Raw genomic sequence first — 144,179 nt, forward strand, 5'->3', positions numbered from 1 at the left:
GGTCTGGCAGTGGGCCTTCAGGTCCCGGGCTACCAAAGGCCAGAAGAAGGGGGCCAGCACCCAGGCTAGGGTGTTGCTTGGGCCCTGATGCCCGGCCCAGCTGTGGTCATGAGCATAGGCAAGGACCGTCGCTCTGTACTCCTGGGGAACCACGAGCTGGTGGACCTCTTTACCCCTTTCTGTCATGACGCGGTACCAAACACCCCCTTCCTGGATCACCTGGGGAAACCTCCCAGCCCTCCTCTCGTCCCTCACGATCCCTTCACTCACCATCACTATGTCCTGGAGGCTTGCGAGGGTTGGATCGGGTGTCTGTCAGGCTGTGAAGTCTGGATCCAAGGGCAGGTCCGGGTCCGTGGCACGGGCTGACGCAGGACCAGCGTCCTGGACATCCATGGGTAGGGACTCAGCCGGGGCCGGGGCCGCCTGCAGATGGCGGTGGAAGCAAGGCACATCCCGCCCCAAGAGGATAGGGTAGGAGAGGACCGTGACCCTGGCTAGCTCCACCTCCCAGGTCTGTCCTCGGCACTTCAGGGGGACCTTGACTATGGGGTAGGTCTCAGAGTGCCCGTGGAAGCAGGCCACCATCACGGTGCCGACGACGGGCAGGCCCAGCGGCAACAGCCAGGTGCATATTATGGATACTGAACTACCACTGTCCAGGAGGGCCAACAGGCATCGCCCTGCCACCTCGACTAGCACTAACAGCGGCGGGGGCCATGGGGGTCGAGCCGTCACGGGAAGCGCCTCTTTCCAGCCGGTGTCGCACTCCATCAGGGGGCAGTCACGGATGAAGTGGCCTCACTGACCACACTTGAAGCAGGGGCCCCAATCTTCAGCCTCGTGGCTGGTCTTTGGGGCGATGTCCTGGTTGGGCTGCCCCGGCAGGGGCCTGCCCCATGTCCCCTCACGGGCCGGTGTGGGTGTTGGGCCTTGGGGTGGTCCGGGGTGCAGGCCTGGGGCATCCCTGGCTCCCTGCCAGGCCTGTCCCAGCCAGGGGGCTTCGGCTGGCTGTGGGGGCTGCCCCCGGGCCAGGTTCCCTGGCTGGGTTCCCGTCTGTGGCCGCGGTGAAGTTTTCCAGAAGGGCCGTGGACTCCTTCAGGCCTGTGTGCCTGCTGCAGGCTACCCACTGTTGGGCCTTCAGGAGGAGGATGTTGAGCAACTGTTCCAGGACCACCTGGTCGATGATCTTCTTTTCCCCCTCCATCGTGGGCAGCAGCCAGCAGTAGGCAGCATTCTGCAGGGCGTTAACTAGGGTCCTCTTCTGCCTGTAGGAGTCGGGGGTCACTTCATAACGGTTGAGGATGGCTGCCTTCAGGAGCTGGTAGTTCACCCTCTCCTCCTTGGGCAGGGCCTTCAGCGCAGCCTGGGCTTCCCCAGTCAGGTAAGGCCCTAGGATGAAGGCCCACTGGCCCTGAGGCCACCAGGCAGCCTCCGCCGTCCGCTCGAAGGTCTCGGGGTAGGCATCTATCTCGTGGCTCTCCCACAGTTTCGTCAGCTGGTAGAGGGCCCCTCGGAGGGAGCTGGGGTTGGGCCCTGCCGGGCCACCCCCCAAGACCTGGGCCAACCCCCAGAGAAGCATTGTCTGTGTCTCTTGCTGCTGTGCCATCAGCTCCTGGAGGAGGTGCACCTGCTGCTCGATCATCCATTGGCCCAGCTGGCTCAGATCCACTGGGGGTGTGGAGGGGGCCTGGGCGGCAGCCCTGGCCACCACAGCAGCAACCTGGTCCATCGGATCGGGGTGCAGGGTCTGGAGAGCTGGACCTGGGGAGTTGGGTCTGAAGGTGGCCGGACGCAGGTAGGCGCAGGTCCTGGTCCAGCCAGGCAGTGTCGGCAGACGAGACAGGGGCCATCTCACAGCGGGTTCACTGCCCGCATTCTCCACCACTTTGTCATGCTCACGGGCACCCCCTAGCAGCAAGGGTGGAGATGGGTCTGAAGGCAGCATCCACAGGGGGTCCATCCTGGGTAGGCCGCCAGGTCGGCCTGGGCTGGGCAGTGGTCCTGGGCCGGTGAGGGCTCCTCCTTTTAGTACTCAGAATGGGTGGGCCCGTGGCTGAGTTGTTTTGGCTCCTCTGCACTGGGCTCCTCCTGGCCAGCTGCACCTTCAAGCTCAGGGGCAGGCCAACCATTCTCCTCCCTGGCCTGGGTTTGGAGCCCTCCTTAAGTACTCCCTCCCCTTAGGGCCAGCTCCACCCCATCTCCCACATCCCCACCCCCAAAGCTACTCCCACCACCTGGGCCAAGCGTGGCCACACCTGTTGGCTCCATTTGCCCCCACGCGGTTGGCTACTCCACCTGGGTTCCCTCCCTTTCCTCTCACTGCCACCCTCCCCCCGCCTGACAGCCAGGGGAGCCTGCCTCTCCCCAGTGAGGCTGGGCGGGGTGGCTGCTGGCCGAGGGGAGGGCCGGGCTGCCCCACCCCTGCCTCCCCAGCAGGCCCTCTGGTGGGCGCCGCCCCTCCTGCATTGGGCTGCCTGCACCAGCATCCCGTCATGGCCGAGCATTCCTGGTGGCTCCTTCTGGGCCCTCCCATGGCTCTTGTCCTCCGCTGTGGTGCAGCCCCACCACCAGAGTCGAGACCCGGGCCGCTGGTGCGGCCACCACTCCACCACACTGCCACTAGTGGTAACCTCCTGCCACCTTGGCAAGCCCACAACCAGGCTGTGGGGCATGGAGGCGGTGTCCCCACTCCCTCTGCCAGCCCGCCGCTGGGTAGGGTAAGTGGCAGCGGGCTGGGGTTCTGGGCTGGGGGGGGCCTGGCCAGTCCAAGGGCCACGGAGGCGGCCCCTCAGACACTACTGTTCTTCCCCATTATACAAGCAGTTCACCTCTGGCTTGGGTCCCTCACCAACTTTTCAGTGCACATTTGTTGTGACAACAGAGCTGCTGTCCATGTCATTAACACTCTTATAAATCTGTGATGGTCATGGCTCCTGTTATGACCTTCCTGACACAATTATTCAGGTTTAACATCCTCTTCACAGCATTGCATTTTATTGGGTATTGCTGATGCAGCGTCCCATTCACTGATGGACCACTTCCGGCTTATAGCCCCTCTGGTGCAGGAATCACAGTACAAGATGTCTGTGGTTCTCTGGAGCCTTTTAGGCTTGGTGAGCCATTGAAAACCCCTTGGCTTTTACAACCAGGCATAGCTACACTGATGCCTATAGGGTCTTCAAGGAATTTACGGCTAAAAAGCAGTGGTGGCAGTTTCATACAACACTGCATCCAGCTGCATGCATTGGGATGTTCAGTCATCAATATAGCCAGCTGCCTACAGCCAGAGAGGGAGGATGTGGTAGCCTGTAAGCTAACCAGGAGAAACAGTCTCTCAAAGAAGATCTGTTCATGGTCTTGGCATTGGCAATAATACTTCCAGGGATAAAAGAATTGGTCATGAAACAGTATGTGCATTTGATGACATTTTATTGATGCATAAGCTTAACAAGACTTTCTTCCCATCAGTCACATTGAAAAGCTTCCTCCAGTTTCCCCATCCCCAAAAGAAATTTCAAGAATACATTTTAACTTGTCCTAGTCCTATGCAATACATGTAGCTATAATCCTATGCACTACACAATTATAATGTTTCATCTGAACTAGCACTCTTTCCCCAAGAAGGGCCCAGCATGGCAGTTTTTGTTCAAATACATGACTGACCGTCACTTGGACACTGGGGTACACTGCATGTCTTTCTCTGTGTATGTTATGTTCCTGATCAGAAAAATATCTCTCTTTACCTAAGGTGGGAATGCCTCCTGATTCTTCCATATTTCCTGTCTCCACTGAGAAAGATTCTCCCTCTTGCTTTGTGGTCTCTGAAGGGAAAGGTTGCATTGGCATCTCTCTCCCTTCCAATGGGGAATTTCCTTCTTACACCCAAGTAGTCAAAATGCTGAACTAGTCAGCCACAGTACAGGAAAAGTAGTGCTTTAGACAATGATTCTTTCTTTCTTCTGCAAGAAAATGCTGTGAATGAAATCTACCACAAGAAACTGTAAGGTCTATCTTTTCTACAGTTCAATTGCCTGAAGATTAATAACTGCATATTAGAACCAGAGGAGTTAGCCATGTTAGTCTGTAGTAGCAAAATCAAAAAGAGTCCAGTAGCACCTTTAAGACTAACCAATTTTATTGTAGCATAAGCTTTCAAGAATCAAGTTCTCTTCATCAGATGCCTGATCAAAACTGGTCTTGTTTTGATCAGGCATCTGATGAAGAGAACTTGATTCTCGAAAGCTTATGCTACAATAAAATTGGTTAGTCTTAAAGGTGCTACTGGACTCTTTTTGATTTTGCATATTAGAAGAAACTCTTCTGACTGGGTGACTCCGATAGCAAATATAAATAACTATTTCTAATAGTTTTCTTCTCTCCCTGTACTAACTCAGTGCCAAGCTACAAGTGATAAATGACACAGGTCGGACACTTGTCAGCTTCCCTCCAATTTTGATGGGAAATGTAGGCATCCTGGTCTTGCAGCTTGGCTCTTGACTGCTGTCCAATGGGCTTTTCAACTGTCACTTGTCCAACATTCCACCCAATTGTCTACATTTCCTACCAAAACTTGAGGGAAGCTGACAGGTGTTCAACTAGTGTCAGGCATCATTTGCAGTTTGGCCCTCAGAGTACTAGTCCAATTAGAGTCAAACTAGACAGTCTTTTTATGTGATAGGTGATGTGGAGAACTAATTGCCCACTGTGGTTCCACTCCTCTGATTTGGAGAGGAGCCACAGGGCAGGAGCAAGAGGAGAGGATTCAGCCTTTCCTGTGTAGTGTTTATCCAATCCCCAAAGGCCCCAGGGCCATAGTTTGCCTCATTGGAAGGCTTTACATGCACAATTCAGTACTTGCTTCCTTCTGTTCTGTCTCTTCTTCATCACTGTTATTGTCTTCTGAGTCACTCCTTATGTCTTTTTTCATCTGCAAGAGAATCAGATAACTCAGCATCAACCTTGATGGTCCTTCCTTCTCTTTTGTCCAGATAGATGTCCCCATGAAATTTTATTGTCTTCTACTCTTTATTCATCACCACGTACAGACAGAATCTCAGTCAATTGTGCCATGACTACTGTTTAGACTTTGAAATATGGAAAGAATTACACAAACCACTCTGCACAAGTCAGCGGTCCTGTTAAGCTTCTCTTCTCATGCTCAGAGGCTTCTGTCATGTGAAAGGGGAATCAGTCAACAACTCACCACATATCAGGCTTCTGGGAATGCAAGCGGGAGCCAAGACCAGGCTCAAGCACCAGATTTTATCTTACATGTAAAAAAGGCTTGCACGTATGAGGGAGGACCATAGTGGCTTAGGCTCTATTAAGAAGTGGCCTCAAATCTTACTGTTTAGGACCCAGTCTCTAGAAAGATTTGATGATGTTATTCTTGGCCCCAATGCTAGAGACATCTAGGCAAAGAGGGAGATCAGCTCATTTAGGGGTTAGAATACAGGGCTGCAGTGACCTGAGTTCAAATCCCCACCCTGCCAGGGAGCATGTGGTTGAACCTGCTTAACACTTTCTTTCAGCCTATGCTTCATCTCAAGGTTGCTGCGAGGATAAAATTCAGAAAACCAAGTATGCTGTTTTAGATCTCTGATAGACACATGAGTTTTGATGAGAAATGAATGTGAGAAATTACTGCAATTTCTACTCAGCTGTACCAGTTTAACTTCGACACTAGTCAGGACTGTAAGGAAAAATTAGAAAGAATTCTTTGAGTTTAGTGTAAATAAGGATCTTGATATGAGAAAGGTTTGGGATGCAAGTAAAGCCTTCATGAGCAGCTATTTAATGCAACACAATATTAAGGTGAAGAAGAAGAGACAAGAGAAAGCAGAGAAGATTATGAAGGAGATTAAAAGGAAAGAGGAAGAATTAAAAATCACTCCTAGTAATAATAAAATTACTCATAAAATAAGAATTTTACGATGGCAATTATCTATGTTACCAATAAGAGAAATGGAAATGAAATTGACATATATTAAACAGAGAAATTTTAAACTGGCAAATAAATATGGCAGATGTTTGGCCTATGAGTTAAGAAAAGAGAGAGAAAAGAAAATGCTATGGAAGATACAAGAAGTGGATAACTTATTATTGGACATTGAGGACATTCAAAAAGCTTTTTATAAATATTATTCAAATTTAGCCTATTCCATCAGTTAAAATAGAAGACTATCTAAAAAACAAAATTTACCTGTGATTTTTGAAGAACAAAGGCAATTTATGAATGGACCTATAACAATTAGGGAAGTATCTGAAGCTCTAAAAAAATTAAATTTGGCAAAATAAAAGACCACGAATCAAGCTGAAAGCATTACAAGATACAAAGGAAAAAGCAGGTTGTTCCTTACTGGATTGGTTGTTATACTATAAGGCCTGTGTGTTGACCTAGTTGAGAGAATGGATTACCTTGGAAAATGAAAGACTTTTAAACCTGGAAGGACATGATTTACTGATGGGCTGGCATGCATTTCTCTGGTATAAAAAATGGGAATACCATAAACACTTAAAAACCCTTGGATAAGGAAGGCATTAGTGACGGTCTGGGAAAGAATAAGATCCGCCTTCTACAAGAAAATCCCTTTGTGAGTCTCCCCAATTGAAGCATTTACACAACCTAACTTGAAAAAAGAGGGGAAAGCCCCTACTTACAAGGTACTGTTGAAACCAGGTGGTTTATTAAAAAAACTCAAAAGAAATGACAGATTCAGACATTGAGTTCGGATGGTGGGGCCAGGCACAACTAGAATCTAGATATAAAAAAGATAAGATAATGGGATTCTATGAAAAGGATGAGAATATTGATATGATAATGCGTGGTTCCAACATTAAAATTATAAAGAAAATATACAGTATGCTCCTAAATGTAAAACTACAGGGGGAAGAAGTTAAAGATACTATGATAAAATGGGCAGAGAATGTGGGACACACAATTGATCTAGAGCAATAGTCACAAATGTGGAAGGGCAATTTAAGGATGACAAAATCAGCTTCTTTGAAAGAAAATATTTACAAAATGTTTTATAGGTGACATTAAATTCCTATTAGGATAGCTAAAATGTCCTTAAATATGTCAAATAAATGTTGGAAATGTGAGAGTGCCCCCCGGTTTATATTACCATATGTGGTGGACATGTAAAAAAGCAGTAGAGTTCTAGAAGATGGTTCATAAAATGACTCAACAGATACTTAAGATTTCACTCCCTCTGAAACCAGAACTCTTTTTATTAAACCACATATTGGTTCCAGTTAATAAAAACAAAAACATCTTATGTTGAATATAATCACAACAGCCAGGATACTATACGTGAAACTTTGGAAAATGACAGCTATCCCAACGCAAGAAAACCTGGTCGAAAGAACCTGGTCGAAAGAACTCTCGAGACAGCTGAAAGGGATAAATTGTCGAGTTTATTGAAAGATGTGGACAATACAATACATAATGACATTTGGGACCCATTTTACAGCTGGATACAAAAGATGACTGAAGAAACCTAGCTATTAGTTAAGATGAAGACTTTTATGGATGTTATCTAAACTGAATGGAAAAATTTGTAAACAAATAGCTGATCTGCAGAACATATTGAGGTGACAAGAAATATATTCAATTGAAAGGTGCAATGTATTAGAGTGATATAATATGAACTTGTTTTCCCCACCCCTCTTTGTTCTGTATTCCTCTTTTCTTAGTAAAAAATTAAAAACTTATCATAAAAAAATTAAATTGGGTTATCGGGTCTGTATTATAAGTGTTTTGAAGATGAAATAATAATACATCTAAAAATACAATGAATTCTATTTTATAGGGGGTAAGATGCCTGAATCTTAGAAAGAGGCTTTTATAACTAATACAGAAAGATGGACAAGATTTGACTTCTATAAAAATTATAGGCCAATTTCACTTTTGTATAATAATAATAAGATTTTTACCACAATTTTAGCAGAAAGACTTAAAACGTGGGGCTTTTTTTTACCAAAGAGGCAGTTGAAAGACAAAGTTAGAATTATACTTAATATTTTGGAATATTTTGAAAAATATAATGAAAAACAATTTGAACTGGGCCTTTATGCTAAAAGTGTTAGAGAATATGAATTTCAGAGAGAATTTTATAAATTGCATAAAATTGATTTATACCTTGCAATCAGCAAAAATAATTGTAAATGATGATTCAACAAAACTATGTAAAAATCAAAAAGAAACAAAACAGGCATGCACTTTGTCTCCCCTTCTATTTATGTTGGTTCTTGAAGTTTTGAATAGAGATATAAGACAAGAAGAAACAAATTGGGGAGTAAGCTTTAAGAATAAAAATTATAAATTGAGAGCATTTATTGAAAATTTAATTTTAATTTTAGAAGACTCAGCAAAAAGAGTTGATATTCTGATGCATAAATTAAGAGGATTTGGGATTTTAGCAGGTTTGAAAATTAAACAGAAAACAAGATTTTAACAAATATATGACATTACAAAAACAAGTTTTCTTGATGGAAAAAACAGGCTTAAAGATAGAAAAGAAAGTAAAATATTTGAGTATTACATTGTCAAGTATGAACTGTGTGTTGTTTCATAATAATTATGATATGGAAAGAAATCAAAATTATCTGTCATGTCTGCATACCATTCATCCATGCCATTCATGTATTCTCTCTGATCACTGTATTGATATCCTGTATACCTGTGTGTTTTCATATAGTGTAACCATTATAATCATGCCAGCCTTGGGCTGCCTAAAAACGAAAGTATTAAGGCCGAGAGAAGTTAGTTCATTATCTCTAAAAGTATGCTTGACCTTGCAACTGTACTGTAACTTTTCACAGGAGACAGAGGGAATTTGGTTCCTTGTAATCTTCTGCCTTTCTTTTTCCAGACAAACCTATTGTGTTCTCATGAGACTTTGGGATTTTTGCACCTAGTTCCTAACTTCTCAAGGGGAGGGGGGAATCATGCTCCATATATCAAAGTGTCTATGCTTTTATCCTCATTCCTGCCAACTTACCCGTCTATGGATGTACTCATGAACTTACTGGATCTCTAAAATAAAACCTTTTCATCCAATGCAATGGAGTGCTTGCTGTAAGAGGTTTGGGGGATCTATCTGCCATGGACTGCCATCCCTAGAACTGACATCGTTGTTGGGAAGAATATTGGTAATTAAGATGAATGTCCTACCTAGAATGTTGTTTTTGTTCCAGACAATACCAATATTGACATTTGATACACCATTTAAACAATGGCATATTTCCAAATTTGTGAGGCAAGGGAAGAAAATATGTTAAATATAAAATATTGCAAGATGCAAAAGAAAGATGAGGTTTAGGTTTACCCAGTTTAAATATTTGATTTGGTGCTTTCTGTTTGGATTGGTTGAAAGAATGGTTAATGCTGAGAAATAAAAGGTTATTGGAATTGGAGGGCCATGACCTAAGTTTCAGATGGCATGCATATTTGTGGTATGATAAAGTTACCACTTAGGCGTCAAGTGAGTTTTCCTGTCATAGAAATGGGAGTCTCTATGCTATACTAGGATTAGGATTCTCTATTGGGCAACCAGTTCATGGGGGGTGGGGGAATTAACTAGTTCAGAAGCTAGCCAAGAAGTAGCCAGTTAGGCACTTATTATTTTATTATAAATGTAACCTTTTTATCCTTTATGTAATAAAGTATTTTTATAGAGGTAAACTCTGTGTGTGTTCTCATTATGTGCAATGCACAACTCTACCACTCTGCAACAAATTGACAATATCTCCACAAAGGTTATGGGCCCAGTAGTAAATTAATGACCACAACTCTTACGTTTTAGCTAAGAGAATAATCCAAACCCTTCCTTTTTTGGGCTAGTGAGCTCAGACGAATCTCCTCTCATTTTTTTTCATGCCAAGCTTATTATTGTGAAGTTGAGACAACATAAAGGCATTAACCTGTTTGCTCCAGCTAAAGAGAAGAGCTGCATTGGAATAGGCTCTTAAGCTGGCCATATCAAAGGAAAGATGAATGCCTATGATGCTGCTGCCGGAGCTCTGGATTTGTCCACAAGAACTTTGAGGTTAAAGCTATGTAGAGTGGATTACAGTAGTCTAGTCTCCATGGTCTAGTCTCATGGCATGATTCCATGTAGCCAGATCTATCTAGGCTCAATTGAATTGGGAGAAGGCCTTTTTTGCAGCTGCATTAAGAGGACAAACTTATTAAACTTAGAAAGATTTATTTTTGTTTTGTGAACTTGTCTATAAAGGTGTTGTGTGAGGGTCTAATCAGGCTTCCTGCTGTCCAGCAAAGTCCTTATATTGGGTGAGCATATCATGTGTCCTGGGGTTACTATTTTTTTATAACGTTCTGCCTATCATCTTAAAAACCAATTGCCTTAATCTTAGAGAACTGTTATGATGATGCATTTAGATGAGCTTGAGAAATAGTAGGAAATGTGATTTTTATTGCATACATTTTATCTGGTAGTTGTAGGATTGTTTTGTATATTTATCAGGTTCTTGTATATTAAATAATATTATGCTTTATTTCAGATGTTCTGTTTCTTCTGCTGGCAAAAGATCTGACATCTGACCAATAATATTTCCTTGTGCTACAAGAGAGAAATCTGTATTAAACAGCCACAGAGAAGATTTCCAGAGCTTTCTAGAAGGCTAGGAGCACCTCTCCCCGCTTTGCTGCTTTTCTGACAAAAACATCACATGACCAGGAGGTGGGGCATTATTTCCTCAGTTCTTTCCATGCCACCCCCAGAGACTCCCTCAGAAACAAAGCTTCCAGAGAATTCACAGTAGTGCAGGAGGGAGGAAAGTCTGCCTGCACAAAATAATAAAAACAACAGTCGATTTACATACTGACCTTCAGGACAATATAATGACCTCTCAGAGCAGTTTACAAAGTATGTTATTATTATCCCCACAATGATCACCCTGGGAAGTGGGTGGGGATGAGAGAGCTCTGGAAGAGCTGTGACTGACCCAAGGTCACCCAGCTGGCTTCAAGTGGAGGAGTGGAGAATCAAACGCAGTTCTCCAGATAACAGTCCTGCCGCTCTTAACCACTACAACAAACTGGCATAGAAGCCTAGAAGACTATACAATAAACAACAGTTACAGGTAATTGCAGCACTTTTCTTGTCTTCATGGCTGCTGCTGTCAGTAGAGGCCTTGACAGCAGCCAATTTAATGAAAGTTTGTGTGTCAAAGAATTCTTGCCCTGGGACACTCTTTCTGAGTAGAAATACAGGAATGATTCCTGAGACAGGATGAACACAATTGAAATAACAATTATCTCCCAGTAGTATCAGTTATATTAGTGTAGAGTCTGCTTCATATTTTAAGTTAGTCTCAGGATAGGTGTTGTCAGCACTCACCATTGCTGCCACTGGGCAGGGCATCAGCCGGGCCTGCCCTGATGTCAGAGGGGTTCCAGGGATGCCGCAGGACCCTGCTCTGTTGAAGGAGAGGCGGTATACCTCACCCAGACTCTCTCTCAATCCACTCACTGGCCTGCTCAACCTGGGCTGATCACCCTCTACAATCTCCACCATCCCTTCCTCCAAGAACTCTCCTCTATGCCTCTGCTCTCACACTGCTCTACTCCAACTCCCCACCATCGCTCCTCCTCAAACCCACAACCCCAGAGCTCTTCCCAGCCAACCTTTATAGGGCTTCCTTTCTCCACCCCGCCCTCCTTCCAGCCTGGTCCTGGGCTGCCCCAAGTAGTTGCAGCTAGGGTAGCTGATCTATCTCCATTGACCAGCACCAGCTGTGTCTTGTTGCCTGGCTGTCAAGCTTCCCTGACTCTGCTGATTGCCGAAGGCAGGCCCAGCTGTGGCCCCTTGGCTGGCTGCCCAGCTCCTCCCTCAGAATGCCTGTGGCAGCTCCACCTGGAGTTACTTGGCTCCTGGCACTCCCTGTGCCTGGCTATTGCCTTCTAGCTGCTGTATAGGCTGGGGCGTGGCTCTGAGCTGTTGGGGCTGCTTCTCTTCATCAGGTAAGGGCTCTGCTTGGGCAGCTGCTGGGTCCCTATTTCTCCTGCCCTTGCCCTCTCCCTTCGTGTTTTTTGGCCCCCACCCTCCCCTTGGAGGGTAGTACTGGTTGGTCCCTCCCTGCCCCTTCTAGCCCTCTGAGGCTTTGGACTTTTGTCCCTTTCTCCTGGCGTGGGCAGGTTCTGGCCCTGTCTGCCGACTGGTATGGCAGGGCAGCCACCTCCCGGCTGCCTCCCATTGCTTCCTCCTGGCAAGGCCGGGGGCTGTGTCTCAGACCCCGGACAGGTATATCTGGAGCAATTCTGGGCTTGGTTTTACTCAAATCTTTGTAAACTGGCTGAAGGGAAGGCCTGTGCTAGGACATGTTCTTTCCTTGGTTTCTGCTGAATAAAGGTACTCTGTGTTGACATGCCTAAATGAATGAGGGTTACACTTATCTGTAACTGTTGTTCATCAAGTGTTCGTCTGTGCAGGAACATGGGAACTGTGCATGCGCAGGCAAGCCATGGACATTCTAAAGTTCACTCACCCAGCCTTATTGTACGTTTTTCTCCCGGTGTGGCTATAAAAAGTGGGGTGATTGGGTCCCTCCTTCAGTAAGCTGCCAGTGCAGAAGGAAAAATAGCAACAACAACAATAATAAAGAGCAAACAGAGAAGGAGGGAGGAATGTGTGCCTGCACAGAATAACACTCAAAGAACAACAGTTACAGGTAAGGGCAATCTTGTTTTCATCGTTTTGTCTTCTCAGCAATCCCACATGGGAGATTAGCAAGCTAACTTAACTAAGAGGTGGGAGTAAAGCTCCCCTCTTAAGAGTGAGGGACTCTAATCTGGAGAACCGAGCTCGATTCCCCACACCTCCATTTGAAGCCAGCTGGGTGACCTTTCGCTAGTCACAGCTCTCTGGAGCTCTCTTAGGCAAACCCACCTCACAGGGTGTTTTGTTGTGAGGATAATAATAACATATTTTGTAAACTGCTCTGAGTGGGCATTAGGTTGTCCTGAAGGAAGCTATATAAATTGAATGTTGTTGTTGTTATTAATGGAAAAGACTCATTAGGACTGCTTTGCCAACAGCTGTGTCCCTTCTGGAGTCTGTCAATTGTATAATGTTTGATGAACATGGATGGTGTAGACCAGGTAGCCACCTTACACAGTTCCACTAAAGGGATGCCCGAGTTGAAGGCTGATGACATGGATTGTGCTCTTTATAGTACACTCTTACAAGCAGTGGACAACATAGTTTAGATTGTGTATAACAGTCTTTAATGAGCCAAACTATCAATTTGAAATGGTCTGTGCAGTGACCTTCAGACCTTTTCTGGGACCTTTAAAAAAAACAAAGCTATTAGGGTCCTTTCAGAAAGGAGCTGTCCTATCCAAGTAAAAGCCCAAAGCACGCTTAACATCGAGGGTGTGCAAAAACCTCTCTGTGTTAGTTGTAGGAGAAGGGAAAAATAAGACCGTTTCCTGGTTTAAATGAAAAGCAGAGACGACCTTCGGCAAAAAGAGAAGGCTTAGATGGATGATTTATCTGTGATGATTTTAATGAAAGGAGGGTCATGCCTCTGAGTTTTTGTTTATTCTGAGGTTGTGCCTGTTATGAAATAAAAAAAGGCTTTCACCAATCACTTTTTTCAGGTTCCTGGGTTAAAACTGCTACAACATAAGAAATTATGAATTTCCATACTGAGAGCCACAAACAATTCTTGTTTGGGCATTCAAGATCCCATAGGGTCTGATGGTCCCTTTACCCTCCCAGTGCACCCAGTAGGCATTTTCTCCTGTCTTTCCCTCCCATTGGACAGGGGGGCTGAGGGTGAGAACAGGGGATCAATCACCCCCACCGGGGGACCTGACAGCACTAAGGTCCCATGATCTCTTTTGCTGGATTTAAATAGATATCCCCTCCTCTGACTGTGCTCTGCCCCTACCGTGCCAAATTGAAGGAACTTGTACATCATCTTGAAGATGAGAAAGGCCCAGAAGATGCTGAGCAGTTGTAGGACCATCAGGTTGGCATTCATGAAGTAGTAGCCAAAGAAGGGTTTGATGAGCTCCGTGGTGTAATAATATGTGTTGTAGAGCACTCTGTGAGGGAAAGAAGGGAGAAAGCAGGAGAAGATGAAGTTCCTAACATCATAACTTTAGATCATTAGTAATTTGGGGGAAGGGATCTGCTAGTTTATGCTTTCTAACCTACTAGCATGACAAAGATGGTGGTGCACAATGTGGGAGAGATCCCTTTGAGGTCTTTCCCAGCCTTGTTCTCCTCACTTGAAATTCTCCCCCCTCCCCAGTTTTGGCTCTTCACATTATCTATTTTTGTTCCTGAAATGGAACCAATGCATTATGAACTTCTGTACTTCCATTTTTAAATTATGTATGTACAACTAAACAGGTGGGGTCAACACCATCACTAGACATGGACACGAGTGGGGGAAAAAACCTGAACAAGCTGTTCATTGTTCATTGCCATCCATGAACACCAAACAATGAACAGTAACAAACATGACCCTGTTCACAAACATGTTTGTTGTTTGTTGTTCATGGCCCTTTAAAGATCCCTTTAAACTATCAGCTGCCAGCTGATAGTTTAAAGGGCCCTTTCCTGCCATGTGTAAGGGGCAGGGCCCTTTAAACACACCACAAACTGACCTTCTCAATGTCCAATACCCACCAAATTTGCCGGGGACATAGTCCTCACTGTCCTCCAAAGAACCCCCAATTTTCAGAGAGATTGCACCCCGGGAAAGGCATGATCCATGCGTCCCCCCTCTTTGCTGTCATTTTCTTTTCACAGTGGCAAATATAGGACTGCCTGTTGGAAGGCAGCTGCTTTGAGGGGTTACAAACTGACCTTCCCAATGTCCAATACCCACTAAATTTTCAGGAGACATAGTCCTCACTGTCCTCCAAAGATGTCCCAAGTTTCAGAGAGATTGCACCCCAGGAAAGGCATGATGCATGGGTCTCCCCCTTTGTTGTCATTTTCTCTTCACAGCGGCCATTTCCACACATGTTGAATAATGCACTTTCAATGCACTTTAGCAATCCCTTGGAAGTGGATTTTTTGTTCCACACATGGAAAATCAGTTTCAAATGTTCACTAAAGAGTAGTGAAAGTGGATTCTCCAACGTATGTGAAAGCAGCCAGTGGCAAAAACGGGACTCTCTGCTGGAAGTACATTGAAGGGTTAAAGCCAGAAGGAAAGCCAGAAGGAGTTCAGACAGAGTTCAGTCCCTGCCGTTGCCAGGGGAATTGATTGAAAGGCCCTAGACTGACGAGGCTTGCAATGACCAATTGTTCGTTTAGAATGGAGCCTCATGGGCTTGTCCGCGAACAAATGAACGGGCTGTTCGTGGTTTTTTTTCCGTTCGGAATGCTGTTTGTGCCCTGTCTAGTCACCACTAAGTTCTGAAATGCTCCCTGTTTAGCAGATATGATGAGACAGACTGTAAAACTGTAGAGAGGCTCAAACATGTACCAGTACCAGAAGCCAAACTTACTTGTAGGGGAAAATTACAATGCGAACAGACAAGTACATGATGGCAAATAAGATAAAGGAAATTTCACTAGTCCGTTGCCATTTTACGTAGACGAAGACCTTCGTGAGCTGGAGAGGGAACACAAAAAGCACACAGATCAAAAGGACCCTAGCATGCAGTCATACAGGACACATCTAAACTGAAAACTATGGCCAGTTTTAAATTGCTGTCATCGCCCCCAACCAAAAGATGCTGGGAAGTGTAATTCTGGAGAATATATGTCATTGAAAAAAATGACTGTTATGGTGTCTGTCACTCAGTATTCTCTCTGTTGATCATCTTTTACTCTACTTTCGGTGCCATTCAAAAAAAATTTAATTAATTTAATTTAATTTAATTTATTATATTTATATTCCGCCCTCCCTGCTTTCGCAGGCTCAGGGCGGATAACAAATACAAACATGTTTAAAAACATTTAAAAACATTAAATAATACATTTAAAAAAATTTAAAAACATTAAATATAACAATTCATGCTGCCCAGTGGTTCATACATGCCTCTGTGTTTGCATAGGGGTGATGGTTTAACCCCCCCTTCATGGGGGGGGGGGCGGGCACTGCCCGGCGTTAGCCATATGCCTGGCGGAATAGCTCTGTCTTACAGGCCCGGCGAAATGCAAGCAAATCTTGCCGGGCCCTTGTCTCGCAAGACAGAGCACTCCACCAGGTCGGGGCCAGGACTGAAAAGGCCCTGGCCCTGGTCGACGCCAGGCGGGCCTCCCTAGGGCCAGGGACACTTAAAAGATGTTTTCCGCCAGAGCAGAGAGTCCTCCGGGGCTCATATGGTGAGAGACGGTCCCTCAGATACGTCGGTCCCAGTTTGTGGTGCTCTAGCCCCTGAGGTCTTACCCCCCCCATCATGTGTATACCACTGCCTAGAGGGCCCAGGTGGGCCTTCTAGTTGCCTCTGGGCCTTCTTTACATCATCCATAGGAAGTGTCCATCCATGGTCTGTTTCCACTCCATCATGAGGCCCCAGAGCCATGCAAGAGGGTAAGATAGGCCTCAGTTCCTCTTCTGTGATTTCCCTATCCCTTCTCAATTTCTTGATTGCTGCCTCAGTGGCACCCTCAGTCTCCTGATCTGAGCCCAAAGACAAAGAAGTGATGGGTCCAGCTCCTGCAACCCAACCTCAACTCCTTTGAGCATGTTCCCAGAACACTCTTAAGTGGTCCGGTCGTATCTGACCGCATCAAGTGAGACATATGGTCTCCTGGCTTCTAACTGAGAATACAATGCTGTTTCTGTGTCCTCTTAGTGGATGAGGGCAGCCTTCCACTTCCAGACAGGGTCATCTTTTAATAATACCAACTTTTTTGCCTGATAACATTTCTGAGACTCATTTTAAGTTGATCAGTGTTTTACAGTCTTGCCAGGTTTTTAATGGTAGGATTTTAATGGATAACTTTTACAGCGTTTTAAGTTTTTATTGTTTTATTTTGTAAGCTTCCTTGGTTATATTTAAATATTACCTTTCCTCTGAGGTTAGGGGATCATAATAGGCCTCCATTTTTTCTTCTTGTAACCATCCTGTGAGGTAGATTAAGCCAAGGGAGATTGGCCTAAGAGCTCCAGAAAAGCTTCATGGCAACGTAGGAGATTTGACCACTGGTGTGATTCCAACCCTCTAGCTTCCCTTCTAACAGTGGGTGGCAATCAGAGGCCTCTGGGAGTTTTACAGGCAAGGCACGATGGATGTAGCCTCCAACAGAAATCCTTAACCACCAGCATCCGGTACAGATAATTGATTTAAGTGATCCATGACTGGAATTTCTAAGATGCAATTAAGCCTTAAAACAGCTGTGAGGTTGGGGTGGGGGGAGATGACATGGATCTGCAACACTGAGAATTGGGGGGGGGGGTGAAGCTTTAGATAAGCAGACAGACAAGAACATCAGAAGTATCTTCCTCAACACAAAGATACAAAGGGAAAACTCCCAGGAACCCCTCAACTGTATACTATATATATCAAAATTTAATTACACTATCATGATCCAAATGCAAAGATATACACAATTTCATACAGTGTTACAATATTACAATAACTCATTCCATAAATACAGTCATATGTTATACATTTCCAAGGTGCTGTAATAAACAGGAGCCAATTCTGTTGCACAGTTAATTCCTTTCCTATGCCAATGGCTAGAAAGGAAACAAATCACTACTTGAGTCCAAAGAGGTATAAATTCCAGATAGCTGCAAATTTCATAGTAGAAAATCTAGATGGCAAATTCCAGAGTACACCATCCGGGTCCCTCCCCGGTTCTCCTGGTTGTTGGCAACGAGCCTGCCAGCTAAAACTGCTCGTTTCGGATTCCCTTCTTCTCAGCCTCCTTTATATACATAACATCCGAAGTCACACAGCAGGACCTGCTGTGTATTATCACTGATTGGAAGGAGAAAGCCTTGCTGTGAGCACATTAAGTTGGAGATTGTGACTTCGGATGTTATGTATATAAAGGAGGCTGAGAAGAAGGGAATCCGAAACGAGCAGTTTTAGCTGGCAGGCTCGTTGCCAACAACCAGGAGAACCGGGGAGGGACCCGGATGGTGTACTCTGGAATTTGCCATCTAGATTTTCTACTATGAAATTTGCAGCTATCTGGAATTTATACCTCTTTGGACTCAAGTAGTGATTTGTTTCCTTTCTAGCCATTGGCATAGGAAAGGAATTAACTGTGCAACAGAATTGGCTCCTGTTTATTACAGCACCTTGGAAATGTATAACATATGACTGTATTTATGGAATGAGTTATTGTAATATTGTAACACTGTATGAAATTGTGTATATCTTTGCATTTGGATCATGATAGTGTAATTAAATTTTGATATATATAGTATACAGTTGAGAGGTTCCTGGGAGTTTTCCCTTTGTATCTTGGTGTTTTGGAATCCATCCCATTTAGTATTGTAGTTCTTCCTCAACACAGACATGAACATCAGTGCTGTAGATTGGGGGGAGACAGGAACAAAGGGCTGTACATAGACTGTGCATGGATTTTGCATGCTCTGTGCAGTTTTGGGTACATAAACAAATGAAACAATGGGGCATTTCTATTTGCAAAAGGAAATATTCAATATATTCAATTCCCTCTTGGGAGAGAGGGACCCTGACTTCCATCAGTGTCTTTTCTTCTGCTCAGAGCTTTCAATGCCAGAAAGCCAGCCCAAAGCAGATTGCATCTGAAAAAAGCAGGAAGAGCCTTCCAACTTGTCTGGCTTGTTCTTGAAGACATTTCTAGTTAATCTAAATATCCAACAATTTCAGTTTCCACCTCTTTGGAAGGGTGTGTGTGTTTGTTATGTGCCATCAAGTCACCTCCGACCTGTGGTGACCCTATGAAAGAAAGATCTCCAAAACATCTTATCAATAATAGACTTGCTCAGATCTTGCAACCTGGAGGACGTGGCTTCTTTGATTGAGTCAAGCCATCTTGTTTGGGGTCTTCCTCTTTTCCTGCTGCCTTCCACTTTTGCTAGCATTATTGACTTTTCCAGAGACTCTTGTCTTGATGTGACCAAACAATAGCCTCAGTTTTGTCATTTTAGCTTCTAGGGAGAATTCAGGCTTGATTTGATCTAGTATCCACTTGTTTGTCTTTTCGGCCATCCATGATATCCACAAAACTCTCATTCAAAATATTTCAAATGAATCAATTTTCTTCCTGTCAGCTTTCTTCATTGTCCAACTTTCACATCCATACATAGTAACAGGGCCGGATCGAGGGGGGAAGGGCGGGAAGTCTGCCTCTGGCACTGTCAAAAAGGGGGCACCGGGTGCAGCTGCCAGCCGCCAGGAGCACACCGGCGGCAGCATGGATAGCTGAGCAGCCGCCCGCACCATTCACCTGCCCAGCAGGACAGTGAGTGTGTGGCAAGCTGGCGGCCCCCTCAGCCAGGCAGGTGAATGGCACAGAGAGCTGGGAGGCTACCCACGCCACTTGCCAGCCCTGCTGAGGGGGAGACTGGCTTGCCACGTGCTCCCTGTCCTGCGGGGCAGGCAAATGGCACGGGCAGCCTCCCAACCCTCCATATCATTTGCCTGCCCAGCTGAGGGGGCTGCCAGTTTGCTGCGTGCTCCCTGTCCTGCTGGGTAATCGAGTGGCACAGAGGGCAGGGAGGCTGCCCACACCATTCACCTGCCCTTCAAGACAGGGAGTGCGGGGCAAACCAGCCGCCCCCTCAGCGGGGCAGGTGAGTGGCACGGGCGGGCTCCCAGCCACTGGCGTTGCCACCGCTCTGCTAGCGGCATGCCTGCACTTCATGACGTCATCACACAGTGCCGGGAGCATGCACACACTGCATGCACGTGTGAGAGCAACCAGACTTGGGTTGTCCCGGGCACCAGGAACCCAAGATCCAGCCCTGCAACAATTTGTCCATTTCAGCCGTCTCAAGTATTTTTTCGACCAGGTTTTCTTGTGTTGGTATAGTTGTCATTTTCCAAAGTCTTGCATATACAATCCTAGCTGTTGTAATTATATTCAACATCAAATGCTTTTGCTCTTTATTAACAGGGACCGATATGTGGTTTAATTTAAAAAGTTCTGGTTTCAAAGGTAGTGGAGTCATGAGTATCTGTTGTAACATTGTATGTACCATCTTCCAGAGCTCCACTGCTTTTTTGCATGTCCACCACATATGGTAATAAGATCCCGGTATCTTCTCACACTTCGAGCAATTATTTGACATATTTAAGCAAGATTTAGCTAACCTTATTGGGGTTAGGTGCCACCTATAAAATATTTTTGATACATTTTCCTTCAATGTGGCTGATTTTTTCATCTTTAAATTACTTTTCCACATTTGTGACCATTTCTCTAAATCTATTGTATGTCCCACATTCTCAGCCCATTTTATCATAGTATCTTTGACCTCCCCCCCCCCTGTAATTTTGCCTCTATAAGTATAGCATATATTTTCTTTATCATTTTAACATTCGTACCACATAGTATCACATCAATATTTTCATCCTTTTCATAAAAACCCACTGTTTTGTCTTTTTTATATCTAGATTCCAGTTGTGCTTGGCCCCACCATCCCAGCTCAATGTCTAACTCTGCCATTTCTTTTGGATTTTTTAATAGCCCAGCTGGTTTCACTAAGATCTTATAGGTAGGAGTTTTTCCCTCTTTTTACAATGAAGGATGTGTAAAAGCTTCAATTGGGGAAACCCACAAAGGAATTTTCTCATAAAAAGTAGATCTTATTCTTTCCCAGACCAGTACTAGTGCTTTCCTTATCCAGTGATTTTTAAAATATTTATGATTTTCCCATTTTTTATACCAGAGAAATGTGTGCCAGCCCATGAATAGGTCATGTCCTTCCAAGTTCAAAAGTCTTCCATTTTCCAAAGTAATCCACTCTCTCAGCCAGGTCAGCACACAAGCCTTATAATATAAGAGCCAATCTGGTAGGGCAAAGCCTGCCTTTTCCATACTATCTTGTAGGGCTTTCAGCTTAATTCATGTTTTTTTGTTCTGCCAGATAAAAGATTGTACAGCCTGGTTAAGGTCTATAAAGAATACTTGAGGTATTCCTAACTGAATATTTTGAAATAGAAATAGAATAAGGTCTACAGGAAACCAACTCACATAGATCAGTACTTACACAAAAACTCCAATCACCACCCTCGGCAGAAAAGAGGCATAATAAAAACATTAGTAGTCTTTGCAAGACGGATATGTGAACCGCACTTTCTCAACAAGGAAACTAATCATCTAAACCATGCACTTCAAGCAAATGGCTACTCCAGAAATGAAATCAGAAGCGCAATTAAACCAAGGATAAATCAAACAACCCAGGAAAAACAGCCTCCCACAGGAAAAGTGTTTTTGCCATCTATCAAAGGAATCACTGATTAGATGGGAAAGCTTATGCAAAAGCACAACCTTCAAGCAGTATTCAGACCCACCAGAAAAATACAACAGATGATACAATCAGCAAAAGATAGTAGAGACCCCCTCAGCTCTGCAGGAGTATACTGCATACCCTGCAGCTGTGGACAAGTTTACATCGGGACCACACAGCATAGCATCCAGACAAGAATAAAAGAACATGAAAGACACTGCCGACTAGGCCATCCAGAAAAATCAGCAGTCGCTGAACATAGCCTAACTCAAACAGATCACAGTACCCTAGTCCAGGACACCAAAATACTAGACAATACTTCCAACTACTTCGTCAGATTGCGCAGGGAAGCCATTGAAATTCACAAGCATAAGCAAAACTTCAACAGGAAATAAGAGACTTTAAGAATGAACAGAGCATGGTTTCCAGTCCTGAAAAACACCAGGCTAACAAAATACTCTATACCCTACAATAGCCCTGCAGAGAAGATCAGCATATCAAGGACCAATCCATATGCAAAAGAACCTCCTCAGAATACAGTGAAGCCTCCCTCCATTAGCATTCCACACCCTGGGAAACTTACAGGATGACTCAGCCCAACCCCACCTTCCTGAGTAGATATAAATTACCTGCCAACATCTTTTCCACACTGTGACACTGAGAGATCTCTGTCTTTTGGTGCTACACCTCTGAAGATGCCAGTCACAGCTGCTGGCGAAACATCAGGAACTACAATGCCAAGACCATGGCTATACAGCCCAGAAAATCCACAACCATCAGAAATAGAACTCTTGGAAGAACTTTCATTTTTATCGCTGGTCATTACTTACTACACTTGTGCTTTAGGAATCAAGTTAATGTTGAACCTTTGTCCGTTGATGTTGAAAATGAGTCCCTCTGGTATCAACCATCTATATTGTATTCCATTTGTGTGTAGTAAATCCGTCAGAAATCCATATTCCCGTCACTTCATTCGCACCTCCCATGGAATATTGCGTAGGACTATCACTTCTTCATCTTGGCACTTCAAGGTGGTCTCTCATGTTGCTTTAAGAATATCATCTCTGATTCTGCATCTGATAAATCTTACATGGATTTCCTGTGGTTTTTTGTTCTTTTTTGCATAGGATGAACTGATTCTATAGGCTGTGTCTATCTCTGTTTCCATTTCTTCTGGTTGAATATTTAGCACTGCTGCCAATAGCCCTGATGCCACCTTTAAGGTATTTTCTCCTTCTTCCTCCTTCACATTCTGCAAATGCAGCATCAATACTGCTTTCTCCATCTGTATGGTTATCAGTTTAGTTTCCATCATCAACTGGCTTTTGGATACCTTCTCAATTTTACGTTCATTCTGTTGAGTCTTCTCCATTTTTTGCACCTTAGATGTTAGTACAGCTGCATCCTTCTTGGTTTCTCTCATCTCATTCTGGAACTCTTCAAACCTATCATTTATAGTTTTCATTTGGGCAAGTAACTGGGCCATGCTAGCCTGTATTGTCTGAATTGATGCCTGTGTGGATATAGATGTCTGTGCCATAGCTGATATAGATTTGAGGCTTCCAGGGGATTATTTTGGGCCTTTTTCTTTTTTTTACCTGGCAACATCTTTAAACAAATATCTCCACTCTATTATTTTTACTATCTATCCTCAGCTCAGTAACTTAAAGTAGTCAGGTCCCATTTACCCCACTCCTCCTTCTAGCATCTTAAGATAGAAAAAATGTTTTGTTTCATAAACCACAATGTTCCCAAACAGTTCCTGTCCCAGCCTGACAATTTTTAAATATCTTTCTAGGAGAAAAAACACAACATTCTCTCTTGCTGAACCAATTTATGCCCTGGAACTTACAGTCTTGGGAGATCTTCTTCTTCTTGAAGCTACAAGAAATGGGAGAGGCACTACACAGATTCAATTACTTGGTACTCCATTTTGGGAAACCCCCCCCAAAAGAAACAAAAAATAAAAAATGAAGAATGAAGATCCAACCAAGTAGAGGTCTAGCCAAACTTCAGCAATAAAAAATAATCCACCATTAAGAAAAGGGAAGGATGAAAAGGAACAAAAAACACAAAAAGCGTATGTTTATATCCTGGAATGGGAGAAAGAAAAAATGCAGGGACCAAAATCACAGAAGGCAAAAGGGAAACAAACAAACAAACAAAAAACACGCAGGCAAAAATCACACTGTAATCCAGAGAGTCTTGATCAGTAACTCAGAGATCTTTCTCTTTTTCTGTCAATCCCAAAACTTTTCTGAAAATTGGCAACGTAGATCATATGTTGATATTACTAAATATTAATTGGTCGCCATATAGAAGTCTATTCAGCCTCTTCTTCTCTTATTTTAAGGGTAGTCTTAATTTGTCACTTAGTACAAAATAAAGCAAAAGTCTGTCCTTATGGTACCTTGGATCTCAAGCAATTAGTTTCTTCTCCTCCCCCCGCCCCCATGATTCAAACAAGGTAAAAAGAGAAGCACAAAAAGAGAAAGGGGAGGGATACTTGAAACTTCTCTAGCTTAGTAGCCGCTTCAGTTAGGTTGAAAAGAAAAAAAGATTAGATCTCACCCACACATTTGGAACGTATTAAAATGTTTGCTGTTGCTGATTCATGGTGCTTGTCATTTTCAATCGTGCTAAGTTATGCAGAGTTTGGGATTTCCAGCTCATGAGCCACAAGGCTTCCTCTTCACCCTCCACCAAATGAGCAGACTGGGGGTTGCAAGCCGAGCTGCCACTCCACCTGATGCCCGCTGCCATGCTCCAGCTTAGCCCCCCTCTCCGGGGGGGGGGGACTTTTGAAGCTCGAGAGCCGAGCCGCAAAGAGGATGCAAGGATCAGGTTTCTAAGCTGAAGCTCAGCAAGCCTGACAGCACTGTGCCATTTCCCGGAAGTCTTGTGTTGGCCATTTGGTTTAAAAGACTCCATAAGAGATTTGAGAAAATCTTGGAGGAGAAGCCCATCAATATTACCCATGTTGTCTAAATTGGAGGTATGCAGTCAGATTCACCTGAGCCAAAATTATATCCAAGTTAACTGTTTGTAGTCATTTTCTGGAATCATTAAAATAGCACCAAGTTCATCCAAACTGAGATGTAATGAATTTTTTTCCTCCCAGAATTTCAGGAGTGTTTCCAAGTGTCAGGGAGGTACAGAGGTGTGTATGGAAAGAGAGGAAGCCAGCCTAGGAAAATGTTGTCACTTGGCATCCTTGCCCCCCGGCCTCCTCCCATAGCCCTTTATATTTTAAAACGGAAACAGCTGAATTTGCCCTGGATTTACCATGCCAGTATTGTCCCTGCTGAAGGCTTCTCCCCATAGTAGATAACAGAGGCAGAGAACCCACCCCCTCAGTAGGAAACTGGTGGGTAGGCTGGCAGATTCCAGGACTCCTGGTATGCTTGGCAGTTGCAGTGGTCAATCCCCCTCCTCCACCACGTGATTTTTTTAAATTTGGAAATTGAATACCATTATATTGCTGTAGCACTACAGTAAAATGCATATTAATCAATCAGTGTTTAATATGGCCAAAGACCAGACAGGTAACAACATAAAATCTAATTAAAACATACAGTCAAGGTAAATCGTACTATTAAAAATCTATCCATCTAATAAACATGGAGTTCCCATGGAAATGCATACCAGGTTCTCTGAATTCCCACTTTCATTTTTTATTTTTATTTTTAAAGGAACTCTGTGTCCTTAAGTTGCAAAGATATGCCTTTTCCTTTATATCTCCACAACAGAAGGGGCTTGACACTTCTTTTTAAAAAAATGAAAACTGGCAGTTCAGATAACCAGATACATATGTTGCTATAATGTTATATTGCTATGATGATATCCAGTAGTTAATCTAAAAAAAAAAGAGCCCCCCCAATTTTGGGGAGGAGGGGGATGGACATTGTGGCAACCAAGACTTTTTAGTCCAGAAGCCCTCCCACAGTTCTCCAGCTGTACTGTGGGCTCTTATGCCTCTGCTACCAATGGCATAAGAAGCTTTTATATGGGACTAGCAACAAAGCCCATTGTGGGAAAAAACACAATGGGCTCTAGAAAGAGTGGAAGGTGGGCACTGCATCCTCCTCTGCACCTGATCCTGGCAGAGTGAAGACAGGGAGTTGGCATTGCCACCTGCTCCGCTTCTTATCCTGCTGGGTTAAGGTGGGGCGGGCATTGCCACTCGCTCTGCTGTTCCACTCCTGATCCCAGCTGTGTGAAGGATGGAGGTGGGCATTACCACCTGCTCTGTGCCTGATCCTGGCCAGGTGAAGGTGGGGGCTGGCAATGCAACCCTCTCCACTCCTGATATCAGCCAGGTGAAGGCAGGGGGTGGGCATTGCCTCCTGCTCCTCTCCTGATCCCAGCTGGGTGAATGCAGGAGTCATGCATTGCCACCTGTTCCATTCCTGATCTCAGCCAGGAGAAGGCAAGAGTGGGTATTGCCTCCTGCTCTGTGATTGATCCCAGCTGGATGAAGGCAAGGGGTCGGGCATTGCCACCTACTCCACTCTTGATCCCTGCCGGCTGAAGGTGGGGTGGGTGGGCATTGCCACCTGCTATACTCTTGATCCCTGCCTGAGTTTCCTACTGCAGCAGCGCCCTCTAAATGGGCACCAGGGTAGGAAATGAGTTGTCTTGAACAGGCTTACACTTTTATATAGTAGGATTATGGTGGCATGGTAAGTCCAAGGCTGGCTTTCTTTCTTTTCCTATCCCTGCACCCTGTCTCTTGTGGAGGGACTGACAAAAATAATCGTTCCAAATTTGGGGGCAGGGAATGTGTAAAAATTTCTAAATTAATAGCAAGACATATTTAAAAAACGAAAACAGAGCCAAACCTGAAATATGGATCTGAAATTATTCCACAACCTTTTGACAGGTGCAGCCCTAGTCTAAATGCAACTTCCCTATTTAGAAGTAATATATCTTTGAATGTTAGTTGTAATGACAGGGGGAGACTTTGATTTCCTTCCCCTGTTTGAGAATTCTCTGGAACATTTGGTTGTCAACCATGGGAAATACATGGCTGGACTACATGGACACTTGCTGTGACCCAGCAGGGTTCTCTCTATGTTCTCCTTGCATGTAACACTGACAGCTGCAGGTTTTCAAAACAGGTTCTAGTCCTGGTAGGATAACTGAAATGAGGCATCCATATGTGCACCTGCAAGACTCTTCTGCACTTAAAGGGCATGTACTACTTGTGAATGCTTTCGTTTTACAACTCCTGATGTAGTCAAACAGGTTTCCTCATTAGAACAGGAGAGCCTTTGACTTTCCCTGTTGCGAGGGGGTGAGACACACTCACATCCAAGAAACACGCGGAACTTTCAAGTATGAATATAACCAGGGTTCCAATACGGAGGTAGTTGGCACAATACGAGTAGCAGATGAGGAAGATGGTGGCAGCATGGTGGAGAAGTTGCTCGTCAAATTTCTGTAGTGGGAGGAGAGGAGACAGCTGATGGACCACCAGGAGGGAACACAAAGGTGACCCCACCCATTGCAGAATGATAACGAAACAGCATTTAGTATTTCTAACTTGCTTTACAAGAGTTCAAAAGGACAGGAGAGGTTGCCCTTAGGCAAGCCTTGGGAGAAAGCCAATAGCATGCCACAGGACACTTGAACTACAGCCCCACATGGCAGTAAGTGCTGTATATGATACAAAATACTGTGGTTTGAATACCTGATGGAAATGCAAAATTCTACCAATAGAACTGCTACGTCAAGAGAAGGTGTTTGGATTGCAGATGGATACATATGATTTTATGATAAGCCATTCTTTTCCTGTTTTAAGTCGTCAATAAATCCCAAGCAACATACCCAGTTAGAGATATGGCATTTCATACTGGCCAACAAGGGAGAAAGAGTAAAATTAATAATTAGATACCATCATGTCTTACCATTTTGATGAGAGATGAATCTCAAAGGTTTCCCAATTGAACACCTCTTTCATCCTCTCCTATGATCACAGCATGCTCATTGGCACAAATCTGTAATTTTCCTCTTGGATGCCAGAAAACCGTTCATCTTTACTTTGGGACTGATCAGTCAAAATTTCTCTTGGAGGGAATTTTGAATCTGTATCTGAAAGTTCTGACTCTTCCCAGAAAGGAATTTCCCAGGCAGAGTCTTTGTAACATTTTAATTCACTTTGTCTATGCCCTGAGTCAGCAATGAACATAGGAGTGGTGGGGAAGGCAGAATCACGATCCACCTCTCAAGGGAGCTGGAGTGGGTACTTACATTGCATGAAAGTATAGCTGGCAACTATGTTTTCTTGTATTTTCTGGAATTCTGTATTATTCTACCTGCCTATGGCTCTTTCCCGCCAAATTGTGTATTTAGTAAGCATGCTCAGTAAATAAAAAAATATTCTGGACTGGGAGGGAATTACTGGAGAAAACTCACTCACTTGTCAGATCTGTTTTAGAAACAAGACCAGGAGATGTATTGTCGAAGGCTTTCACGGCCGGAGAACGATGGTTGTTGGGGGTTTTCCGGGCTGTATTGCCGTGGTCTTGGCATTGTAGTTCCTGACGTTCCTGACGACACTGAGAGATCTCTGTCTTTTGGTGCTACACCTCTGAAGATGCCAGCCACAGCTGCTGGCGAAACGTCAGGAACTACAATGCCAAGACCACGGCAATACAGCCCGGAAAACCCCCAACAACCATCAAGACCAGGAGAATTTGGGCATGTATAGTCCAAGAAGAAATTCAGATTGGGGGGATGCTGAGAGCAGTTCCTATAATAGTTTCAAAGAAGGAAGTTGCCCATCAATACAGGGGGAAAATAACCTTCCCTTTGTGTATAATACTACCTCTGTATGAAGGAAAAAGGCTAGAACCCTTCCCTAAGACATAATACTTTCCATATGCAGAGTTTTGTTTTCAGGGTTTTTTTATTGCTACTATGGAAGATTCTTTCTGCAAGGTGAAGTTGTTCAGCTCAGTCACAGGCTGAGTGAACATTCAGTGAGAGTGCTGTGAACCAACATTCCCATGTAGCCATGTGCTCTACCTGTGTTCACATCCAAAATACGTCTGCATCATTAATGAAATTTTACAAGATGTTATTATAATTCCTTGCTGTGCCATATCTCATTCTATAAAGCAGAAGGGGACCTAGGGGACCTGTACTGGAGAGGAAGTTAAGGGTTGGCATTCTGTAGATCCCAACTGCCTCTCCCCACTTACCTTCTTCCGTTGGAAAAGGAGGAGGATGGATACGGAACAGTAGATGGAAAGCTGCAGCATGTAGTAGGCAAAGATAGAGGGCAGGAGTGGCTGGAAGGGAAGCAGCAGAGGGAAAGATGGACTACCTGGTTGGAAAAGCATGGAGTGATCATCTGGCTCTCTCTTCTATGCTTCTGCATGGTTTGGTGGCCATGGCTTCTCACAAGGCACTGATGGGGAAAACTGGTTGACATTCTGACTCTTGAAGGGGCACACTTAGTGGCAAAAGGAAGACTTCTCCTTGACCAAAGAAATGCCAAGCCACCATAATCAAAGATTTAACATTTTTGTTTGGAAGAAATGTCTAGAGGTAAAAACCAAATATGGTTGGGGGTGCTGGTTTAGTCCAATATCCAGTTTCCAGTGCTTCATGGTAGCCCAGAAGCAGCATCTAATTGCTTAGAGGTAGACTTTATGCCTGGAGGTTCTGTTTAACTATCAAGGCTTGAGGGAGGCATTCAGACACCAAAGTCCCAGTTACACAGTCAGGGTAATACCAGCAAGGAAGGGGATCAGATGTAGATCTCTTAGGAGGCCATTCCAGAGCTGCAGTGCTGCCTCTGAAAAGACCTTCTCTTGGGACCACCCACCTTAAAGCCTGACAGAGGTGACACAGAAGAAGACCTCTGAGACAAACTCACATAACAACAACCTTGTGCTTATATGCAACTCTTCTGGACAGATTGGTGCCACACTCAGAGCTGTTAACAAGTCAGTGTCATTGTTAACACTCAGAGCAGTGTTAACAAGTCACCTACCCTGTTAGGTAGGTGGGGTTGAGAGAGCTCTGAGACAGCTGTGACTAAACCAAGGTCACACAACTGGCTTCAAGTAGAGGAGTGGGGACTCAAACCCAGTTCTCCAGATTAGAGTCCTGCCATTCTGTCTCTTCATTCTATTTTTGAGGATTTTTTGGCCACTTACCTGGCACGGATACCCAATCCAGCACTCACGGTCATTCCAGAACCAGGATTTCTGCAGTGAGACAGAACTTTACATTAGTCACATGGGAGTTGCACACAAACAGGACAGAAGATGGATGTAGGAGATGTCCTCCCCTCATCCCCACCCCCAACATACGGGTTTCCCATCCAGAAGAAAAACACCCAATCCTAGTAACTACCCCTTGCACAATTCGGTTGGCTGCCTTTTGAAATTGGTTTACAGAAACCAGGGGGGACTCCATACTCACCTCATAGAGGATAGCCAGGCCGATGATGGAGGTAGTTCCTGTGACTGTGGTCATCCAACTATAAAACAAGCAAAGAAACACCAGCCAGAGATTACAGTCCACGGAAAAGAGTTATTTGCATGTTGCAAGGCCGTATCTTCTAATTCAATCACAGACTAATTTTCAAACAATACTAGAACTCACAGCTTAGCCAATGAAACTGAGCAACAGTAGATTTTGGACAAATGTTAAGAGATTGTTTGCATGAAATTATAGTACAGAAGTTGCCAATGCATCGTAAAGTGATGGATTACTGGATTAAAGAGCGATTAGACCACTTCATGACAGAAAGATGTGTATACTGCTAAACAGGACTTCCATGTTCAGAGGCACTCTCTCTGAACACCAAGCATTAAAGACGTTCATTGGGGAAGTCTTTTGGCTGAAGAATCCAGCTGGCCTCTGGAAAAAAGAATGCTGGAGTGGAGGGATCCATTTTGGGCTGTGTCATGTCTGTGTACAATCATGGCATGATTGTCTGTATGTTGTAACCACAATGCTCATTACTAGAGATGGGCATGAACCACATTATGAACTTCAAAAATGCACGAAATTGGCAATCACGTGATCGCAATCTGGTGGTTCGTGATAGCCCACGGCCAAGGAACCAGCACTCGGAAGAAGCCTGGTTCGGTGCGTTTGGCCGCGGTTCGGGAAGCCAGACAGTCAGGCGCCAGTAATCAATTCCACTAGAAACAGAGCTGGGGGAATGTCTGAACTCTGTCTGCACTCCTTCTGTCACCCTGGAAGCCTAGCTTACCTTGATCGGCAGGACTTCCTTCCAACCATGGAGCTGCAAAGTGGTTACAAGTTGGGAGAAGACATGTGGGGGAGGGGGAGGGGGAGGGAGAGGGAGGGGAGGGGGTGTTCTGTAGCCATGTGCACTCCAATCTCATCCCTGCAAACCCTGATAGGCAGCTCTGATGGCCAACCACATACCTCCTGCATTGCTCAATGGGACCTCCGCTTATAAAAAGCACTGGGCTCCCAGGCTGGATTTCACTTTCAGTGAGCAGTAGAGTGTTACAGAGCTGTTGCTTGCTACTTGCTAGCCTTTGGGGAGAGAGACAGAGAGAGTTTAATTGAACTTTGATTTAGGGGATAGGCATCTATCTCCTCTGGTAAGACCCCATTGCAATCTTGACCAAACTTGGATGCTGGCTGGAGGAAAGTCTGCTATACACTCCCTGTGAATATGGGCTCTCTAAGTGCAACGGGGCCATTCTGGCACCCACGAACCACGAACCATGAACCATTTCAGCAACGGAAAATATTCATTGCGGTTCTCGACTTTGGGATCGTCATCGGCACCGAACCACAAACTGCTGATTCGTTAGATTTTTTTAATTTGTGCTCATGTCCTCTCATTACTAAACTGATGTATTCTCTCCTTATTGCAAAGTGTTACTTTTTAAGACCAAAGATGGGCCTCTCCTGTTATGCACTTATAAACTAGCACTGACCTTAGAGCATCCAGATGCCAGATTTTCCTAATTTGCCCAGATGTTGGGAATGTATTATTGTGTACTGAATATCTAGCAATAACTAAAAAGGGTTCTCACGGGACCTGTGTAGACTTGCGTACCAAAATCTTAACAGTTATTTGAGCATGGGAAAAATCAAATATAACAGGTTTCTTGTCTTGCCTTGTCACTTCTACCAAGGTCCGTGATGGAGTGCAGACCAGAACTGTAAAATCCTAATTAAAGCTTTTCTACTGGAACCAATGTGTGTTCATTGGAGAGGGGCTGAGGGATCTACCTGGCAGAAATTGACATTTTGGTAGAAATCCCTTTTCTCCCCACCTGTCTACCTTGGGAGTTAACTGCCGACACTATGTCATATGAGGACCCAAAGATGACAGAGTTGGAGAGGCTATCGCTTCTATATGGGGGCTACCCCATACTTAACTTAGGAGATGAGTTGGAGGTGGAGTGGTGACCAACTCTGGAAATACAACCAAAAGTTCCCCTCAATATGGACTCACTTGGACTTGAGACCCCAAGTACTACTTGGGGTTCAGTGGAGTCTGGAGCAGCAGCTTGACTGCAAGACCCTGGAACTCAACTCTGGAGACACAGACAGGAACCCTGCCTGACTCCAGATGCATGGAGACATCCTGATCCCATCATGGGACTCATGGAGAGCTATGTGGATGAGATGCTACTCCAAACTCAATCTCCCCATTGGAAGTTTGCCATGAGGACAAGAGGGGAAAGTATTGGGAGGGGAGCCATCTCATAGACTTTTCCTGTGTGGACCAAACCACAGAAGGAGCATCCATGGGAAATGGTACGGATTTATGGTGGGACCCTACTGTAGAGCAGTATTTTAGTTCCACCCTGAGAAAGAAAAGCTATATGCCCTGAGGAAGGGATCCCCTGCCAGAGGTTTATTACGAATCTCTGGAGGCAGGAGAAGAGGCTGACCTCCAACACATACACTGGATCCACAGCTAGTTGCAGGAGGTGAAAAGTGAACTGATCTCCCTACAAAGACTCACTCAGAGAGAGAGAATAACCCCCTTTCTCCCAAACCCCCAGCAGGTAGTACCCCCCTCCATTCAGATGGGGAGCAGGGCCACTATAGCAACAAGCTGGACTATCTGTGGGACCTCAAGAGAGACTGAGAGCTTCACACTAGGTCAGATTTTGGTGGGACCAAAATCACCATCCCACAACACAGGAGCACCAACTTCTCCTCACGTACGGAATCCACCCTGGGAGGTCCCCTACTATGGGACACCGTGCCCAAAATTGGATTACAAATGGGCCCTGCTACCGAACAGCAGATGAGATTACAAATACCTCCAGTTGCAGAATGTGGTCCCTTGACCAGGAATCCAACTGGTCACCCAAACGGGGAGGCCGGTGGACTCAACTATCAGGGCAACTGGCACTATGTGGCCCCTACAGCTCCAAGGAATTAGAACACAACCAAACCTGCAACTGCACCACCTGCCACAGCAAATTCCAACACCAGGGAGATCAAGGCCCCAACTGGGGCTCCAACCACCACGAGACATCCCTCCCCGACAACCTCTTGGGAGGATACAGCATGTTCAACCCAGATTGGGACCACAACTGAGGGGGACCAGAGCTACCACTTCCTGATGGATGGATGTTTCCTCTGCCGATGGGGCATCCAGATGTGCATGCAATAGGACCACTAATGCAATTTGTGGGGGGAGGGGATTCTGGCTGGCCAAAACTTGAAACAAGCTTCGATGGAGCCCCAGAGAAACTGGGATTTTTTATGATACAAGCAGTGATTTTTTTCCAAAACTGGGGCCACCTGTTCCCTGATGAATATAGTTAAGTGAGTCATTTGGGTTCATGTCTGAGCGGATCAGCCACTGATTGCTATGTAACCCTATACGGCATCAATGAGCCCAAATTGAGGTCTCTAGATGCATTTGTGCAGGCGCTAAGAGACCAATTCGAAGATCCTCTGGAAGAGGAAAGGGCAAGAACCAAAATCAAAATGATTCAGCAAGGGAACAGATTGATGTGCAAATACATGGCAGAGTTCAGATGATATGCAACCAAAATACATGCCTGGACTGAAGGGATGAAGACAGAATTCTTCCAGGATGGCCTAAATGCAGAATTTGTCGTGAAAGCCCAAGTACAAGACAACCCTGGCACCCGGTTGGGATGGATCCAACTGGCGTGTAAAATTGAAAACTGTGATCACATAGTGAAACTTTTGGAATTAAGGCAGCAAGGGGGATCCAAACTGGGGCATCCAAACATGGGAGTTAAGGACAGAGCAATGCCTCGCCCCCCAAAAAACCCAGTTGGAGGGGGGCAATTACACTGGCAGAGAGGGGGCTTTGAACATTTTGCAGCACAGTGCCTAAGAAGAAGAGCACCCCCCCCCCCGGGGAAATCCCAACCCCCAAAGAAGACAACGTCATCTACAAGATCAGCACCAAAAGGGAGCTCTCAGCAACAGACTAAACCAGAACCCAGCCTGGAGGTTGGGGAAGGGGCCGCCAGAAACCCCTCTGAGGAGGAGGAGGAGGACCAAGCTGCCCTGCAACTGTGAAACACCCACGGCCTGCCATGAAGAGGTCTCGACGGCAGGTCTCAACCAAACCAATACCAAAGGTGAGACACAAAGGGGCCCTACTTTTTATGACAGTGACGTTAGTAAACTCCAAGAAGGGAACTCATATGTATGTATGAGCGTTGATAGAATCGGGCTGTGGCCGAGACCTAATAGCCCCCGCTCTAGTGACAGGGCTAGGTCTAGAAGTAACAGAACTAGAGTAACCCATTATGTTTGAACAAATGGACGGGGTCTCAGATGAAAGAGGAACCCACTAACTATCAAACAGAACCCAGTCCCATGGGCATGGGAAATCACTGGGAATCCAGGACTTTCATAGTGAGACCAGCCACTACATATCCTTTGGAACTAGGGATCAGATGACTGTGGGATCACAATCCCCAAATCAACTGGAAGATGGGGTTGTTGATGTTCAAGAAAGGGGAATGTCGAGTGCACGGATGGGCTCCAGAATGGGGCCAAAATGCTCCCCCGAACCAGTGTTGCTAACACAAGAACAGATGGAACAAATCCCCCCAGAGTATCAGGGTCTAAAGCAAGTGTTCAAGAAGGAAGAGGCCAATGAGCTCCCGCCTATCGTGCAACAAATTGCACCATTGAACTCATCTCAGGGAAAAACTTCCAAAAGATAAACTATACTCGATGAACAGAGAAGAGCAGAAAGAGCTCAGAGAGTTCTTTGACAAAAATCTGGTGTGAGGGTTCATACACCCAGCCAGCTCCCCTCATGCCGCTCCAGTCTTGTGCAAGAAAAAGGATGGGGGGGGGGGGTTAAGACTCCGGACGGATTACAGAGGAATAAATGTTGTTTCCATGTCAAACGCATGCCCCCTCCCTCTCATTGAGGACTTGCTAAGCATGGTCACCCAATGGAAAATCTTCTCTAAGCTGGACTTGAAAGACGTTTACTTTCAGGTAAGAATTCGGGAGGAGATAAATGGAAAACTGCTTTGAACACTCCTTTGGGGCAATTTGAGTACCTGGTCATGCCGTCCAGTCTCTAAGAGGTTCCTGGTGTTTTTATGAATGTAATTAATGAAGTACTGCATGAACACATGTACAAAGGTGTTCTTGTTTACATACATGATGTGTTGATCTATTCTCCCAATTGGGTCAAGATTTTAAACACCTGAAGTTCTTGGGAAGTAAAGCTTCTTCATTTTGAAGTTCAATATCAAGAAGCCTCTGAGTAATAGCTGTTTTTGCTATATTCAGGGTTCCGTTAAAAAGATCTTCAGGATTTAGACCAATTTGCTTGATCTTGTTAGAAATTTGTGTCAACCAAGGTGGATAAGGGTCCGCCACTAGGAGATGAATTATCATTCCCTTTGGATTATAGTGAATTTTCAGCCAGAGGAATATTGCCTGTTCTCAGATTTTTAATTCATCTCTGGGTAATCCTGCCTCTTGTCTAAGTATCACATTAGATGTACTCTTGGGAGCACCAAATAGTGATCTAAGGAATTTTGATTGAACTGTTTCAAGAATCTTAAAGTTGGCAGAGAGTCCAATTTGTGAGCCATACAAAAGTTGGGCCAGAGATTTTGCCTGGTAAGTTTTTAAGGCCATAGGGAGAAAGCCAGCGCCTTTCTTTCTAAATAATTTAAGGATGGCATTTACACTTCTCTCTGCCGAAGTGGCTGATGAGGTCAAATGTGCTGAGAATTTGGCATTATAGGAAAAAGTTATGCCTAAATATTGAAAGTTCTTAATTTGATCTATGACATTTCCTTTCATATTCCAGCTATATTTCCTAAATGAGCTACCAAAACGAACAATTTTGGTTTTAGAAAAATTGTTAACAATTCAATGTTACATTGGTCATTAAATTTTTCTAAAGCTCGCTTCAAACCAACTTTGGTCTGAGATAAGAGAACAGCATCATCAGCATACATTAAGATTGGAACTTTTCTGCCACTGGAAAACACAGGTGCATGAGTGTCAATTGTATGAAAGCAGGTAATTAGAGAATTGACATATATATTAAATAGAAACGGGGCCAGTAGACAACCTTGTCTGACCCCTTTTTGGACTGGAATTCTTTTTGAGAGTCTGGGAGGCAGTCTCTCTCTAACTTCCAGTTGTTCACATGAACAATGTGGGAGCATTATTGCCTTCATATCATGTTTGTAGACTTCTCAGAAGTTTATGCCTGGCTGGGCTAAAATGCCCTTGCATCTAATCTAGATGTTCACATCCGAAACAATCTCTCCAGAGAAATAATTCAATGCTCCAAGAGCACCAAGAGAGATTTCCCCTTCTCCTGAATTACTTTCTCCTCTTATTCAGAAGCAGAGCATCCTTTCTTGCTCACCTGGCTTCACAGAATTTCTCTGTCAAGCTGAGTTGATCTTGCTTGAGACGGGATTGAAACCATCTTTCCACTTGCCGGGGTTGCAGGTCGCACTGTTTGGCCAGTCCTATCAGGTCCCTCTAGAAAAAAGAAACTCAAAACTAGTATAAGAAAGGCCATATCTGTTCTAAAAGAAGTTCTCTTTCTGTTTGCAGGACAATTGGATGATCCATTTAAAATACTCTACATGGGGGGGGGGGGCGGGCGGGCGGGGTGTCGCGCGAAGCTGGCGGTCGCCTAGATCTCACGTTACGAGCCCCAGATTCCTCCCGCGGCGCTGAATAAGCACCTTTGATGTGGTAAGCAACACAAAACATGGGGGAAAGCGGAGGAGTGAAAGCCAAGCCTGCCAATCGGTGCAGCTCCTCTCTAAATGCCTTTTTTGAGCAGGCAGAAGCAAAAAAAGCCCCTTCGGGACACAAAAACGCGCCGCCCAAAATGGCGGCCGCAACATCGGCAGCAGAAACAGAGGGAAATCAAGCCCTAGGGAGGGAAGGCGAAATCCAGCTAGCACTAGAAAAACTAGAACATAAAATAGTGAACAGGCTGGAGGGAATAATTAAAAATCAAACAAGCGAACTAAAAGAGTCAATTAGCCAGGCTACGCAGATGGCAAAAAGAGCTATAAGCCAAGCTGCTGAAAATCAAGCAGAACTTAGAACCCTGTATGACAAAAATGAGCAACTTCAAGAAAAAATATTGGACCTTGAGAATAAAATGAGATCTAATAATATAAAGATCAGGGGTTTTGATGAATATGCAGAACAAAACTCTGATCTGGGGGCATTCATGGCAGAGTGGCTTGGGAAAGAATTAAAGCTTGAAGAGGGAATCGTCCCTATAATCAACCATGCCTACAGAACTGGCCCCTACAATAAGGCAAGAGCGAAGCAACAACCAAGAGACATAATATTACATATCCCAGATTACAGATCAAAAGAAAAAATTATGAGAGAAGCTAAAGCAAAAGGACATTTTCTATACCAGAACAAAAAAATATATGTATTCCAAGATCTCTCCAGTGAGACATTGGCAAAAAGACGAGAGCTTAAACCAATCATCAACAAATTAAATGAAGCAGATTTAAGATATCGCTGGATATCCTCAGCAAGAATCCTGGTGCACTGGCAAGGGAAAACATACCAAGCCCACGATATGGAGACGGGTTCCTTGTTGCTTAAAGCTTTACAGTTGGACAGTCAAGACACCCCCATAAATACAACTAACTCTCACAATGCAAGATCACCTCCTAATAACTGGAGTAAAATACCAATAAAGAAAGACGACAAAGGATCACACAGAGAACCAATATGAAAGGATTTCAAGGAAGCAAGGAGTGAGAAATTATCTTGTCATCTGTAGACTCCTCCAGCAAAGAAGAAACAAGCTGCCAATAATAGGAGGACTCATGAAGGGATCTGAGTATCTCAAGCTAATGTATTTGACACTTATCCACAGTGCATGAGACATAAATCAAAGATAAGCTGGGCTGGGTGGGGGAGGGGGTGGGCAATTGTGAGTTCTAATTAGCTCTCTGATTTGGAATAAACCCCAGAGACTGGGCTCTTCTTTCAAGTTTTAGCCCAGTGGCAGAAGATTGCCTAAACAAGAATTTTGCTTAAGATATATTCTTTCCCATAAGGAAAGAATTCTGGTGGTTTCCTCCTTAGTGGTACTAAGGGAGGTTTGTTGAGTTTATACTTCACTTGTTCTTTGTTATTCCATTTCTTCACTTGTTTTATTTAATTGTTTTCTTTTATTGTCTCACTTTCCTTGTTTTAGTTTCTCAGACGCCTTCTTGAACTATTTTCCTAGATAGATTTTACAAGTACTTATAATTGTTATTAACGAAAAGTTTGAATTGATATAGTTGTTGGTGTTGCTGGTGCTTTTGTTTGATTGGTTCATATCTATTATATTGAAAAATAAAAATTAAAAAAAAACAAATAAAAAATAATTAAATTTTAAAAAATATAATAAATTGATTAAAAATCGTTTAATTCAAAACACATTGAACAATTGATAGGAATATGCATAGACCGTAAATTTATGAGTGTGTGTGTGTGTATGTGTATATATGTATATGTGTATTTATGTATATGTATGTGTGTGTGTGTATGTGTATATGTATATATATATATATATATATATATATATATATATATATATATATATATATATATTAAATAAATAATAAAACATTGAAATAAGACAAAAGTGGTTACAGGAGCAAACAGGAGAAACCAACTGGATTATCTGTTATAGATTGGAACATTTTCAAATATAAGCTTAAGTATATACAGGTAGATATATATATATTTATATATATAGGTAAATTTCTATTGATCAGGGGAAGAATCAAAGGGATACCAGAAGATTCACTAGCAATTCAAATTCCATGATCTATTAACTTATATTGTTATTTCCTAGGAAATGGAACTCAAAGTACTTTCCCTGAACTGTAGAGGGCTTAATAACGTAATTAAATGCAAGAGAATCCAGTCAATGCTGACAAAACAATGTCCAGATTTCCTTCTTTTACAAGAAACACACCTGTCTTCAAAAGTGGAAAAGGTATTCAAATCCAAATGGTGGGATCTCCAATATTTAGCGCCTGGAAATTCAAAATCAAGGGGGGTGGCAGTCCTTATTTCAAAAAGGGTTAGATCTGAAAACATAGCTACGGAGCAGGACAAGGATGGCAGGTATTTGTTTCTTAAAGGCACCTTTGACTCACGGAAATTAACAATAGCATCAGTATATGCCCCAAATAATAATCAAAACCTATTTTTGAAAGAAACCTTGTCCAAATTAAAAGCCTTCCAGGTCGGAGATATCATTTTGGGGGGAGACCTGAACTTAATAGTTAATCCCAATCTAGACCATTCTAAACCTAAACAAAAGAACTCCAAATTGAAAGAGACCAACACTATAAAGATTGGACAATTAGATAATATTTTGAAACAATTCGATTTAATTGATGTGTGGAGAAATCATCACCCAAAGGAAAAAGACTTTACCTATTTTTCACCCAGGTTCAAAACATATACCAGAATTGATTATATTTTGGCGTCACCAAATTTACTACAACAAATCCCAAATTCAAAAATTGGTCCAATTTTGTGGTCTGATCATGCGTGGGTGGAATGCTCGATAAGTTTAGCAGAAAAAATAACCAGGCCACCAAACTGGCATTTAAATAAATTCCTTTTATTTGATTTAGCTGCTCAAAAGAGTATTTTAGAAGAAATGCAAAATTTCTTTGAACTTAATTCAAATGGAGAGGTCCCAGATGAAATAGTATGGGATGCAATGAAGGCGGTAATCAGGGGGAAATGTATTTCAATCACCTCTGCCTACAAGAAAAGAAAGGAGAGGTCAAAATTGGAACTAATGGAAAAAATAACTCACCTAGAACAGATGCATAAAAAACTTGTAGTAAAAATACCTACAAAAAACTATCAATTGAAAGGAAAAAATTAGAGGCATTGGAAACTACAGATATTCAGAAAAACCTAATTTTTTTAAAACAAAAATTTTGGCAAAACAACTCAAAAAGCTTAAAAATACTTTCCTGGAAGGTAGGTAAAAAGAAGGCTAATAGGCTTATAAACCACATACGAGATGAGGCTGGGCAACTTCAGGTAAAATTGGAATCTATTACCAAAGTCTTTCATAACTTCTACGAAAAGTTGTACACATCAGATACCCCAAATTTGAAAGCAGTCAATGATTATTTAGGAAGGAGTGGGAGATACAAAAAAATATCTGAAACACACAAACAATTAATAGACCAACAAATATCGGTTAAAGAAACCCAAGAAATAATTAGAAACCTAAAAAATAACAAAGCCCCAGGCAACGATGGGTTTCCCGCTGAATACTATAAAAATTTTCTTTTCAGTTAGCCCCATATATTACTAAAATCTGTAATAACATTCTAGAGAGTGGGAAAAAGCCACCTTCCTGGACGGAATCAAACATGGTGGTCATACTAAAGCCAGGTAAAGATGCCACTAACCCTTCATCATATAGGCCCATTACATTGTTGAACCAAGACATGAAAATATTTACAGCCATTCTAACAGCCAGATTGAATAAAATTATTTCCAATTATATTGAATTAGACCAATCAGGATTTATACCAAACAGACAATTAACGGATAATATTAGAAAGACCCTAAATATCATCAATTTCGGAAAACAAAACAAATTAAATTCTCTCATTCTGGCACTCGATGTTGAGAAAGCCTTTGATCGCGTGGAAATCCCTTATCTTAAAGAGTTATTAAGGAACATGAATTTTGGTGACAAATTTTTAAGGGCAATCCATACCCTATATGCTAACCCCTCTACCCAAATCAAAATTAACGGAAACAAATCAGAGAAGATCAAATTGCACAGAGGCACCAGGCGGGGGTGCCCGCTTTCCCCGCTCCTTTTTGCGTTGGCAATTGAACCACTGGCAAATCATATTAGGCAATCCCCAAGAATAAAAGGCCTCAGTGTCGGCAGCAAGGAGTACAAGTTGTCTCTGTTTGCTGACGACGTGACACTCTACATATCTGATCCTGTACCTTCAATCAAGGAACTAGAGAGAATCACAGGAGAATTTGCAATTGCCTCAGGTCTTACTATAAATGGAAACAAAAGTGAAATCTACCCAATATACCTAAAACCGGACCTAATTAACTATATAGAAACAAATTGTAATTACAAATGGATCACAAACAGCTGGAAATATTTGGGGATTCAGATACCTCTCAAACTAAACGATTTGCTGACAATTAATTTCTCTGAAATAAATCAGTCTATTAACTCCCTATTAGGGGAGTGGGAGAAATCTGGGCTCTCTTTGATAGAAAGGGTAAACCTCATCAAATCTTTCATTTTTCCAAAGTTTCTTTTTCTGTTCAGAGCAATCCCCATCATAATCCCAAGGAAATTCTTTGACCATTGGCAATCCAAAATTAGCAAATTCATATGGAATAATAAAAAGGCTAGAATATCCATGGAGACACTAAAAAGAACTAGAAACAGGGGCGGACTAAATCTACCAGATCTCACAGCCTATTACGAAGCCTTTCACCTTAAAAATTTGGTAGTGTTAGCTAGTACTAAGTCAGAGCCGGACTGGAAGGCCATAGAGCAAAGCTACTTACTAGGAAGACCTATAAACGAATGTATATGGAATAGGAGCTTTGAACGCCCACCCAATATAAGAAATAATCCTTTCTTGCTAAGCGATATCAAAATCTGGGACAATCTTAGAAGCAAATTGACACAGACATGCTCCTTAGTATCGCCCTTTGTGGGACAACACTGGTTCCTACCTGCTCTCAATATACAGTCTTATAAATGGTGGAGGCTTAACAACAAATCATGAATAATTGATATTCTGGATAAAGGTAAGCTTTTAAAGAAGACACAGCTAGAAAGTAATACAATAGCACACGTCCCATGGTTCGAATATGTGCAGGTCAAGCATCTTGTTGAATCTCCAAAAATTAAAGAAGCACGGGATAAGCCCCTAACACATTTTGAAGAGATTCTGAAAGAAAGTATAGAGAGTCATAGGGGCATATTATCTAAAATTTATTCAATTCTGTTAGAAAAAGAAGCATAAAATCTTGTCCTATCAAAAAATGTGGGCCAAGGAATGCAATTTTGATCCCTCAAATAACAGATGGAAAATGATTTGGAAATCACACAATTTTCGAACTAACATTGTAAATATAAAAATGCAAACTATAAAAATGATTTCCCATTGGTATATGACCCCAGTCAAGCTACACCACATCAACCAGACACAGTCGGCCAATTGCTGGAAACAATGCAGTGAGCTTGGCACATACATGCATTGCTGGTGGGGATGTAAGTATGTAAGCTCCTTCTGGGACAAAATAATCAAAGAAATCAAAACTATAACAGGGCATCTGATTCCAAAGACCCCTGAAATAATACTACTAAATTACTGGGAAGACCCAGGGATCCCACCTAATAGCCTAAATCTTATTTATTCACTCTTGGCACTCGCCAAATTGTCAATTGCTGCACAATGGAAACAGAGATCTGCCCCTTCAGTTGAGAGCTGGAAAGCCCGAATATGGGATCATTTCATCATGCAGAAAATTACTGAACAAATAGCACAGAGGGAAAATCCAAATTATAAATCTTATTTCCTAGAACAGTGGCTTCCACTTTTGGAATACTTGACTAAAGAGGAAAAATGGACAAATAATAAGGTGAAACAAGACCTCTATTTTTCCATGGCCTATCTTTAATTGTTATATACATAATTCTTACTATAACGATACCTAGATATCAGAATTGGGAGATGTGACAATTCTGTTTCCCCTTTTGGGTTTTTTTTTTGGTTATAGTTTTTATGTAGTTGGATCAAGACACCGACAGCAGTTGGACTGGTGCTGATTGGTCGTCAATTGTTAACTGAGACTAATGTTTATGTATGGTTAATTTCACACTGAAAAAGTTCACAAGTTTTATTGAATGTTCGTTGTTGTACTTTATACCCTGTTTACATAGTTATATTTACAATAAAATATAATTTAAAAAAAAATACTCTACATATTGAAAACTAAGATCAGGGAGAAAGTTAGGCCACAACCTTGCTTCCTCCAAAGCCTAATGTTGTGTATGCAGGTCATTCAAGTTCTCCTCCATATTTAAAAAATCCTACTGGTAGAAAACAAGAAGGTCAGCATGAAAGATTCTACCTCACTTCCTTCCTTGGGATGTTTCAGAGACAGATGAGTATATTACCAGAAAATTTAACTCAACAAAGGTTCCTCTCACAGATTAATCAAGAAGTCTTGATAAGAGTTCTCTGTAGAAAACAACCCACCTAGACACTACAGAAACATTTAAGAGGAAGCAGCAACATGGACCTGTGCACAATGGGCTGTCAATTTAAAGATCTTAATCATGATCAATTTACTCTGGACTTTTAAAAAGGTTGGTCACCAGATTCTCTGGCTTTACGAACGGCTGATGAATGCCATGAAGAGGGCTTGGAATGAACACATGTTTGCTGGGAACGGGGCCTCACAAACAGCTAGCTCACAAACAGCAGATTGGGCTGTTTGTGGCTTTTTTTTGTTCGTATTGCTGTTCGTGCCCATCTCTCATGGCAAACCACCCCACAAAATGTCTGCCAAGAAAACGTTGTGATGCGACGTCCCCCCATGGGTAAGTAATGACTCGGTTCTTGCACAGGGGACTACCTTTACCTTTATACATAGATATCTGTAAAAGATTTTCAAACATTTAAAAATAAATCCATACATGGTTGTATTCCATATTCAATATAATCAATATAGCTATGTTCAGAAGGCGTTCAATACAGTTAATTACAGGAAGTGGGCATTTCTTTTTCCAATATTGAAGCATATCTTGCATTGTATTATTGATTTTATATTTATTTTATGTCACTGTAATATTATTAATGTTGTTACCTGCCCTGAGCCTGCTCGAAGGGAGGGTCGCCAAGAAATGCAGTAAATTTAATTTAATTAATTAACAGTGCAATCTTGGTATTGTTGGCTGAAAGTGCCCTAGAAACTGACCAGGAGTTACCGTAGCATACCCCCCCCCCAATCCTGCGATGGTGCAATGGTTCAGTGTCACTCCATTTGCCCTTCCTCCAGAACTCAGAAACAGCAGCTGGACGCAGGCACAACTATGGCATAAATCCCAGTGCCAGTGGGTTGGGGAGCATACTAGGGGCAACTGACAAGTGTGAGAAAAAGGGACTGGCAATGTCTCTGGTTCAGACCTTCAAGATTACAAACAAGAAAAGAGAGGTGGACAAGAACCACAGCACTAAACAGATAGATAGGCTAGTATCAGTCTCCATCTTGCCTACTCTGCTATCACTCACTTTCTCTGATTGGTAGATTGTAGTCCTAGGGAACTTCCTTCCTTTTTCTCTCTTCTTCCTTCTTTTTCTGTATGCACCAGGAGGAGCGTTATGGTATCTCCTCCTGGGACAAAATGAAGCAGATGGCCTGTTATCAATCTGAAGCCATCCTAATTAGCAAGATTAGTTAGTCTCTCTCTCTCCACTATACTCAAAAGTTTCAAAGGTTTATTATGGTCACAAGACCAGCCAAGTAAAGTACAGATAAAAAGAGCAGTTTTTAAATACTTAAAATGGGTAAATACATAAAAGATAAAATCATATATATGTATATATATCTAACAGTAAAACTCACTCACTTCATTAATTCACTTCCCAGCAATTGACGTTTCCTTCATCAAATGATTCCGCTTTCTGAGTGCTATCACTCAGAAATTTGCCACTGCGTAAGATACAGTTCTCTGGCTATCCTCTAAAAGATATACCGAAGTGTTTCAGGACTAAAATCCATATAATACTCTAATGGTTTAAATCTACAGAGTAGTGGGATAAGTAATTGTATCCTTTCTTCTTGATAGAATTCGCAGTGGAAAAGTATGTGTGTGATATTTTCGACCACTTTATTTGAACAGGGCCAACAACGCTGCTGCAAAGGCAGACAGGAGAATCTCCCATACAAAACTGCAGAGGGGAATGCATCAAATCATGCTCTAGAGAAGGCCCATCTACATCTTTCATTTGTAACGTCCAAAAGACATGGGGATATGGTGTAACTCAGTCCTTTTTTAAAGCTCTTATAACTTAGAGGGAGCATTGCTTCATCATTTTGGGACTCTATAGTAATTAGTCTTTGAGTGATTAAAGCTTTTGCTTTGTTGAGTCCCATATCAAACAGGGCTACTGGGTCCAAGCCAATCAATTTAATTTTATCAGCTATCTTTGAGCACCATGTAGGATAAGGGTCAGAAGCCAACAACAAGGGAATTATACCCTTTGGCTCAAGATGAATTCTTAGCCAGTAATAGATGACATGTTCCCACATTTTTATTTCAACTCTGGGCAAACCAGTTTCTTGCCTAAGAATGACATTAGGAGTACGTCTCAGTGCACCAAAAAGAGATCTGAGAAATTTAGACTGAACCGTTTCTAAGATCTTAACATTAGCAGTTAGTCCTATTTATGATCTGTATAAGAGTTGTGCTAATGATTTTGTTTGGAATAGTTTCAGGGCTGCAGGTATAAAGCCCTCACCTTCTCTTCTAAAGAATCTAAGGATGGCATTAGCACTCTTTTCTGCAGAATTTGCTGATGAAATCGTATGGGCTTTGAAGTTAGCATTGAATGTAAAGATGACTCCTAGGTACTGGAAATTTTTAACTTGATGTATAGTATTCCCATTTATTTCCCAGTTAGTTTTTTTAAATTGTCTACTAAAACATATAATTTTGGATTTCGAGTAATTAATTGTCAGAAGCTCAGTATCACATTGATTGCTAAAAATTTTTATGGCATGCTTTAGACCAATTTTTGTTTGGGACAGGAGGACTGCATCGTCAGCATACATGAGAATTCGTACCTTCCTTCCTACAAGACTTGGGGCATGGACATGTATCTTATGTAAATATTGAATCAATATGTTTACATAGATGTTGAATAAGAAGGGCGCTAATAAGCAACCTTGTCTAACACCCTTCTGGACCAGGATTTTCTTAGATAGTTTGCCATCTTGTGTGTACCTTATCTGGAGTTCACTGCTCTCATGAAGCTTAATCATCAGGTATAACAGTCTTTTATCAATAGATGTATCTCCCAATTTTGCCCATAGTCTTCCTCGAGAGATGGTATCAAAAGCAGCCCTGAGGTCTATAAATGCTACATATAAATTTTTCTTGGGAGACATCTCCACTATACTTAAGTTAATGTACTTCTCTAAATAAATAGGCCATTGCTGGCTCTTTAACTCAAAGGAGAGGCTCTCTGTGTGCAATCTGTAAGATAGTGTGGTAAATAATAGTTTAGGCCACACTACTGCACTGAAGCTCAGCAAGAGCACTCTGATAATAAAGAAAGGAAGAGCTGTCTGACTGGTCCAGCCATTCTTATCTAAACCCAACAACAAGTCAGCCTGCTCCCTAACCATCCCTCCAGCAGCAGGGGAAACTTATGCCATGAAAAATGACAGTGTAGCCCACAGTTCCCATTGTGCAGGAAAAGTTGATTGCCCACTCCATGCCTGGCCCTGCCCAAGCAGCACAGCAGAGCCCATTGTGTGGGGAAAGTTGATTGCCCACTCCATGCCTGGCCCTGCCCAAGCAGCCCGCAGAGCTTAGGATTCCATCAATGATGGGGGCCAATCTACTTGTTCCCCAGTGGGGGCTTAGCCCCTCCTCTCAAGCCCAATCAGCTCTTCGATCACCCTACATAACATCCGGCCAGGATGCTCATGACCCCAGTTAAGTGTGGAGGTATGTAAGTGTGGAGGCAGCTGGAGGCTCCGTCTGAGATCTGCCTGCTGTGGGAACTTAGAGCACAAGGGGGGAAAGGGTGCTCACAATGGCAGGGCAACACTGCACAGGGGAGACTTAGTGAAATTTGGGGCACATCTTGCATTCACATGGGAGAGAAGAGCCACCTCCAGAATGTATGACTGACAACTAGCACTCAAGTTCCCTTGTAGGTTATCCCTCTCCTGAATCCTGGTTCAGGGAAGGGTGAGGGCACTGTGACAGATAAGGAGGAGCTGGGGAGGTGGCTGCCCCAACTTGCTTGTTAACATTGGCTTCCCCTCCCCCCCATGCCCCTCAAACCCTGGCATCTGCAGGTGAGTCTCACCAGAGGGCATGGCTGCTGCCCGTAAGCCTTCGCAGCCGATGTGCCATAGAGGCAATCGCCCAGGGAGCCACGCTCTAAGCAGCTTTTCTGCACGGGAGGGCTCCTAGCAGCCCACACACATTCATACTCCCATGGCTGGGATCACCCCTCAGGCAGAGAAGAGAGAGCAGACATGGGTTGAGGTGACTGAGTACTCCTTTCAACTCCCCCATTACTGTCTCCTTCTCAGAATTAGAACTCCAAGCAGCCACAGGAGCAGAACAACCAGATGCTGATGAAGAGCACTTTTCCTCTGGAGGGGCATCCATCATCTGGCCTCCAGCAGCATATGTGATGATGGAACCTCTGCTGCTGCCCTTGGCCATGGACAAACCCCAGGATGTGGCAGACCTCACCATGGCTTGTGTGAAGCCCGGACCTTTGCCACCCATGGGTCTATTTCCTTTTCAGACAGGTCATGATGACCCGTCAGGGAGGCCAGGGAGCATGGCTGTTCCAGCCCTCAGTGATCCTTCCCATCTGCCACCCGAGCTCTGCCAATGGAGCAGTTTCCCAGGTAGCTCATGACTCAACCCTGCTGCTGAGAAGACAGCATGAGGAATAGCTCTTGTGGCTCTGGCTGCTGCACAAACAAGAGCAGTTTCTTTCCTGACCAAGGGAAGTTGGCAACATGCAGCCAGACATCCTCTTCACTATTGGCAGTTCAATAAATTGTGTCTAACAACTAGTCTGTTCCTGGCTCTTTGTTCACCTGTAGGTGACAGTAAGTCCCCCAACCTCCACTCCCTCCTGGGTCAGACCCACGGTACATCCCTAGGGATCCACCAGGCACCTCTGCCCTGTTGAGTGGCTTAGTGCCTGGAGAGTGGGGGTCCATTGATCCCGTAGGGGTTGGAGCATGTGTGTGGTGATGCAAGCATGCAGCAACTCTCTTACAGTACTCACAGGTTTAACTATCTCTGTAGGACCTGCCCATATAGCGAACCGAAGCTAGATTATCCACCTGCTTGGCTAACCCAAGTTTGTGACCTCCAAGTCCACCACTAATAAGGGGTTGTTCAGGTTGAGGTAAGCAGCCCTCCAGGCCCACTGCAGGGACACCAGTCGCAGCTGCAGGAGGTCCTGGGGTGGCAGTGGAAGCTGCTGGAACAAGGCTTCTGTGAGCACCTCCCCAGCAAGGCATACCTGAGAGGGTCTCGCCAGTATTCCCCCCTCATCTGCATAGAGAGATCCTGTGCAGTAGCAAGAGGGGCAGGGAGCTGGCCACCCACCCCACATCCATATGTGCACAGCCAGGTGGGGGAGGGCAGCTGTGTCCAGCTTCAGACACACAAAGAAACCCTACATAGCTCAAGAAACAGAGTTGCCTGAAAAAACACGTTTACCCTATTTACCTCTTGCCCCAGTTCTACGTGAAATTCCTGCTGGCACACCCTGTTCACCTGCTCTGATCACCTGCTCCAGAAACAACTGACTTAAAAAAGGTTCAAACCAATTAACTTCTCAGGGTCACCCCGAGTCCATCACAGTTTAACATACTTCACAGGCTCGCTGTCAGGATAAATCTGCATAGAAGGGGTTGCCTGCTTCTCTGAGTCCCTTAGAAGATGGGTCGAATAAATATGTGATGGTGTGTGTGTGTGTGTGTGTGTGTGTTTACTCACCTCTTTAGGCTGCTTTTGGTGTGTCCTGTAATAAGCTTCAAGCACAGCATTTGGAGAAACTTTCTTTCGCACTTTTTCCTTTAGTCCCATTTTTCTGCCCAGAGGAAGCGCAATGGTCCTGCAAAAGACAGCAAAGGAGGGATCAATTGGGTGATGATTTCATTTCTTACTTTCTGGGCCAGTATTAAACAGCAGAAGTAAACTCCAGCATCAGCACGAGCCTACTGATGATTAGGATGAACAGATCGCTCCTCCTCACTTTAATTTTTAAAAATTTGATTATCCCTTATTTCTTGGTGCTGTATTCTACACACTTCTTGACCTCCACTGAAATGCACAGTATCCATGAAATGCACAGAACTTTTAAAACTGCTTTCAGAAGAGTTTTGTGCATTTCATGGATACTTCAGCACACCACATCCTGCATGGTGCAATCCTGGAAATAATTGCAGAAATTCTCCTAATTAAGCCAGAATTGAGCAGAGGTGGAGTATAGAAGAGAAAGAAACTACAGAATGACGAAGGAACTGAAAAGTGGGGGAAGGGATGGAAATTCCTCTCATCCTTACTCTAAGCCTACAGCCTGCACATGTATTAGCTAAAACTAGCAACAGAGCACATTGTGTGGAAAAATACAATGGGCTCTAGAAAACTAATTAGTCGAGCCCCCACTATGGGGCCTTGGGAGGGCTGTGCCACTGCACTGGGCCTCCCTGCCACCTCTGCAGCCACTGCGGGGCCTTCAGAGGGCTGCGCTACCACGTTGGACTTTCCTACCACTGCAGAAACCACCTCAGGGCCTCCAAGACAAGCTATGTTGCAACAACTCATTTTTTATCCCCATGGAGGGGCTTGCAAGTGCACCTGTGCAGGGATGAATTATCACTAATATGGCTTGCCTTTTATATAGTAGGTAAAGTGAACAAACAACACATGATATCTTATTAGGCACAGGAAACAAACTCAGTTACAAGTGAATACTCAAGAAGGATCCAAGGAAAGTCATACAGTCTCAAATTACAATTTACTCCAAAGTTATCAAGAATCAGTTCAAACAATTTTCTGTGTAATGGTTGTTGTGGATTTTCCGAGCTGTATTGCCATGGTCTTAGCATTGCAGTTCCTGACGTTTCGCCAGCAACTGTGACTGGCATCTTCAGAGGTGTAGCACCGAAAGACAGGGATCTCTCAGTGTCAAACTGTGAGGAGATGTTTGCAGTTGATTTATATCTACTCAGAAACGTGGGTTGGGTTGTGTCATCCTGTACGGGTTTCCCAGGGTGTGAAATGCTAACGGAGTGCTAATGCTTCAGTGTATCCTGAGGAGGTTCTTTTGCATATGGATGAAAGACATGAAAGACACTGCAGACTTGGCCAACCTGAAAAATCAGCTGTGGCTGAACATAGCCTAACTCAAACAGGACACAGTATCTTATTCCAGGACACCAAAATACTGGACAACACTTCCAACTACTTTGTCAGATTGCACAGGGAAGCCATTGAAATTCACAAGCATAAGCAAAACTTCAACAGGAAAGAAGAGACTTTAAGAATGAATAGAGCATGGTTCCCAGTTCTAAAAAACACCAGGCTAGCAAAAGACTCTACAGCCCACAATAGCTCTGCAGAGAAGATTAGCATATCAAGCACCAATCCATATGCAAAAGAACCTCCTCAGGATACAGTGAAGCATTAGCACTCCATTAGCATTTCACACTGTGGAAAACCCTTACAGGATGACACAACCCAACCCACCTTTCTGAGGGCCAAGCTACACATGACGAATGACACTTGAACGGCAAGTGGATTGAGTGGAGGGCAAGTGAACAGGGAGAAATACACTTGCTGTTCAAGTGTCATTCGTCATGTGTAGCTTGGCCCTGAGTAGATATAAATCAACTGCAAACATCTCCTCACAGTTTGACACTGAGAGATCCCTGTCTTTCGGTGCTACACCTCTGAAGATGCCAGTCACAGCTGCTGGCGAAACATCAGGAACTACAATGCCAAGACCACGGCAATACAGCCCGGAAAATCCACAACAACCATCGTTCCCTGGCCATGAAAGCCTTTGACAATATAATTTTCTCTGTGTAGACAAACAATATGCAGCTTACTGAACAACCAGGAACTCTGTTCTTAAAGTGGCCTGTGCTAATTGTTCATAATAAAGTGGCATGTCCAAAAACAAGATTAGGTTACTTCCTGAAACAGGTAGCAAATAATCCAATAGATGAAGTGCAAGTGCTCCTATGGCATTTCACAGCTGGGCAACATTTTACCAAACCTGATAATGGCCTAAAAGTGCATCAGATGAGGGGAATAGGGCTTGGAATCCCTTGGCACATTTTGTGCAGAAGAGGATAAATAAGGCCAGTGGAAGAAGCTGGCTGCATTTGGAGTCATAGTGGATCTGCCAAACTATGGCAACCAGTTGGTTAGGCTGTTCAGTACAGCCTGCCTCATTGAAATATTTAGCATATTTCAATATGATATTGTTATGAACTTAGGCCTACGTTGTGAAGCCTAGTGGTTCCAGGGAAACCTGTGCTAGAGTGACTATAGGGCCTACATTTCCCATATCCCCTTTGGACCCTGTGATTGGTTAACAGGGGATTTGGAGGGGAAATTGCACCAATAGAGAAGTAGGGGATGGTAACTGAGAAGAAGGGATAAAAGTGGAAGAGTATTCATTCCTAGGGAGCAAAACTGAGGAGAGGCTGCTGCGGACAGAGGGATCCCTCATCTAAAAAGAGTGCGACAGTTTGGAGACAATCACTAGGAGACAGCTAGGAACAGTCTAATTAGACATGTTAGGGTGTTTTATTTTGTTTGTTAACCAATCTTTACTTTCTCTCTAATCTACAAAGGTTTGAACACCAGTTATTACTAAACCTTTTAAATAAACTTGTTTATTATTCTGCCTGAGTCCTCACTCCTCATTCAGTCTCACATAGAGTAAAAAAAACGTACTGGAAAAGAGTAAACAAAAGGATGTTCTGGGCCCTGCTGAGGAAACCTGTACCAGAGTGGTGGCAGCCGACGGAGAGATTCCTTGGTCCCAACATGCTGTGTGAAACCCATACATCCGTCTCCTGTCTCTGTTTGGGGTGCTGGGGCAATGCACATTCCCAAGAAGGTATGGAAGTGCATCTCTCTGACTTGCCCTAGATGCCAGCATTAGTCTTTTTATTCTTGTGTGACTTTGAGGTTCAAACCCAATTTCTGTTCACTTTTAATGGTTGAGGACGAAGATGTTTTGGGTATGTTGAGTTCCAACGAAACTTGAAAATTGCTTTGACCATTTTCCAGGGTATGAAGGTAGCTTATCAAATCTCCATGATATTGGAAGTGAAGGACAGTGCAATGTCTCTTTGCATCGAGCACACCAGGACTCCAGAGGGGGCAGCATATCTAGTCCGGTGGGTGAATCAAATTCCTGAGTATCCTTCCTGTATTCAGATCTGCTGCTGTCTCTTTGTTTACCCAAGCTGCAATTCTCATTGGCGTTCTTCCTTTTGACAGCCTCCTTTTATTGCTTTTGTTCTTGTTCTCTGTCTCTCTTTCTTTCTCTAACCTCCATGCACTCTCTGAATTTCTTTCTGTCCTATCTTAGACAGATAGCTGGAATGACTATAATGCCTTTCTATCTAAAAGCAGATTACTTTAACAATAAAGAACGAGCTTGTTCGATTCAAATCGACCAGCTGCAAAGCACAGGAGTACTCCCAGAGCAGTGAGATGATGTCACTCCCAGGAAGTGATGTCATTGTGCCACCTGGGAAGCATGATTGGGAAGCCTGCCTGGGATGCCTGATCCCACACTTCCTTGAGTTTTTAACAACATTCTTTAGATCAGGGCTTCCAAGGACTGAATCAGAAGAGGGCCCAATTGGTCCAATGGTCCAGTCAAACTCCAAGACCATGACCTTATTAGTTGAGATGAACTTCCCAACAACTTGGACTTTAAGGGTGGGGATTCCCCATCTATCTATTCTATTGACACAAATTAAATTAATTCCTTTAATGCTGTCTCTTCAGGGGACCAAAAGTCTACCACAAATAGGCTGGAACAATTGAGGGACTAAACTCTTGGAGATGAAGGACCACACCTGTGCTATGATAACCCTCACTCTCACTGTAATTGTAGCTCACCCCAAGATCTTCTTATCAGTCCAAACATCAGCAGAAACTGCTAACCCAGCTCTTAGTATAGCTCTGAGGTGCACCTCTGAGTGATAACCAACCTCCCCCATATAAAAAGCATGTTTCTGCCCAACCTCAAAAAAACTTGAGATCCTCTGAAGAACAGTTTTTCAATTGCTATTTAGAAGACCATGAGACTGGTACTGTGGGACCTCACACAGGAGGGTGACCTCAGTGCCCGGATATAAAGATGAAGTCATCTTTGTGGACCCTAATGGGAACGTAGACAAAATAGAAAAACTAAATTGACATCCAGAGACCCAGAGTGAGCATTATTTGAATATATTTCATGGAATGTGACAAGGAGATTAAATAAAATCCATGACCCCTCATTTCGACATATTATATGATGTTATTATGTAATTTCCATCCAAGAGACTTTGTTAACATCAGACTTCATATTAAATGAATTTCTCACCTACACACTCAATGCTATTCCCATCTGCTAAAGGACATCCTAGTGGGGGGCTGGCATATCTGATTTCTATGTCAGTGAAGTGTATTGTAGCATTGCTTCCTCCCCTAAGATCTGTCTTTGGACTTTTAAGTCAAGGTAATTTTGGCTTTAAATATATATATCGTTTCCCATTCCTCACCCTTTTATAACATTCCCATGTTGGCCTGGTGTGGAAAACTACATCTATGAACTTGAGGTCCTGAATCCCAAGACACAATTAATACCATTAGGTGACTTCAATGCTTGCTTTGGAAATGGTAGCTTAAGGGGCCGGTGCCACTATTGAGGTAGTGAGGTGGGTGCCGCGGACACCGGGGCACCGGAGGGGATGCTGGGGGTGGAGGCACGTGCCACGGAGCTGGCATGGCTAGCCCGCAGCTGCTGCAACCTGCCAGCCCCGCACTGCCACTGCTGCTGCCACACGCCCCTGGCTGGGCGCAGCAGCCTCAGGCCAGGCACGGCAGGTGGCCAGGGCAGCGTGTGGAGCGTGGGCAGCCTCCATGCGCCGCCCCAGCCACCTGCCAGCCAATGGGCCAGCTTTGCTGTGTGATGATGTCATCACGTGGTTACATCACACTGTTCGAGGGGGTGCACGCGCACTGCGTGCGTGCACAAATGGGGTGACTGCAGGCACCAGAAACCCTGACGCCGGTGGTGTTTAAGGGTTAAGGGAAATGTCTATGATGATCACCTGCAATGATAGCAGGAATTCAAAAGACTCCTTGGTTAACAAAACTGGAAATTTTCAGTCTATTAATCAATTAGCTCAACTTTGTAATATTAAATGGCAAATCAGAGGGAATTCATATGGGAAATTCACATATTAAAACTGGAAGGGTGAGTGTGATTGATTATATATTACCTTCTCTTTGTGACAATACATTACATTTGAAGTAGGGTCTCTACTAGAAAGTGATCACAACTGCTTGTATTCTGTATTTGTATCTCTGGAGCTTTGGGGACATTGTTGGGACAATGAACTGCTTTCTATGGGACAATGAACTGAAATCAACTGCTTACCCAAAACCTTCTTTAAGCTCTTTAATAAATATAAATGCCTACTTCAAGGAAAAAAGCTGGCCTCAATAAGAGAATCTTAGCAGGAGCTTACTGTTAGAGAATTTCTGAAAATACAATTTTTGTTCTCTATTTTATCGAACTAGATTGTTCTGTTTCTACCCATAAATCTCTCACACAGTTTTTGATCACCATTTATGCTGCTGCATTAAGCAGTAGCAGCTTGAAAGTAATTAAGAGTTGAAGTCAGCTAGTTTTTCTACACACACACAAAGCTACGTGTGGTTCTTTGACTCTCAGCCTTGAGAGGGTAAGTTCCAAAGAATGTTATGATAACTACCACAGTCATTGTTACTGTTTGTATTTCCTCAAAGATTATCTCTCACTTATCATAGGTTTTCAGGTGTCAGCTTGACTGTTCTCATTCCTAAATGTAAACTATCATCTGTCAGTCTATCATTCCTTGAGGATCATGTACTTCTGATATGACTTTTTTATAGAACTGTATGAGATTGTTTGTACTGTAAACAATTTGTTACATGTTAACTGAAAGGTACTAAACACAGGTGCTGATGTTTCCCTGTATGCATTCAAAAATCTAATTGACTGTCTCAACGGCTTATTGCTAAATAAACCTTTCTTTTCTATGATTCCCAAGTTTATGACTTGAGTTGGTTTCTCAGACTTGTAGTGAAGTGGGGAAATCTACAATTGGCTAAAGATATTAGTTTAATTTCCTTAACTCAGAAAGACAGGATGAAGTTTAGGCACATACATATGACTTCAGAAGAGAGAGTATGTCATGGGTTAGATTCGTATATATCCATGGACTGCTGGGAAGAATATTTTTGCAAACTATTTAATGATCAAACTCATGAGGGTAACATACTTGAACTCCATTTGCCATTTCTATCAACAAACTCACCTGAATGGCTACCGATATCTTCCAGTGAAATAAAATCCCTAATTTCTGCAGTCAGAAACAATGAAGCTCCAAGTGAAGTCTCATCCTCACTGATTTGTTTAAAGCTTTCCAAGACTAGTGGGCACCTGTTTTAGCTAGCCTAGTCAGTTATTTAGTTAGTTATTTAGAGCGCCAATTTGGTGTAGTGGTTAAGAGCGAAGGGACTCTAATCTGGAGAACTGGGTTTGATTCCCTACTCCTCTGCTTGTAGTCAGCTGGGTGATCTTGGGCCAGTCACCCACAGCTCTCTGGGGCTCTTTCAGCCCCACCCACCTCATAGGGTGATTGTTGTGAGGATAATAATAACACACTTTGTAAACTGCTCTGAGTGGGCGTTAAGTTGTCCTGAAGGGCAGTATTCAAATTGAATGTTGCTGTTGTTGTTGTTATACAAATAGATGTGGTAAGTTCCCCCAGAAATTAACCTACTGTACCAATATTTGAGGAGGTGGAGTGTACTGATTCTGCTAACTATACACCAAAAAGCCTGTTGGATTTAATAGGAAAGCTTTACATAGGTCATCTCCCATTGAAGCTGGAGACACGGGTCATTGAAAATAACTTCTTAGCACCAGAGCAAATTGGATTTAGAGAGGGGCATTCGATCCCGGACCATTGTCTTCTACCTCAATATCTTATTAAGAAATACTCAAATGGACCAACTAGGCAACTACATGTGACATTTATTGATCTCAAAGCCATATTTGATTCTATCTCAAGATATCATTTGTGGACAAAATTAATTAATATGAAAGATTATAGGTGGCTAGAGAGTATAAAAGGTCTTTATATGGACAACAGCTTAAAGATCAGATTAGATGTCTAAACTGTCTAGCTCAGTGAAAACTTGAAAAGGGGTACATCAAGGTGTATTTTGACTCCATCACTTCTTAAAGATTATGGTATTTAGTAGAAGAGCACATTATTATAAGTGGCAAGGGATGAGAAACTTCTGGAAGAGGTATCAAGCTTTAAATATTTGAGGTTATGTTCCATCATTTAGGCTCTTTAACAGTCATTGATTATGATAAGCATAACCTTGAAAATGCTATCCTTGGTATCTTAAGATTTTATAGGGAGAGAGGGGGTTGTCTGATTTTTCCAACCTTGGAAATTTATAAAACGGAATTACTGCCTCAGCTTCTGTTCTAAGACTGTGTTTGGGGCTCTGGAAATCTCCTGTCTTCAGAAGTTGTTCAGAACAAATTTGCCCACCTGTTGTTAGCTGTTCTTTCTTATTTATATTATTTATTTATTAAACTTCTGTTCCATCCTCCCCGCGAGTGGGCTCAGGACAGATCACATCATTTAAAACCAGTAAAAATAATTTCAAAATAAATATAAAATTCCATTTAAAAACATTACAAAATCACTCTCAGTTGATACAATAATAAATAGATTCCCAGATGGCAGCAATCACTGTTTAGATCTATTTTCCAGCAATTGGATAGTAAAAACAGGGTGGTAGACAGAACAGAGGGGAGATTAAAATCAATCACTCATCTCTCCTTCCCTACAAGGCCAACACAAGATGGTGGCACAGGCAGGAGCTCCATATGGGTCCTGTGGGTTGAAACAGTATTTTACCTGTTTTTAACATCTACTATAAAGAGTTTTAATACTTGGTTATAGCCACTAACATCTCGTTATAGCTATCAGTGATTGAACGACTTAGCCATATATACTGGCTTGCAAAGCTACAGCTTGCCAAGAGAGCCAGTGCAAAAACTTACTGGGCATTCCAAAGGGGCCTGGATCCAGGTTGGTTTGGCTCAGCTTGGCTACCCAATTGCCCAGATGCTGAATAATAATAGTAATAATAACATTCAATTTATATACTGCCCTTCAGGACAACTTAAGGCCCACTCAGAGCAGTTTATAAAGTATGTCATTATTATCCCCACAACAAAACACCCTGTGAGGTGGGTGGGGCTGAGAGATCTCCGAGAAGCTGTGACTGACCCAAGGTCACCCAGCTGGCTTCAAGTGGAGGAGTGGGGAATCAAACCTGGTTGTCCCGATTAGAGTCCCATGCTCTTAACCACCACACCAAACTGGCTGAGGCCTGGGCCCTTTTCACACTGCTTACCTGCTGCCACAATGACGTGAAATATCATGCAAAAAATGTGGAACATCACATTTTCTTGCACGAGATTTGCGCAACATTGCGCAAGTCTCACGCGAGAAAACGCGATGTTCCGTGGGTTTTGTGCGATATTTCGCGTCATTACGGCAGCAGGTAAGCAGTGTGAAAAGGGCCAGGGTCTGGAGGTTTTGGGGCTGATGATTTAAGAGCCTTAAACATCTTTAGAAGTAAACCTCTTGAACTGGTAGGCCCAGAAGCCTTGGGAGCCCCGGAGAACCATGAGACACCGGCACAGTTGTGGTTGTCCTGGAAGCTGAGAGCATTTCAAAGATTAGCGAAGAATATTAGTGGAAAATAACAGAGGTTTCTGGGATGACTCAGAGGATCTCTGCAGAATATCAGAGGCAATTGAGTGATTTTGGAAGCCTCCAGAGAATATCAGAGTGTTTTACTAAGCAGTGGAGTGGATTAGAGCATCCAGAGACCAGAGAATCTCCTAGAATACTTGAAGCTACACATGGGCATGAATGGGGGGAAAAACCCAAACAGGCTGTTTGGTGTTCGTTCCCAACGATGAACACGAACAGCCAACTGGAACCGAACATGTCCCGTTAATGAATATGTTCGGTGTTCGTTGTTTGTCGGCACCAGAGTGGGCCCCTTAGCACGCAGAGAGCCCATATTCACAGGGAATGTGCATCAGGCTCTTCTCCAGCCATCACCCAAGTTGGGTCAAGATTGCAGTATGGATCCTGGAGTTATACATTCCCAAATTTAATGTCCCCAGGAAACTCCCATTCAATACAAACGGAGCCCCCTCTCCAGTCCAGTTCACTTTGGCCCCGTGTGGTGGACCTGAAGGTGGGCCACCTCCCCTCATGGGGTGGGGGGTCTGGCTGCTGGCCAGAGGCAGTTCCATGTGCCCGCCAGCCAGGCCTATGGTAGGCGGACATCCGCTCATGAAGCAAGGTGGGGGAAGACTAGCTGGTGCGGGGCGGTGGTGGTGTGTTGCCTCCCCTCAGGGGCTGGGAGGTCTGGCTGATCACCACAGGCACCCCACATTTGCCCACCCGCCAAGCCTCTGGGTCAGGAGCGGACAGATTATCCGCTTATGCAGCAAGGTAGGTGAAGACTGCAGCCACTGGGCCTGGTGGTCATGGAGAGGTGGTGGTGTGCCACCTCCCCTCAGGGGGCAGGGGGTCTGGCTGCTTGCTGGTGGCACCTCCCATGTGCCCGCCTGCCAGGCCTCTGGGTCGAAGGCAGACAGATTATCCACTTACGCAGCAAAGTGGGTCAGGACTGTGGCCACCAGGCCTGGTGGGCATGGAGACATGGTGGCGGGCCACCTCCCCTCAGGGGGTGGGGGGTCTGGCCACTTGCTGGTGGCACCCACCATGTGCCTGCCTGCCAGGCCTCTGGGTTGGTGATGGACAGATTATATACTTATGCAGCAAGGTGGGTGAGGACTGTGGTCACTGAGTGGTTAGGTAGAGGGAGACGTTCCTGGAAAATGCTGTATGAAGGAATGGGAAGTTCAGCGGAAGCTAGCATAAACCATCTCCCTGCCATCACAGAAAGGAGGGGATGGGGCGGAGCAAGTGATGGGGAAGGGTTGTAGCAGTACCTGAGATGGAGAGGAGGAAAGAGGGAACATGAAGTGGTCAGGGTGGGAGAGGGGGACAAAGGGGTTCCAGGCACAGTGACAAACTGCATTTGGAAGATCCTGCGAGGGAGATGGGAAGACCCCCAAATCAGCAGCTGCAGGCATCACCCACCTCCCTGCTGTCATGGAAAGGAGGGGACAGGGTGGTATAAGTGGTGGGGAAGGAACTCGTGTCATGGGAGTACCTGAAAGGGAGAGGAGGGAAGAGGGAACATAAAGTGGTGAGGGTGGGAGAGGGGGACCAAGGGCCTCTGGCCATGGCAACAAGCCATACCTGGAAGATCCTGCAATAGGGCCTGGAAGACCTGATCTGTCAGTGGCTGCAGGCATCACCCACCTCCCTGCCATCACAAAAAGAAGGGGACGGGGCAGTGGAAGTGGTGAGGAAGGAACTCGTGTCATGGCAGTACCTGAGAGGGAGAGGAGGAAAGAGGGAACACAAAGTGGTCTCGGTGGGAGAGAGGGACCAAGGGCTTCCGGCCGCGGCAATGAGCTGTACCTGGAAGATCCTGCAATAGGGCCTGGAAGACCTGATCCATCAGCAGCTGCAGGCATCACCCACCTCCCTGCCATCACGGAAAGGAGGGGACAGTGCGGTGCAAGTGGTGGGGAAGGGACTCATAGCAGTACCTGAGAAGAAAAGGTATGGACCGTGCCATATCCCTATACAATAAAATTGGCTGAGCAATTGCAGCCGAGCTGTCTCTCATGACCGAGGAGGGAGAAGTAACAGGATAGTCCCTCGTGAAGCGGCGGCTGACATTACCCGCCATCCTGCTTTCATGGAAAGAAGGGGATGGGCAGGACAAGAGAAGTCATTCGTAAGGGTCGGAGTGGTTCCACAGAGGGAGAGGTAGACAGAGGGACAAGCACCCCGAGAAATGAGGGGGGGGGGTAGAGCAGTTCCACACCGCTCTGAGACACTTCATATGTGCAGGCCGTATGAGCACTACTCATAAAAGTTTGGGCAGCACTGCCAGACACCAGCCGCCTTCCTGCCTTCGTGGAAAGGAGGGGATGGACGGGACAGGAGACATAGCTTGGACGGGTCAGAGTGGTTCCAGAGAGGGAGAGAAAGAAATGGAGCAGCAGCAGCAGCTGACATCGGCCACCTTCCTGCCTTTGCGGAGAGGACATGAGTCGAGGGACCCATTTCCCCCTGCTCAGAGGGCACAGCGTTTGCGATGGATAGGGACACTGTGCAGATCAACTGCATGTGCGACAGCTCCTGAGCTGTTGTCCAAGTGCCCAAAGGAGGCTGCCGCCAGCATCACCCACTTTCCTGCCTTCGCAGAAAGGAGGTGTCATGATGATCTGGCTGTGCCAGGAAGGCCTAGCAAGGCCTCAGAAGCCTGTTAGCAGTGGGAGTGGCCCTGGTTAAACCTGACCCAAATGTGCCAGCCCTCATTCGAGATACCCACAGGACTCAATGGGCAAGGGTGCACAGCAACAGCATGGAGAACCAAGGGGCAAAATGTTTTAGTAGCATGCAGAAACCCACGCACTCCACGATGGATATGGGCAAGCCATGTAGCGCAATTGTCTCTGCCAAGACACGAAGGCCCACCTCCTGAGCTCTCATACTCGCTGTGACAGACAGGCCCTGTTTGAGTGACAGGTCCTGAATAGAATGTTGAGAGAGAGTGGCAGGGAAGAGCAGTTAAGACCGTTTAGAATAGTTAGTTGGGGGTTTGGGCAGTTAAGGGAGACTCTGGAAAAGAGAGTGGAGGGCTAGCAACCAGAGAAGGCAGATGTGTTTAGAGAGTTCTCTGAGGAGGACTAGTTAATGAGGTATCTGGAATGTTTAACCATTTAAGGCTGTGCAGGAGGAAGATAAAATGTGCTTCAGTAAAGTTAATTTGTTCTGTTAACCATCTGAGTCCGGTTTGATGATTCCTGACTATCTTATACGCCCTGAGGGGAACCAGCTCTCAGCCTGTCAGACTAAGGGCCAAGCTATAAGTGACGAATGACACTTGAACGGCAAGTGTATTTCTCCCTGTTCACTTGCCCTCCACTCAATCCACTTGCCAGGCAAGTGTCTTTCGTCATGTGTAGCTTGGCCCTAGGTGGCAGAGTTTGACGAGGTGCTGGTGCAACGAAGTGACATTCTAGTTCCAGTTTGTGTCTGTGAGAGTTGAGGAGGATTCCATTCTGTCCAGAGAGTGAACCCGCTTCGAGCCTGAGTTCTAGCCTCATGAGGAGAGGTCTACAACACACCTACTGAGCCGGAGTGTAAGTGGTCCCTATTTCTATTCCCTGTCAGAAGGGTCCCTCGACCAGTGAATACTTCACAAGTGGTGACAGGAGCTGTGAGATCCCAAATCAGAACCATCCTAAGCTAGCAGAATCATTCACAAGGGGTGGCATCGAAGGGTGTCAGCCAGATAAAGCTGGGGGGATCCGTCACACTCGCTGTTCTAAATGGCACTGTCCTAGACCCCGAGGGGACAACCTCCATGAGCGCGGCCTGCCTGAGTGTTCTGCTCCCACCAGTATCACCCTCAGGGCAAGGATTCTTGCTTGGAGTGGATTCCGGTGACCCTCCCACTGATCCCCGTTCAGAAGAGCTGGTTGCCCCCTTTCTCCACCCAACAGATATTTTTCTGGGTGAGGACAGAGACCACAGGCTCAGGTGGTGCATCTTCAGGTGCTGAGTCAGGGCAGTAGACAACAGGTGCTTTGGGGTTTTGCCCCCGCGCACCAGGACATCACAGGCACGGAACTCACCACACGGGGGTTATTAGGAAGGGCCCAAAAGTGCCTCCATATGGAGGTGTTGAAACATGGACCACTAACTGCCCCAGGGGAAGGAGGATGAAAGGTTACAGGATGCACTGTGGAGCTGGCCACTGGCGATGGAGTGAGGGGTGGACTGCAGGCGGGGACACCACTGAGAATTTGATATGGGGATGGAAAGGAACTTTCATAAAACACAAATCATTCCTCCGGGGATCTGTCACCCACCCACTCCTCAAAACGTTGAGGAAGATCCATTCCCCCCAGCGGCAAGACCTCTTTGGCCTCCTCCACAGCCCCCACAGGTGAATCTGGGGGAGCAGGAGTGCTCTCTGCTGCCCATGAGCCACATCCAGTGCTGCTTTCCACAAGTAATCCAGGAGGACTGCCTTTGCACTTCACCCCACAACCACCCGTGGCGGCCACCACAACATGAAGAATCATTGTGGCACCAAACTAAAATTAAGGAGGACAGAAAAGGAGAGAACACTGTGAGCCCTCAGCCAAGGTGCCCAAAGAGCTTGGCCTCAGAGCCTGGCAGCAGGAACCAGAGGCTGGGGCTTGAGCCCTATCTCAGCACACCCATGAGCCTGACCAGATCAGGCACTGAAAATAATGTGAACCTTCAGCCAAGGTGCCCACTGAGCTTGGCCCCAGGGCCTGGAGGCAGCCCTGGTACTGGAGGATGAGGCTAGAGACCTAGCCCAGCACACCCACAAGCTAGACCACCAGATCAGGCACTGATATTGATACTAATAATAATTAGTGTGAACCCTTAGCAGAGGGGCCCACAGAGTTTGGCCTCAGAGCCTGGCAGCAGCCCTGGGACCAGAGGCTGGGGCTAGAGGCCTAGCCCACCACACCCACAAGCCTGACCACTAGATCAGGCAATGATATTGATACTAATAATCATCAATGTGAACCCTCAGCCGAGGTGCCCACAGAGCTTGGCCTCAGAGCCTGACAAGAGCCCTGGAACCAGAGGCTGGGGCTAGACCCCTAGCCCAGTACACCAACAAGTCTGCCCAGATCAGGCACTGATAATAATGTGAGCCCTCAGCCAAGGTGCCCACTGAGCTTGGCCCCAGGGCCTGGCAGCAGCCCTGGAACCGGAGGCTGAAGCTAGAGCCCTAGCCCAGCACACCCACAAGCCTGACCACCAGATCAGGCAATGATATTGATACTAATAATAATCAGTGTGAACCCTCAGCCGAGGTGCCCACAGAGCTTGGCCTCAGAGTCTGGCAGCAGCCCTGGAACCAGAGGCTGGGGCTAGATCCCTAGCTCAGCACACCCAGAAGTCTGACCACCAGATCAGGTACTGATTCTAATAATAACAATAGTCAGGGTGAGCCCTCAGCCAAGGTGCCCACTGAGGTTAGCCCCAGGGCCTGGCAGTAGCCCTGAAACCAGAGGGGATAGCTCCCTATCCCACCCACCACACACAGAAAAAAGCCCAGCTCCAATGCACTCTCCCTGTCTCTCTCCCAAAACGCTATTAACAGCTCTCTCCCACTGAAAGTGAAAGCCAGAACTAGGAGCACTATGCCCTTTTATAAGCAGAGGTCTGATTGAGAAATGCAGGAGGTCTGTGTTTAGCAGTCAGAACTGCCTAACAGGGTTTGCAGGGATGAGATTGGAGTTCCCATGGCCACAGAACACCCCCTCCTCCTTCCCTCCCCCCTGGTGTCTGCTCCCACATTACCGATTGTAATTAACTTTCAGCTCCACACTTGGAAGGAAAACCTGACCATCAAGATAAGTTGGGCTTTGATTGGGGTGTCCGGGGTGACAGAGGGAGTGCAAAAAAGTTCAGGCACTCTCTCACTTGGTTGCTGAGGCAATTGATTGAAGGTGCCTGAGTGTTTGGCTTCCCGATCGGCAGCTGAGCACAATGAACGAGACTTGCCCCCACCACCTGTTTGGCTGGAATGGCGCATCACAAATAGACATGGGCAGGAATGGAAAAAACACCCGAACACCCCCCCCCCCAGTTTCAGTGAGATTGCACCCTGGGAAAGGCATGATCCATGGCTCTCTCCCTTTAGTCCTCACTGTACTCTGAAGACTCCCCCTCCCCAGTTTCAGAGAGATTGCACCCCAGAAAAGGCATGATCCATGGTTCTCCCTCTTTAGTCCCCACTGTCCTCTGAAGCCCCCCCCCCAGTTTCAGAGAGATTGCACCCCAGGAAAAGCATGATCCATGGCTCACCCCCTTTAGTCATCACTGTCCTCTGAGGACTCCCCCTCCCCAGTTTCAGAGAGATTGCACCCCAGAAAAGGCATGATCCATGGCTTTCCCTCTTTAGTCCCCACTGTCCTCTGAAGACCCCCGCCCCAGTTTCAGAGAGATTGCACCCCAGGAAAGGCATGATCCATGGCTCTCTCCCTTTAGTCCTCACTGTCCTCTGAAGACTCCCCCTCCCCAGTTTCAGAGAGATTGCACCCCAGAAAAGGCATGATCCATGGTTCTCCCTCTTTAGTCCCCACTGTCCTCTGAAGCCCCCCCCCCCAGTTTCAGAGAGATTGCACCCTGGGAAAGGCATGATCCATGGCTCTCTCCCTTTAGTCCTCACTGTCCTCTGAAGACTCCCCCTCCCCAGTTTCAGAGAGATTGCACCCCAGAAAAGGCATGATCCATGGTTCTCCCTCTTTAGTCCCCACTGTCCTCTGAAGCCCCCCCCCCAGTTTCAGAGAGATTGCACCCCAGGAAAAGCATGATCCATGGCTCACCCCCTTTAGTCATCACTGTCCTCTGAAGACCCCCTCCCCAGTTTCAGAGAGATTGCACCCCAGGAAAGGCATGATCCATGGTTCTCTCCCTTTAGTCCTCACTGTCCTCTGAAGACTCCCCCTCCCCAGTTTCAGAGAGATTGCACCCCAGAAAAGGCATGATCCATGGTTCTCCCTCTTTAGTCCCCACTGTCCTCTGAAGCCCCCCCCCCGCCCAGTTTCAGAGAGATTGCACCCCAGGAAAAGCATGATCCATGGCTCACCCCCTTTAGTCATCACTGTCCTCTGAGGACTCCCCCTCCCCAGTTTCAGAGAGATTGCACCCCAGGAAAGGCATGATCCATGGTTCTCCCTCTTTAGTCCCCACTGTCCTCTGAAGCCCCCCCCCCAGTTTCAGAGAGATTGCACCCCAGGAAAAGCATGATCCATGGCTCACCCCCTTTAGTCATCACTGTCCTCTGAGGACTCCCCCTCCCCAGTTTCAGAGAGATTGCACCCCAGAAAAGGCATGATCCATGGCTTTCCCTCTTTAGTCCCCACTGTCCTCTGAAGACCCCCGCCCCAGTTTCAGAGAGATTGCACCCCAGGAAAGGCATGATCCATGGCTCACCCCCTTTAGTCCTCACTGTTCTCCAAAGATCCCCCCCCCACCGTTTCAGAGAGATTGCACCCTGAGAAAGGCATGATCCATGTGCCCCCCTTTGTTTTTATTTTCTGTTCTCAGTGGCAAAAATGGAACTGCCTGTTGGAAGGCAGCTACTTTGAGGGGTTACAAACTGCCCTTCTCAATGTCCAATACCCACCAAATTTGCAGGGGACATAGTCCTCACTATCCTCTGAAGACCCCCCAAGTTTCAGGTCCCCCTATCCTCGCCTAAAAAAGGGAAACATGAACGTATTTTTAGCTTGCTGCTGCTAAACTTCTTCATTATTTCCTATGGGGAAAAAATGAAGAGGCAGGCTTGTCTTGCCAGGGGTGCCATTTTGCATGCAAAATGCCCCCCAACCCTCAGGGGCCATTCTCCCACCTTTCCTCCCACCCCCCACCAAGGCACAGCCTGCTCCCACTTGGGGGGCATTTCATGGCCTCCCCAAGTAGGTGCTCTTTTCTCTACTACTTACAGCTGGGGGAGGCTTGTCTTGCCAGGGGTGGTATTTTGCATGCAAAATGCCCCCCAACCCTCAGGGGCCCTTCTCCCACCTCTACTCCCACCCCCCACCAAGGCTCAGCCAGCTCCCACTTGGGGGGGCATTTCATGGCCTCCCCAAGTAGGTGCTCTCAGACCCCAAAGTCCACCCCCTACAGCCCCACACAAACCCAATTCTGCCCCAGCTGCCACACACAGACCCAAATCCCCACATTAGCCCCTCACAGACCCAAATCCACCCCCAGCAGCCCCACACCCATAACCCCAGGAACAGGCTGGCAAAGGCCAGCCCTCTCCTTTTGTTCCCTATGCTGGGAACTTCTAAACTCTCTTTCCCTGGGCAATTCTGCACAGCCCAGGGGTGCCACAATGCACTTCTGAGTGCCAGCTTGTCCCTGGGAAAGAGCACCTGAACCACAGACACCCTCCCTCAAATTCCCCCACCACCTACAGAGATGGCTGGCCAGCCAGCCCCATTGTTCCCTATGATGGGAACCAACTGCACAACAAAGAATAAAACACGAACAACACAAAATAAAGTTTTTTTAAAAATTATTTTCTCCCTTTCAAAGTACAAGTAGGCAAAGCATTATGACACGTTACACCAGCAGTCCCCCACACAGAAAAATTAACACAACTCACTTAACATCAGAGAATCACAAAAACACAATTCCTGTCAAAAACACTTTATTTCTTGAACAGCTTTAGGTTACACAGCAGGGGGGGCACACCAAAGGGCATTCCAGCATTCCACCTCACAAAAATAACACAACTCACTTAACATCAGAGAATCACAAAAACACAATTCCTGTCAAAAACACTTTATTTCTTGAACAGCTTTAGGTTACATAGCAGGGGGGCACACCCAAGGGATGGCAGCAGTATCTTACACAAAAATAACACAACTCACTTCACATTAAAGAATCACCCCAAAAAAATTGCTGTCAAAAGCACTTTATTTCTTTAACTGCTTTAGGTTACACAGTAGGAAGGCACAACAGGGCATGAAAGCAGTGTACTACACAAAAATAACATAACTCACTTCACATCAGAGAATCACCCAAACACAATTGCTGTCAAAAAAGGAGAAGTGGGTTGTATTATTTTGTGTAGTACACTGCTATCATGCCCTGTTGTGCCTCCTACTGTGTAACCTAAAGCAGTTAAGGAAATAAAGTGTTTTTGACAGGAATTGTGCTTTTGTGATTCTCTGATGTTAAGTGAGAGTTGTGTTATTTTTCTGTGTGGGGGACTGCTGGTGTAATGTGTCATAATGCTTTGCCTACTTGTACTTTGAAAGGGAGAAAATATTTTTTAAAAAACTTTATTTTGTGTTGTTCGTGTTTTATTCTTTGTTGTGCAGTTGGTTCCCATCATAGGGAACAATGGGGAGGCTGGCCAGCCTCCTCTATAGGTGGTGGGGGTGTCAGGGGGTGGTTGTCTGTGTGTCAGGTCAGGTGCTCTTTCCCAGAGACAAGTTGGCACTCAGAAGTTTGCCCACCATTGTGGCACCCCTGGGCTGTGTGGAATTGCCCTGGGAAAGAGAGTTTAGAAGTTCCCAGCATAGGGAACAAAAGGGGAGGGCTGGCCAGCCTGTTCCTGGGGTTATGGGTGTAGGGCTGCTGGGGGTCTGGGATTTGGGTCTGTGAGGGGTGTTGTGGAAATTGTTGCTCTGCAACCGGGGACTAGTCCACCAGTTGCTTGGGTTTGCCTCTTACCGTAGGCATGTAAAGAGTGCAACCTCAATTGATCTTTCCCTAGTACTAAACTGATGTCTCTGTTAAGAATAATGTGCCAGCTGCAAAAAGGTCTTAAGCAAGACTGGAAGTTTTTATTTAAAAAGGCAAAGGAGAATACAAGCAGAGAAACAAGGCACCAGTTCAGGGCCTCACCTCTGCTGAACACTAGAACACTACAGAGATAGATACAGAGTACAAAATCATTAGTTAGACATAACAATAATACAAAACAATTAAGATATCTTTTTCCCCCAATCAAGGATCCTTGAGACCCCTCCATTGCAGAGAGCAGGGACCAGTGAAGTCCCTACCCTCTAACAAGAGAAGGATCCCGAATATCTGGTTCTTCCCTCCTTTATAGGGAGGTATCAAAGGCTTGTTAACATCCTAATCAATTACATTGTCTTTGTTCTTGAAAGACAGTTCCGTTGAGGGTCTTTCGTGTAAACACAAGTCTACACATCCCTTACCTCTGTGATAGACTGCATCTTTGATATGCATTTGTAATTTGCAAAGGAATGTTCACACACCACTAGTCATAGGATATCCTGTTCTCCCTGAAGATAAGCTGTTTGCTGTTTGTCCTGGTGTCCTCTTAGTGATTTACATGCAATGGCCAGATGACCCTTCAAAGGTCGCCAACAGTTAACAACTTTTATAGCCTTATCTGACACAGAAGGTGAAACCTTCTCAGGAAACGCAACTTTATTTTGCAGGGAGAGAGACTTCCGGTTTGGGATTCATGGAGGTCTAACGCAGCTCCACTTGCGGAGCTGACCGGACTGCCGTTTTAACCGGCCGGCGGGGTGAAAATAGCCTGCGGCCGACTGCTCTCAGGCGGAGAGCAGGCAAAGAACGCTCAAGACCCTAGGGTGAGTTAGATCTCGGACGAGGGGGGGGCTCTACACAACGGGTCCCCTCTCGATCCTTGAGGTCCCACCTTGCGACGGGTCGGCTACAATCTCTGCGGCAGTTTTGGGGCCAATTCGGCTGGCATAAGACCTACATACCCAAGCTTCGATTGGGGGAAGAAGCTGAGAGGAGAACTTAAAATCGAAACAGCGATTACAACCCGAGAAAAGTGAAGAGAAGGTAAAGATCATTATCTTCCGATACGGGACAGATTGACAAAAACAGAGAGGAAAAAAAGTAGATTTTTAAACTGCAACAGACTAGTGAAAAGGAGGGGAAGACTCGGCAGGAGTTGTATCTGAAAAGAGACTAAGTTTAAGGAAGTTATTAAAGAAAACGGACTATTGTTTTGAATACCTGTGGCTTTGGAGCTGTGAGAAAAAGACACCATCGCGAGATCTGCTGTGGGAAGACGGGAGACAGGAAGTGCGTAATAACAATAGAGTGGCTGGAGAGAAGCGGCCCTTGCAGGAGGGCAGGAAGAAGGGAATCGCCATCTTTGAAAGGGGAAGGGTCGCGGCTTCAGCGGAAAAGGAAGTAGGCCATCTTGGATTACAAAATCATAGAGAAACCATAGAGAAAAGACGCCCGACATTTTGGACTCTTTAAAATTTAATTTTTGCAAGAAGACCGGGACATTTAAAATAAAAAGACTTTAAATTTTACGCCACGGAGTTAAGGAAGAGAGCGGACTCGTGGGAGCGAGCTAAAGCAAGCCCCACGATGTCAAAAAAAGAGTGGCAATCGGCAATAGAAAACCTGGATAAAAAACTTTTAGATGTGATTAAAGAACTTAAGGACACGAAACTGGAACTGATTAAAGAGGTTAAAGAGGTTACACAGACAGTAAAATCGGAGCTGTCAGAAGTGAAAAAAGGTATGGAAACAATACAAAGTGAACTACAAGGAACGCAGCAGAGAGTTAAAACAGTAGAAGACGCGATGGAGAATTTAGCAGACACGCAACAAACAGAGATGAGACTGGTGAAGGGGAGAATGTCAGTTGCAGAAACTAAACACATGGAGAAGCAGCTACGTTTTCGGGGCTTGCCAGAAGTGGAAGGAAAGTCAGCGCAAGAACAGATGACTGAGGTGTTAGCTGAATACCTGGGGAAGGAGGAGGAGGAAGTTGTGGCTATCCTAGATGTGGCATATCGTGTGAATTCGAGAATTGCAACCCAGAGGAAACTACCAAGAGATGTGATTGTGCAGTTTACGACACGAAATATGAAAGAGAAGATTGTGACAAAACAGTTTCAAGATCCATTGGAGATTGATGGCAAGACGATCATTATAATGAAGGAACTACCTAGGTCAGTGTTATTGGACCGGAAAAAATATAAAGTGCTAATTCAGATCTTGAAGGACATGAAAATCAGGTACAGATGGGAGTTACCAGAAGGAGTGTCCTTTGAGTTTGGAGGGGTCAAAAAACGTATCAGATCTGAGCGAGAGATGGAGCAATTTATTAAGGACAATGAAAAAGACTTACCAACAAGATTATGAGCATGGAATGTAAAGTAATATCTTGGAATGTAAATGGACTAAACTCACCGAATAAGAGGAAAAATATTTTTCACTGGCTACTAAAACAAAAATGTGATATTGTTTGTTTGCAAGAGACCCATATTAGAAAGCAGGATGTAAAATATTTAAAATCTGGAAAATTGGGCAAAGAATTTGTAGCGGCCTCCAACAAGAAAAAAAGAGGAGTGGTGTTGTATATAAAAGAGGAGCTACAGCCAAAATTTGTTATGAGAGATGTGGAAGCCAGATTTGTAGCAGTGGAATGTATTTGGAATTTAAAGAGAGTGTTGGTAGTCGGACTCTATGCACCTAACGGTGCAAAAGAAAGCTTCTTTGAGGATTTGAGGAAGCATTTAGATGACCTTTCATATGACCAGATAATTCTTGCTGGAGACTTCAATGGAGTGACAGACTTGGAACTAGATAAAAAGATTACAACGGCACAAAAGAAAAGAGGACTATTGCCAAAGCTCTTTTTTGAGTTGATTCAACAAGAGACTCTCGAAGATGTATGGAGGAGAGAATATCCTAAAAGTAGACAGTTTACTTTTTATTCTGCAAGGCACTCTACATTATCAAGAATTGACATGATCTGGGCCTCAAAAGACTTAGCGTTATGGACTAAGGAGGTAGAAATAATGCCGATGGTAGGCTCAGATCACAACCCAATTATGTGGAAACTAGGAAAAAGGAGAAAGAGGAAAGCATGGAGAATAAATGAGGACTTGTTACAGGAAAGAGAGAATATGGAAATATTGAGAAGAGAGACAAAGTTTTTTATACAATATAATGTGAATAAAGAAGTACCAACCAATAAAGTTTGGGATGCTTATAAGGCGGTTATAAGGGGCATACTAATGGACTTAAATGGTAGAGCAAGAAAGAAGAAAGAGGAGAAAAGACAAGAGATTGAGGAGAAAATAAAAGCCAAAGAGATACAGCTAAAAAAGAGACCAGGGAAAAAGAAATTATACCAGGAAATTAAAATACTCCAAGAGCAGCTAACAGCAATGAGTAATAAAGAATTGGAGTGGAATCTTAAAAGACTGAATCAAAAAGCGTTTGAGGGTGCCAATAAACCTGGGAAGTACCTGGCATGGCAATTGAAGAAGAGAAGGGAAAAGAAAATAATAAATAAAATTTGTGAAGACAACAAAACGTATCTGGAGCAGACTACCATTAGTAGAGCCTTTTATAAATTTTACGCTAAGCTGTACAATAAGAAAGAAGTAAATAAAGAATCAATAGCGACATATCTGGAGAAAACCAAACTTCCAGAAATCTCGGAAGCTTGGAGAAATAAATTGAACAGTGAAGTAACTGACGAGGAAATAAGCAAGGCAATACAATCCGCAAATTTAGGAAAGGCGCCAGGGCCAGATGGACTTACGGCTAAATTTTATAAGACAATGGCTAATGAACTGGCACCATTCCTAAAAGAGGTGATGAATGGAGTTTTTAGGGATCAAAGGATTCCAGACACTTGGAGTGAAGCGAACATATCATTGATCCCAAAAGAGGGCCAAGACTTGACTAACGTGAAAAATTACAGACCTATATCGCTACTTAACAATGACTATAAAATTTTTGCGAAGATATTGGCGGAGAGACTGAAGGGATGGCTCTCGGAAGTCATAGAAGAGGAACAAGCAGGCTTTTTGCCAGACAGACAAATAAGAGATAACTTAAGGACAGTGATCAATGCTATTGAATATTATGACAAGCGTTGTGATAAAGAGGTTGGTTTCTTCTTTGTTGACGCTGAAAAGGCGTTTGACAATTTAAACTGGGACTTTATGTTTGCCACTATGGAAAAGCTACAATTGGGAGAAAGATTCATCAGAGCAATCAAGGAAATTTACAGAGACCAGACTGCAGCAATTGTGGTGAATGATGAAGTGACTAAGAAACTGACGATTAGTAAAGGAACAAGACAAGGTTGCCCGTTGTCTCCACTGTTGTTTATTTTAGTATTGGAGATTCTGATGATACAAATACGACAAGATGAGGAAATTCGTGGAATAAAAATAAAGCAGCACTTACCCAGCTGCTGCTTGCAGCTTAGCTGGGTGCTGAGGTTTGCACGCACGGCTGGAGGTGGAGGCAGACCTTTTCCCGGGCATCCGGGTCGTTGTCTGGTGGGCGGAGACAATAGCCTTAGCCGGCGTCTCCGCCCTACAGCACCAGTCCCTTCCACGCGATCGGCTGGGACGGACGTGCATCGCACACTCCCAGCGATCGGTGGAGGGGGTGAAGAGGAGCAGTCGGCCCGGCTGGAGTGCGGAGGTTTCGGCGGCGGCGCGTTCCTCCGCCCGTCTCCTGCGGCTGCGGCCTGTTGGGTGCCGGGGCCGGCTTCAGCGGCGTCTCCTTGCCCAGCGTGGGCGTTTGTCTTGCCGCTTGGCCGGCAGTTCGGTTTGCGCCGCGTTTCCGCGGCTTTTATTTTTTCTACCGGGGGGGTACTTTCGGCTGCTTCTTTTGTGGCGGCCTGCTGGGGGGACTGGGGGGGCTTGGGTCTCCGCGGCTTCTGACCTTAGGAGACTCCTCCTGTCCTTCGGTGGGGGCGCCATCTTCCCTGCCCGCGCGGCCGCCATTTTGCGCTTGCCTGTGTGGCCTGTTGCAACGCCCCCCCCCCTCCTCTGCTTGCATATTTGAGTGAGTTTTGGCTGGCCCTTGGGGAGGGCAGAGCTTTCTACTCCTTTTACCTTTTGGCATTCCTAGGCTTGCTTGGGGCCGGGTGGCTTTACCTTGATAAACTTGGTTCCCACACCGCCCATTGGGATGGCTTCTAGAAAAGGCAAGGGCCCCTCCAAGGGCAAGCAGCCTGCTAAGAGACAGCCCCCTAAACGGGTTCCAATCGCTGTCTCTTCTTCGGATGAGGAGGGGGAAGACCATTTCCATTTTGAGATCCTGAAACGCCTTGAAGCATTAGAAAAGGCTAAGGGCGGTGAGGCGGGCGCTGTAGCAGCGCAGAAGCGTGCAAGGCCAGTAAGAGCTGCTTCCAAGTCAGCGTTTAGGATGGAGGTTTTAAAGCGAATTTCTGCCCTTGAGTCTACAGCTGGAGAGGTTGGAGCTGGACCCAGTCAAGAGACCGATGCTGAGCCTTCTGCGGATGCTGCTGGAGCGGTGTTGGAACAGGGTGATTTGGGTGAAGTTGAGCAAGTGGCTGTGGCCGTACAGCCTGCCAGCATGGAGGGTAAGTCATCCATGCCTGCTCAGGCATACACATGGCCATGGGGGCCCTGGGGTCAGGCCGCTGCCTCCGGGTCCCCAGGTCTTTCTACACCTTCACTTACACAAACTGCACCCACTTAACCTACGGCAAGTTATCTGGGTTGGCCTGGGCTGCCCCCAGTTAGTGCAGCCCCTGCGGCAGACAGGGGTTGTCCTCAAGTACCTTGGGTGGTTAGCGAGGGGCAATATGCTGGTGCCCCGGCTACGGTTAGTCAGTTTGCACCTTATCCATCTTGGGGGTTCCCCCCCTATGGTATGTCCCCTTATGGTCTAGTTCCTTACCGTGCTTTGCCCTTCGGCGACACGGCACTTCCATTGGGTGACCATCTCACCCAGGCAACTAGGGACAAGATAGTTAAAGGGGAATATGTCGACGTCTTCAGCCTTCTCTTCAGGGAACTGGAGAAGAAGGACAAGGAAGACTTGGACGAGCGGGATAAGGAAAAGATTAAGCGGAGAAAAGTGGACCGCAACTGGCACAACTGGCTGCCAGGTTTTCTTATTTACGCGGGGGTGCTGGGTAGAGCCCAGCCTTTACGGGCTGTCTCTCTATTTCAGTATCTGAATATAATTTACCGCGGGTACACAGACTTCGTCGGTGCTGCATGGTTGCAGTATGACGAAGAGTTTAGGATGCGCGCGGCCCTCCATCCCCAGTTGCCGTGGGACCAAATCCACCAGCAACTGTGGCTGCAGGTCATGTCCCCGGCAAAGCCGAACGCAGGTGACAGGGCCGACAGTGGCCATCTGATTCACCGGCCTCAGGCAACGTCCTTGACCCGCTCCCAGGCGGGGCAACAGGTTCAACCCCGGTTGCTTTGCTGGGACTTCACGTCCAAGGGAGTGTGTACTCGCAGGTCCTGCAAGTATAGGCACGAATGCCCTTCTTGCTCGGGCCCCCATCCCTACTCGGCCTGTCCGAAACCCAAACCTGGAGGTGGGGGACGTAAGCCCGGTGGCGGGGGATCCCACCAGTTTCCTAGTAAAGGGCCCCAGCCCGGTAAGGGTGAGAGTGCTTGAGAGACTGCTGGAAGGTTACCCTAGGCGGCAGGATGCTTTGTATTTGCTTGAAGGTTTTCAGTTTGGTTTTAGAATACCGTTCCAGGGGGCTAGAGCCCCCTTCATGTCTAATAACCTGCGCTCCGTGGTTGGCATGGAGGACATAGTTCGGGGAAAAATTCTGAAGGAATGTTCTGAGGGCCGAGTTCTAGGCCCATTTCCCTCGCCTCCTGTGCCTTGTCTCAGGGTTTCCCCGTTGGGAGTAGTTCCCAAAAAGGCCGCTGGTGAATTCCGTTTGATTCACCACTTGTCTTTCCCTAAGGGAGCTTCAGTTAATGATTTCATCCCCGGGGAGCTGTGTTCCGTGCGTTATACCTCTTTTGACCAGGCCGTCAAGGTGGTGCGCCGGTGTGGATTGGGAGCGGAGATGGCGAAATGTGACATTAAGTCAGCGTTCCGCCTTCTCCCTGTCCACCCACAGGATTTTGAGTTGCTGGGGTTCTGTTTTGAGGGGGGATATTACATGGATCGTTCCCTGCCTATGGGTTGCTCCATATCATGCTCAGCTTTTGAACGCTTTAGTTCGTTCCTGGAGTGGGAGTTGCGCCGGCGGCTTCATTGCCGCGACACGGCGCATTATCTCGATGATTTTTTATTTGTTGGGCCGCTGGGCACCGCCCAGTGTACCAGGCTCTTGTTGGGTTTCCAATCCCTAGCGAAGGATTTGGGTGTTCCGCTAGCTGAGGAGAAAACGGAAGGCCCTGCCCAGGTCTTGACCTTTTTGGGCATTGAGATCGACTCCATCAATCAGACTTTTCGTCTGCCAGATGATAAGGTGGGAAAGCTTAGGGATCGTCTGCGTGATATCAGGGGCAGAAAGAAGGTTTCCTTGCTTGAGTTGCAGCAACTTGTTGGTTATTTGAACTTCGCTTGTAGGGCCGTTGCCCCGGGCCGTCCTTTTTTGCGCAGGATGTGTGATGCAATTGCATCTCTCCGTGCGCCTCACCATCGGCTTCGACTTAACAGGGGCATGCAGGCCGATATTGAGACTTGGTACGAGTTTCTGGAATCGTTCAATGGGGTCACTTTTTGGAGGGGTGACCTCTTATTAGGGGATGGTTTACAAGTTTCTTCGGATGCTGCAGGAACCATCGGTTTCGGCGTTTATTTTAGGGGACAATGGTGCGCTGAACGCTGGCCTAGTGAGTGGATGTCTTTGGGATTTGACAGGGATCTTACATTTCTCGAGTTTTTTCCCATCCTGGTGGCGGTTTTTGTATGGGGTCAGGAATTATCTAACCATGTGGTGCACTTCTGGTGCGACAACATGGCTGTGGTCCAGGTAGTAAATTCCCTCACTTCTAGATCAGCTAGGGTTATGCACTTGGTACGAGCATTTACACTGAGATGCCTTCGGCTTAACATTTTGTTTCGTGCCAGGCATGTCCCGGGTGTTGACAACGGTCTGGCAGATGCTTTGTCTCGCCAACAGATCTACCGTTTTCGTCAGCTAGCCCCCGACGCCGACTGGTTTCCTTGCAGAGTCCCCCCAGAGGTGTGGCGGCTTGGGAATCAGAAGTGAACAGAGCCATTCTGTTGGCCATTGCCCCCAGCACCCGAAAATCGTATGGACGCGCGGTAGGACAGCTGCAGGATTTTCGGTCCCGTGTCGGGTTGCAGGATCTCTGGCCCGTCCCGGTCGAGCACATGTTGCAATTTTGTGTCGCTCAGCATCAGCGCGGTATGGCCGTCAGGTCCATTAGGGGACAGCTCGCTGCTCTTGCCTTTATTAGTAAGGCCCGTGGTTTTGCTGACTTTACTGGCGATTTCCGTCTAAGAAAAATGCTCGAGGGCTGGGCCAGGGAGTGTTCGGTTCCTAGGGATAAGCGTCAGCCTATTTCCCCTGCAATTCTCAGGGGTCTTCGTTCCGTCTGGAAGTGCGTCTGTTCTTCGGATTTTGAAGTACGGCTCTTTCATGCAGCCTCCCTGACTGCGTTTTTTGGTGCCCTTAGGGTGGGTGAGCTGGTTGCCCAGTCGCGGCTAGATGAGTCTGAGCGGGCCCTTCGGGCCCAGGACCTTACCTTCACGGGTGGGCACGTTTCTATTAGAGTGAGGCGGTCAAAAACAGACCAGTTGGGACAGGGGTCTGATATTGTTTTGGGCCCCTGCAGTGAAATCGGTTTGTGCCCTGTAAAGGCATTGCGGCGCTATTTGGCCGTACGGGGTAGTGGCCCGGGGTTGCTTTTTCGTCATGAGGACCTTTCCCCACTGACACGCTATCAATTTTGGGCTGTCACCAGTAGCGCCTTGCAGCGGTTGGGTTTACAGGGAGTTCGGTTTGGCACCCACTCTTTTCGAATTGGGGCTGCCTCCACGGCAGCTGTAATGGGGTACGCGAGTGACGCAATTCAGAGGGTGGGCAGATGGCGTTCTTCTGCCTATCGCTCGTATGTGCGGCCGTTGCCGATGTGTGAATCATCTACTGACTGATTATTTTCTTTAGGTCTGGCGGGGCGTCGAGATCGGAAGCGGATACTGATTGTGGGACACAGTATGGTGTTTTGGGCCGCAGTCCACGCCAGAAAATCCCCGATTGGATCTCAGCTGGGGCTGAGCGATGGTGCCGTCATCGAATGGTGTGGCCGCCGGGGTCTCCGATGGTCAGGGTTGTTACCACTTCTGTTTAGGGGGAGGAAGGGTCCTCCCCCACACATTGTTCTTATTCATTTGGGCGGCAATGATCTTGGCCTTTTGAAAGGTCGGGCCCTCTCGCTGCAGGTAGTTGCCGATTTTAAGGTTATCAAGACTCGGTGGCCACGTACCCATATATTTTGGTCTGCGATGCTTCCTCGAAGGGCATGGAGGGAGACCCTCGAGCCTAGAGGCATGGCACGGGCCTTGCGCCGGGCCAATAGGGCCATTCAGAAGTCTTTAGCTGGTGGGTTAGGGATTTTTCTCCCACACCCTAGGATTCGGGCCGCTTCTGCCAACCTTTACAGGTCTGACGGGGTTCACCTGTCTGCGGCAGGTACTGATATCTTTTTAGATGACCTGCGGCAAGGCCTCAGGTTGGCACTAAGCCACCTGTGGGGCGCGGGGGCCTAAGCAGAGGCTTGGCCATCCGCGTTGGCAGGAGAATAGTTGGGGAGTAGGGAGCGGGCCGGTGAGCACCCCCTTTGGCAATTCCCCATAGGTGGGGAAAGGGGTCTGTCAGGAAGGAGGGCATGCTTCATGGCTGTCACCACCTGGCTAGACCGCCTACAGGGAACCCCGGGTGCAAGTCCTTTCCTCATGCTTTATGGCTGAGGCGTTAGGATCTTGAGGGGGGACCCTTTGCCTGGCCGGCCGGGTCTAGGCCATTCTGCGAATGGCTCAAGCCCGGGGCAGCGGGGCTCGCCCATGCAGGTCAAGGCGGAGGTCCTGGTTGGACCCCGTGGCTTGACCTGTACCGCCAGTTTGCCTTGCCGCAGTTGGTTGTTAATGTTATGTTTAATAAAGCGGCCCTTAGTTCCAAATGCTGTGTCTGTCTCTTTCTTCCGACTGTGGGTGCAAAGCAGCACTTACCCAGCTGCTGCTTGCAGCTTAGCTGGGTGCTGAGGTTTGCACGCACAGCTGGAGGTGGAGGCAGACCTTTTCCCGGGCATCCGGGTCGTTGTCTGGTGGGCGGAGACAATAGCCTTAGCCGGCGTCTCCGCCCTACAGCACCAGTCCCTTCCACGCGATCGGCCCACCCGCCTCGCCCTGTTTCAGTATAGGATTAGCCGGCTGCTGTTGAGCCAGGTAGGAATTTTTTCCCATTCCTTGATTGGCCATATGGGGTTTGGGTTTTTCGCCTACCTTGTACTGGAGCAGGACGAGAGGCATGTTATGGGTGTCGCTGTGTAGGTGTCATGGCAGGAGAATAGTTGGGGAGTAGGGAGCGGGCCGGTGAGCACCCCCTTTGGCAATTCCCCATAGGTGGGGAAAGGGGTCTGTCAGGAAGGAGGGCATGCTTCATGGCTGTCACCACCTGGCTAGACCGCCTACAGGGAACCCCGGGTGCAAGTCCTTTCCTCATGCTTTATGGCTGAGGCGTTAGGATCTTGAGGGGGGACCCTTTGCCTGGCCGGCCGGGTCTAGGCCATTCTGCGAATGGCTCAAGCCCGGGGCAGCGGGGCTCGCCCATGCAGGTCAAGGCGGAGGTCCTGGTTGGACCCCGTGGCTTGACCTGTACCGCCAGTTTGCCTTGCCGCAGTTGGTTGTTAATGTTATGTTTAATAAAGCAGCCCTTAGTTCCAAATGCTGTGTCTGTCTCTTTCTTCCGACTGTGGGTGCAAAGGACTATTCATACAAGGTCAGAGCATTTGCGGATGACATAATGTTAATTGTAGAGGACCCATTGGAGAACATGCCAAAAGTGATAGATAAGATCAAGGAGTTTGGGGACTTGGCAGGTTTTTATATCAACAAAAAGAAGTCAAAGATATTATGTAAAAATATGACTAAGCAGAAACAACAATTGTTAACGGAAACAACGGATTGTGAAGTAACAAGCAAAGTGAAATATTTGGGAGTTGAACTGACTGCAAAGAATATAGATTTATTCAAAAACAACTATGAAAAACGATGGACTCAGATAGAGAGAGACTTGATTAAATGGAATAGACTGAATTTGTCATGGTTGGGCAGAATTGCAGCAGTTAAGATGAATGTGTTACCAAGAGTAATGTTTTTGCTACAGACAATACCAATCATCAGAGACTCTAAACAATTTGAAAAATGGCAGAGGAAAATATCAGATTTTGTTTGGGCAGGCAAGAAGCCTCGAGTGAAAGTAAAAGTTTTACAAGATGCAAAGGAAAGAGGCGGAATGCAACTGCCCAATCTGAGACTTTACTATGATGCAATCTGCCTAGTTTGGTTGAAAGAGTGGATGACATTAAAGAACAAGAAACTATTAGCCCTAGAGGGATATAAAAAAATTTTTTGGATGGCACGCATACCTATGGCATGACAAAGTAAAGGTCAACTCGATGTTCCTGCACCATTTTGTACGGAGAAGTCTATATATAATCTGGAAGAAGTACAGAATTTACTTACAAGAAGGAACTCCCTTGTGGGTGGTTCCATATGAGGTGATAGATCCGAGAGCTGTTGATAATGAACAACAATGTTTAACGTACAAAGAAATAACTAAAACGGAAGCATCTAAACTTAGAATAAAGACGCAAGAGGAACTATCACCTAATTACGACTGGTTCCAGTATAGACAGATCAGAGACTTATATAACTCGGACTCTGTAAAGGGGGGTATACGAACAGAGAACTCGGAACTAGAGCAGACCCTTCTTAAAGAAGATAAGAAACGAATATCCAAGGTATACCAAGTACTGTTGAAATGGTATACCGAGGATGAGACAGTTAAAACACAGATGGTGAAATGGGCTATAAGTTTTAATAAAGAAATAACAATGGAGGCATGGGAATACTTGTGGAAAACTACAATGAAGACAACGACATGTACTAATATTAAAGAGAACATTTACAAAATGATCTATCGTTGGTACATGACACCAAAGAAGATTGCGCTAGGGAATTTGAACACTTCTAATAAATGCTGGAAATGTAAGAAGCATGAGGGCTCCCTCTATCATATGTGGTGGTCATGTGAGGTAGCCAGGCAGTACTGGGGGGAAATAATAAGAGAAATGAGTGAAATTTTACAGTTTCAAATAAATAAGAACCCAGAACTCCTGCTACTAAACTTGGGAATGGAGGGAATTCCAGCCCATCATAGGACGTTAACATTTTATATGACAGCAGCAGCTAGACTTTTGTATGCGCAAAAATGGAAAGTACGAGAAGTGCCAACTATTGAAGATTGGATCTACAAATTGCTGTACATGGCAGAGATGGACAAGATGACAAGAAAACTGAGAAATCTGGACTCAGGGCAGTTTAACACAGATTGGGAGAAGCTGAAACAATATTTGGAGAAGAAATGGGAGGTGGGAGGAAAACTGTGGCAGTTTGAGAACTACTGAAGTATAATAAAAGTATAATAGAGGGGGGTGACTTTACCGGGAGAGGAAGAGATAAATGTGAATTTATAAGCAGTTAGATTAACAGATTGATATATATATAGATATATATAGGTTAATAGATAGAATATTGATAGAAAATAATTAATGATAAGGTTTAAATATAAGGATTGAGTAACCAACAATATTTTCTTTCTTTGATAAGATTTATATAATGCACCAAACTGAATGTATAGAAGAGTCAAATTGATTGACTATGTGATGAGCTATATAGAATTACCATAAAAAGATAGAATGAGTAATATATAGAGAATAAGTCAAATTGTTTGATTTAAGTGTAAGATTTTTATGGTTTATGATATATAGGTTTATGATATATAGAAATATTTAAAACCGGAAAATGGGATAAATTGTTTAACAAAGACTTACAGTTTGGGTATATAACAAGAAAAGTAGTTAAGGATGTACTGCTTAATATAATGGAGAATGTATATCTGTTTTAGATAGAGGAATTTAATAGAAGTAAGGGAAAAGGGACAAAGGGTGGGAAAGCTGTTGGAAGTCAACAAAAGGGGGGGAAAGGGAGGGGATTAGAAATGAAAAATTGGGGGAAAATTGGATGTAAATGTAAAAATAACGGATTCTAACCCAATAAAAATTTTTTCAAAAAAAAAAAATATTTTGCAGGGAGAGAGAGAGCCTTTGGAAGATTTCTTTTTCCAAACTCTAGCTGGTTCTTTATTTCTAACATGGGCCAAAAAGGCCTGGTTCCGACCCACTAACAAAATTCTGACAACAAGGGGCTAATGTGGGGATTTGGGTCTGTGTGTGGCAGCTGGGGTGGAATTGGGTTTGTGTGGGGCTGTAGGGGGTGGACTTTGGGGGCTGAGAGCACCTACTTGGGGAGACCATGAAATGCCCCCCCAAGTGGGAGCTGGCTGAGCCTTGGTGGGGGGTAGGAGTAGAGGTGGGAGAAGGGCCCCTGAGGGTTGGGGGGCATTTTGCATGCAAAATGCCACCCCTGGCAAGACAAGCCTCCCCCAGCTGTAAGTAGTAGAGAAAAGAGCACCTACTTGGGGAGGCCATGAAATGCCCCCCAAGTGAGAGCAGGCTGTGCCTTGGTGGGGGGTGGGAGGAAAGGTGGGAGAAGGGCCCCTGAGGGTTGGGGGGCATTTTGCATGCAAAATGGCACCCCTGGCAAGACAAGCCTGCCTCTTCATTTTTTCCCCATAGGAAATAATGAAGAAGTTTAGCAGCAGCAAGCTAAAAATACGTTCACGTTTCCCTTTTTTTAGGCGAGGATAGGGGGACCTGGTTTGGGGGGCCATAACATGGCCCCCCAAAGTCCAATCGGTCTGAAACTTGGGGGGTTGTTAGAGAGGAGTTAGAGGAAGGTCCCCACCAATTTTGGCTTGATTAGGTGGGAAAAGTCCTCCCCCAGGCGTCCAGGAAGACGGAGGCATTTTCCCATTGAAAAACCCGAAACAACCCAAAACAACCCGAAACAATACTAGAACTGCTAAACCCGAAACGGCTTGCCATTTCGGATTTAGCTGTTGCCGAAACAGATTCTCGTTTCGGGTATACCCGAAACGAGAATCCCGAAATAGTGTGCCTTTGCACACCCCTATAACTGGTCCAGTTCCGTGGTTCGTGGTTCATGAAAAGGTAGGCCTTATGTTTCCTTGTTGAAATAGCTTTGTTTGCTTGTTTGTGGCTTTTTTTTGCTGGGTGTGGGAGAACAGTTAGGTTTTTTTTATGGTAATGTATGGGGGGGGGCTGCTTCAGCCACTCCTAAACTCCTCTTTCAATTTCCATTCTATGTTTAAATGGAGAGGTGGTATCTATTGCAGAAAAGGACAATTCCTAAAAATGAGTGCTGTCTCTCTGAAGCAATGAGAAGCCCTATCTGCATGAACAAGATTGGAAGGGGGGTGCAGATCAGAGGCCTTTTAAAAATTTCCTTTTGCCCTGTGTCCAGGCTGTGATTTGGTTAATAATATCTTTTAAGGTGGAGTTTAAGTAGTGGGCTAAGAAAGCAAGGTATATAAAATCCTAGGTAGTATAACTACGAGTTTTCTTTGGGGTCATGACTAGCACTGTTCTGAATTGCCTCAAAATGTGCTTGTACTCCCTTATAGGATATGAGTGTGAAGTGAGAAGATGGGAGTTTGCTACTACTTCGCACTCTGTACACTGCTCAGAAATTGAGTGCACGGCAACTGTTTTGTATTTTGCCCTGGTTCAGACTTCAACCATGCATTTACCAAATGAAGGCATCTGCAATGCCATAATTTAGTAAATTTCAGTACTAAGTCACCCTTATGAATAAGGCAGAATCAAGACTCCTGTAAATATATGTCCAGGAAAACTTTAAAAATGTTCCCTTACAGGCCTTTCTGTGTTGCCTTTCTTAGTGTCAAATTTATGAGCATTAGTTTGTCCTATACATATGGTATGTATAAGTATGGATCATAAAATGACTATCCTAAAAGTGAATTTCAAAAACAAGACACAGCAAGAGATAGCTGAGATAGCACTATAACCACTGACCAACTCCCACGTTTTCCTAGGTTTGGCCTAGCTCAGGGACATTGTTAGGGGGGTTCCATGGGTGCCTGAGTCCTCCTAAATTTGTACGGAACCCCTCCCTAAATCTCCCATGGCCCCACCTCCATAGATGGTGGCAATGGAAGCCCCTTCCTGTGATGTCATTGGCTCCTCCCTGTGATGACACTGGCATAGCAATACCTCTGGCTCGCCCCCATCCCCCTCCCGGAAAATTGGAAAGTCTACGCCCCTGCTGGTGGAAGCTACTTTAAGGGGTTACAAATTGTCCTTCCCAATGTCCAAATTTGCAGGGGACATAGTCCTCACTGTCCTCTGAAGAATCCCCCAGTTTCAGAGAGATTGCACCCCAGGAAAGGCATGATCCATGGCTCTCCCCCTTTAGTCCTCACTGTCCTCCAAAGGACCCGCCCCCCCAAGTTTCAGAGAGATTGCACCCTGAGAAAGGCATGATCCATGTGCCCCCCTTCGCTTTTATTTTCTGTTCACAGTGGCAAAAATGGAACTGCCTGTTGGAAGGCAGACATTTTGAGGGGCTACAAACTGCCCTTCCCAATGTCCAATACCCACCAAATTTGCAGGGGACATTGTCCTCACTGTCCTCCGAAGTCCCCCCAAGTTTCAGACCGATTGCACCCCGGGAAAGGTATGATACGTGGGTCTCCTCCTTTGTTGTCATTTTCTCCTCACAGTGGCAAAAATGGGACTCTCTGCTGGAAGTACTTTGAACAGTTAAAGCCAGAAGGAAAGCCAGAAGGAAAGCCAGAAGGAGTTCAGACAGAGTTCAGTCCCTCCCTCCAGTTGCCCAGGGGATTGATTTCAATGTGAAATAGGAAGGGCAATACTGTGTGGTAACCAGAATACACACAGAAAAACAAACCCACAGTAATAAGATTTACAGACCCATACAATAATTATGCAAAAATCACTTTCAAATGTTGTGGAAGGTATTCCTTTCTTCTTGTATACAGTGGTCTATGATGGAAACGTTCCTGAGACCAATTCCCCACCGGGAGAGACCACAGCTGAGACGTCCAGCCCTCAGGGAAGATGACAGACCACCATGCGCTCAACAGGGCGCAAGCTGAACTCCTGGGCCAATTCCAGACGGCCCTCCCCATCCCGAAACGTCGCGCATCGTTGCGCGGAAAACGCGAAATATCACGTTTTCTCGCACGAGTTTTGCGCGACGTTGCGCAAAACTCGCGCAAGAAAACGCGATATTTCACGTTTTCCGCGTGACGACGCACGATGTTTCGGGATGGGGAGGGCCGTCTGGAATCGGCCCTGTTTCGTAATCTCTTTTTCAAGAGCGCAGTGCAATTTGTGGTTGTGCAGTTCTGCAAAGTTACATTAGCTCTTCCAATTCCATATGGATCCCAGATATCAGGACCTGTGGTCTCTCACACGTTTGTGTGACTGCATAATTATTGTAAGGGGATTGATTGCAGCAGGTTTTAGACTGTCTGGCTTGCCAAATGTCTGCCGAAGGCAAGGAACAAGGCTTTTAACGACCACCTGTTCGTTTAGGATGGGGCCTCCCAAACAGCTTGCTCGCGAACAGCAGAATGGGCTGTTCGTGGTTTTTTTCTGTTCGTAATGCTGTTCGTGCCCATGTCTAATCATGAACAGCCTGTTCGCAAGCAGCTGAGCAGCCTGTTCATTGTTTTTTTCCATTTGTAATGCTGTTCATGCCCATATCTACTTGAAACGCCATAGAAGCATCTTGTACTATTCTTGGATATAGAAATATTAAGTGGCTCAGAGGCACTGGAATGTTGCCCAATGTTCCCCTTAAACCTGTTGGAAGCTTGGGAAGACCCTCGGAAGGTGAAGCCTGCAAGCCCCTGGGAATTGCCTGGATTGTTGGTAGCTGCCCGGTGTTGAAACAAGTTTGGAGTGCTCTTCAAATCTGGGGGATATTAGATGGTCTGAAGACTCCTGTGGTGATGATTGGATTATTGCTCCCGTATGAATTAGATGGTTATCTTCTTAAATTATGCTACCTTGATATTTTTGTGGCCTTAAATTTAAAACTAATAAGTGAGTTTTTAAAAAATCCTTCATACTGCAAATAGTTATTCGATTCTTCAACATCTTCAGATATGTTTAGAGTACAATTATCTCTACCCGTAATAATAATCTTATTCCATAAAGCAGCCATTAACTATTGGATGAAAATAATCTTTTGCACAACTTCAGGTATTTTAACTTTGCCATATGGAGAGATGAAGGATAACTCATGGTACAACTTTGTATTGAGATTAGTAGCTAGCCTTGACTTCTTAAAAGAATACTTGAGGACCCTTGGGTTCTATGCTGCCAAATTTTGAATAAAAGAAAGATTGTTACACCAGAGTGGTCAAACTGATGGTAGACTAGTTAGCACCTTGAGAACAACCCTACTTTATATGCAGTTGCTTCCCTCCTTCCAACTCTTCAAGCATACTTTACCTATACAGTAAAATATGACAAGAGAAAGGACTGTACTAAGGCATGCCTAGATATTCTAGTGCTCACATTCTTGGAAGGCTGTTACAATGGGATTCCATAGAGTAAAAGAGTGTGCTGCTCTAATTATAGGTCCATTGAGATTTTGTCCCATATCACATTCCAGTGTCTTATATTTGAGGTCGAGTTCAGCAAATTTTGAGAACCATTATATCTTAACTCCCAGGAAGATCAGGCCAGGCAAATTGTGTTTTATTATTAGCAGATAGGAACAAATCCATAACTCTCCAAATTGCAAGGTTTGCAGCTCCCAGCATAACTGTTGATCACCGCCCAAAGCCCCTGGGGATGGGTGGTTTATAAATCGAAATACTAAAATAAAAATAAAATAAAAATAAAGGTTAAAAAGATGATGTGGCGTGCTGACCCAAGCATAGTTGACCAGTGACTGTTGTACTCTGGGTCATTCGCCTTTGTATTGTATGGTGTTTTATTACTAGATTTTCTATTTTAATCCTTCTGCAAAAAAAGGTCTGAAATTTTATTTTATTGTTTTTTAAATTTTATCCTAATTGATATTTAATTTTCCTTCTATCTTTGCTATGACTGTTTGCTAATGCAATAAAGATTGCTGATGATGAGCAAGATGGTGATGACAAATTATGAGATTTATTTTGCCAGTTTTTAAACCATCTGCTTCTCTTTTGTGGATACTTTTTTACACTATATATGCCCAATGTTTTTAAGAATTTATTTTGTGACTTTTTAAAATTTTGAGCCATCCTAAGCAGGAGTCAGCAGTAAGAGGCAGCAGAGAAACAGTCCAGATAAATAAATAAGGGTTTTGGTGTTAGTATAGGATCTGGGAAATGCAGGTTTGAATCCCCATGCTGCCCTTTTCTCTCAGCTTAACCTACCTCCCAGGGTGTTTGTTATGAAAAGAAAGTGGAGGAGGGGAAAGAAATGTAACTTGTTTTAGGTCTTCAACTGGGGATAAAAATGGAGTATCAGTAAGTGAATAAAAAACAACAGAGTATTGATTGATACTTCCCTGAGAGCATGAAGACAGCAAACTTGAAGAGGTCTGATTGAGACACTTTTCCATTAGAACAGCTATCTGCTTCTTTTGCATGGGAATTGCCATGAAAGATAAGAAGGTAAATATTTAGCTTGCACTGACATGCTTGCAATGGGATAACACTTGCCTTTGGAAGACAACCCGGAGGATGAGGAGGAGAGCTGTAAAAGGGATGCTGAGGAGGAGGTGACGGGGCTGAGGGTAGCGGATCTCTTCAGTATCTTTCATGTCCTCCCAGGTGAATCCTGAAGGAAACCAAAATTCATCTTTCCAGAGCCACTTGGTTACAGGCAGCATTACCCTGTTGACAGGGGGGAAAGGAAAGGCCAGTAAAAATCAGCAGAATTCATCATCACAGCAGATTCTTTGCAGTCCGTGGAAAAGATTTCAGAGCTCTTTAGAACACTGGGCCACCATTTGAACCCTTGATGCTGAAACCATCTGATGGCCTGGAGGATGGACACTCCTCCCTCAGTTCCCTTTTCGCCAGTGCAAAGGGAGGATCTCCACTACTGTTCTCCATTATTTCCTCACCTCATTGTTTAGGCTGAGGAGACTTTTTTCTCTCTTAAAGTTTCCTTTAAAATCATGAATAGTCATTCAAGAGAGAAATAAAACTACATTTAAGGAAGAAAAGGTTCTGCTTTTCCATTTGTCATTAGGGGTCAAAAGGGGCCTTTTCAAGATTGTGCCAACTGTACCTTTAAGATGACACATTCTGTGGACCTTCGCTGCCTAGGGAATCTTGTGACAGAGCTGCCTGCTTTTTCTGCCACCAAGTTGAAATCAGCCCTCAGTTGAAATCAGCTCTTTTCAAAGGCTTTGGCTGAATACCAGCATGAAAAATGGTACCCTGCCTTGGTTGTGATGGGAGAAGCTTGGAGGAGTGGCCTGACAGACCTTCCTCAGAATGGCTGTTTTTCCTTTTTTAAAAAAACTTTCCCCAAATTTTTATTTAGTTATGCTTAATAAATAGTTACAATATTAAAGGAAAGTTGTTATACAATGGTATTTAATAAATTTTCTATTACATATGTTAACGATGGTTTACGTACCATGATAACAATGAATTTTTGTACAAGTAGGTGTTTCATCTTTGGATTTCAAATAGAGTTTAATATACTTAAATGATATTCTAAAACCTGACATTACTATTGAGAATTCTTTGTATATACATAAACGATTGTATTATTTTTGGTAATAATTAGATTATTGTTGAAGATAATATTTCAAACAGATTCTTTTATAGTAATGATTAAATAGGTATTATTATAAAGTCAAACCTTTTATGGATCAATTACAGATATTAATAAACAGGAAAAAAACCCAATAATTTGTAATCATTATTATAGCCCTTATGGTCCTTGCTAAAATAACCCCCCTTCCCTTCCCCCCTCCTTGTCTTCACTCTGTCCCCTCTTACTTACTGATTAGTACACTATCAACTAGATTAAATTAAGTTGTTTACTAAACAGTTCTCTATAGCCCAAGAGTAACCCCCTATAGACTATTTGGTATTTCTTATACCAACTTGAAGAACTGTAAAAATAACTGGAGGCCCTATCTGTGAGCTCAGCTCCCTCCCCGCTGTGCCTCTATTCTTAAGCCGGATTTATACATTATGCAGTCATAATAACATTTAACAAGTTGTTTTAGTTTGCTCTCAATTTGAATTTTAACATCTGTCTGTTTTTTCTTTGCTTGTTAGATATGTCTCGCTGGGGTCTTGCCTTCTTTATAAGGTGATAGGAATGGGCATTTTTCTTTTCTGTGAGATTCTGTCGCAGTTCAAAAAGTCTCAATGCCAAGGTCCTGCAAAAGTATCCTTCCAGTTTCCTGATCTGTAGCTTGGTTGATGGTATCTTGTATTTTTACTTGAAGAGTTGTATAGTTAGTCCATTTATATTTTATTTGAGATGTTCTCAGTGCTTCTGTTGTAGATCTAATTTCTTTTCTTTTTAAAAAAATTGTGGATGGTAAGTCTGTGAGTATTTGGCTATGTGTCCCTTTATACGGAATTGAGCCTTTATTTCTTGCTATTTCCAGGATTTTACTTCTTGTCTTCCAGTCAGGAATCCTAGCTACTATGTCTCTTTGTTTATTATTTTGAGAGTTGTTTTTTGGATTGTTTTGTGTTCCCAGGAGAAAAGCCTCGGTGGTTATTGGGGTTGCTCTCCTTTCTTTTTTTTTTAATATAAATTTTATTGGATGAGGTAATATAGTATAATTGGTTGATACATACAACTTATTCAATTCATATCCTCATAAGTATATAACCCCACCCCCTCCCCTCCCCCTTTTCTCTGTTGACTTCCAACAACACTCGAACCCCTGTTAATTCATACAAATTATTATTATGCTATAATTGCTATTAAATTGACCCGGGTAAACATCTTAATATATATATATATATATTTCCCTCAATAAAATCTTATTTAATAAGGTTTAAAATCCCTCCAAAGACCACAATTGTCCTTTAACATCCCACTTCTTTTCCAAATACTTTTTAAGCTTCTTCCAATCTTCCAGAAAAATTCCTCGATCTTGCTCTTTTAAATTTCTGGTTAATTTATCCATTTCAGCCATGTACAACAGCTTCCTTGTCCATTCTTCAATTTCCAGTATTTCTTTTTTTTTCCAGTATTGAGCATATAAAATTCTTGCGGCTACTAACATATAATATAACAATATCTTATCCTTTCTATTAACTTCTTCTAAACGTAAAGATAATAGCAACATTTCTGGAATTTTAACAACATTATATTGCAGTATCAAAGACATTTCAGCACATATTTTAGACCAAAAGTCTCTAGCCTTTTGACAAGTCCACCACATGTGAAATAGAGATCCTTCATGCTCCTTACATTTCCAGCACTTATTGGATAGCAGTTTGTTGGCTATGGCTAACTTTTTCGGTGTTAAATACCATCTATACAACATTTTATAACCATTCTCTTTAATACTAGTACAAGTTGATATTTTTTAAGGTATTTTTCCATAATTGTTCCCATGCTTCCATAGTTATTTCGTTATTACAATTTCTAGCCCACTTTACCATTTGTACCTTAACTACTTCATCTTCTGTAAACCACTTCAGTAATAATTTATACATTTTAGATATTTCTTTACTATTATCTCCCAACAATAATTCCTCCAGCTCTGAATTTTTACATCTAAAACCAATCTTTCTTTGATCTGAATCAAATAGATCTTTAATTTGCCTATATTGAAACCAACCATATTTGAATGGCAACTCCTCATTTAGTTTAAGTTTCAATTCATTCTTTTCTAATACTGTTAGTTATTTGAGGGTAAGCCATTCCTTTCCCTGATATTCCATATTTGGGTTGATTACTTCAGCTGCTACAATCCAAAGTGGTTTCTTCTGTTCTAAAAATTTCTTATATTTAAGCCAGGTTGACAATAGATTTCTTCGAAGATAATGATGTTGAAACATTGCATCCATTTTGTATTTTTCATACCACATACATGCATGCCATCCAAATACTTTGTTATATCCCTCCAAAGTTAATAATTTATGATTGGCCAAGGACACCCAATCTTTTAACCACACCAAACATATCGCTTCATGATAAAGTCTTAGATCCGGTAACTGCATTCCTCCTCTTTCCTTAGCATCACAAAGAGCTTTCATCTTAACTCTTGGTTTCTTTCCTGCCCAGACAAACTCTCATATCTTCCTCTGCCATTTTTCAAATTGTTTCTTATCTTTTACAATTGGTATTGTTTGCATTAAAAACATCATTCTGGGCAGCACATTCATTTTAATTGTGGCAATCCGACCTAACCACAACAAGTTCAATTTATTCCATTTTATTATATCTCTTTCAATTTGGGCCCAGAGCTTTTCATAGTTATTCTTAAACAAGTCTATATTCTTGGCTGTCAGCTCTATCCCCAAATATTTGGTCCTGTGTACCACTTCACAATTTGTTAGTTCACTCAGTTCCTGTTGTTTCTTCTTGGTCATATTTTTTGTTAGTATTTTTGACTTCTTTTTATTTATGTAAAAGCCCGCCAAATCTCCAAACTCTTTTATTTTGTTCAACAGTCTTGGCAAAACTTATAAAGGATCTTCCACTATAAACATCACATCATCTGCAAATGCTCTTAACTTATAGGAATATCCTTTTATTTTTATTCCTTTTCTAGTATCGTCTTCTCTAATCCACCTCAGTAATACTTCTAAAACCATCACAAACAACAACGGTGAAAGTGGACATCCTTGTCTAGTACCTTTCCTTATTTCAAACTTCTCTGTCAGGTCATCATTGGCACAAATTGTTGCTCTTTGTAATTTATAAATTGTTTTCACTGCTTTTATAAATTCATTACCTAGATCCATCTTCTCCATAGTCGCAAACATAAAGTCCCAGTTCAAATTGTTAAAGGCCTTCTCTGCGTCCACAAAGAATAGGCCAACTTCCTTATCAGGTCGCTTGTCATAATATTCAATAGCATTTATCACCACTCTCAAATGGTCTCTTAATTGTCTATTTGGTAGAAATCCAGCCTGATCTTCTTCTATAAAGTCCATTAGCCATATTTTAAGTCTGTCTGCTAGCATTCTTGCCATTATTTTATAATAGTTATTTATAAGCGATATAGGTCTGTAATTTTTTACATCTGTTAGATCTTGATTTTCTTTTGGGATCAGGGCAATACTTGCTTCATTCCACGTATCTGGAAGACCCTTTCCTTGAAGCATATCATTCATTATATTTTTTAAAATCGGTACTAGGTCCTCCTTCATTACCTTGTAGAATTTTGCTGTGATCCCATCAGGTCCTGGTGCTTTCCCAATCTTAGCCGCCTCGATTGCCTGTATAACTTCTTCTTCTGTTATTGGAGCATTCAGTCTCTGTTTCATCTTTTCTGATATCTTTGGTAGATGGGTATTTTTTAAGTACCCATCTATCTCTTGAAAATTCACAGATTTCTTTTGAAATAATTTGGCATAGTATTTAAAAAACGCACGCTTAATTGATTGGTGATCTTTCCGTTCTTTACCTTCTTCCATTATTCTGTTGATAATTTTCTTTTCCTTCCTTTTTTTGAGTTGCCAGGCTAGATACTTTCCTGGTTTGTTTGCTCCTTCAAATGCCTTCTGCTTTAATGTCTTTAACTTCCATTCAAGCTCTTTGTTACTAATGGCTCTTATTTGATCCTGCAGTATTTTGATTTCCTGTCTAATTGACTTTTTACCTGGTCTTTTCTTTAATTGTTGTTCTTTTTTATGTATTTTTTCTTGTATTTCTTGCCATTTCTCCTGTTTTCTTTTCTTGTCTTTACTATTAAGTAAAATTAAATTTCCTCTTGTTACTGCCTTATAAGTATCCCATACCATCTGAATTGAAACTTCATTATTATTGTTTGTTAGAAAAAAATGCTTAGTTTCTTCTTTCATATATTTCAAATTTTCTTGGTTTTGTAGTAAATCTTCATTTATTCTCCATCTAAATTTTCTTCGACCCACTGTCATTTTCCATAACATTGGGTTATGGACCCAACTGCAAACTTGTTTAGGGGCAAGACTGAACAAAGTCTCTCCTCTTGATTCCATGGTAACCTTTGGAACCACCTAGGAGGTAATAATTTTGGGCTACCTGGCTGCTTCTGTTTTTAACAGAGATCATAAACCTGCACCTCTAAAGCCAATCCTTATGAAGGCAGTTTTTCCTCTCAGTTCCGTGTATGCCCACACTCCCTTCTTCCCACCAGAGTGGCACTGACTTGTGCCAAGGTTCTCAGTCTCATTGCTGTTTCCAAGAGAGATTTCTTATTTCCATTAGGTTCAGCCTCGAGTAATTCCTAAAGGATTCTATTTGTAATGAGAGTGAGTGTGGTATACTGGTTAGAACTTGGGGTCTCCATGTGGGAGATCTGAGTTCAAATGCTGTTTTGCCTTAAAGGCTTGCCTGTGACCTTGGGCCCATCACATTCTTTCAAACTGACCTATTTTGCAGGGTTGTTGTTAAGATGAAATGGGGAAATATTTTAAGGCACTTTGAATCCCTATTGGAGACAAAAGTGGGGTATAGATAAATCAATCAACACAGCCATCTTTTAGAGAACCTCTTATGTTTCTACTCAAATCTGGTGCCCTACAGGAAGAGAGAGTGTCTACAACCTGCTGCCTCCAGTGATGACTTACATACTGGGACTTAATGAGATACTATACCTAAGGACTATAAGGAAACCAAATAGACAGACAATGAACTAAAACCAAATAGACAGACAATGGAATAGTGATGAAAACATAGATCAGGGAAAATACTTCAAATTTTACAGAACAACACAGTGAAAATATTCCTTCTCTCTTCCCATGTCATATCTTATTATATAAAAGGCAAACCGTTTTCCTGACAACTCCTCAACCACAGAGGCTAGCATTTGGAATGGCACAGATGAGGCAAGAGGGGAGGCTGGTGTGAGGTTGGTTCCCATCCCTATGATGGGAACCAACATCACAACAAAGAATAAACCACAAACACACATTGAATAAAGTTTTTAAAAAATTATTTTCTCACTTTCAAAGTACAAGTAGGCAAAGCATTATTGCACATTACACCAGCAGTCTCCCACACACAAAAATAACACAATTCACTTCACATCAGAGAATCACAATAACACAATTGCTGTCAAAAACACTTTATTTCTTTAACTGCTTTAGGTTACACAGTAGGAGGGAGCAACAGGACATAAAAGCAGTCCACTACGCAAAAATAACACAACTGACTTCACATCAGAGAATCACCAAATACACAATTCCTGTCAAAAAAAACTATTTCTTGAACAGCTTTAGGTTACACAGCAGGGGGGGGCACAATAGGGCATGATAGCAGTTCACTACACAAAAATAACACAACTCACTTCAGATTAGAGAATCACCAAAAACACAATTCCTGACAAAAACACTTTATTTCCTTAACCGCTTTAGGTAACACATCCTCCATTGCACAAAACAAGGTCAGAATAATAAAAAACACACACACACACACAGTTTTTTTTCCAAATCACTTTATTTTTTGGCATGTGAGGCCATGAGGCCAATCACCCATCCCTCCCTAACTAAATTCAATAGGGGAAAACCATTGCAACAAGGTCCAGCAGAACCATTGTCATTTCCTGCAGCTGTGCTTTCAGTTCAGCCAGTGGGGAAACAGCACAAAGCAGAACCGTTCACAGCCACAGGCACAACACAATGGCATTTCCGGAGCAGTGTTGCAGAGTCCCCCCCCCCACCACCACCAGCCTTGAGACACAAATGTTTCCTTCATCATCAGCTGGCCAACTGCAACATCCCCAACTTTCCCCAACTGTCCCCCAACCCCACCAAGCACACCCAACAGTAACATATCAACATTAGAACACTTAAAACAACAGTAAAAACAATAAAAAACAGTTAACATTTTAACAATAAACATCAGCATCCCTAACCGAACCAGTCCCTATCTTTACCTATTTCTCCCTCCAGAGGCAATCAACATTTCTGGGGCATGTCATTATTTTTCAGAATAAATTTGGTCCCACGGGGTCTGTCACAGTATTGGGAGATGTTTTAAATTCCTTTGGGGGGGGGTGTTCAAATTGCAGGGTGTATTTGCTTTGCCACTGGTACCTACCCACCCTCCTTCTGGCCAGTTTTAACTGTGTCTACAGTTTTATGCAGGGAGAGTGTGATTCCAAAGGACTGGACTCACAGAGGATGCAGGCCACAAGGTGGGCTCACCTCATTCACTCTGGAAGTCCAGTCCTGAGAAATCGAAGAGGCTTGACTCTCCATGAGAGAAGGCGAGAGCAATGTGGGCTGACAATGTCGCCCACATGGGAAAAGATGCGCTCGCTCTCCACACTCATCAGAGGGCATGAGAGCAGCCGCTGCGCCTCGAGGGAAAGTCCGGCCAGACTGACTCCTTCTTGGCCCAGTAGCTGAGCGGATCAGTGGAGAGCAACTTGCAGGGCTCCGCAAGGTAGTCCCTGACCACTGCCTCTGCCGAATCCTCTCTCACACGCCTCACGATCCCAGAGGGGCCAAGGGCCCACTGGAGCATCTTCATCTCCATGGAAACTCCGGTGGTAGCCACAGGGGGAGCCCGCTCATAGGGGGCGTGAGAGGGACCCGCACGGGAGGTCCCCTCTCCCATCCCCTCTAGTGACAGGCATCCCCTCTTGGCCTGCCTGTGCCTCACCCAAGCACAGAGGCTGTCTCTGGCTTGTGTGAGGTTCCCATCCCGCTCAGCAAAAGTGCCCTTGATTTGTGGGTCGCACATGGTCACCAACATGTACGACCTGTTCTGTGTGAGAGGCATTAGCCTGGCAGCTATGCCGTGCTGCAGCCTTCTCACCAGCATGCACACTGCTGGAATGATGTAAGCATGAGGTGCATCTGTGTCTACAATGTTGGCCAGATTCCTCTAGAGTGTGTGCACCAGGCGAATGAGCAGACCCAGGGTCGACATGTCTGACAAGACTGCCACAGTGAAGTCCTTGAAGGGCTTTAGGACCTCCACTGTCTGGTTGATGGTGATCCAATCCTCCTGGCTGAACTCACCCACCTGACTCGAACCGCCGCTCTCGGAGAGCCATGCGTAGAGTGCGGCCTGCTGCTCCACCAAGTGCTCAAGCATGGCACAGATGGAGTTCCAGTGAGTGCTGATGTCAGTGAACAGTACGTGATCCAGCATGCCTGCCCTGACCTGCTTCTGGTGCAGTTTGTGAGTGGCTGTCATGCTGCGCGAGAAATGACTCATGAGCCTCCGACATTTCTGGAGCAGTAACTGGAATTCATGAGTCCGGGCATCACGGGGTTCCTTTGAGGAGCCCGCCCGAAGCGCATCTCTCACCACTAGGTGAAGCTTGTGGGCCACACAGTAAATGTGCTCTTGGCTCACCAGATGCACCGCTGCCCTCATGTTGCTACCACCATCCGTCACCATGCATCCCACGGCGGCGGGTGCCTGGCCTATCCACTCCTCCAACTGTCTCCTCAGGGTGGCAGCGATGTTCTCTGCCATGTGCGCCGTGTCAAGAACCTCGGCGTGGAGCAAGGCCTTGCAGTAGCCGGCCTGGCGGTCTCCCATCCATCCCTGCCTAGCTGCAGACACACACACCCCCCAGAACTTCCTCGGTTTCCCACCAGTGAGCAGTAAGTGACAGGTACGCTTGCTGCACACTTGGGCAGGTCCAGATGTCAGACATGAAGTGCAAAGTTCTCCCGGCAATCCAGAACAGCTGTGCCTTCACATGGTCCCTGGCAGCCCTGTAAAATGAGGGCACGACAGATCTGCTCAACGTCGTGTGAGCAGGGACAGCGTACCAGGGAAAGAAATTGCGGAGCAGCCCTGAGAAACCAAAGTCTTCAACTATGGAAAACGGTCTTCCATCCACAGCTACCATATTGATGATGTGGCGCATATGGCGCCGGCTCTCCTTCTGGTTCCCCTCTCTGAGTACACTAGGGCCCTGCTTACCAAGCATCTCTGTCAGAGAGGCTTGGCGTCCCTGCCCTACAGGAACCTGTGGGGGGGAGAGCACCAGAAGAGCCTGCCTCCTTCTGGCTAGCTGGCAGCGGTGTGGTGCCACTCAAATGCTTCCCCCGGAGAAGCACTGCCTGGTGATGCCTCTTCATTTGGGTCCTCAACTCAGACGTAGAGAGATGGTTCACATCTCTGCCACGGCTGACACGCTGCCTACAATGCATACACTGGGCAACTTGGGGATCCTCCATTCTCTGGAAGTGACTCCAGATTTTGGAGCTGAAGGGTTGCCCATGCTTCACAGGGGAAGTGCTCACAGGCCCACCTTGAGACACCTCCTGTGAGGTGCTCTGGCCGGACACACCGTGTCCCACTCTCGGCTGGGCAGTTGGGGATGAATGAGGACGAAGGGGCAGAGATGTGGGCTCTTCCACCACAGTCTCTTCCTCTTCCTCCCGCACCCTCTCCTCCTGCACAGCCACGAGAGGCCTGCTGCTGGCCTCAGAGGAAGCAGGGGTGGACCACCCCACAGGGGGTCTCACCGGCAGTTCCTCCAACATCCTCCGGGTTCCTGGGGTGAGCATGAGGGATGGAAAAGTCACATGCCCCATGTCCATTCCAGGAGACAACACATGCTGCCCCTCCTCCAGCAGCTGGTTCACAACCACTGGAGGAAGTGGAGCCTCAGCAGCAGGCCCCTGCCCAGTGCCAGCCCCTGTCTGAGTCACCTGGGTTGGGGGTGGCCCTCCAGCAGCTGCCTCAAGAAAGAGGGCCTTGCGAACCCTCTTCCTGTCACCAGAAGCCAGGCTGGTGAATGGCAGCTGTGCAGGGGAGGGCCTCCTCTGTTCAGATGGGGGGGCTGCTGCAGCAGTCCCCCTCCCCCTCTCCTCCACCCCTCTAGATTTCTCTCTGGCCTTTCCCCCAGGGCCCCTCTCAACTTTACTTTCTGCCATCCTTTCCCCTCATGGAAGCTACACTGACTATTTAGAGAGACCCAAGGAAAACAAAGGTTAACTTTGTTTTCAAGCACTATCTACCTACTTCTAAATCTGTTCTTCTTGTGGCTCTGTCACTTGGAGATGGTCAATCAAATGTCTTTTTAGAAAACCGAAACAATTTGGTATTCCAAATTGCACAACACTAGTTACCACCTGAACTGTATAAAACCTTCGCAGACTGGTGGGCCCCTGTACTGGCTAGGGTGTTTAATCAAATTAATGATTGAGGCCTAATCCCCTCTGGATGGAAGCTGACCATAGTCGTACCTATACACAAAAAAGGGGATAAATCTGACCCACAAAATTATAGACCAATAAGTCTACTTGACTCAGCAGCAAAACTGTATAGCAAATATCTGCCGGCAAAATTGGAAGACTGGATTCTTACTAATGCTATGTCTTTGTAAAATTATGTTTATTTACCCCTATGGCATTGTTTATAGAAATGTCCTTGAAATAGACTGTAGTAATCTCACACTATGTAATCCACCTTAAGTCTCAGTGAGAATGGCGGACTATAAATTACATAAATAAATTAAATAAATAAATTTAAATTGGAGGATGGAGCATCTTATTGGGGGGCTATAATATGTCACCCCAAAGTCTAATCTCCCTGAAACTTGGGTTGTAATGAGAGGACAGGTAGGTGTAGGTCCCTTGCAAATTTGCTGCATTTTTCTTGCAAAATGCCACACCCAGCTACCTAGGACCCCCTGCCATCTCCTAGGGAATAATGCACATCGCTGGTGGATGGGGCACCTTTTGGGGGGGTCATAACATGGCCCCCCGAAGTCCAATATTCCTGAAACTTGGGTGGCCATGAGAGGAGGGTTTGGAAAGAGTTCTCTGCAGTTTTGGTGAATTTTGCTTACAAAATGCTACCCCCAGCCACCTAGGACCCCCCCCATTATCCTCAGAGGAAACAATGGAGATTGGCAGTGGATAGAGGCACCTTCTTTGGGGGGCCATAACATGACCCCTCCCATGAAGTCCAATCTCCTTGAAACTTGGGTAGTCATGAGAGAAGGATTAGGAGACAGTTCCCTGCAAATTTGGAATTATTAGGTAAGAAAATACCCCTCCCAGGCCCCTGGATAGCCAGGAACAGCATTTCCCATTGGAAACAATGGCCGAATCTTACCTAATAATCATGAAGAGGTTTAAATACTCAAAGCTGAAGCAGCTTGCAGCTTCAGGCTTTGGCTTTACACAATATTTTCCCCACTTCAGTAAACCAGAAGCAGGAAACTGGAATCTATTTTTGGTGCACATCCTCAATGTTCACCTCTCTGGTCATTTTATCCTAACAACAACACTTTGAGGTAGTTTATGCTGAGAGAAAGTTATCCGACAAGTTTCCATGACACATTAGGGATTCCAACCCAGGTTCCCTCCCCCTCCCTCCAGAATTCTGACTTTCCACCCATTTCAGACATGTTCTGCATCTGAAAATGTAGGATTTATTTAGTCATCATTAGCAACAGGCACCAATAGACATGCCTGAATATGTGATTTAGTATTGTATTTCCAACAGTGGCTAACCCCTATTTGCACCATTTTGCCTCTCATTATTTAAGAAAGGCATGCTTTTAAAAGTTTTAAATAAATGAAACATCCTGATGGACTTTCTTCTCTTTGTTCTCTATGTATAAGTAGATAGGAAAACGGTGCCACTCTGGTTGATTTTGTCTCCTTGGCCAGATTCCCTCCTCCCATCAATAAACAACGGAAAGAAACATTTGCAGACAATAGCTGCTAGCTGATAAAAAAAAAAACTTTCAGCCTTTTTTCTGTACTTCAGGTTAGTATGCAGAAAGACTGCAGGCACAACTTGGAGGTAAGCAAAGAGCATGCACATATCTACAGTTTAAAGCACTGCAAAGAGATTGGAGAAGGGATTGGCATAACGGTTGGCAAGCCTGAATGGGAAATGAAAGCAGATATATAGGGACTGCTCAGTGTTGTTGTTTTCATTCTTCTTCAGAATGGCACAAGGTCCCCAGAATCAGAATGGAAATGCAGAACTAGCAATTTTGGACCTGCAACCCCAAGGAGCTTGAGGCTGAGATCTCATCATGAGTGGATTTCTACCTTCCCTTTCTTGCCCCCACTGCCACCCTTCCCCGGTGACTCTTAGAGAGATTTACATCAGAATCAGGAATCTTAAAATTAAGATCTGTCTCCCTCCACTTCATATAATATTTTCGGCACATAATTCACAAATTACATCCCATTCTTTAAGTGAATTACACCTGTTAACTATTTATCTTGTATGATTCTCTCTTGTATAAAGACTTCTACTACTTTTCATTTTGTTCTGGTCTAGGGATGTGCGTTTCGGCTTTCTGAATGCCGAAAGAAAGCCGAAACAAAAGTGTTTCGGCTTCTTTCGGGTTAGCCAAAACGTTTCGGAGAAAGCCGAAACGTTTCGGCTAGCCGAAAGAAAAAAAGCCGAAACGTTTCGGCTTCTTTCGGCTTTCTTTCGGCTTTTCAATGGGAAAATGCCTCCGTCTTCCAGGACGTCTGGGGGAGGCATTTTCCCACCGAATCAGCCCAAAATTGGTGAGAACCTTCCTCTAGCCCCTCTCTATAAACCCCCCAAGTTTCAGACCGATTGGACTTTGGGGGGCCATGTTATGGCCCCCCAAAGCAGGTCCCCCTATCCTCCCATAAGAAAGCGAAGGAGCAGCATATTGTTAGCATGCTGCTGCTCATCTTCTTCATTATTTCCTATGGGGGAAAAATGAAGAAGCAGGCTTCCTTTGCCAGGGGTGGCATTTTGCATGCAAAATGCCCCCTTACCCTCAGGGGCCCTTCTCCCACCCTTCCTCCCACCCCCCACCAAGGCTCAGCCTGCTCCCACTTGGGGGGGCCATTTCATGGCCTCCCCAAGTAGGTGCTCTGCTCTCATCTCTACCACTGACAGCTGGAGGAGGCTTGTCTTGCCAGGGGTGGCATTTTGCATGCAAAATGCCCCCCAGCCCTCTGGGGCCCTTCTCCCACCCCTCCTCCCACCCCCCACCAAGGCTCAGACTGCTCCCACTTGGGGGGGGGCATTTCATGGCCTCCCCAAGTAGGTGCTCTTTTCTCTACCACTGACAGCTGGGGGAGGCTTGTCTTGCCAGGGGTGGCATTTTGCATGCAAAATGCCCCCCAGCCCTCAGGGGCCCTTCTCCCACCCCTCCTCCCACCCCCCACCAAGGCTCAGCCTGCTCCCACTTGGGGGGGCCATTTCATGGCCTCCCCAAGTAGGTCCTCTCAGCCCCTAAAGTCCACCCCTTACAGCCCCACACAAACCCAATTCCCCCCCAGCTGCCACACACAGACCCAAATCCCCACATTAGCCCCTCACAGACCCAAATCCACCCCCACCTGCCCCACACCCATAACCCCAGGAACAGGCTGGCAAAGGCCAGCCCTCTCCCTTTGTTCCCTATGCTGGGAACTTCTAAACTCTCTTTCCCTGGGCAATTCTGCACAGCCCAGGGGTGCCACAATGGTGGGCACACTGTGAAAGAGCACCTGAACCACAGACACCCTCCCTCAAATTCCCCCACCACCTACAGAGATGGCTGGCCAGCCAGCCCCATTGTTCCCTATGATGGGAACCAACTGCACAACAAAGAATAAAACACGAACAACACAAAATAAAGTTTTGTTAAAATTATTTTCTCCCTTTCAAAGTACAAGTAGGCAAAGCATTATGACACATTACACCAGCAGTCCCCCACACAGAAAAATTAACACAACTCACTTAACATCAGAGAATCACAAAACATGATTCCTGTCAAAAACACTTTATTTCTTGAACAGCTTTAGGTTGCACAGCAGGGGGGCACACCAAAGGGCATGGCAGCAGTATCTTACACAAAAATAACACAACTCACTTAACATCAGAGAATCACAAAAGCACAATTCCTGTCAAAAACACTTTATTTCTTTAACAGCTTTAGGATACACAGCAGGGGGGCGCACCAAAGGGCATGATAGAAGTGTACTACACAAAATAATACAACCCACTTCACCGTTTTTGACAGCAGTTGTGTTTGTGTGATTCTCTGATGTGAAGTGAGTTGTGTTATTTTTATGTAGTACACTGCTTTCATGCCCTGTTGTGCCTTCCTACTGTGTAACCTAAAGCAGTTAAGGAAATAAAGTGCTTCTGACAGCAATATTTTGGGGTGATTCTCTGATATTAAGTGAGTTGTGTTATTTTTGTGTAAGATACTGCTGCCATGCCCTTTGGTGCGCCCCCCTGCTGTGTATCCTAAAGCTGTTCAAGAAATAAAGTGTTTTTGACAGGAATTGTGCTGTCAAGAAGATGAGCAGCAGCATGCTAACAATATGCTGCTCCTTCGCTTTCTTATGGGAGGATAGGGGGACCTGCTTTGGGGGGCCATAACATGGCCCCCCAAAGTCCAATCGGTCTGAAACTTGGGGGGTTTTTAGAGAGGGGTTAAAGGAAGGTCCCCACCAATTTTGGGCTGATTCGGTGGGAAAATGCCTCCCCCAGACGTCCGGGAAGACGGAGGCATTTTCCCATTGAAAAAGCCGAAAGCCGAAAGAAAGCCGAAAGAAAGCCGAAAGCCGAAACGGCTGGCCGTTTCGGCTTTTGGCTTATTCGAAAGAGATTCTTCTTTCGGCTTTCGGCTTTCAGCTTTAGCCGAAAGTTTTTGGCTTGCACACCCCTAGTCAACACACACAGTGTAGGAGAACTCAGTCCATCATCTCTCTGCTCCAGATACTGGCTAATTCTTTCCCCTTATTAGACTTGGATGTGGATGTGTTAGGCCACAGCTGGCAACAGATTCTGTGCCTCATTTTGGTATGATGATCCTTCTCTGAGGACTCCAGTAAAACTGACAAGGTCAGGAGATAGTCATGGCGGTCTCCTCAACGTGCATTCATGTTTTTGTTAGAAGTTGATGTGCTGAAATTCACTCCAGAACTGCTGGACATTCATGCATTCCAAAAACACAGGGGGGGGGATGGCTTTGATTCCCATGAGAATGGAAGCATTTTAGGAGAGCTCTGTCCTCCTTAACCCTCAATCCCCTGTAAAATAAATACTCCTGAACTCAAAAAATTCTTACTATGATAAAACAAGCCTCTAAGAAAAAGAAGACAGTCTAAAATTGTTAAAGACCTAGAGCGCTATTTTTCTGACACGAGAGACTCCAAGCATGTGAGGAACAACAGTACAGAACAACATAAAATGGCTGCTGAGAGAACAGAGATCGCTGAGGTGCAGGTAACTCCCTCAGAAATTACTCTCAATCCCCAATTGCAGTATTTGGAACAAATATTATCGAATCAAATGGCCCATCTGCTACAACCTTTAGCAACTCAATTATCAAAAATAAAAATAGAACTGAATAAAATGAACCAGAAATCAGAATTGGCTCTAGATTTGTGTCAGGAATCTCAAAGTGATATAAAAGATCTTCAACATCTGACTGAGTCTCACTGGGAACGAATTCTCAGTCTTCAGATAAAAGCCCAGCAGAGGAATTTAAAGCTAAGAGAGGTGGAAGACTCATTTGCCACCAGTGAAAATCTGAAGACAGGCCTGACAAAGTGGCTAGTGAAACACTTTAAGCTGGGAGAGGCTGCCTCCCCCGTCATTAACAAAGGGTACAGAGTCAGCACAGAGAGGATCTTCTGAAATGAGCTGAGCCCGAGGGACATTATAATTGAGATCCCAGATGACTCAATGTGACTGAAAATACTGCAAGAAGCCAGAAGTATGAGCTTTATCCCTCTTAAAGGAGCCTCAATACTAATTTTTGAAGACCTGCCTAAAGAAACCTTGACAAAACGAAAAGAACTGAATCCTATAACTGAAGCTTTTAGAAAATCTAACATACGCTACAAGTGGCTGAATTACTGCAAAGTGTTAGTGATTATACAAGGCAAGCAATACACAGCATCAGATTTAGAAACAGGGGTGGAGCTTCTGACTGCATTGGGAATAGAAACACCTATGGGTGTTTAAATATTTAAATGGGTATGATCACAGGGGTTTGGGGGGAGGGTAAAGTTCTGCTAAGACAGCTCTGTTTTTTGTTAATAACTCAAGGTATAGCTTAGGTATTTTTCCCCCCAAAGCTAGAATCTAACTCTAGCTTAAAAACTATTGTTGGGGAAACTGAGTAGTTTTTTGTTCTTAAAGTTTTTTAAAGTTTTATTAAAAAAATTATAACAAACCATCACAAATTAATTTAAGGGGGAGGAAGGGTGGGGGGAGTTAACGTTTGCATCTTGCAAGGCTTTGAATAAGTTTTCCAGGTTACACAGGTTTACAACTAATTATTTTTAATACTGATCCATTGTTATTGATTGTTATCTGAGTAATTGCAGGATTTAATAATTTGATTAATAATTACATAACTATTGGTTTAAATACATCGATTAAGAAATTGATTAATATTTATATATCTATTGAATTAATTACAGTGATTAATTACTTGATTAATTATGATTTAACTGTTTGAGTAACTACAAAGTTATTTATATTACCAAAGTACATTTCTTCCATATTACAATATTATATTATATATAGATATATATTTATAATATTTAAATAGTAACCAATCAATTTAACATACTACTTAATTGTAATATTGTTATCAATTGTTGTAATAGGAAACATTTTAAGGGTTGTTAACTACAAGTTAGGAGTTAATATTAAGTACTGGGGATATTCATATAGTTTATATACATAGAAAGACGGTCATACAGTGTATATACATAGTAAGACAGAAAAGATTCAGGGAAATGCAAGGAGTACTTGGTTAAAGAGATCTTAAATATTTGTGACAACAGTTTTATAACAGGGTGTTTGCAATATTGGTATTAGGAGTTCTATTTTTTTTTGCTTACATTCTAGCAGACATTTATTGGAATTGTGTTTATAACAAACAAGGTTAGCTTTGCTAATTTTTGACTTTATTATTAGAGGGGATCGTTTTTAAACAAGTTGGGTTAGGGTAGTTAATTTGGAAAAAGAAAGACAACACTACGGCCTCAGTTTACAATCATTAGGGTTGCAAAAATAAAAAAAACAATTGTTACCACAGTTAGGTAGTTTCTCATTAGATAAATCTGAATACTTAAATAAATTAATTAAGTACAATAATAAATAAATACATAATAAGATCCACTTGGGTTAGAATAATTCTAGGTCCTATCACTTCATAAGGGTATTTTAAAGCATAGTATACTCTGTTACAAGTACACTGGGAGTACTAAATAGAAAATTGTATAACTCTTTAAAAGAGGACAAGAGTGCATGATGTGCTCTAAACTTAAAATAACATCTCTTAATGTTAGAGGATTGGTCAACCCCATTAAATGTAAGTGCATAATTTCCACTCTAGCAAAAACAAACTTCCAAGTCATTCTACTACAAGAAACTCATTTCAGACCAGGAAGTTCTAACATATTAAAGCCAATTGGATAGGTTTACAATTTCATGCAGAAGGATTGTCCATATCTAGAGGAGTTGCCATTCTAATAACTAAAAACCTACCTTTCCAAAAGAAAAAGCTTCTCAAGGATCCCAAAGGGAGATTTATTTTTGTTAAAGGTACGATAGAAGGACAAGCATACACTTTTGCCTCAATATATGCACCAAACAACCAACAACTTGTCTTCATAGTGGAAACTCTTAACACCTTATCCACCTTTCAGGAAGGTCAGCTGATAATAGGAGGAGACCTGAATTATATCATTAACCACTCTCTAGACAAAGCAGTGCTCAATACCGAAACAGTTAAAAAGAAAAAGAAAAAACAAAAAAGGAAATTTTCTACAAGGCTTACCACATTACTTCAGAATAACAATCTCCTAGATGCATGGAGGCACACTCATGTAGGAGAAAAAGACTTTTCATATTACTCCTCCAGACACAAAATTTATACGAGAATAGATTATATCCTTGTTTCTTCCTCTCTAGGCAATAAACTTTTAAGTTCTGAGATCAGTAATATATTAATATCAGATCACACATGGGTCAGCATAATGACTGAAAATAAGTGGAGCCAATCTCAGAATAGACAGTGGTGCTTTCCTAAAAAATTATTGAATAATCAACAAAGTTCAGCAGAAATAGAAAAGTTTTTAGAGACAATCATAGCAGGGAACAGCTCGCAAGATGTAGACCCACTCATTTTCTGGCATACTGTTAAAACAGTAGCTTGGGGACATATAATTTCACTAACTTCCAGAATTAATAATATAAAGCAAAAACAGGAACTCTTGGCCGAAATTAAACAGTTGGAAACAAACCATACAAAAACAGGTAATGAAAAACCTGTAGAAAACTGCTTAACAAAAGTAAAGGATTGGAAAAAACAAGGGATATTCACAAAAACTTGTTATATCTTAAACAAAAATACTGGTTCAACTCTCCTAAGGCTCTTCATATGCTTTCTAATAGAATAAAAAAGAAAAGAGGATCTACCATGATTAATAGTCTTAAGGCTAAAAAAGAAAATGTGCAAACTACTACTAAGGAAATCTTAAACATCTTCACTGACTTTTATTCTAATTTATACTCCTCAAAGGCCCCGGATGAGGTTAAAATTACCAACTTTCTAGGAAAGATTAGAAATTTTACTAAATTGACTATGGCAGATAGAGAATTTCTAGAAAGACCAATTGCCCAAAAAGAAATTTTAGAAGCTATAAAAAATGCCAAAAATAATAAAACGACAGGTCCAGATGGGTTCCCTGTGGAATTTTATAAAAAATATGCAAAGTTACTAGCCATTCATCTAACAAATACATGCAACGCCATAGTAACATCAGGGGAAACACCACCTACTTGGGAAATGGCTATGATAATATTCATTCCAAAGCATGGTAAAGATCCATTAAATCCAACTTCTTACAGGCCTATCTCAATACTTAATCACGACTACAAACTCCTCACCTCAGTAATGACAAAACATCTTAATACCTTTATAGCCAAATATATTCACTCAGATCAAGCAGGCTTCATTCCAAAATGTGACATAACTAATAACACCCATAGAACTTTAAATCTCCTAGCTCATTGTAAACTCAATAAAATAGAAGCAACGGCCTCAGACTCACCTGACGGCCGGTTTGCTGTCCGCGCGGGCGACGGGGGGCGGGTGGAAGCCGGGCGGCCGCCATTTTTCCCCCCTCGGCTGCCTCTGCCGCCCCAGCCAATCAGTTTGAACCACCCCCAGCCAATCAGTGTGGCTGGGGGCGGGGCGGGTGGGGACTGGGCGCAGGCCGGACCCGGGGAGCCCAGGTCTCCCTCCGGTCCACCCGTGGCCTATTTAAGCAGGCAGCCGAGGGGGACCCGGCATTCGCGTGTCCGCTGGCGATCTGGTTGGGCATTCACATGGTGTCATTGCCCCCCCTTTCTGAGCTGTATCACTGCACGGCACTTGACCCGAAGGGCCCAGCCCTCGCGGCAGAACGCCAAAGTCGCCGGGTCCAGGTGAGCCGCGTTGGGTGGACATCGGGACGCGGAGCCTGGGAGAGGAAGCCGGGTGGAGGAGGAAGAGGCCCGTGAAGGAGAAGATGATCGACAGGAGGGCCGGGTGAGCCAAGGCAGCGGCAGCGGTCCATGGCGTCAGTGAAGAGGGGCATCAGGACAGCGGCGGGTCCCTCAGCCAGGCCTCAGCCAGGCAGCGGCTCGGCGGGGAGGGCTGGGTGGGCAGGATGCCGGGGTTTTCCCGCCCAGCGCATTCCAAAGGCCCAACAGCAGTGAGGGCCCAGCTAAGGCGGGGAGGCGGAAGGCTTCGTGGGGAGGGCCTCGCCTTCCCTCAGCAGCAGCCAACCCCGCCAAGGGAGTTGGGCGGAAGAGGGTCGGCAAGGGCCCGGCTGGGCCAAAGCAAGCCCACACTGACGAGGGGCAGAAGCCCTGAAGGGGAAGGTCCAGCGGGGGGGGGCGGCCTCAGGTGGGAAGGAAACTCTGCAGGGCATTTCCGAGGCCCTGGAGAAGCTCGCCTCCAAGGTGGAGTGGTTGGAGAGCTCCCGGGCTGGAGCCAAAGGGCCATCGTCGGGGGCCGTGGAGGCACTGCTGCCTCACAGGGGGGCAGGAGCAGGAAGCCGCATGGGGACGAAACACTGCAGGGACAGGAGAGCCTCCAGTTCCGACTCTGCAGTAGGCACAGTGGATCACCAGCAGCCCTCCAGGGCATGGCAGAGGGGTCCAGCAGGGGGATGCAAGGAAGGCAGGGGCCGCAAGGACAGGAGGCCCTCTAGCTCGAATGCATCCACCAGCCCTGAGCAAAGCCAGCAGGCCAAGCGGAAAAGGAAGGCACACAAAGCACGCCGGAGGCACCACAGGAGGACAGAGAGAGACAGCGAGGGATCATCAGGTACGCCCTCATTGTCCGATGAGGAGGGGGAAGGGGGGGTGGCGGCACGATTACTGGGGGGTGGCGGCACTAGTGCCAGGGCTTCCCAGGTGGGCAATCAAACGGAGGGCTGAACAGGCTGGGGAGAAGGGCGACGCAAGGGACATGTGGTCCATTGGTCAACTGAGCGGGGCACCCCCCACCATCCCATCTTTCACAGATGATGAGGACCCCCCCGGCATAGATTTGTCTCGGAAGGTCAGGGAGCGTATGCTGAACGGCTACTATGTGGACGTCTTCACCCTGATCAAGCCAGAGACAGAGGATGGGAGGAGCGCCCCCCCGTCCAGACAAGAGGCCAGGGCAGCCAAGAGGGAGGTGGTCGAGCGCTCGTTCAGCAATTGGCTCGAGGGCTACACCGTTTATATGGGGGTGGTTCAGGCGGCCTATCCCAACAGGGGCTGGCACCTGACAAACCACCAGGGCAACGTTCTCAGGGCCAGGGCACTGGCAGGGGAGGTGGCAGCCATTGAATATGATGAGGCCTTCCGTAAGACGGCCTCCCACAACCCCAGGGCTAGATGGGACCTGATCAGCCAGAAGCTGTGGCTCTGGCTGGTGGGGCCCCACATCAGGGGCCAAGGCGAGGGCTCTCGGGGCGTGAAGGGGCCCACCCGCCGGGACAGGGGCAGAGGCCTCTGTTGGGAGTACAACCAGGGCAAGTGCATGCGCTCACGGTGCAAGTACGAGCACAGCTGCAATTCCTGTTTCGGTCCCCACCCCCGCGCCTCCTGCACTCGCAGCTCTGCTGGCCCCCAGCCCTTTCACGTCCTCCAATGGCGGCCCCCGCAAGGAGGGAGGATCAGGCACCGCCGGGACGCAGCCCACCACCACAAGCAAGTGAGGTGCCTCGAGGGCTGGCAGGCTTGGCTCCCACCCCAATCAATCTCAGGGCGCTTCTTCCCCTCCTGCTCCTCTACCCCAACAAAAGGGCCGCACGCTATTTAGCTGAGGGGTTCAACTCGGGTTTCCGGATACCATACATGGGGCCGCTGGTCCCCACCTCAGCCGGCAATCTAAAATCTGCCAGGGAAATGCCTGAAATTGTGGCAGCCAAGCTGGCCAAGGAGGTGGCTGCCGGGAGGGTGGCAGGTCCCTTCCCCACCCCACCCCTGCCGAACCTGAGGGTGTCTCTGCTGGGGGTGGTTCCCAAAAAGGCCCCGGGCGAGTTCCACCTCATCCATCACCTCTCATACCCGCAGGGGGCATCAGTAAATGATGCCATACCCCAGGAGTTTTGCTCAGTGAAATATGCGTCATTCGACCACGCGATCAGGCTGGTCCAAGCTTGTGGCAGGGGGCCCCTAATGGCAAAATGTGACATCCAGTCAGCCTTCAGGATGCTGCTGGTCCACCCTGGGGACTTCTGCTTACTGGGAATCAAGTTTCTGGGTAGCTGGTATGTGGATAAGGCCATGCCCATGGGTTGCTCTGTCGCCTGCGCAGCATTTGAAACTTTTAGCACCTTCTTGGAATGGGCGGCTAAGGAGAACATGGGTGCCCTCCACATCACACACTATTTGGACGATTTTTTAATATCTGGGACCCCTCGCGGGCCTGGGTGCGCAGAACGGCTCCGCATGTTCCAGGGGCTGGGGGGGGAGCTAGGGGTCCCCCTCGTGCAGGATAAGACCGAAGGCCCCTCAACACGACTGGTTTACCTGGGCATTGAACTCGATTCTGTGGCCGGGGTCTCCCACCTACCGGTGGACAAGCTGACCCTCCTCTGTGCCCTGCTCTCCAGCGCCATGTCGCGCAAGAAATGCACGCTCCGGGAATTACAGGCCATCATCGGCCACCTTAACTTCGCCTGTAGGGTTGTTTCTCCGGGCAGGGCCTTTTGCGCACGGCTGGCCCATGCCACCAGGGGGGCCCGCTCTCCCTTCCACCATATCCGCATCACAAAGGGCATAAGGGAGGACCTCGGGATTTGGCTAAGGTTTCTGGAAGTCTTCAATGGAGTCTCCTTGTGGCAGGTCCCTCAGGATCTAGGCTCCAGCTTACAGGTCCACTCGGATGCTTCCGGCAGCCTGGGCTTCAGGGTATACTTTAGGGGGCGCTGGTGCGTGCAACGATGGCCACCATCCTGGGCAGACGGGGGGATCCTTAGGGACCTGACCTTCCTCGAGCTATTCCCCATCGTGGCCGTGGTGGTTATATGGGGGGGACCTCCTCCGGAACAGTAAGGTAACCTTTTGGTGCGACAACATGGCGGTAGTCAGGGTGGTCAACAAGCAATCCTCTCACTCTGAGTGGGTCATGAGCCTGGTACGTCGCTTCGTCCTCTCCTGTCTATCCGCTAACATTACATTTTCAGCGCGGCATGTGGCAGGCGTCGATAACGGCATTGCAGACGCGTTGTCTCGATTCCAGATGGAGAGATTCTTCAGCTTGGCACCGGCAGCCCAGCGCACACCAGAGGAGTTCCTGAAGGACCTGTGGCATCTTGGCGACAATCTGTGATGCAGGGAGTACTCAGCTCCATCGCCTCCTCCATGCTACGTGTCTATACGGCGGCGGAGCAGTGGTTCTGGGCTTTCGCTCGGGAGGTTGGGGGGCCAGGCTCGTGGCCCGCCACCCAGGACCTGGTGCTGCGTTACCTGGCCCATCTACGGGCTCTAGGCGGGCCCCCAGCACCATGCAGGGGGACATGGCGGCCATTTCCTTTTTCAGCAAGGCCCTGGGCTTCGAGGACCCATGCGATTGCTTTGCGGCCAAGCGGGCGGTGGAGGGGTGGAAGCGCCTGGCTCCCCCCCCCAGACAGCCGCAGACCCATCACGCTGCCCATCCTGCGGGAGATCACGCTCCTCACCTGGGGCATCTGCTGGTCTGAATTCGAGGCCACTCTATTCCGCACTGCCTTTTCCCTGGCCTTCTTTGGGGCCTTGCGGGTGGGGGAGCTGGTTTGCGCCTCAAAAGAGGACACCTCCAGGCAGGCCCTGCAAGCGGGGGATGTGTCCCTGGGCCGGCGCGGCCTAACTATCACCATCCACCGGTCCAAGACCAACCAACTGGGGCGGGGGGCCAACATCTTCCTCTGCCCCGCCTCCATCGCCACCGTGTGCCCAGTTCGGGCAACTAAGGAGTATCTGGATCAGCGCCCCGCCAGGCCCGGCCCCTTTCTGGTGCACGCTGACTGCTCCCCAGTCTCCCGCTTCCAATTCGCATTGGTGCTCCGGGCCTGCCTGGCGGCCACAGGTCTCCCTCAGGAAGAGTTTGAGACCCACTCCTTCAGGATTGGAGCTGCCACATCAGCCAGCGAGTGGGGCCTGGCCCCCACCCATATCCAAGCCATAGGGCGTTGGAAGTCCTCTGCATATTGTGCATACGTGTGCCTCTCACAGGCCAGGCACCGTTAACACACCATACTGTTGCTTTCTCTGCAGGTCGCATCAAGCAGGTCTGGATCTGTGGGCACAGCATCGTGCACTGGGCCAGGGAGTACGCGGCGGCGTCGGGATGGGGAGCACATCTTGGTCTGCAGAACACTATCAGAGTCTCCTGTATGGGCATCAGAGGCATGCTCTGGGACGCTATGGTCCCACTCCTGCTCCAGCATGCTCGGCGGCGCAGCCCACCGGATGGGCTGGTCATTCAGCTTGGGGAGAATGACTTAGGTCTACGGGAAGGACCGGACCTGAAGTGGGCAATGATGAGGGACCTGGAGCAGCTCAGGAGCCTCTTCCCACAAACCCATATCCTTTGGTCGGACCTGTTGCAGAGGAGCTGCTGGCGTTGGGAACTATGCCCGGAACAAGTGGACAGGATTAGGCAGAGGCTGGCAAGGGCCATGGAACTTCACGTCCTTGGAGCGGGGGGCACCGTGATCCGGCACCCGGACATCTCGTTCAAGATCGAGGTGATGTATCGCCCGGATGGGGTACACCTGTCCAGTTGGGGCCAGGACCTCTGGCTGCAGGACTTATGGGATGGCCTCCTGGGGTGGTTGAGGGCTAGGAGCGTTGGCGGGAACCGCTTTGGGTCTCTTGTGGCAGGTTGGCATTGGGATCCGATCCCCTGGGGGGAGATGGGGCCTATCGACCACATCTAACCCCATTTATGGGGATCCCCATAAGGGGTCCAGGGGTTGAGGTCAGGGAGCAGGCCCAGCTCGGGGGCCTGCCAGAAAGCCTCACTCCCAGGTGGCAGGGGGTCAATAAGGGGTGTACACCCGATTGACCCCGCCAACTGCCATCTCTTGGTTTTCCCCTCCGCAGGGCAGCCTGCGGGGGCTGGAGGGCATTGCCTGGCAGGCGGGCCAGGCGATGAGGGATCCGATCCCTATGCTGCCAATGCTCCTACCCTTGTAAATAATAAAGTTGTGGCCTTGTTAACCCCATTTGCTTGTATGTGTCGTCTTTGCCGCCGCTCTCCGCCCACCTCCCGCTGCCCCTCAGCGCTGGACAGCAAGCAACAGCCTCAGACTCACCTGATGGCCGGTTTGCTGTCCGCGCGGGTGACGGGGGGGCAGGTGGAAGACAGGCGGCCGCCATTTTTTCCCCCTCGGCTCCCTCCGCCGCCCCAGCCAATCAGTTTGAACCGCCCCCAGCCAATCAGCGTGGCTGGGGGTGGGGCGGGTGGGGACTGGGCGCGGGCTGGACCTGGGGAGCCCAGGTCTCCCTCCGGTCCACCCGTGGCCTATTTAAGCATGCAGCCAAGGGGCACCCGGCTTTCGCGTCTCCGCTGGCGATCTCCCACCCACCACTCCCTGTTCTGATGGTGCATATCTCTTTGCTGTATCGTTCATGTGTTATTTCTCTTGTCACAACTTTGGGCGGGTTGGCATTGGGATCCAATCCCCCGGGGGGAGATGGGGCCTATCAACCACATCTAATCCCATTTATGGGGACCCCCATAAGGGGTCCAGGGGGTGAGGTCAGGGAGCAGGCCCAGCTCGGGGGCCTGCCAGAAAGCCTCACTCCCAGGTGGCAGGGGGTCAATAAGGGGTGTACACCCGATTGACCCCGCCAACTGCGGGGTGTGGCCATTGGCTGGTATGCGGGGGCTGGAGGGCATCGCCTGGCAGGTGGGCCAGGCAATGAGGGATCCGATCCCTATGCTGCCAATGCTCCTACCCTTGTAATTAATAAAGTTGTGGCCTTGTTAACCCCATTTGCTTGTATGTGTCTTCTTTGCCGCCACTCTCCGTCCGCCTCCCGCTGCCCCTCAGCGCTGGACAGCAAGCAGCCTTTCTATCCTTAGATGTGGAAAAGGCTTTGATTTGGTTGAAAACAAATACCTAATCATACTATGCAAATGATGAACTTTGGCGATAACTTTCTATCTATAATCCAATCTATCTATAATCAACCAAAAGCAAATATCAAGGTAAATGGGCAGTTATCAAATCCAATCAACACTGGGCGTTGAACTAGGCAGAGATGCTCATTGTCACCTATACTGTTTGCCATTGCCCTTGAGCTGCTAGCGATAGCAATTAGATAAAATGACTCCATAAATGGTATAGATATAGGAACATCCAAGTATAAAATCAGCTTATTCGCTGACGATATGTTGCTCTATCTGAAAAACCCCAATCAGTCTTTAAATCATTTACATCACCTTTTAGAAATCTTTGGTAAAATTTCAGGACTGATAGTAAATCAAGGAAAAATCCCTGATCTTGTCAGTGAATTTGCCTAGTCACAGGATAAATCAGATAAAAAACTCATATAACTTACAATGGACTAATAAACAGTTAACCTATCTAGGTATTAAAATATCGGTGGATGTTGATGATCTTATTAAACTTAATCATGATAAAATAATTTCAGACATAAAATCAGATATGCAAAATAAGAATAAACTGAACCTTTCTTGGTGGGATAGATTCCACATAATTAAATCCTTCTATGTACCAAAACTTCTATTCCTGTTTAGATTTATTCCAGTGAAAATATCAATAACCCAATTGCAAAAATGGCAATCAATTCTGAATAGATTTTTGTGGCAAAATAAACCTCCACGGGTCTCTTTTAACATTCTCTTGTTGAAACATTCAAAAGGAGGTTTAAACGTTCCTAACTTGGCAATTTACCAAAAAGCAGTTACAGTGCAATCCTAATGGGGACGGGAAAAGTGAATAGGAACCAAACTAAGGCTTGCGACGGCAGAACTGGCTCGTACGTGGGCGTAAATGGTCTTCTTTCAGCGGTGGCACGAGGCGCACTACTGCTGCCAGGCCAGCACCGGTGCAAGCGAGAGGTGGCTGGGCAAAGGCGGAGGAGCAGTGTTGAGCCCCATATCAGTGCAGGGGGTGGGTGGGGAGGAGGGCGGGGCCAGAGTTAGTTCGCTTCCTAAGCCCTTCCAGAAGTGGGAACGCCCACAGCGGCGCAAAAGAGCTACACCACGGAAGAAGAATGCATAGCCCATATGCGCCCATGGAACGGCAAAAACTCTGCCGCCTCTCCGAGTGCCCAGCCCCGCCCCCGTGGCTTGAAGGAGCATAGGATGAGAACTATCCTGGGGACCAATCAGTGTGCATGCCTGGCATGGACGAGCCCTCCTCCCTGCACCCAATCACCGATGAATACACCCTATAAAACATCCTGCCAGCCCCGCCCATACTCCTCAGGTAAGTGAGCACATGGCAGGAAGCTCTGCCCATTTACTGTGAGCCGTGGCCAGTTTGAACACGAGGCGGGGGAGAGGGTGCTCACAGTGGCAGGCACTGGGCATGCTTTGGAGACTTTGCTAGAAAAGTGGGAGAACTGTGCAGTTGCTGAAGGGAAGAAGGGCAAAGTCCAGTATGTCTGGCTAACTAACAGCAGCCACTCCTGTTTCCTTGCAGGTGTCCTGACTCTGGAGTTCCAGCTCGGTAAGGAGCAAGGGAGTGCTGACAGGTAAGGAGGAGATGGGGTGACGGCAAACCCGTTCCGCTGATTAGTACTAACCGCCCCATCCCCTGAAACCATCTGACCACTAGCCTCTTCAGGTGAGGCTCGGCAGGGGAGGCAGAGATGGTGGCCGCCCCTGCCTGCCCCAGAGGCAGTTGCCCCCAAAACTACTCCAGGTGTTTGTAACTACCAGCTCATTTCCTCCCTTAAAGGTAAAAGCACCCCCAGGCAGAATGCATCCCCGCCAGATGGTCTTGCATCAGCTGATCGCTGCTGCTGCCGCTCTCTACTATGTGCATCTTCTCAGATGTTGGAGTGTGGGGTTTGCCTCGGTCGTGGACTGAGGCTAAGCCCACATGTGTGTCTTTTTCTTGCAGGCACGTCCCAAGCATGTCCGCTCCTCCTCGCCCCACCCCCCAACCCTCTGCGAGTGACATGCGAATCCAGCCCAGGAAGCAATATCTCACCGCAGTCCGCATCTCAGCTTCGCCCCTGGGAGCCAAGGAGGGCTGTGTGAAATGCCTTGGCTCCCTTTCCAGCCTAGAAACAATGGTGCTTTTTCCAGTTTAATAAAACGAGTTGAAAAACAACAAACTTCTGTGTTTGCATGCCTGACTTTGTCCTTAGCCCCTCCCCCAACACCCCATCACACATTTCCGCTCTCACATCCCTACGAATGTATCTAGCAGACCCCATTCAGCCTCCCCGCCCCCTTCCTCCCCCCAATGTAACATCAGGCAGAGGGGTGGGAACTGAACCGTGGCCCATATATGTCTGCGGGGGTGGGGGGGACACCAAGAACTTTCATTCTCTGATAGGCTGAGCAGCTGGCATCTGATAAGCCAGGAAGACGGGGTGCAGATGGAAAGCTGCTGCCAGGGGTTAGGGGTTGTGTTTGCGGAGGCAGAGATGGGCTTGGCATGGGGAGGGTCTCTCAGTTCACTCTGGGGGGGCATCTCCCCAGTACTGGGACATGGCTGTCAAGGTCCGTGCCCCGCTCTCGCTTTGTAGAGATGCAGTGATGTGTTCCTGTTGCACGGCTGCAAGTCTGAGCACGCGTATCATTCCCCTCATTTCCAAATGGCTTCCTGGCCTCCCACGTGGTTCCCAATGGGCGTTCCTGTCACTCATTGCTGGCCCTGCCTACCCCCCCCCCCACCTGCTTCTCCGGAACCTGGGGACTGATTAGGGTTGCCGGTGTCCAGGTGGTAGCTGGAGATCTCCCGGAAGTACAACTGCTCTCTAGGCAACAGAAATCAGCTCCCTACTGTCTGGCCCTACTTTTGAGGGGGGGGGGACTTTTTCTTTTGGTGGTGGCAGTGGAAGTGGGTATGTGCAGGTGCACTGAGCTGCAGCTACTGGCCTGGCCCTCATCAGAAATGGGGGCTGGACGGGTGAGGGGTGTGTGTTCAATCTGGACCTTCACTGTCACCTCTGCCCCCTCCCTGGAAGGGATGCCTGCCCCCTGACAGGGGCCTATTGGCGGCAGTGGCGGGGATTGCAGCTTCTCCATTGACTGCACCACCACTGTTCTCTTGCCTGGATGTGAGGGGCGGGGTGTGGCCATTGGCTGGTATGAGCAGGGTTTTCAGGGGAACAGTAGGCAGAACCTCCCAGGGGCCACTGCATTTCACCTTGCCACACTAGGGCACTGGTGGGACTATCCTGCGAAAGTCATTAGGGTGCTGTGCTGTGCCACCCCATTTACACCGATGCATGAGCGATGGCGCAGCTTGGGGGGTTAGGATTGCACTGTGAGTCTGTTTAATGTTCTACAACTCTTATCAGCACCTGAACTCTCTAGTTGGACTATACCATTCTGTTCACTCCCAAAATCATTCTCACTTGGTGGCTTGATTTGGAATCAAAGGAAGGATCGCCCTCTATTAAATAATAACATATTACTGTCAGCGATACTATCAGAATGGGATTTAATAAGAGATAAAATAGTTCCTAAGATTTCAAGATTCTTCTCTTTTCACAATCAAACATGGTTTCCACCAGGAAAAAGCAGTAATTATAACTTGGCCCTCAAAGATATGCAACTTAATAGGCTTATAGACATAGCTTCTGGGAAAGATGTTATGTCAAAAGAGGATTTGGAAAATAAAACACAAAATAAAATTCATTGGTATGTTTACCTGCAGATTAAAAATATGACAGAGAGTATAAATCTTAAAAAAATTATTAGTGCCCCTTTGACTGATTTTGAACAAATTTTAAACAATACACAGAGGGAGAAAAGGGGGATGATATCTAAAATATACTCTATTCTGCTCTCTAGTCTAAAAAGTACTGAATATTCTGCTCTCTAGTCTAAAAAGTACTGACTAAAAAGAACTGACAGTGAAGGTCCTTGCCAATCCAAATGGCATCAGGATTGCAATATCAGAAATACACAGGAAAAATGGGAGGAAATCTGGTCATCTTAAATATTCACATCAAACATAATTTCTATAAGACTGCAAATGTTTAAAATCATTCACAGGTGGCACTTGATGCCTAAGAGACTGTCTACAATGTCATCCTCTTGCTCTCCCCTGTGTTGGAAGGGTTGCAATGAGGTAGATTCCTTCTCTCATTGTTGGTGGGGTTGTCCACAGATAGCCACATTTTGGAAAGAAATATTGGAAGTAATAAAACAGATTACGAGTTATGATATTCCATTATTGCCTTCAATTATATTTCTAGACCAATGGAACATTCCACAGATCCCAAAAGCTATCAGGAATCTTATAGCAATATTTTTAGTTGCAGCGAAATCAGCGATAGCTTCAGTCTGGAAACTAAAGAAAGTGCCAACTAAAGAGTTGTGGCTCTCTAAGATATGGGACCATTTCATCTTGGATAGGATTAATGATAATATCCTCAGGTTCCTGCCTGGTCTAATTTCTATGAGAAATGGTTCCCTTTCTTGAATTTATAGACATGCATGATTTACATCCAAAAATAAGAATTGCTCAGATGTTGACTCAGTTTTCTGATATTTGGTAATATTATGTATGCCTTGTTTAAAAGTTATGGTAATGTTCATATACTTCAAAACTTGTAAACTGCTGTTGAATAGTTGTTGTGTTACAGTTGATGTTCATTGTTGATTTCTATTTGTTGTATGTTATAAAGCTTAACAAAAAAAAGCATGCTAAACAAACGCACACATCCCCCCCATTCTTGTCCTTGTGGGAGGAGGAAAACAAAGACAGTGGCATACTTAACTCTTAGTCTTGGGTGGGCTTGCCTGACTCCCACACACAAACAACAACAATCTTGTAAAATAGGCAAGGCAGAGAATCTGTGAACTTCATGGCTGAGTGGGTCTTTGGACCCAGATCTAATAGCCCAACAGTACACACTTTGCCACACTTTTAAAAACAATATTTATCCATCGGTGGTACTTACCTTCCTGTTACAGCTGCAAGCACTTGTGAAAGAGGACTTCAAAGGGAAAACCAATTAAGCTTGCAGGATAGAGATGAGGAGTCCGAGCCGAATGTGGCAGATGCTGACATTTGGGAGCTTTTATTCTGGAACATAGTTCAACCCTTCCTGTCATTACAACATAACCCACCCATGTCCCAGTAAAACCTGCCTGTGCAATAGCACACTTCCTGATACCCTGTGGGAAAACTGTATGCAACACCTATCCCATCAGTGAGACCTTCTCCACCCCCACCCCACCCCGAGGCTTCTAGCTATTTTGGAACACTGTGTCCTACCAACCAATATTTTTTCTATTAGACCCCAGGGAGATGCTGCTCTGCACCAGAGAATGGGTGTAGAACAAGAAAGCAATAGTTTGAGCGAATGGTAGAATTACATCATACATAAAAATTTGGATTTCGGATGCATCGCAGATAGTTCAAAGGCATGAACATTCCCACAAGTATGTTCTGAGTCCCTTCCTTTCCAGTATTGTGGACAACTCTAGGTGTGAAAAGGGAAAAGATGCTCCCAAACAGGCCCTGGGAAAACTGGGTGATTTAAGATGTGGCTGGTTCTGAGCACGCATGGACTGCTGTTCCTTCAGTGATAAGAACTGATGCACGTGTTACTCAGACTCTGTTGAGAAGGCTGGAAACTGCTTTGGAGTGGAGTGATTTCTCCATAAAGCCAGCTATCATTCTGCTAAGTAGATAGCCCCAAACTCCAGAGCATAGAGCTATCCACTCCATATATTATTTGCACTTCGAGAGGAGCAAAATCCCCGTTCCATTTCATAGACTCTTGCTGTACAGCTCTTCACTCCACTTGAAATTCTGATTCCTGTGAGACACTCTAGCTGTAAGAATTTGGAAGATTTATTTTAAATTTGGAGAAAGTGCAGGTGTGCTGTGCCTTTCATTTTGTTGAGAACAACTTTTTCAACTGCACTGCCAATATGCATATGCTTTGATTAAACACAGCAAAAAGGCAATCTTGATAAGACTCTCTGTCAGCAAGCACATGGGGCAAAAATGCACAAGAGAATTATGATTATGCTCTTACATTAATATTGTTCTTTTGGAACATGTTACCAATGTGCATGTGTGCTTGGCAACCTGGGGAGGTGGTGGGAGGGAGAAGATGCAAATAAATTCAAGGAAATGGAAATTGTGGAAAATAGGCTTGCCAGCTGTCCAGTATAAAGAGAAAAATATAAATCCTCAGTGGGGAACCTGTATCAACAATCAAGTATACAGATATTTAAAAATATTTCTTAAATTTTTAATTAATTATTTCTTTTTAAAGTGCAAGGTGCTCTCAGTGAATGAATGCTATTTCCAAAATACAATAAATACAATAAATATCTATACAAAATACAACACTATAAGGTCCCAGATTCTCAAAGAGTACATTCATAACCATAGAAAGTCCAAAAAGAACCGTGCTTATCTCTGTGTGGATCGTCTGGGCATCAACATAATAAAAGTCAATCATATATATCAAATAGTGAAGCACATTCCTTCACAAAGTTATTTCAATCAATATTCCATCATATTCAACAGGATGCTAGCTCTTAGCTTGTTTTGAACAATTCTCTTTTTCAAGAACACCATGGAACATTCCTAAATTACATAAGCACAGGATGAATAATAAATACAAAATTAACATACAAGACCTCTCCTATCACAAACATACTTACAAAACTGCAGCATTACAAATTTCCTGCTCTAGTCTCCCATATACTCCAAAAGATAATGGGGTATGGAACACTCGGCATTTAACAATTTAAATCTCCATACATTATCATTCAGAGACTTACAACATAGACTCTTAAAGGTAAATTGTGACTGTCAATGCTCCACCGATGAAAATGAGAATAAAAAGCTCTTAACACAGCGATCATTCTGTGTACCTGTGCCCACCTGCTTTCCCTGGAACATCAATGGTTGTTTAGTCTGAATCCTCCTCTTCCTCTCCTGACACACCTTTATGTTGACAGAAACAAAGGAAAATAAAGTAAAAAAGATGCAGTCATGCATGATAAAAAAGAGTTCAGTAGCACCTTTAAGACTAACCAATTTTATTGTAGCATAAGCTTTCGAGAATCACGTTCTCTTCGTCAGATGCATGGACGGCAGAAGGAAACTGGTCAAATATAGAGGAGGAGAGGGGGGGAAAAGGGGGGAGGAGGAGAGGGGGAATGTAAACAACTCCTTTGATATGGAGATGCAGACAGCTCCTTTTGGTGTGGGGATCAGTTTGCGTAAAGGTTCAGTTTGTTTGTGTAAACTGAACACAGTACCAATGTTTGATACAAGTCATTTTTGGCTGCCCTTTTTCATTTTGAGAGAAGTTAGCTACGTGTTAGTCTGTACTTGCAAAATAGTAAAAAGTCCAGTATCACCATTAAGACTAACCAACTTTTTACTCAAGGCTTTTTACTCAAATGGGAGGGCTGTATTGTAGGGATGGGGTCTCAGATGCTTTGCTAATGAGTTAGGGACCATAGACTTCAGCTCTATGTTACCTTACATATTATCTGTTGCTTTAAATATGTACTTCTATATACTACCTGTGCTTTATGTTGTCTAATATCAATCCTAGAAGTGATTATGTTCTGTTTCAGTATTTTCTTCTACTTTGTATTGGATTCTTGCTAACGCTGTCTTTTAAACTTGTATCTATTTACTCTATGGCATTGTTTATGGAAATGTCTTTGATACTGTATGGAAATGTACTTGATATGGATTGTACTAATCTCATACTGTGCCTGGAGTCTCAGTGAGAAAGGCGGACTATAAATGGCATAAATAAATATTGTAGCACGAGCTTTCGAGAACAGAGGTTCTCTTCATCAGATGTGTCAGTTGCATCTGATGAAGATAATTGTGCTTCTTGAAAGCTTATGCTACAATAAAGTTGGTTAGTCTTAATGGTGATACGGGACTTTTTACTATCCAACTATCCAAACCCTGTAGGCTTGCTCCAGGTGCCAGATGTCTTCCTCATGCTTTTTAAAGCTGTTTTAGCTGGTTGTAGACACTTTAAAAAGCTGTTGGGGATATCAAAGTCGAGAGCAACTGAAGCAAGCTGCTGCTACTCCCATGTGGCGCTCCCCCCCCAGTCTAATCTTATTGCAATTTGGGGGTGGGGGTAGTTAGAGGACAGTTCGAAGTAGGCCATCTCCCAATTTGGTGAAATTTAGTCCAAAAATGACCACCCCCGGTCACCAGAAATGTCCAAATGCCCATAGGAAACAAAGGCCAAATTTTACCAAATTTGCTCTGTGTTATTGAACCAAACTGGAGAACAAATTCAATATACCCTGAATTTTCCAGTTCGGTATTTCTAAACTGAATCAACCAACTTTTTTTCTTGTGCGAACCCATACTTTGAAGGACTTCTTAAGTCTCAGTGAGTAGCCCTGGGGAACCATGGCACTAAAGTAAAGGAGCAGCAGAAGACGACTGGATGGGCATGAATCAGCTCCACATGCTTGGGACCTCCTGGCTCTCCTTTAATCATTGCTTTTTCTTTTAAAAAAAAATTATTGGATTAGATTATTTAATCATAAAATACAAACATTCCCCCTTTATTAATCATTGCTTTTTCTTGTCAAATTTCACCCTAATCTGCATAATATGAGCATTTGCAGCAACCAGGAGCTTAGTGGCTGAAGGGGAACCCTCCCTTCTCAAACCCACGTGTGTGTGCATACCCACATGGATGTTGCCCAGCCAGCCTTTCCTTGTATTGTCCATAGAAGTGTACAGAAAGGGATGGCGATGACAATGCTGGTGCTGATGGTACCAAGCTATTTGCTGATCCTCTCCCTGGTGTAGAGCAAACCTTTGATCTCTACGAACCACTCAATGCCAATGCCATAACTCCTTTGCCCAGGAAAAGCTGGAAAAAATTCATGCAAGCATGCCATACACACCCCCTTCCTTCAATGAAGTTAACACTAAGGGCTGGGTCTTTCCCCTTTGGAGAAAATTGGTTGCATGATGAGTGCAGACAGACCTGTCATTAAGAAAAACAAAATACTGCCAGATGGCCCCCAACTGCCTGGCCTGCCTGAGTGGCCTCTTTTAAATGAAACACACAAACTTTTTGGTGGGGGAAAGTCATTACAGCCTTGTTTCCCTGATTTGGTCCAGCATTCTGGAAGCTGCTTTAACAAGCTGAACTTCCAAGTTCTGTTTGTAATCTCAGCCCATTTTTCTTTTAAGCAAACCCCTAATAGGACTATTATGAATTAAGAGATAAAACTGACAAAGGTGCTAAGTAGAACAGAGTTACAGTTACCAGTAACTATTGTTCATCGAGTTCTTCTGTGCAGGCACGCTGACCGGACAAGTTTCTATCGCTTCCATAAAGCTCCACTAGGGGGCCGCTCCTCCCGGTCACGTCTTAGCCCTTTTTTCCATCTAAACAGTCACATGACTATATGGGAGGAGTGTCCCCCTCTCCTCATTTCTCCTGAGTCACTGTGAACTCATACTGGACCTTGCCAGAGAGTTCACAGTGGGGCAGAAGGGAGAGTATGTGTGCCTGCACAGAAGAACTTGATGAACAATAGTTACAGGTAAGTGCAACCCTGTTTTCATCTTCATTCGTCTGTACAGTTCGACATGGGAGATTACCAAGCTATACACTCACAAGGAGGTGAGGTGAATCTTTCCCAATTATAATTTACTAATATAAAACTTAATCATAATATGTACTAAACTTCTTATTAAAGAAGTTTGCAAATGAACAGGCAAATATGAGATATGCCAATAAAGATATAAGAACTTGCAACGACTTAAAATTACATAGTGTCTAATCCCCTTTTTCTTTCTTTCTTTTTTCTTTCTTTCTTTCTTTAAACAAAGACTGCAATACTGCTCTAATTATCACCACTTTCTATGTGATGTGAACCTCTACAGTACAATGTCAGACAAAAGTGTCTATGATCAGTTAGCTATCTTGCAGATTCCTTTTTTTTAATGGAGTGCAAGAACTGATACATGCCATGTGAAAATTGATGCCCAAAGTGCAATGCCCGCTGAAGGCACTTGATGATAGCCAAGGAACTGCCTTACAAACTTGAAATAGAGGTACTTATCACAAAAAACACTGAGGAGGTAGTCAAAGACCCAGTAAAGGGACACCCCCAGATAAAGGGGCCTTGAGCAGTATGTTGGTATGCCAACTGGATGAGAGACACTACATATCTATTGCTGGGCTGGGCTGACATCCATTCGCCCTTGATTGTGCTCATTACAAACACACAAACCGATATAGACCTGGATGAAAAACTCCCTTGTCATAATTACAACAAAAATAATAAAGCTCTTTTGAACTGTAATGAATACATTATATGTCTCCTGTGTCCTGAATTGCAGGTTTTATAAAATACAGGCAGGGTGATCTCAAATCAAAAGAGAACCAGAAACCTAGTAGGATATAGATGTCTGGACAGAGAATAGTCGCACGGTTCCTGAAATTATGCCAAATTTTGCCCAAAAGGATGGTTCAGTCCTAGGCACTGATAAGCCTCTTGCTCTCCTAACTATAGTAATATGACGAAGAAGTTCACCTACAATGGCAGAAACTCCAATGTGTAAGTGGCTAAGAGCTTGGAGGATGTCAACATAAGGCTTGATAGTACCAAGGACAGGGACCACTGAGGGACCAACAGTGACCTTGGAAAATAAAGCTTGAGCATCCCTTTGAGGAACTGGCGGAACTAGGACAAGAGGGCACAGGCTTGCCTTTAATCTGAAGATGAACAGATTCTAAGGTAGATAGGTGAACCCTACTAGTTGTGGTAGTGAAAAGCCCTCTGAGGTCAGGGTGTATAGCTACTCAAATATAAAGAGTAAAAGGCAACTCTCAGCCATAGCGCTCCTACTCTACATCTACTCTGAAAGGAAAAACATTATTTGGAGTCATAAAACCTCCAAGTGGAAAGACTCATATTCACGAGTACTTGTATGGAGATTACCCTAGAATGGGTCAAGTGTGTCAAGCTGACAAGTGCATAAGACCCAAAACATGAGGCAACAGTGTTCACAGTTGAATTATGCCTGGTATCAGAGGAAGTGGCATGTACTTCTGTTTGGACTGAGCAAGTAACATAAGAACCCAACATGCCTGGTCCAAAAGGGGAAACAATTTGAAATGTCCCTTCCAATAGGTAAACGAATCTGCACACCAAGGAAAAAACTGATGGGATACATAGAATAAGCAACCTGTTCCTACGTGTAGAAACATTTCTCCAAGAGAGGGGATTGCTGTCTGTTCTAGAACAACAGCACTCATGCCTTGGCATTAATGATAGTTGTGAGTGTGTTCACATCCAGAACTACAGGAGTAAAAGAACAAGTTCTCTCGTGGATCAAAAACTGGCTAATGAATAAGAAGCAGAGAGTGAGTATAAATGGGCAATATTCACAGTGGAGGGTGGTAAGCAGTGGGGCACCACAGGGCTCAGTATTGGGTCCGGTGCTTTTTAACCTGTTCATTAATGATTTGGAGTTGGGAGTAAGCTGTGAAGTGGCTAAGTTTGCTGATGACACTAAATTGTTCAGGGTGGTGAGAACCAGGGAGGATTGTGAGGCACTCCAAAGGGATCTGTTGAGGCTGGGCGAGTGGGTGTCAATGTGGCAAATGAGGTTCAATGTGGCCAAGTGCAAAGTAATGCATATTGGGGCCAAAAATCTCAAATATAAATACACAATGATGGGGTCAAAAGATTGATCCACCAAGACTCCTTAGGAGCTGGGCTTGTCCCAAAACAACCAAACCCGATGGTTTAAAACAAAGAGGCAGATTTAGAATTAAATGGTCCTCCCACATTAATGACAATTTTGGCTCTTGGATAAAATCAGCAGATGGTCAGCTTCTCTTAGACACCCTAACCTCTAATAACACTAAAGGGAACTACCTAATTGATCAGTATAATTTATTAATCTCAAATCTTCAGCCATTGCTTTCAAGATCTGGAAGCCCTAAATATGATAGGATCCCCAATAATAAAAAATGGTTTGACCATGAATGCATCCAAGCAAAATTAACCCTTAGGGAATGCTTTAGGGTTTTCCACCAAAACCCAAACCCAATTACCAAACTTGAATTACAACTTAAAAAAAAGAAATATAAAGAGCTGTTAAAAACTAAAAAAAGAGATGCTGATCGTCTTTTATGGCAGTCTCTTATCAAAGCCACCAAAGAAAAAGACAATGTTAGTTTCTGGAAGATTATTTCTAATCTCCAAACCAAAGCACCCAAGGTATCCAGTACTATCCCCGCAGATGTATGGGAAAAGCACTATAGTGCTTTGTTTAGGGATCAGTGGCACTCTGCTCCCCCTGCTATCTCATTAGATAACTCTACACAGTGGCCACCAGTCTCTGAATCTGAAATTTCCTTGTTAATTTCACAAATGAAATCTGGTAAAGCCCCAGGAAGTGACTTTATTGTTGCTGAGCTTCTGAAATCGCATATAAACTGGTGGGCTCCGGTCTTAGCAAATCTGTTCTCATACATAGATGCCTCAGCTCAAGTTCCTAAGGATTGGGGCTTGGCCACAATTGTTCCCATATTTAAAAAGGGTAACCCCTCTGATCCGTCAAATTATAGGCCAATTAGTCTTTTGAATGTGATCTGTAAGTTATACACGAAACATCTCTGTTTAAAACTGTGTGAATGGTTAGACCAAAATAATCTACTCGAGATTGAACAGGCCGGTTTTACACCTGGTCGCTCCACTATTGACCACTGCTTGGTGTTAGATTATTTTATTTATAAATATGTGAAACACTGGAAGAAGACACTGTATGGGGCCTTTGTGGATCTCAAGGCAGCCTTTGATTCTGTGTCTAGGGGAAGGCTCTGGGTTAAATTGGCTGACTTGGGCATCAATAAAAGGCTATTATTTTTATTAATTAAGTTACATGAAAATAATAGCCTTCAGATAAGACTTACACAGGACGGCAGACTCTCAAAAAGAATTCCAGTCCAAAAAGGGGTCAGACAAGGTTGTCTACTGGCCCCGTTCCTATTTAACATCTATGTCAATTCTCTAATCACATGCTTTCATACAACGGACACTCATGCCCCTGTGTTCTCTAGTGGCAGAAAAGTTCCAATTTTAATGTATGCTGATGATGCTGTTCTTTTATCTCAGACCAAAGTTGGCTTGAAGCGAGCTTTAGAAAAATTTAATGATCAATGTAACATTGAATTGTTAACAATTAATTTCTCTAAAACCAAAATTGTTCGTTTTGGCAGCTCATTTAGGAAATATAGCTGGAATATGAAAGGAAATGTCATAGATCAAATTAAGAACTTTCAGTATTTAGGCATAACTTTTTCCTATAATGCCAAATTCTCAGCACATCTGACCTCATCAGCCACTTCAGCAGAGAGAAGTGCAAATGCCATCCTTAAATTGTTTAGAAGGAAAGGCGCTGGCTTTCTCCCTATGGCCTTAAAAACTTACCAGGCAAAATCTTTGGCCCAACTTTTGTATGGCTCACAAATTGGACTCTCTGCCAATCTTAAGATTCTTGAAACAGTCCAATCAAAATTTCTTAGATCTCTATTTGGTGCTCCCAAGAGTACATCTAATGTAATACTTAGACAAGAGGCAGGATTACCCAGAGTTGAATTAAAAGTATGGGAACAGGCAATATTCCTCTGGCTGAAAATTCATTATAATCCAAAGGGAATGATAACTCATCTCCTAGCTGCGAACCCTTATCCACCTTGGGTCACACAAATCTTTAACAAGATCAAGCAAATTGGCCTAAATCCTGAAGATCTTTTTAATGGAACCCTGAATATGGCAAAAACAGCTATTACTCAGAGGCTTCTTGATATTGAACTTCAAAATGAAGAAGCTTTACTTCCCAAGAACTTCAGGTGCTTAAAATCTTGGCCTAATTTTTCAGCTGCCCCATATTTATCCAGTATTACCCATGAGTCCTACAGATGGGCATTTTCTAGAGCCCGGTTTGAGGCATTGCCTTCAGCAGATACCAATGCATGAGCGCTTATGTCCATGCATGGACAATATGGTGGAATCGGTTACTCACATACTTTTATTCTGTGAATTTTATTGTGAAGAACGGTCTCGCCTCATACTACCTCTTTTGTCTAAATTTATCCCTTTGCAATCCTATTTGGAATTTAGACCAGAAGTTCTGCGCAAATTTCTTTTAGAAGATTCTCAGAGCTCAGTAACTTATGCTGTGGCCAAATTCTGCTCTTTAGCTATCAGAAAACGTAAACTTCTCTTAATGAAAAAAACATTATAAATTTTTTTCTATTTTCATTATTGTTATTCCATTTTCACTCTTATCCCTTTATGCCTGTGGTTTTCCTGTATTGATAATATTGATTTATTGCTTGTAATCGTATTGTTTTATATTGCTGGCTTTTGCTGTAATAAATTGGATTTGGATTTGGACAATGATGGGGTCAAAACTGGTAGAGACTGACCAAGAGAGAGATCTTGGAGGTGTGGTGGATAACTCACTGAAAATGTCGATGCAGTGTGTGACAGCAATAAAAAAGCCAACGCTATGCTGGGGATTATTAGGAAGGGAACTGAAAACAAATCAGCTAGTATCATAATGTCGCTGTATAAATCAATTGTACGGCCTCATTTGGAATACTGTGTACAATTCTGGTCATCACACCTCAAAAAAGATATTATAGCACTGGAAAAAGTGCAGAAAATGGCAAGTAGAATGATTAAAGGGATGGAACACTTTCCCTATGAAGAAAGGTTAACATGCTTGGGGCTCTTTAGCCTGGAGAAATGACAACTGAGGGGTGACATGATAGAGGTTTACAAGATTATGCATGGGATAGAGAAGGTAGAGAAAGAAGTATTTTTCTCCCTTTCTCACAATACAAGAACCCATGGGCACTCAATGAAATTGCTGAGCAGTCGGGTTAGAACGGACAAAGGGAAGTACTTCTTCACCCAAAGGGTGATTAACACATGGAATTCACTGCCTCAGGTGGTGGTGGCAACTTCAAGCATAGACAGCTTCAAGAGGGGATTGGATAACCATATGGAGCAGAGGACCATCAGTGGCTATTAGCCACAAGGTATAGATGGAACTCTCTGTCTAGGCCAGTAATGCTCTGTATTCTTGGTGTTTGGGGAGGGGGCAATCAGTGGGAGGGCTTCTAGTGTCCCTTCCCCACTGGCAGATCTCCTGAGGACACCTGGGTTTTGGCCACTGTGTGACACAGAGTGCTGGACTGAATGGGCCATTGGCCTGATCCAACATGGCTTTTCTTATGTTCCTACCTGCTGAAAGAATATTGGCTGCAAGTTGATATTGTTTACAACACATTAATGAGTGGAAGTCAAGATGGTGCTCAATCCCTTTCATCTGATGTTGTCTAAGCCCGGGGTGTAGACATTTTGCATGGAAAATTCCATCAGGAATTGCCCAACTGCAGAAGACCCTAGTCTCCGCCCAAAGAATAGCAACGCTGTGCATTCCCACATGGTAACGATCACCATGGTGCTGCCATTTGAGCTTGAATATCTTTGCCTCAACACATATCTGTGATGAAACAAGAGCATACCATATGGCTCTGAATCCCAGGATATCAATATGTAATGTCTTTTCACTGTCAGACCATTCAATCCTATCTAATATTATCATCACCAAGTGCACTTCAACTCTGCAATGAAGCATCAGTTGTTGGCATTGCATGATACTATCTAGTATGAAAGGGTACACCGCTGAAAAATCTAATGGTCTGACTGTCACCTTTCAAGAGTCCTGAGAATTTGTCTCAGGATGGACAAATCGACAGATTAAGAAATGTGAGGAATGACCTGAAATTTTCTCAGCAATCACTCCTGTAAATTTACATATTTAACATGGTAAGGGGTACCATTGACATGGCAGTTGACACCCGTCTCAACAGCCTCTGTCTGCTCCAGACAATTTGGAGTCATTTGTCTGATTCTTGCCCAGCAAAAGAAGCTCACAGAGCACCGTGAAAACTAACTACAAAAAATCAATCAAGTGAAACAGTCTCAAGAATATAATATATATAATGAAATATAATTCAAGGTCCAAACATAGTTAAGATACAAAACAACTATACAAAACAAGGTATCTTAACTATGTTTGGACCTTGAATTATATTTCATTGTATATATTATATTCTTGAGACTGTTTCACTTGATTGATTTTTTGTAGTTAGTTTTCACGGTGCTCTGTGAGCTTTTTTTGCTGGGCTTGTCCTTCCATGATTCTCACTCTTTTCGTAGTCTGATTCTTGCCCAGAGCAGAATGATCTTGGTACTCATGGAGTCCAACATTGTGCCACTATGGACAAAACTCTGGGTAGTGTGTGACCATTCCTCCAAATCATCAAATCTAATTCTAGTATACCACAAATATGACAACATCAGTCATGAATTAATTTCAAAATGGTACAGCAATGAGCCCATTGTTCAGATACAGTAAAAAAAACCTAGGGTTGTGAGATGGGCTAAGCAGGTTCATTAGAGTTGGTGAACAGTCTGGACGTTATTAGAAAAACAAAAGGGGGAGAACTGTGTCTAGAATATCCTGTCTCGGTATTTGAATCGCATCTAACAACTATAAACGTCCCTGATAGAGATATGGGAATAATCGTTCCCAAAATCCAGGGTAGCTACGCAGCACTTAACCTTTAAAAGAGACAGTAAAGAGGAGAATGTGATCATTCTATCCTAAATACTTCAAGTACAGAGAGCTGTCTGAAATCTGGTATAGGCTAAAACATCCCCATTTTTCTTATGTATTCCTAAAAATATGAGGAAGAAGGCATAACTGGAGTTCCTTAAATGCTCCTTTGCCTTGAGGAACCAATTTTCTTTCTCTAATGTAATATTTGCAGCTGCAGTAAGAAATATACATAGAGACTTTTCTCTATGCCACTGATCATGTTCAGGGAAATAGGTAGTCAAACCATTAAGAAGAACCCTAGGGTCCCTGTGAACGTGAGGGCTGAGCTGCTTTCAGGACTATACAGAGCCCTTCTTCCCACCTGAGGTAATAGTGGTGAACTGGAGGGATGTTGTAAGTAACACTGATATGTTAGTGACCCCAAGAGAGTTCTTTTCTACTGAGAAATCCACTTATCTGAGTGAGAAAGAAGGGCAGCACCCCCAAATAGGGCCCTCTACTCCAGACTTAGTCATACGGAGAGGAGGTGGGGTCCGGGAATCTAAGCCCCCGAAATATCATTTCTACCCTACTCCTGGTGAGGCATCTACAGCATGCCCAACTGTGTTTATATGCTGAAAAACAGCTAGAATTTCACACTGGGAGGTCAGTGATATCAGATGACAGCTTCTCCATGAGATGTGGGAGGTAGCCATCTATAATGGTTTACTATTTAGCGATGCATAGATTTAAAAATGTAGGTGGAATATTGATTTCTGCCCAGTCTATCAAGTTTTCTGCCCTCACCATGGTGGTGGTGGGGAGTAGAATATAGTGTCAGATGGTAATTTTGATGCATTCCTTCTGTACCCAGTGGAGACGGTGGAGGCATTCCACCCAAGATGATCAAACATTAATTTTTCCCTTATACCTGCCTTCCAGCCATTAAATGTCACTGGCAGTTCAGCAGGATTCCGTGGATAGTAAGGCTATGACAGAAATTGAATCTGAGTGGCAGCTTGTTCCTTGCCTTCTGATATAACGGGGGGGGGGGGGGGGGAGGAGTCCAGGACTTGTAAAAGAAGTATTCAAAGACTCCCATAAAAGGAAATAGATCTCTGTTCTGTATTGCCATCAGGTGACGGACCCTTCCAGGACCTGATCATGGCAGCATGTCATAGTGCCTAAGAGAATTTTGTTTATTTGTATTGGCCAGAAATCAAATCCGGTTCAACCGCTTGGGAAGTAGCTATGCTTAGCACTACATCCCAAATGGTGTACTCAAATGAGAAGGCATTGTGTCAGATCCAACTGTGGGCGTGGAGCTGACAGATGCTGACTTTGATCTCTCAGATTCAATGAGAAAAATTCTTGGTTCTGATAGTGGTGATGGGCATCTAAGATGGTCCTGCAACAGAGAAGGTTCTAATCTCTGCCTGCAGCTTTCTCTCTCAGGTTGACTAAGGCCATCTCCCTCAACCTTAGCACTAGTAGCTGATTATCCGCTCCAATCAGCTTTGCATCAGGGTGGGAGTGTTTTTTCTGGTTTTGAAGAAGCCTCGGTTCCAAGAAGGCCACAGATCCTAGGGAGGTCTCAGATCCTAAGGAGATCTAGATTCCAAGGAGTGCCTTGGATCTGAGGAAGGTCTCGGATCCAAAGGAAGTCTCGAATCTGAGGAAGGTCTCAGATCCAACGGAAGTCTCAGATCCGAGGATGGTCTCAGATCCAAAAGAGGTTTTGGAACATGGAATTTTTCACCATCGGCTCCAACCTCACTGATCCAGCCCAAGATGGGTGCTCCTTCACAGCAGGCGATACAACTGCCAAAGTATCAAAGTTCAGTGGACACCCTTTAGTGACAGATGACTTAAGTGTCTGGGGGTCATAGATCCTTGAATGCCTCCTTGCAGCAGATGCCTGAGGCCAAAGCTTTCCACACATCCATCAGCAGCAGATGACTTAACTGCCTGGGGCTCAGAGCTTGTTGGACGCCCGTAAACAGCAGATGACTTAACTGCTTGGGGGTCAGAGCTTCCTGGACATCCATTAGCAGCAAGTGAGTTCACTGCCTGGGGGTCAGAGCTTGTTGGACGCCCATTAGCAGCAGATGATTTTGCTGCCAGGGGCCATACCTGCATCTCAGAGCTGAGCAGACGTTCCAAAGCAGTAGTTGACACAGCCGCCAGAGGAACAGATAAACCCCAAAAGCAAAAATGCAGAGGGAAACAATTACAAAAAATTCTAGAACATATATATATATTTCAAATATATTACAAAGTGCAAAGTGCTACATGAATATATATAATAAATATCAGTATACAAAATAGTACATATATGTCCAAAGAATCCAATATACAATAGTTTTACAAAAAGATTTTACAGATTTTACAAATTTTACAAATCTTTTTATGTCAGTGCTTCAACAATCAAGGTAAGTATCCATAAAAGTAAAGATAATAAGTCTTAAATATTCTTTATACTCTCTTTTCTTTCCACAGATGCTGTTATAGGGGCACAAGGAGCCCGCGACTCAACAAGGAGCTAGCTAACATCTTGTTTCATCAGAACTTCCTCAGGAGTTGCCCAATAATCACACCTAAACTAAGAATAAAGATTTAAAAAGTACAGACTCATTTTTTTTGTTATAGAGTTATATAACAATATCTAATATAACATAACATAACTATAACTATAAAGAGTACCACTCACAAAAACTCACGTACAGTAGACCACCATGAAGCTCTTTCATGGTTACATCTGCACTGCAAAATGTTGGCCGCTGACAAAAGTTGCCCCCACAAAAGCCTTCCTTATATATCAATTTTAAAGGGATTTTAAAGGGATACTCCACCACTAACACAATAAACAAAGTAATGCCATAGATTTAAAGGCAATGTGACTGTCAAATTAGCATGTAACTGGTGTTCACAGAAAACAAGCAAATGATAGCTCAGCATTTAACCCCTCAGGTTTCAGAGTATTTAAACGATGGATCCAAAAGGATTCTTTACGTGCAAGTTCTTTATGCATCCTTTCAGAGTCCTTCTGTTTGGAGACGTGCAAGTCTAAAAATTTAAATTGGAATGATATTGACAAAAATGTTCAGTCAGGGGAGCCTCCATAATTTTATTACGAATTCTCGACATGTGTTCTAATATACAAACCCATAGAGGACGATTAGTGTTCCTACATGACGTCGCAATCTCAAATAATAAGATAACACCCAAAATTCTATAGGTTGAAAAAGCTTTCAAAGGAACAATCAACCTTCCATTCATTAATGAAATTTCCATGCAATTTAAGGACATGGGGCATACAGTACAATTACCACATTTTTTTTAAAATAAAATTTTATTGGTGAGAGAATAAACAAAAGAAATTTTTCCCCCAAATTTTAACACATCTAATCTCATTATTCCCCCCGCTCTATCCCCCCACCCTTTTCCTCCCCCCTCCCTATTGACTTCCAACAGCTTTCCAACCCTTAACCCTTCTTATTGCTTAAATCTAATTCATTTATATTTTCTGACCGCCTCTATATCATAGTATCTCTTATTCTAAGCACATTCTTATTTTTTTACATAAACTCTATCAAGCATACTATCAATATAATATGTATCATATCCATATAACACAACAGTATGGTATAACCAAGTTCTCAGTATCTCTTACTTTAGACATTTTCTATTTCTCTTCTTTTAAATATATATTCCATCAAATATACTATCATTATAGTATATATCACAAGACTTAGATTGTATGCTATGCCACCAATGTAGCACAGCACACAACCGAATATAACCCAACCACATAATATATTGTAATATAATGTCTGATTCGCTACCTTATTGTTTTCTACTATATACTGCACACTGTATACCTCATTAATATATCTGTTTAACCATTTTCGTTGTCCCATATGTTCAATGTAAAATTCCCTTAAATATTATATTTGCTTAGATTATAGTTACATTCCCCCTAAGTGGTAAGATCCCTTCTCTCTTCCCATTACAACGTTATTCTTTTAAAAATTTTCAAACTGCCACAGTTCTCCTTTTACATCCCATTTTTTTTCCAAAAATTGTTTCAATTTCCCCCAGTCAACAATATATTGTCCTAGGTCAAGATCTTTAAGTTTCCCTGTCAATTTGTCCGTTTCCGCCATGTACAGCAATTTATAAATCCAGTCTTCTACAGTTGGTATTTCTTGTGTCTTCCATTTCTGCGCATACAAAAGTCTTGCCGCTGCAGTCATGTAAAATAACAATGTTCTATACTGCACTGGGACTGCCTCCATTCCCAAGTTCAGTAACAACAGTTCTGGGTTCTTATTTATTTGTATTTGCAAAATCTCGTTAATTGCATCAATTATTTCACCCCAGTACTGTTTAGCTATTTCACATGTCCACCACATATGATATAATGATTCTTCGTGCTTTTTACATTTCCAGCATTTGTCTGACATATTAGTATTTCCTAGCGCAATTTTCTTTGGTGTTAAATACCATCTGTAAATCATTTTGTACACATTTTCTTTAATGTTCGTACAAGTTGAAATCTTCACTGTATTTTTCCATAGGTACTCCCATGCCTCCATTGTTATTTCTTTATGAAAGTTTATTGCCCACTTCACCATCTGGACTTTTACTGTTTCGTCCTCCGTAAACCATTTTAAAAGTAATTTGTAAATCTTAGATATTTCTTTCTTGCCTTCTTGTAATATCACTTCCTCTAACTCCGAATTTTCCAGTCTTATACCTCCTCTCAGGCAATCTGCATTGTAAAGATCTCTGATCTGTCTGTACTGAAACCATCCATAACAAGGAGACAATTCTTCTTCTGTCTTTATTCTCAGCTTTGAATATTGTATTTGTGTAATCTCCTTGTAAGTTAGGCATTGCTGTTCATTATCAACGGTTCTCGGATCTATTCCTTCATACGGAACCACCCATGAAGGAATTCCATCTTCCATATACACCTTATATTTCTTCCAGACCGTGAAGAGGCTTCTCCGAATATAGTGATGCAAAAACATAGAGTCCGCTTTTACTTTGTCATACCACATGTATGCATTCCATCCAAATATTTTTTTATGTCCCTCCAGGGCCAGCAACTTGCGATTTTTAACGTTATCCAGTCTTTCAGCCATACAAGACATACTGCCTCATGGTACAGTCTTATGTTAGGCAGTTGCAAGCCTCCTCTTTCTTTCGCATCTTGTAAAACCTTCATTTTCACTCATGGTTTCTTGCCTGCCCACACAAAATCTGAGATTTTCCTTTGCCGTTTATCAAATTGTTTGGAGTCTCGGATAATTGGTATAGTTTGCAACAAGAACATCACACGTGGTAAGACATTCATTTTTACTGCTGCAATTCTTCCCAGCCATGATAAATTCAGTTTGTTCCATTTTATTAAGTCTCTCTCTATTTGTATCCACAATTTCTCATAGTTATTTTTGAACAAATCTATATTTTTCACCGTCAATTCTATGCCAAGATATTTTACTTTATTAGTCACCTCACAGTCTATTATCTCCATTAGCTCTTGCTGTTTCTGTTTGGTCATGTTCTTACATAAAATCTTTGACTTCTTTTTGTTCACATAAAATCCAGCCAGATCTCCAAACACTTTTATTTTCTCTATTACCTTTGGCATATTTTCAATTGGATCTTCTACTATTAACATTATATCATCCGCAAAAGCTCTGACCTTGTAGGAAAACTCTTTTATTTTCATACCTCGGATATGTCGTCCTCACGTATTTGGATCATCAATATTTCCAAAATCAAAATGAACAACAATGGAGACAAAGGGCAACCCTGTCTAGTTCCTTTATTAATTTTCAATTTTTTTGTCAAGTTCTCGTTCACTATGATTGCTGCACTCTGGTCTCTATAAATTTCCTTGACCGCTTGGATGAACTTTTCTCCCATTTGCAGCTTTTCCATAGTAGCAAACATAAAGTCCCAGTTCAAATTGTCAAATGCTTTTTCCGCGTCTACAAAGAAAAAACCAACTTCTCTGTCACAGTGCTTATCATAGTATTCAATAGCATTTATCACTGTCCTCAAATTGTCTTTAATTTGTCTGTTAGGTAAAAATCCCGCCTGTTCTTCAGCAATGAATTCCGACATCCATCCTTTCAATCTCTCTGCCAACACCTTTGCAAATATTTTATAATCATTATTCAACAATGAGATTGGTCTGTTATTTTTAACATTGGTCAGATCTTGACCTTCCTTCGGAATCAGCGATATATTGGCTTCATTCCATGAATCTGGGATCCTTTGATCCTGCATCACTCCATTCATTGCCTCTTTCAGGAAAGGTGCCAGTTCATTAGCCATCACTTTATAAAACTTTGCCGTTAATCCATCTGGTCCTGGCGCCGTTCCTATTTTCGTTGATTGTATTGCTTCCTTTATTTCTTCTTCCGTCACTTCCTTGTTTAATTTCTCTTTCCATTTTTCAGGAATTGTCGGAATTTCCACCTTCTCTAGATATTCCGCTATTGAATCTTTACTCACTTCTTTTTTTTTGGTACAGTTTTGCATAAAACTTGAAAAAGGCTCTACTAATAGCCGCTTGGTCCATTAACACCTTATCATCTTCTAAGATTTTGGTTATAGTTTTCTTCTCCTTCCTTTTTTTTAATTGCCACGCCAAATATTTCCCGGGTTTATTTGCACCTTCAAACGACCTCTGATTCATCCTCTTTAAATTCCACTCTAATTCTTTGTTGTCCATTGCTGTCAATTGTTCCTGCAAAATTTTAATATCCTGATAGATTTCCCCCCCCCCAGTCTTTTCTTAAGTTGTATCTCTTTGGCTTTTATTTTATCCAAAATTTCAGATCTTTTTTCCTCCTTTTTCCTCCTAGTTCTTGCATTCAAGTCCATTAGTATGCCTCTTATCACCGCTTTATAAGTATCCCATACTTTATTGGTCGGCACTTCTTTGTTCAGGTTATATTGTATGAAAAATTTGGTCTCCCTTCGCAGCAACGCAATATTTTCTTCTATTTGTAGCAAGTCCTCATTTATTCTCCATCCTTTTCTTTTATTATTTTTCCCAAATCTCCACATGATTGGGTTATGATCTGAGCCTGTCTTTGGCATTATCTCCACCTCTCTGGTCCATAATGACAGTTCTTTAGAGGCCCAGATCGTATCTATTCTTGATAGTGTAAAATGTCTTGCAGAGTAAAATGTGTATTGTCTATTTTTAGGGTATTGTCTCCTCCACACATCTTCTAAACTTTCTTGTTCCTTAAGCAGAAAAAACGCCTTTGGTAATAGTCCTCTTTTTTTGTGAGCAGCTTTAGACTGCTTATCCTCTTCCAGGTTTGTAACTCCATTGAAGTCACCCACCAAGATTATGTGATCATAGGTCAATTCGTCTAGTTGTTTCTCTAAGTCCTTGAAAAAATTTTCTTTTGCACCATTGGGTGCGTAGATCCCAATCATCAGTATTTTCTTAGAGTTCCAAATAATTTCCACTGCTAAGTATCTGGCTTCTGCATCTTTTAAAACAAGTCTGGGCTGCAATTCGTCTTTTATGTACAATACAACTCCCCTCTTTTTCTTTTTAGAGGTGGCAACGAATTCTTTTCCCAATTTAACAAATTTCAAATATTTTTCATCTTGCTTTCTAATATGTGTTTCTTGCAGACAAATTATATTGCATTTTTGTTTTGATAGCCAGTGGAAAGTAGCTTTACGTTTACAAGGTGAATTTAGTCCATTAACATTCCAAGATATAACTTTACATTCCATGATCACTTTCTTATAGTTTTTGGTAAGTCCTTTTCATTTTCCCTAATAAAAGTCTCCATCTCATGGCCAGATCTGATGCTCTTTCTGACTCCACCAAACTCAAATGTCAGTCCTTCTGGTATTTCCCATCTATATCTAATTTTCAGCTCCTTTAACATCTGAACCCATTCTCTATACTTCTTTCGCTCAAATAGCACCGATCTGGGCAACTCTTTCATGATTCTCACCACTTTTCCATCGACTTCTAATGGATCTTGAAACTGCTTGCTCACAATTAGTTCTCTTGTGTTTCTAGTCGTAAATTGAACAATCATATCCCTTGGTAACTTCATCTGAGCTGCAAATCTGGAATTGATTCTATACACCACGTCCAAGAAAGCTGCAATCTCTTCCTCTTCTTTCTCCAGGTATTCTGCCAAAATTTCTGTAATCTGGTCTTCGGCTGATTTTCCCTCTACTTCTGGGATCGCACGAAATCTAAGTTGCTTTTCCATCTGTTTACATTCTGCAATGGCCATTCTGTCTCTCATTCCTCTCATTTCAGTCTTTTACACGTCTGTTAAAGTTTCCACCGTTTCCTCTACTGTGTTGACTCTGCTGTGTAGCTTGTAGGTCATTTTGTATTTTATCCATACCTTTTGTCAGTTCTGCCATCTCCAATTTAAGCGTCTCTTTAAAGTCTTTTAATTCTTTTGCCATCTCTAGCATCATGTCCTTAAGCTCTTTATTTCCCTCTGAAACTTTTTAATCCAAATTTTCCATCGTGGTTAGCGACTCTTTCTTCGACATCGTGGGGCTAGCTCTGCTTCGCTCCCACGAGTCTGCCCTTTTCCTTAACTCCGTGACGTTATTTTAATACTTTCTTTTGTTTTTAAAAGTCCAATTACAGTTTGCTTTTGTCAGACGCTATTTTAAACTGTCCAAAATGTCAGGCATTTTTTCTCTATGGTTTTGTACTGAAGCGCTCGCCCTTACCCCCTTTAAAGATGGCCTACTTCCGTTTTCATTGAAGTCGCCAGTTGCCCTCTTTCAAAATGGCGTCACCCTACTTCCGGCACTCAAGAGAAGGCCCTTCTCTCCCATCTATTTATAGTTCTGACGCACTTCCTGTTCCTCTACGTAACACAGCAGTTCTCGCAATTTTTAAGCTTTCACACAGTCCACTATCTCTTCCCCGCCACAGGTATGTAAACAATAATCCAATTTCCGTGCTAACTTCTCCTTGCAAAATTACTTTTTCAAATTTTTTCTTGCCGGAATCTTCCCCCTTATATAACTAGTCTGTTGCAGTTCTTAAATCCACTTTAGCCTCTTTTTTATTTTTAAAATCTGTCCCGTACTGAGAGATAGCGATCTTTACCTCCTTTAGCATTTTTCTTGGGTTGTAGTCGCTGCTTCTGTTATCTAATCGAATCCAGCCCCTTTGCTGTTTTGTTGAAGCTTGGGCATGTAGGTCTTATGCCAGAATTGACTCCAGAGCCACTGCAGAGATCTTGGCAACCTTTCTTTGGGTGGGACCTCAAGGGTGGGTGGGAGTTCATTGTGTAGAACCCCCCCTCACCCAAGATCAATGCGCCCTCAGGTTCTCGAGTGTTCTCGCCTGTTCTCCGCCTGAGAACAGGTGGTTGCGGGCAATTTGCGCCCCTCCAGCCTTCCAAACAGTGGCACAGACAGCTCAGCTCTCAGAGCTGCATTAGACCTTCATGGATCCCAAACTGGAAGTCGTACAATTACCACATTTATAATGTCCCCTAACCATAGAGGTGTCAAACTGCTAGCAAAGGTCTGTGTGTACTATATAGTCCCTAATACTACATATACATTGGAAGCCAATAGTTGGTACATTTTCACATCCGAGAATCTCAGATATAATATGCCAGTACTTGCATATGATATTTTTAATTTTAAAAGCCAAAGGTGGTATCACAAATACTCTCCTTCATTAAAGACACCTGTGCATTTATTAAAACTGTAGAAGGCAAGTCTCTTAGTGCTAATCAAGTTTTTGTAACCCTAGACGTAGAGTCATTGTACACTAGTATCCCTCATGAAGGCGCTAGGTCTGTTATTGAACAAATTCTATTTAAACAAAAACAACAGAAACCTTCTGCCCCCTTTTTGTTGCAATTACTAGGTCTCATTCTTGAAAAAAATTATTTTAGATTTGGCAAACAGTTTTACTTTCAAATAAGGGGAGTAGCCATGGGCAGTTCAGCAGTGCCATCTATTGTCAACTTATTTATGGCACAATTAGAAGAAAGATTTATTTATAATCAAGCTGCAGATCCTTTTCTTGATAAGGTTGATATGTATTATTGTTACATCAATGATTTGTTCATAATATTGGACCACATTGATACTGAATCCACCTTTCGTGAATGGACAAAGCCAAACTGGACTATAAGAAGCAAGCAGATAGGAAATGCTCTGCCCCCTGGAGTCTACAAGTGGGAGATTATGTTTATGTCTCCACCAAACATCTATGGGGGGAGCAGCAGAGCAAGAAACTGGGGTAGAAATTTTTGGGACCTTTTGAGGTCATTCAGGTCATCACTGATGTGACTGTGGAAGTAAAACTGCCAAGGAACCTAAAGAATGTTCACCCTGTATTCCATTTCAGCCTCCTGAAGAAGGCTCTGCACCCTGATATGTGGCATCTGGATCCGGGGGTCCCACCCACCCCTCATCGTGAATGGCCAACCATACTATGAAGTCGAGGAGGTTTTGGACTCTTAAACTAAAATGGGAGGAATTATTTTACTTAATTCAGTGGGTTCATTTCAACAAGAGTAATGTGGAGTGGGTAAAGGCTTCTGCTGTGAATGCTCCTAAGCTTGTACATCAGTTTCACAAAAAGTACCCGGAGAAACTTGGGGCGGGGGGCTCATTAGAAGAATCTTTGAGGGGGCAGTATGTCAGATACGCCTCCAGCGTATCTGCCATGTGTTATGAATTTCTTGCTGCAACGTTTAGTGTACCTCTGAGAACACGCAGAAGGAACCTGTTTTGCTGACTGGTTGCTAGCTGCTTATCTTGCAGGTGTTCTGGTTACCATTTCCTGGCCTGCCTGTGAGCATGGCCTTGAAGTTCCAGCTGAGACCGCACCAACTAAGAGACTCAGTAGCGCTCATCCTTTCCCTCCTCCCCTCTCTCCTGGCACCTTGACTCAGTGCGCCAAAATCCTAATGGACTTTCTTTCCCATGGGTGGTGGGGAGTTTGCCCTATAATTAACCTTGCTTTGCTACCTTGCGTCACTTCAGCCAATGATTCTGTCTGACCATCTTGGTACTGGTGTTCTTTAATAAAGTAACTTTAACTCATACACCTGCTTGATGCTGTGAAGTGCCTGGGGAATATACCTGGCAAGACCTGACAAGTGCAATAGCTTGAAAATGCCATTGATGGTCCTCCTGCTCACTAGTACAAGTGAAATGGGAGATATAGCAATTAGGTAGGAATTTTAAATAGCAGTATAAATTCAATGTGCTTAGATATACAGCAGGAAATACTTTTTTTAATTTGTTGGTGGTGGCAGTTACCAACTGGGAAGAAGTTGAAACCCTGCAGGAGTAAGGGAAAGTTGTGGCACCACCAACTGAAGATTTGGGACAGTTGTGTGGCTTTTATGAGCTCCTGGGACTGAAGGGAACAAGACTTGGGAGTTCATTCTTTCACAATGCTGTTTCTTCTTTTCTATATAACTAATCAGAGATCATAAATCCAGCATTTCATTTTTTAAGGAACATAACATGGCTGCCAACCTAGCTTCAAACCCCTTCAGAAGAAATGGGAAGAAGGAAGGGTGGAAGCAAGAAACACAACTCTTTCAGAAGTTGCAATCATTGGGAGAGAAAAAATGTTTTTATGTCTTGGCAGCAGCTCTGCCACTGGAGTGGCCGCCAAGCATGAGACAACAGTCATGGAAATGCTTGGAAACACAATAAGGCTACTGCTGTAGGCAAATCCAACCACACAGGATCCTTCCTTTTTCAGTCACTACACACATCAAACTTCTGACTCTGATAGGGTGGCCAACTCTGGTTTGGGAAATTCCTGGAAATCTGGGAGAAGATTCTGAGAGTGGGATTTGGGGAAGGGAGGGACCCCAACATGGTATAAAGCCATAGAGTCCACCCTCCAGAGCAATCATTTTCTCCTGGTGAAGTGATTTCAGTAGGTTAGAGATCAGTTGAAATCCCAGGAGATCTAAATCCACTTCCTGGAAGTTGGTAACCCTATCTGGCTGGCAACCCTCCTAGGGTTGCCAACTCTAGGTTGGGAAATTCCTGGAGATTTGGGGTGAAACCTGGGGAGTGGAGAGTTTGGGGAGGGGAGGAGCAGGACCTCAGCATGGTATAATAATGCCATACAGTTGACTATACAGCTCCAAAGCAGCCATTTTTCCAGGGGAACTGATCTCTGTGGCCTAGAGATCAGTTGTAATTCTAGGAGATCTTCAGCCGCCACCTGGAAGACGGCAGCTTTAAACCCTCCCCTTGTTCACTGTTAGCCCCTTTTCATACTTTGAATCAATTTGCTGCCCTTTATGCTGCTGCCTGCAACCGATGTGCCAAGAAAAAAGTCTGCCAAATGGCACCAAAACCAACTTAAGTAACTACCCCACCCCCCAGCACGTCCTGTGAAAACGGCCCAGCACTTTGCCAATAGAGTTTGGCTGTTTCCACATGCTCCTTTTTGTTCGGTCTTTCTGTGTTATGAAGCCGTGTCTGATCCATCCGCCTTGGGTAAGCACGTTCCACGCACATAGTAGAAATCCGTTTCTTCTGTGCAGAGAAAGTTTACACTGCTGGATTCCACACATCCCTAATAGAACGGATGGCAAAAACTCGTTTTTTTCCAGCAGCTCATCTCAAATGAGGTTATCATAATTTTTTTTTAGACGCAGTTGAGATTGCGCTATATCGATTTTGCATATTTCCGTGTGTGATTGACATTTCAGAGTATATGATGCATGTTCCCGCCTTTTCCCCCTTTGTTTCCTCCTAAGTTACTGATAGTATTGGACCGTGATCTTTGGCGCCATTTCTACACAGAAAGCAGCATATTTGTGAGGAAGAAAACTGTTGTCTGAGGTGCTGTTTAATCACTGTTACGTCTCCACAGACTGCTGTCTTGATTATGATGGCACAGCTGATGGTTGTCATTATCCAGCACTCCCTAGAACTGTGGAGGTTGATGCTGACACATATCTTGAGGAGAAGGAGGGCACTCACTGTTTCTAGAAGTCGTTTTCATATAACTTTTGTAGATAATGAATCCTTCCACAGTTCCAGATGTTCCAGAATTAGGGCAAGATGGGAAGCCCTGGCACTGGAGCATGTCCCCCGTTTATACTGGGTTTACCCCAGAAGTCGTGACTGGTGGGAGAGATTTGTCATGCAAATCTGGGACGACCAAAGATGGATAGAGAGCTTCCACATGACGAGGTCTACATTTATGGAGATAGTGGAGGTTCTAAGACCAAAATTGCAGCATCAAACCACCTCTATGAGAACCCCATTATCTGTGGGAAAAAGAGTTGCAGCAGCAATATGGTACCTAGCCAATGCAAACTGTTACAGGAATGTGCGAGAGCAGTTCGGCATTGGGCTGTTAACAGTGGGAGAGGTTGTCCTAGAGGTGTGCTTTGCAATGGAGATGGACCTTCTTCGGAAGATGGTGTGCCTTGGGAATGAGATTAGAAAGGTCCTTTCCCCCCACAGAAATTTAAATAATTATTTCCTTAAAAAAATCCATTTGTAATGGCACATAATCGTTATTACCTTTAAATTAGGGCATGTTAAAGAATCTTATTGTGGTGCTATTCAAGTAAAATTAACCCTCTCCTTTAATTTTTTTTTTTAAAGATCATGGATGGATTCGGTTCCATTGGTTTTCCACACTGCATAGGGGCGATTGACGGGACCCATATTCCAATCTGTGCACCAGGTGGACGTCCAGAACTATATGGGAATAGAAAGCAGTTTTCATCCATCCCTTTGCAGGGCACAGTTGACCACACTGGGTGTTTTATAGATATTGAGGTGGGATGGAGTGGGAAAAAACATGACGCCTTTGTCTTTGTGAATTCTGCAATCTGTGCGGCTATGGACACCAGCTCATTTGTCCCCGGTAACCCAACTTTGAATCTTGATGGAGTCACTGTGCCCGCTCTGGTGTTAGCTGATGGAGCCTATCCTATGAGGAAGTGGCTAATGAAACCATACGGGAAGCATGCCATCTCTGCCAAACATCATTATTTTGACCATGCCCTTTGTAGGGCGAGATGCATAGTGGAGCGCTGTTTCGGCCGTCTGAAATCTTGCTGGCATTGCTTGGCCACACGTCTAAATGTTTGTGAAGAGAATGTAACATCCATTATAACAGCATGTGCCATTCTGCACAACATACGTGAGGAACGCGGCCACAATATTTTAGGTGACTTAGAATAACCTGCAATGATTTCAGTAGAAGGTGATCAAGATAACTACCGTGCCATTAATCGCAGGAATCTTGAAGACGGAAAGACAGTAAGGGAGGCAGAGGTGACCTTCATGTACAGGAACAGACATTAAATCTTTCTTACAGTTTCTTATAGTTTTCATTTGTGCTGGTTACTATTATCAATATTTTACTGTAGTTCAGCTTTTAAAAAAGTATCACAGGTTAATAGGTGCTACAGTATTAGTTCCGTATGAGAAACCAGTTCTCTTATGGCTTGTTTTTGTTTGTGTTCCAGTTCATGTTATTGTTCTTATAATGGTTTGATTGTTGTACTGTATTAATAAAAGTATTGGTGGATTCAGGTTTTAGGTTAATAACTGTTTCTGATCATGTTGCATACTGTTGGTATAATTGAAATAAACTGTTATTTGATTTCATTGCTGTTTACAGTGCTGTCATTTCTTACTACAAACTTTGCAAAAGGTGTTTTTGCTCTGTGGGGCACTACCAATCTCTCATTTCTAAACGCATGCTCAGTAGCATTTGTTCAACTTTACGGTAGGACGATTGTGTTAAAAAATGGCAACCAGTCATCGAGGAGTCTTTTGGAAAGACAAGGAAGTGGAGCTTATGCTAAAAATATTGCTGGAGACGGGAAAGGCTGGTAGATTAATGACCAGCACTCATCTACCCACAAAGACAGTTTTTTCTGCAGCAGCACAAAGGCTAACAAACGTGGGTTATCGAAGAAGCCCAGCACAAATTAGATCTAAATTTAAGTGTATAAAAGGAGCTTTTTTTGACGCTCTAGAAGCATGGCAGGGAATTCCCAGGTAGTGCAGAAAACCACCATACTTCGAGGCTACAATGCGCTTATGGGAGCAAGCTGGCCGGCCAAGCTGGCGTGACCACAGA

The 144,179-nt window shown here is 44.6% G+C and overlaps 1 protein-coding gene across 2 annotated transcripts; it reads right to left on the reverse strand.

Moving 5' to 3' along the window:
- Positions 1-4,290: 4,290 nt before the first annotated feature.
- LOC129330846 (ceramide synthase 4-like) lies at positions 4,291-86,494 on the reverse strand. Of its 2 annotated transcripts, XM_054981066.1 has the most exons (10): positions 86,333-86,494; positions 48,668-48,785; positions 36,254-36,372; positions 29,827-29,884; positions 29,559-29,609; positions 28,596-28,685; positions 26,702-26,830; positions 15,500-15,606; positions 13,924-14,080; positions 4,291-4,930 (listed from the first exon to the last, which is right to left on the reverse strand). In XM_054981066.1, exons 1-10 carry the CDS (start codon positions 86,431-86,433, stop codon positions 4,838-4,840), a joined length of 1,023 nt encoding a protein of 340 aa, XP_054837041.1. In that variant the 5' UTR covers positions 86,434-86,494; the 3' UTR covers positions 4,291-4,837. The 2 variants fall into 2 exon arrangements, with proteins under 2 accessions (XP_054837041.1, XP_054837042.1); XM_054981067.1 differs by lacking the exons at positions 26,702-26,830; positions 28,596-28,685.
- Positions 86,495-144,179: the final 57,685 nt, after the last annotated feature.

Source organism: Eublepharis macularius, chromosome 5, assembly GCF_028583425.1.
Source record: "Eublepharis macularius isolate TG4126 chromosome 5, MPM_Emac_v1.0, whole genome shotgun sequence".
Taxonomy (NCBI): Eukaryota; Metazoa; Chordata; class Lepidosauria; order Squamata; family Eublepharidae; genus Eublepharis; species Eublepharis macularius.

Bases quoted from the DNA above. Each gene is read 5' to 3' on its own strand.
- LOC129330846 (XM_054981066.1), bottom strand. From the start codon at position 86,433: ATGAAAGATACTGAAGAGATCCGCTACCCTCAGCCCCGTCACCTCCTC. The intron at 29,885-36,253 runs GTGAGCAAGAAA...CTTGTTTTATAG, and splicing joins GAGAAATTCTGTGAAGCCAG to TTGGATGACCACAGTCACAG. The intron at 14,081-15,499 runs GTAAGTTTGGCT...TTTCCCTCACAG, and splicing joins ATTGTAATTTTCCCCTACAA to AGTGCTCTACAACACATATT.